General features: G+C 42.6%; 5 protein-coding genes and 1 long non-coding RNA gene across 7 annotated transcripts; 3 read left to right on the plus strand and 3 right to left on the minus strand.

Moving 5' to 3' along the window:
- Positions 1–4018: 4018 nt before the first annotated feature.
- lonrf4 (LON peptidase N-terminal domain and ring finger 4) lies at positions 4019–15719 on the minus strand. Its single transcript, XM_076103315.1, has 12 exons — positions 14944–15719; positions 13686–13804; positions 13150–13272; positions 12329–12517; positions 12108–12219; positions 11850–11925; positions 11523–11637; positions 10959–11080; positions 10689–10847; positions 8970–9132; positions 8735–8884; positions 4019–7590 (listed from the first exon to the last, which is right to left on the minus strand). Exons 1-12 carry the CDS (start codon positions 15239–15241, stop codon positions 7441–7443), a joined length of 1776 nt encoding a protein of 591 aa, XP_075959430.1. The 5' UTR covers positions 15242–15719; the 3' UTR covers positions 4019–7440.
- Positions 15720–16906: 1187 nt separating this feature from the next.
- On the minus strand, positions 16907–18953 carry med7 (mediator complex subunit 7). Its single transcript, XM_076103456.1, has 2 exons — positions 18814–18953; positions 16907–17953 (listed from the first exon to the last, which is right to left on the minus strand). Exon 2 carries the CDS (start codon positions 17942–17944, stop codon positions 17183–17185), a length of 762 nt encoding a protein of 253 aa, XP_075959571.1. The 5' UTR covers positions 17945–17953; positions 18814–18953; the 3' UTR covers positions 16907–17182.
- Positions 17999–27054, plus strand: itk (IL2 inducible T cell kinase). 2 transcript variants are annotated; one of them, XM_076103454.1, is made up of 18 exons: positions 17999–19149; positions 20817–20943; positions 21090–21194; positions 21320–21401; positions 21528–21653; positions 21937–21974; positions 22489–22640; positions 22765–22830; positions 22925–22979; positions 23401–23480; positions 23950–24092; positions 24314–24388; positions 24635–24803; positions 24892–25108; positions 25204–25268; positions 25385–25503; positions 26404–26561; positions 26679–27054. In XM_076103454.1, the coding sequence occupies exons 1-18, from the start codon at positions 19082–19084 to the stop codon at positions 26742–26744; spliced, it is 1911 nt and encodes a 636-aa protein (XP_075959569.1). In that variant the 5' UTR covers positions 17999–19081; the 3' UTR covers positions 26745–27054. The 2 variants fall into 2 exon arrangements, with proteins under 2 accessions (XP_075959569.1, XP_075959570.1); XM_076103455.1 differs by lacking the exon at positions 17999–19149 and having other exon boundaries at positions 19585–20943.
- A 978-nt stretch (positions 27055–28032) lies between these two features.
- cyfip2 (cytoplasmic FMR1 interacting protein 2) lies at positions 28033–48115 on the plus strand. The gene is made up of 30 exons (XM_076103453.1): positions 28033–28249; positions 33381–33532; positions 33645–33734; positions 34781–34858; positions 34978–35079; positions 35224–35405; positions 35498–35594; positions 36731–36859; positions 36960–37064; positions 37163–37251; positions 37492–37729; positions 37891–38043; positions 38745–38884; positions 38983–39130; positions 39516–39669; positions 39763–39919; positions 40010–40106; positions 40186–40262; positions 40375–40483; positions 40577–40696; positions 40798–40997; positions 41079–41166; positions 41292–41435; positions 41601–41691; positions 42783–42913; positions 44523–44595; positions 44739–44833; positions 45001–45239; positions 45909–46056; positions 46155–48115. Exons 2-30 carry the CDS (start codon positions 33416–33418, stop codon positions 46320–46322), a joined length of 3759 nt encoding a protein of 1252 aa, XP_075959568.1. The 5' UTR covers positions 28033–28249; positions 33381–33415; the 3' UTR covers positions 46323–48115.
- A 513-nt stretch (positions 48116–48628) lies between these two features.
- hmmr (hyaluronan-mediated motility receptor (RHAMM)) lies at positions 48629–55879 on the plus strand. The gene is made up of 20 exons (XM_076103965.1): positions 48629–48754; positions 49040–49138; positions 49244–49320; positions 49455–49532; positions 49686–49874; positions 50003–50089; positions 50201–50312; positions 50429–50494; positions 50617–50690; positions 50796–50866; positions 50948–51315; positions 51409–51557; positions 51676–51893; positions 53097–53213; positions 53323–53523; positions 53622–54317; positions 54418–54490; positions 54734–54910; positions 55014–55167; positions 55271–55879. Exons 1-20 carry the CDS (start codon positions 48709–48711, stop codon positions 55285–55287), a joined length of 3069 nt encoding a protein of 1022 aa, XP_075960080.1. The 5' UTR covers positions 48629–48708; the 3' UTR covers positions 55288–55879.
- A 68753-nt stretch (positions 55880–124632) lies between these two features.
- Positions 124633–125266, minus strand: LOC142962411 (uncharacterized). Its single transcript, XR_012957316.1, has 2 exons — positions 125142–125266; positions 124633–124857 (listed from the first exon to the last, which is right to left on the minus strand). It is a non-coding gene; the product is annotated as an uncharacterized LOC142962411 (long non-coding RNA).
- Positions 125267–144179: the final 18913 nt, after the last annotated feature.

Genomic DNA, 144179 nt, shown 5'->3' on the forward strand with positions numbered 1-144179 from the left:
TTCCCCGTTGGTCTCCTGTTGTTTAATTATTTTCTTTGTTTTGTTGTCTGATGAGAGAGTCTGTAGATCCTGAGTCCACACTCCAGATTAGTGGGTGGCGCTAATCTGCACCCGGAAACTGTTTGCCAACCGCCATTAAAAGCCTTGTGCTTGTTTCTCCTTTTTTTTCTTTCTTCTTTTAAACAAAACTTTAGTTTTCAGACTGTGAAAAGTGGACGGGTCCAATGCTGCCTTCTGAAGAAGTGTGTGTGTGTGTGGGGGGGGGGGGGGGGACGTGTCCCCTGTGTCACCCCCCGTAAAGTTCCGCCCTTGTCCACACAGCTTTGGCTTCTGCTGTTTCTATTCACACCTCTCCTTATCTTCCAGACGCACCTTTGCAACAAACTTAACTCCCCGCCTCCCCCGAGGTGACGCGCGCTGCGACTTGCCGCTGGGGAAATTATGACCACTGTGCGACGAAATGATCTGGACTGATATCACTGTATTTACTGAAATGTGCGTATTTGTCGGATTTGGCTGGCCTCTGACTCACTCTGTCCTCTTATCTAGTTGTCCACCCCGAATCCCTTCTCCCCACTTCTTCTGCATCCTCTCATTTTTCTTCCGCTACTTCCTTCATCATCTTTTATCGCGACCATTATCCTCCTCAACGTCTTGAAACTCGTAGATTTGATCTTTCACGCTGTTTTTCGTTATTTAGACTGGTCGTTATTCAAAAGTTTGCCCTCCCGTACGTCTCCCAGCTTCTTTTTATTTTAGCAAAAATATTTGTTCGGAAGACTGGCCTGATTTGTTTTCTGCCCCAAGTTCTTGCAAATGTAGAACTTCTCTCTGTGACTTGTAGTCTGTTGATTTAATTTGATTTAATTAAATTTTTGGCCACTTGAGGGCAGTCATGTTTCTGGCCACCTGATAATTGCGAGTCCAACATTAACTCTCCTTTTCTGTTTCTGTCGTCCATCGACTCCCGAGGGAGACATCTGGCTCTTTAGCCGCTCCTACAATAAGCTAACTTTGTCTCTCTGTTGTTTATTGGTGCTCTGGCAGGTAGCGTACGGTAGGCTAGAGGTTTGACATTAAAAACAGCTGCCGGCTTCGCCAGGATTACGGGGTCAAAGTTCATTTAGTGACGCAGTAAAGGTGTAAACCGTGAAACGACACAATCGTCCCGAAAGATGCCAAAACTCCCGAGCTCGATGAGGGGAACTGTGGAGTTGGGTGATATTTCTCGAGCTTCAATGATGGAAGAATGATCTCATGGTATGGCAGTCTAACATGTATTCTCTATCGGCTTGTTCCAACTCGTCATTGAAAGTGATGTGGACACTACAGCTACACCCCTCCGTAAAGCGGAAATATTTCATACTTGGAAACTTGAGGTTTATGTAATTTAGCCCGGAGCAAAACAGCTGGACTCGGACACACATGAGTAGACGCCTCCAAACATGTATTGTTTGCACAATGCAACTTCCAGATGGGGAATCGGGCACACACACACACACACACACACACACACTCGTAGCTTTTTTTTAAGACCGACTCTGAGAACGTGCTCCCATTATTGCGTCTGTCTCTCTCTCTATGTCCTTCAGATGCACAACACGCCGTGCACACGGCCCCCATGATACCACTGTGAGGGCCGCGGGATAGCAGCAGCCCCACAGCCAGGTGTGCGTCTCAGCAGGCGGCAACTACGAATCAGTGAGCAACTTGGGTGACATCGCGTCTCCTGCAGCGCCTCCGCTGCTTCCTGTTTCTGCTGTCCTTCATCTCTCAGCAGGCGATCCCTATCTGCTTCATTTGTTTTCAGTATGTTTTTTTTATGACTCACCCAGCATGTAAAAGGACTCTCTCACTCTAACCCACTCAGTCTGTGCCAGTGTTGCCTTCTTTGTAGTGGGGCAGAGTAACATCTCATCCTCATGCGACGTGGAAGGTCAAATTCGTCTTCTTCTTCTTGTTCGCCTCACAAATCATACGTTTGCGGCTTGGATCATCAAGTGTCTTCTTTGGAAGGAAAGCAGAGATCTCTCAGAAGAAGACAGGAAAGCGTTTCATTGGCAACACAAAGCTTCTGGAGGCAGGTGGCCAATGTGTTTACCGTGGCTCTCTGAGGCACTGTCACACGAGAGCGTACTCATGGGTTTATCATCGTGTTGACACTCAGCGGGATTATACAAAGACAGAAACAAGCAAAGTTTAACAGCCTCAGACCCGCAGGAGAACAGACATACATACACACACCATGAAAGCAACTCCAATCCTCCAAAGAAGAGGGATCTTGAGCACCGCAGAAAGCACACACACGCACACACGCACACACACACACACACACACACACACACACACACACACACACGGCCCTCTTGAGCTTGTTCCCACTATCTCCTTCTCCACTTCACTTCAATTCACCACACTTATCTTCAGGGGGAATTAGCTCCCTGCATGTTGTCTTTCAGGCTGGGTAAGGGTAAACAAAATGCTTTTCACTTGAAAGACAAAAGTTTCTCAACTTCCTAATTGATAATCCTGCTCTTGTTTTTGTTTTCTCATGACAGCGGCGTCCTCTGACCATGCCCTCTGTGGCTCTCTCGCTGTTGTTCTGCTGTAGCCTATAAAACACAGTCTAGACTATTTTAGTGGAGACCCCAGCGAGTTGTTCCATAATTAGGAGGGATCATTTGCACTCATTTGCTTTTCAGGACTGGAACCATTATCTTAACGTCTCTCCCCGACTCTTACCTAACACAAACAAACAGCATATCCTCCCGGTAGACTGTTTTCCTCATCCGTCTATCCCTGCGAGGGGAACTTGGCCCTCTTACCAACGAACGCGCACACAAACCAAACGCACACACAGCCGCATGCCAGGTCCCCCCCCTCTCCCCCCTTTTAGCTATAACTCCTACAAAACGCCTGTCATCCTTGCTCAGTCATATGCACGCGGGGAGTCAGCACAAGCCGATGGATCAATTTAGTACAGAAAAGCTGTGGCATTCTTCAAATGTAATGGGCTTTGATGTCGACGCTGAGCTGCATTACACACACCCTGCTGAAGCCACTGAAGCCTCTTTTCATCTGCCTGCTTCCCATGCAGAGGACGCCGGCAGGAAACGTGCCTCACTTCTGCTTCTCTGTTTCTTTTTCGTGTGTGTGTGTGTGTGTGTTTTCTTCTTCTTCTCCTGCTTGGAGGAGTGCAGTTTGTGGCTCGCACATCCTCTTTTACTTTCACAAATTTATGTTCCTTTCAGCTGCATGGGAAATAGCTACTTCCTTCCCAGCTTGTTTCGTGTGATTGGTTCTCCCTGCCAGCCAAAATCTCCCCATTGACCCTATTGGTGACACCAACATGATCATGTTGAGCCTTTATGCAACTCTTATGAGATTTCTCTGTTTCTGCAGTAGGAATCCATCTGTGTGACACTATACTGTCCCTCCACAGTGACAGACTGCCCCCTTGTGGACAGTTAGTTCATAGCATGTGTTTGCATCGAGTTGTTTTCCCTTATGGATCGGTTTGTTCTTTGATTGTGTTGTCGTGAAGATGTTTAAAAGTTATTACAAGTCTGCATTCACAGAGGGATGTGAAATTGAGTTGTTTTATACATCAGGAAAAGATAATATTTCAGATATGCGGCACATGAGGGATCATAACAAGCAGCATGATTCATAAATAGGTACATTTCTTACAATAAAGTCGAGTTAAATATAATCATCCAATCGGACATTCGCTGGGAATACCCATTCTATCAATGCTAATTTTAATTTCTAACCACAAGAGTAAACCCGAGGCTTCTTTCACTCCTGCAGCTGCAGCACTTCACCGTTCTCGCAGTAATTATAACCGTTTCCCCCGCCCGCCCCCTTTCTACCAATTTCTGTCATGCTGCGAATTGCAAAAGATCCCGCCATTTCCATTTGGCTTGTAATTTCGCCTTAATGACCGAAAAATTGGTTCGCATGACAGTTCAAATCGCTCAGACACTCAACGGGCACATTAAATGAAGACGACGCAGGATTTTGTTTTGAAAAGCTTTATTTATAATAACATTTAAAAAGTCATCCAGGGGGGCAAGCGAATAAACAATAATACGATCAAGATCATTTACTGCTCTTGGCTTTGAGGTGGACTGAATACAAATGAATCAAACAGAAATTGCTTCAGTTTCAGTGTGTTTTTAAATGTGTTGGTGATCCGAGCACAGAGTGTAGGGAACAACAACGCGCGTCTCTCTGGTTCATACTGTCCACGGACCGGTCTCACCACACCGGCCAACATTTCCTGCGAGCTGCGGCACACGGCAAGAACACGCCACCATGGTGCTTTTCTAGTGTAAGACTGGCTCTCACGGGCCAATCGCTGCCAAGAACGGGTCACTTATAATGCTCCGTGTTCTGCATTAGAGAATGTGGATTTGGTGCAAATTGTTTTTAACTGTGTTGGACATTTTCTGCTCAATGATACTGAGGGCATGAAAAGTCCTGACTGTGCTGAGAGAGGTTAGTTTTCAAAAGATAAGGCAAATTAGACATTAAATTGGCCATTAGTTGGATCAAAACCATGTGGGCTACAATCGTTTATTTTTCAAATGTATTTAGCATTTTATCAGGATGTAAAATCGCACATTGGCGCAGAGATTAAGTTCAGCTTGAAACAAAGTAAAACGAATATGAGACCGATGACTGTGAACCACATACATCACTATTGTATTCAATAAATGCGACAAGTACTGAAGGAGACGCACAGAAATATGCGTGATTTGATAAAAGAGAGAAACAATAAATGCACAAAATTAGTAATTGTGCAAAAATATTTTCTTCTCCGATGAGATGCCCAACAGGCTGCGGGGCTTGTAGTCGTGCGTTTATCACAAAGAGGCCGCTCATTCACAAAACTTCTATAAGAATCTCAATCCTTTTTTATTTTTGCGAGTGAGGTTTAATCGTGTCATGTAGCACCGAGAAACTGACCTTTTTCTTAAGGATGAGTGTATCTTTTTTTTTTTTCAGGGAAATCAACGATACTAGCTTTGGAGACGTGTTGTGATAACTGACACATTAAAGTCTTTGACGCCAATTTCAATCACGGACGGCTTCAAAAAACATCAGTAGATATTAACTGAGGTTGATTAACCAATCTTAAAAAGATGGTAAAAAAGGTTATTTGCCCTCAAGTAGAGTGTAAGTTCCCAGGTCAGCGTTCAGTGGTTAGTCTGTGACGCAACCAATGCTGCCCCAGAATCCATCAGTCCATCCGTTGCTTCGCCCTTCAGTGGGACTATTGTTTTGTGCGTATCACGTCTCAAGATTCCCCCTTTTTATTCTAAACGATATCTACAATATCACACGAGCAAGGCTGCTGTCCTGCATCACACAAACTGCTTCCATCAGTGCGTTTGCTGGACTATTTCTTTGAAGTGATATGTTGGCCGTGAAAAGATGGTAGTTCAACGTCCACCACACGAGAAGGCATGAGGGTTGAAGACCAACGTCGGAGTCCGTGATGTCGACAAACACAAACGCAGTGACTATTTAGCTTACTGTTCCTTGAAAACACACAACATAGAAATATCGATGGCACGTTTATTAAAGTAAAAAAGAAACCCAGTTAAGCCTGTATTTGTTAGTAAATTAACTATACGTAACATTGCAGCTTCAACATTCCATGGAATGTAGCACTATATCAACACAAATCAATGGCAAAAAAAAAGAAAAGTGCATCACATTATGTGGCGTAGAAAACTCTAAGACTTGCCGGTCTCTTGGCGAGTTGGCCCAGGCACTCAAAGGCACCATCACTGGTGGTTTACAGGTGATGCGACCTACACAGACGCACAGCAGTCTGACCCTAGCTTAATTATATCACAACCATATCCGCACAAAGACATGTCGAACACTGTCGAGAGAGCCTGATGCGACGGTAGCGAAACACAATAACACGCTATATGGAGATAGGCGAGGGAGAAAGAAACACGACTCGTTATTTACAGCCGGTACACACACGCGTGCACACAGCGCTGCGTCCATCACCATACATCATCACACCGGCTCGTATTGTAAAGCAAAGCTGACTGCGTCTCCTCATTGCCGTCGTTTCACTTCACACCAGATGATGACAAACGGGCATCCAGAGAGACCTCCAGCAGTCACAGCAGCAGCTTTCATCCATGTGGAACTATAAATTATTGCAATATTTAATACTAAATAGGGATCATTTACGTTTATTCAATAGTATAAAATAAGCCATCGCCAAGGCCAATAGATGGTAGCAGATCAAATGTAAGTATTACAAGTAGTGCCCTTCAACAATATCCTAATAACTTTAATCCTGTGGTGTGCAAAGTCCTAAAAAAAAACTCCCACAAAGTGTGTGCTGTTGTTTGTTCTCACTCCAAACTAAGCTATGTTAATGCTGGTCTGATTTGAAGAGGCAACACATGGCGGTGCAGTGCACTGTACTAGCTTTGCTGATGCTGCTTGTTCATGATAAATAACAGTGACACCTAGTGCCTATTTTCAGCACCATTATCTGAAGCTGATTTAGCCGATCAACAAACAATAATTTAGCACTTTTGACCTAAATAATGAGCATCTTTGGTCAACCCTGTAGTTGTTACTGTTGCAGCAAGTCCAGCGTGTAATAAGAAAGACCTCTGAACCCTTGAATTCCTCGCTTGAAGAAAAAAAAAAAAAAAAAAACTTTGTAAGAAAGATAACATGCAAACAGCAAAAACCCAACTTTGTACAACTGCACTGTTTTTTTGTTTTGTTTTTTTGATAAAATCTTTCTGCTATAGACCCTTTTACAGCAGACGTCATCAAAGGTATGCGTGCACACGTTGGCAACGGAAGAGGCGTTTTGCCCCCAGCCATCCAGATGAGTTCGCGAGCTTTAAACATTGACTTAAAACTGTTGCCAGCATCCAAACGTTTGGTTGTTGCATGTTTTGGTTGTCAGAATCGATATTCCAACAGCAGACTCAATAATAGCAATAGTTATTTACCATATTTCAAACTTTAATTGGAAGGCTTTTACTGGGACACCTTCACGTTCCTTTTGTGTTTTTCAACGGCTGCCGTCACTGCGAGCAACCACAGACGCCGAGAGTCACCAGCTGACACGGTCACTCGTTAAACCGCAACACTGCCGACGTCTATGGCTGCAAGCTATTAAACATGTTGACTACCACTGGACTGTTTATATAAAAAAAAACCAAAAAAAACGATTTCGTTGCCAAACCGCGTGCGCACGCTTACGTACGTCCTCAATCTTTACAAACTGTAAAAGGGTGTATTGATAGACCAGGTTGATTTGGCATTGGGCTGTGACGTTAAGATTCAGAGGAGGCCCAACCCCAAACTCTGCGGTGTGGATGCATTCATTGGTTTCCACTGACTCTCGGCTAAGATGTTGTCACAGTACCACTGAGCTGTGGGGGTCTAGCTCTGAGAGAAGTACTCCAGGACGAGGCGGAGGTGTCCCAAGCGGTCTTTGAGCGAGGACAGGGACAGGACAGTGGTTTGATAGGCGGGGTCCAGCTGGAGGACAGACAGCAGCCACCAGCACCAGGCCGGACCGTTGGACGAGGCCTAGAGGGATGGTAAACAAAGGATTAGAATGGAAACCTGTTGGTCAGGACAATGCATCACGTACCACACCAGCCCATTAGCCTTGTTTTAGTGCGAATCACTTGACATTACTGTTACCCAACTGTGGTAGAAAATGTATTAGATGTGAAGAAATGGATGGTCACCGACACAGCAACAGGCTACGAGTAATTTTCAATGGAAGTCTGTGCGTCAGCCAATCATATGTTTTTGTTTCGCTCCGCTCCGTTCCATAGAGAAAACAGCCGTGGGCCAGTTCCCAGTACTTTTTTTTTAAAGCTACGCCAACAAGCGGTTGAGCAACACTTCAAGGAAGCCGGCCACGCTTTAGTTGCTTCTGTTGCTTCTGTTGCCGGTAGTGAGTGCATGGCATCAACAGTCCTTCACATTTGACATTCTTTATGTAAGCAGGCACTGGGTATCCAGAAGGTTAGATAAGATGTTGATAGTCCCGACTCCCATGGTAAAGAAGTCTGGGCCAAGGGTTACAAAACACACATTATTTTACAGCTGAGCGACTGTAATGTTGCTTTAAGCTTTTGGTACGTCTGTGTACACACACACACACACACATATATACATATACATGGTTCTCTGATCAGATCTGTGTCGTAATAAACGCATTCAAGAAAGGACAACTGGGGCTCATCAAGCTATTTATCTAAATGAAGAGTGACCTGAAGTTTTCCACATCATCTTTTCATGCATACTGTAATGTTTTGGATCTCTACATTGCGTCTTTCTCACCTTCCAATAAAGCCAATGTTTTCCATTGAACTGAAGCTACTTCCCTGTGAGCATCGTGTCTATTTTTACTGTTGTTGTTTCCACCGTGCAGTAATGGAGCTCTGAGTGCAGTTATTTTCTTTGTGCAGAATTACTTATTGAAAGCTGGATTTAGATATTTTTCCATTCCATGCTGAAATGAATAGACGAACGGAGCATGGATAAAACTGAATTTAAAGAAAAATAACAAGAAAATAATGACAGGCAGTGGTTTGTAGGAATGTTTAGTGTCCATGCTTATTAGCCACTAAATGCTGCTCTGGTCAGCAAGGAAACATTATGACTTCAGTGGTCCCTGGATACGGTGAGAGACATTTGTTGTTACAGTAAAAAGCCCAACCTGAATGTTTTCCTCCTTGTCTGGCATGGTGCCGTACTGTCTGTTGATCTGCTCGCGAATGCGGCTGCCGAGGCGCTGGTACCAGTCCTGAGCCTGCTGGTACACGCTGTCATGGAGGTGCTCCAAAAGCTCCAACTCGCCACCATCAACCTGGACGAGAGAAGAGATAAGAAGAGGTTGTGATATTTTCCTTGTGCATCTTCTTTGAATGTTGCTGTAGTTTAGCGATCCTGACCTTGAGGTCCTCCAGGTACTCGATATCAGCGGTGTGGTAGCCATCTCTCTGACTTCTCTTGACCACTTTGAATCTGTTGCCTCCCGCTGCGTCCACGTAGGACCGGCCATCGGCCAGCTGCTCCAGACTGTTGATTTCCAACATGCACCCATAGTCTGCAAACCTGAGGCAAAACCATGAAAGTCTTCAATCCGTAGTACCTTTTATTTATTAATGGGATTTTTGGTGTTTTCAGTCAAAACAAAAATGTAATATTCATCTTAGTCGAACAAAATCCAGATCATTTTGAGCCAAAAATGTATTCAAACATTTTATATTATGTGCGCTTTTTAGGGACAACTACCGTATGAAAGAATATGAGTACATACATTTTGTCTATTTTATAACCGTAAAGATACAGATACCGTTGCTTGCGAATCACTAAGTGATTAATCTCTCCAACACCACACAATGACTATGTTTACATGTGGGCTATGCTGTTATTATTCAGGTTTCAGGAGCATTCTTATGTGTACAGCGCATTCGGAATATGCTTCTCAGTCGAGGTTTTTACGGCACTTTACTACACATGGCCTCGTTCCTGTTGACGACTGGCTCTGTGTGTTGAACACAAACCAACTAGTCAGTCGTTTGCAAAGCTGGAGTAGAGATGCATGCCCTAAAGACAAGCCCACATTTCTGAGGAAAGCAAAATGACTTGAGCGGCAACCTGCCATACCACTTTTCCATCGTGGCTTAATTGACTTGATAAACGACTTGTTAGGCCATCGACCCGTCAAAACGCAGGCGAGAATGGCGTTGACGTGGGATTCACTGGTCCCAGTGATGAGGAGGCAGCTTGGGGTAATTTTACGTTAATTGGAATGTGCAGGGCTGCATGTAAACGGGAATATTAGCGGAATATTCATTTTCATTAGCAATGTAGACAGTTTATTAGGAATATTGTCTTTTTCAAAATAAGGGTAACAATTTGAATATTTGGTGCATGTAAATGTATTCAATAAAGCAGGGCTTCATGGACTTTAAAACGTGTTCAGAAGTACTTTTCTTTTTTTGTTTTTTTACCTGCACTGTCCACACAAAATACCTCATCTTGGTATAAGCTCAGCAAAGTGTCTCGTCACTGCAATTAATGTTAAAGAGAAAAGGGGAACTAATCTCACAAGAACTACTGAAACGTGTTTTAAACGAGGCAGACTTAGACAAACTGCATAATCAATATGAGTTTCAGCAACAAAATGCTTTCATACAACATTATTTTGCATATTTCAATATTAGTTTAGATAATAATCGTGCCTGATATTTAATGCACCATTACGACATTATGTACAGGGGAACGAGGAACACATATCTGGTGGAGGATCAAAATATCCAGCAGCTCTCACACCAGATTGGTGACCATGCTGCTATTTGCCACCCACTCAGGATCACTTCTGACTGATATAACTTTGCCCAATGGGCTGTCTGCTTGTGCTAGCCGTGCTGACGATCCCGTCAGGTTCTGCTAGCTTGCTGCAAAGCTTCACAGTTCGGTAAATGTCAAACACGGTCTCTCCATGCCCCGACACCTGTGTGAATGTACGGGGCCTTTACCTCGCTTAGTTCAAAACTGCCTATATTTTGATGCGGTTAACACATTATTATCAACCCAAATCCACAATTCTCAATTAAATAGGTTGCTATAGATAATTAAAACCAAAAAAAGAGTAAATTGCATACCCCTTGCCATGCTCATAGCAGCACATGCCAAACTGTTTGGTGCCAGTCTCCATGCAGCGGCGCATCATCAGCCGATATCGAGGCTCAAAGATGTGCAGGGGGCACGGCACTCCAGGGTAGGCCACCGTGCAAACAAATATAGGGATGTCCGTAGTTAGACTACAGAAGGAGGAGACAATAAATACAAATAAATAAGGGACAGAACTGTGAGGATAAGGCAAGGTGTAAGTTGCTAGAATGAAGTGTAGATCGCGTGAGGTGGGTGCGTACTTGGACAGTTCAGCCATCTCGGTGTCATGGACCTGTTTCCTCTCAGCCAGCGGGGAGGGAAAAAGGCGGGTCATGATGTCCTGAAGCAGAACTGTGGGGTTGTACTTCCTGTTTTTGAAGTACTGGGAAGAGAAAAGTGATATCAATCAGCCATAATAGCAACATTATGATGCTTATGAGCAGACCTGGGAGGGTTAGTTTAAAAATATATTCCGATACAATTACTAATTATTACCTGTTAGAAATGTAGACGGTAAACCTAATCAAAGTACCACAATATTTTTGCAATAGTTTGCATACTGTGTATGCCAGTAGATAAATGTATAAACACAGTTGTTACGACAGTACTGTTTGTCATAGGTGTGATCATTTGTCACCAGAAAACAAAACATAGGAGTGAGGAAGCAGGAAGTTCTCTCGGCCTGTACCTTTATGGGAATTAAGCAGATGAGTTGTCATCAAAATCAAGTAGGATTAGTAGAAAATATTCATGTTGTTAAAAATAGGATCTGGCAACCCATGGAGTTAAAAAATAGGCGTATGAAAGTGTCCGTAGGTGGTTACCTCTTGTAGTGGCTGTTTGCAGAGTGGACAGCGGAGGTTGTGGTCCAGACTCCTCTCTATGCAGTTTTTACAGAAGGTGTGACCACAGGGAGTAGTGACTGGCTCAAAAAACAACCTTCACACGACAGACAGAGACATACGTTAACGTCGAGTAAGGACATTCGTGCTATTTGCACAGCGGCCGTACGTCTGGTGAGTGTTTGTGCGCGTCTACTGTAAGCGCGCTAAACATTAACCAGCCAGAGAGGAGGATAGGGTCAACCTGATGTGACACCAGAGCAGACAGCGATGCATTATTGAGTCGAGCCAATGCACCGGGACACCCACCTAATGCAGAGAGGGCACTCAAAGTCCGACACGGTGAGAACTCCCAGAGCTTTCTCTCTGCTGTGACCGCTTTCACCTAAGAGACAGAAAAGAGACTTTTAAGCGCTGATGATGATTTTGCACCGCTGAGGAAGAACTAGTAATTATTATGTAATTTTCAAACCATCTGGTGTTGTGGTAAAGCTGTTTGTAGTGACGATGATTCACGATGAGGACAATTTATAACAAATGTGTGTCTGCGTGCGTGTGCGTGCGTACCCCTGCCATGCCCGTCGTCCCTCCTCATCATCATCTCCTCGTCCTCTTCCGCAGCCGGGAGGAAGGAAACAGCTTGGCAGAGGCTGAGGCAGCACTCGGTACCCGTGTCGTGCTTCATCGTTGGAACCAGAGAGACGCGCAGTTTTGTAAGTTAGGGTTTACTGTTGCATTTCAGCAGCTAACGGTTCTAACCAGACACTAGAGTGCACATGAGAGCTCACCTGGTGGGCCTCTCTCCCCTCGTTTCCCTCTCCGTCATCCCCACGTGGACGTTTGAGGCCCTCGGGGTGAGTCGGCCCCTGAGAGCCGCTGAGGCTGGTAATGGGGCAGGGCCCTTTCAAGTACTCGGACACCACTTGCAAGAGGCAGGACACCTCGTCCGGCACTGCCATGCCCTCCACCTCCAGAATCTGCCATTTGAATTCATGGCGAGATACAAATGAGTCACATAAAGGTATTATGATGAATGATCAAATCAAATGATAAAAAGCCATTGTTGGTCATTTTGGAATACAATTTAAGTTCAATGTGGATGTAAACATTGGATTCACTTTGCATGTAAAATGCATTGAACCTAATTTCTAAAATGAAAGATGTATTAAATTGAAATGACTGTGGAAGTTAAACATTTTTTAAGAAGTTAATTAGTATCAATACTAAGATTACAACCAGCACTACTAGTACTACTAATAAAAATGGAAAATTACAACAATAATTTAATAGTTAAATATACGTCTAAACATATGAACCATAATGTGACCTATAATGAGCAATCAGACAAGATTCCATCTATTCTAACCAACACATCGTTTATGGAACTGAGTGAATCGATCGACTCACAGATGAGCACATGATGTGTCTGATAGCAGTGCTGTGAGCTAATCGCTTCATACTGCAGCTCACACTCTAAAAGGCCAAAGTCTCCCGAGTAAACTTGTTCCTTGTTGGTCTCATCAGTTTGCAGGGGAACAACAACAACAACAACAAAACAACAAAAACGTGGAATTGTATCAATCTATACAAACGCTACCCTCAAACAAACCTTCTGGATCTGGCTCTTTGCAGGGACAAAGTCAGCTTGAAGTTTTAGGCAACGGTGGAACTGGACGAGGGCGTCCGTCTGCTGACCCATTTCCAGCAGCACAGTCCCTTTACGAAAGAAGCCCTGCACAAAGAGAGGACGTCAGCACAGCGCTGCCTGTATGGACGAATGAGGCGTCTAAAGCGCCTCCCTGCAGAGAACGCAACACTTCTACGCAACGTCATCAATCTGAATTACCTGAATTGCATCGTGGCATGATATAACGCACGGAGCCACCCACTGGCAAAATGACATTATGAAATAAGTAGCTGTTTGCATAACTTTGCAAATGACATAACAGCAATACAAGCGGAGTAAATGTCTCTAAAGGCCTCAGCTTTGCACACAGAGACAAGGTGTGTGCTGTTTACATGCATGTTACAAAACCAACCGACCGGAGGTCGCGGCACCACAAGGGCGGACCGAAGTGTAAAGGGCAAGCTTTACATATGGCACTCTTAATGCACGGCTTCAACCGATTGGTTCGTGTCTCTCACCTCGGTCCAGTTAGGACGAAGGCAGCAGAGGTAGTCGAGGTCTGTCAGAGCGTCGGAGAAACGCATCAGGCCCCAGTTGGCTTCGGCTCTATGCAGCTTCAAACTCTGATCATTGGGGACTAAGGACACACACAGAAATAGAAGGTAGGAGAGAGAGAGGGGGAGAAAAAGAGAAAGGGAGGAGATATTACTTGCAGAGCTGTGGCTTTAATGCTTCAATCTATTTACACGCCTTTCTACATACAATCATTCAACATGTAACGACAGGCTCGCAGCAGCCTGCATGCTGTGGTTCTGCTTGCTTTGAAACATGACGTGAAATCTAAACACTGCACAGCGGGCGTTTACTGATCCGCATTCAATGCTCTTTCTTAGCCACGTCCATTATACACTTTGTAAAGTTCAATTTATATAAGCTTTCTACAACAGTGTAATTACACAAGCCTAAAACAATGTTACATAAACTCACCGTTAACGTATCATTCACAAATGGGTGTGTCCCCCCCCTCCCAAAACAGATAGTCTTCGATGAAGCACCAGGTTGGATTTGTATACAGAAAAGTTCAAACTCGTAAAGTTAAGACTGGATTGTTACATAAGTGTTGCATGCTGGATTGTTACACAAGTGTCACGTTTCTGTTTCTGTTGATGTTTAACTGTTTATGTGTGGCGTACAAAACAAACACTCAAATACACCTGCGACACCAACATGTGGCAGGTGGCGGAGAGTCACTGTTACATAAAGATGTTGCTCAGGTCAAGCCACGTTTTGTTGTAAGGCCTTAATAATTACAGCCGGTGCTTAACAGTGCCCACATTATGAAATATTAAAGGAAGAAATCGAGGCACAACCCCCAAAACACTACAGTGTGCACACAGAGAAACACTGGAGACAGTTCACTGACCCAGTTATACATTCAGGTCATCGATAGCCTCAGACAGGGGATATAGTGAATCCCATGTCATCCAGATCTGCGCTTTGAAAGACACTAACTTATTTTTTCTTGACAATTCACCTCCTGCATCTCACTGCTGCGCACACTATGACTGTGTTCTGGGGAGCAGATCGGGACACACCAGCACTGGGGCCACAGCCCAAACTGTTGAGCAGTGCGTAAAAGTGGGACACCATAATGTCTGCCCCCCTTTATGAAAGTGTGCCCTTAGGTAACTGTTCGTCCCTAATTGACCTCCCCGCAAACAAACGTCTGCGATGCGACCGCCGTCTGCAGTGTTGTCCCTGAACGTGTCCCCTTACCTAAGTGGAGCCCCTCGCTTGCGATGCGTAAAGCTTCGGTGAAGTCGTTGGCTTTGAGCTTCTCCTGTAAATGGCACGTCGTCTTCGTCTCGCCGGGGCAGCACTTCTCCACGACGCTGATGAGCAAGACGTTGTTCCTCATGCTTTTCACCTCTCGTTGTTTTAACCTCTCTTTGCACGACGGGCATTTGGACGGGAGGTAGCCCCCCACGCATCTCCGGCAAAACGTGTGACCGCACGACATGGTCACCGGCTCGCACATCAGGAAGAGACAGAGCGGACACTCCAGCAGATCCATGGTGGATGGGTTATGTCACCGGTGAAAAAAAAAAATGAAAAAAGAAAGTCCCACCCGGTAAAGTGTTGCTTTTTTTTCCCGTCAAAGCGATGCAGATGGAGAGGCTGGTCTGTGTAATAGTACTGCATGGACCATTAACACACTGACAGCTAGCGATACAGTGAATTTGATCACATCCGTTTCTGTCTAACTAGGCTAAATTTGAGCTATTATCCTCACCTTGCAGATAAGATGTATCCACTGACACTGTCCATTTCTAACCCTAACTTCGTCTTCGGTTTGGGACTCCTAACGTCTTCCCCGTTCACGCACGCTGAATAAAACAAAACTCTCCCAATTCAACGCGCCGCTCTGAACTCCATAAACGCAACACTGAACCACGGCAGAATATTTTCCCATTAGTACTCTTTTCTTTTATGTAGTCGTTGTCTGGCTTTCAAACCCGCTGTTTCGATGTATGCACAGCCACAAAGGTGGGTTACTGTGTTAACACCATCACGTTACATAAATAAGGATCACGTGGCGCAGCAGCGCGCAGCCCTATTGGCTGAGAGGATGGCGTTCCGCCCTGTTGTGAAAGCAAAGGATGCAGAGTTTCGTAACATAATTTCTGCGACAAAAGTTCTTGGTTTTTGATATTCTATAGAATAAAAACATGTGATGGGTGCTGAGCAGGAGTTGATAGGCTCGTGCGTCTAGTGACTGGAGTGATAATAATTCAACTCAAGGGTGCAGAATATGGAAATTGCGCTGTCGTGGTTAAAGGGAATCCCAGCAGAGGATAATAACAGTCGAGGGGGCGGGGTTTCAGGACCTTAATGTGGACTCATTTTTCACTTACATGTGTGTGAAATAAAGCCACGTGCAAACATGGCAACATTGTGTAATGTCAGAAAAGAGCGTAAACGCCTTTGTAGAGGTGCAAACTGCATATGCAGGCTAAGTTTCTGTGCACAAGTGAGTGTATGGAAGTCACCCAGGGTCAAATGAGGCTTTCAGCCTTCTTACATTCACATTAAAGCCTGCGGCCTCTGAGGGCCACAAAGACACCTGTTAGAGCTTATTATAGTACATGCATATAGAAAGCCCAAATTTACCTTACGCAGCTTTCCCAAGCACATATTACTTAACAGACACTGAAAGGTTCCATGTTTGTTGTTTTCAATGAAACATTAGTTCTGTTCACTCTCTGCTACACAAGGACTAGACTTGGCGTCACTTTTCACTGGATTATTGTACAAAAACCAGTAAAACCGCCTGTTGTCACAGAAGTCATACAAATGGGTATATTTCAACATTGAAATTTACTGTGTTGCATTAAGGAAATTGGGATCCTTCTGAGGAGATGCACGCTTGGTAGAGTTGGCAAAATTAAACCGCTGCTGCTGCCGGAAGAAAGTGTTACACAAACACGGCAACAAAAGACGTTTGATATTGTTCTGTGAATCCATTAGAAGTAAAGTGAGGGAGGAGTGAGTCCATACATACTGACCTTCCCATGACCACTCTCTCTAGTGTGCAACGTGGCGACAGCTCTTAGATGATGTCTGAAATGATGGAACGTCAACACATAATGGGTTTAAATACGTTAGGTCTCTGTGGTATGAAGCAGTTTCCCTAAAAACATTGATGGGTTTAATGAACACTGGAGCGACTGCATTGCACTTCTACTGGAATTGGAAATGTCTTTATTGGTTTTATTAACAAAAACAGAAAGTTGGCAACCCCAGTTAATCTGTGTAATGTTTACCTTCTTCAAATATCTTCACAGGGACTGTTAATAATATCTACATAATGGTTGTTAAATAACACGGCATCCAACTCCAGATAGGATTTCAGGCCCAGTGAAAACACAGCAAACATTTTTCATACTTACTATGTACATACAGCATACAAACAGTTTAGGTGTAGAAAAAGAAACACGACTACTCAACAGACAACTTAAGCAATTTCATCAATAATACTGCACATGGCAGCATCCTTGTCCAACATTTTTTCCCTCTTTAACGTAGGGACGCTCTTGTCCTGGTGACCTGCTGCCATACAGCTGGCACCTGCCTCCTCTACATCCATTGGTTCTGTTTTGAGCCGGGGGGCCTGTCCAGAAGAACCAACAGTAGCTCCTGCAGACACGATCCTTGGCCCATCGCCAACGCCATCCGAACCCTCCATCTGTGGCAAGTCATCGGGTAACGAGGCAAGGCACCCCTGGATCATCTCCACCACCCTCTCCAGATGTTTCTGGAACCTCTCAGCTGTCTCTAGCCTCTGTCTCTTCTGCACCTCCATCATCACCCTCAATGTCTCCCTGGCTTGATGTGGCCTGTACTCATTTATCAGGTGGTGCATGTGTACAAACAGAAGCTTCAAGTCCTCCAGCTTCTCCTCGCGCTTGATACTGCCGGGGCTTTTGATAAGGATGTCCAGCAGGTCCAGAAAGTTCACAAGAATGGACATGTTGAGCTTCTTAAGCTCCCGTTTGTGGTCAAACTGCATAGGATGGAGCCTCTCAATGCCCTGGCTCTCCAGCGGCCGGATGATGAGTTCATCGCACTGGAACTGGTTGCCAAACATCATGTAGCTGTCTCTGATGGGTGGAGGGGCCTTAGGAGCCAGACCCTTGCGGATGTTTTCATCGGTGTACTCTTTGATGTACTGCATAGGTGGAGGAGGCAGGGCACTAACCTGCTGTGGTTCACCCATGATGCTGACCTGAAACAGTAACAAAAAATGTGAAAATCAGTTTTCTTTACCAAGCGATGCAAAACCAGTTCTTTGCTTTTTTTAATAAGAAATCAGATGCATTTTGTATGCCAGTTGTGAGTTTAAATAAACCACTTTAGGTTTCATCTATACAATTTTAGCTGTACTGTAAGTACTTAAAAAGCGTCATGTCTAAAAGCTAAAAAAAAGTGTTATACAAGAGCACACAAGTTGAGCAACACTCCAGGCCAATATGTCGAGAGTACAAGCACTCATTGCAAAGAAAGGCATCAGTATTGAAAAGTACTTCAAAGCAGTAATGTGTTAAGTAAGCTTCACAAAACCATACAAATGTGTTAAATACAACATGTCTACAACGTTAGCCAATTTAAATTTAGTCAGTTTCTACCTTTGGGGGGAAAAAAAACTTGAAAAGTTGTGCTTTTGCCGACAACCGAGGCTACATACGTCCGCTTCCATTCGCAGAAGCGGTAAGATCTTCCCCATAAAAAGTATGCATGAACAAAGTTAGCATGCTAGTTGTCAGACATGGTGAGGGCTAACGTAATGAGCGAGCGATGCTAGTTACGTTAGCGCCCAGTTAATGGTCCTAACAATTGGTGAGCACGTACTATCCATAACTAAAACAGTATTCACGTTGTCGAATGTGTATCTCAGCATACAACTAGATGCACTTAGGTGTTAGCAGAACCACTGTGGTTCAGAGGAAGAATGTAGCTAACTAGCTATGTGGCTAGTAGTGGGCTAGCAGTACCTCTGCTAGCCTCTGCTACCTAGCTTCGTTACGTCGGTAACATTGCCACAAACTAAGCGAATGACAAAAAGACAGCGACGATTCTACTACGCACCTCTTAAAACGACTCCTTAGTTGCTGAATGTAGACCTTAGATATGAAATGTCACAGAAATATCTACGCTCATGACTAGCTTAGCTCCTTCCATTCACTGACGTCACCGTTCGTCTCTGCTCCAATCCCATTGGCTGAAGTATACTCGTGACGACATGTGGTCGTGCGGATTGGGTTGTACCTGAACAACATACTAAAAACTGAGTCGTCTTAATATTTAGAAGCATGACAAACGCAGAGCCGGCTGGACAAATGTTTTTTTGTTTATCATGCCATGGTTGTCTTGTAGTGATAAAAGCGTGATTCTTATGGTGATGGTGGGATGCAACGTAAAAAGGTACGCTTCTTTTTACGGCATCATTTGTTGCTTGCTCATTATAAAACATGTCCCCTATGACAATAAAGCATTTATACAGTGACGTTAATTTAATTAGTTGTAATTTTTATGCCATTAGGCTCTATAAAATGTTTTAGCCAAAACGGCCTTCGTGTGAACAAAAACCTGGAATAATAATACGACCATTAATAATAATGACAATACTGCTACTACCACTACTCCTAATTATTATAGTGATAATACTCATAATTATTATTATAGATTATTTGAACACTTTTCAAGCAAAATGCACAAAATGTTTTCCACAGTTAAAAATCTAAAATACAATTGCAGAACACAACCATCATCAGCTACTTGAGGTATACAATTACACAACATTGTATCAGGTTTTAAAAAGTACAGAAATTAGCAATGTCAATTTATATTGTACAATAACAAACTGAAAATGTATTAGTTGTTAAGAAAGTCATAAAGTCAGTTGTAAAGTCAGTCATATGATACAGCCTCCAGTCCAACGCAGGATCATTTTGCAGACAGCTGTGGACATTATTGTATATAAAGTCCATCAATCTGATTTTGTTTAATCATGAAAACAAACAAACTTTCTACATTTTTATTTTTTTAATGAGATTGTAGATATTGAAATGCTCAAATTGGACAAGATCCATTTACATTTTTCAATTTTTATAAAGGGCCTGGAAGTTTATTTTGAAATGTCAAAAATTCGATTTTCTTTTTACTAATCTCATAATAGAGTGAATATGTGATATAACACTTTTACACCGTTCAAAATAATAGAAATATTAAATAGAAATAATTTTACCCCTATACTAAATGTTAAAATGTTTTGTTTTTTTAATCCTCAACACTGATTTTCTTCCATTGTTTTCCTTTTCTACCCTCTTTGTCTTTTTTTACAAAAGAAGGCCTTTCCTTCAGTGAAAATTGAGCCAGACCAGATGGTGGTACAATCTCATCCAAAATTTGAATGCAGGCTAAATTGTAGGAACAACTTTCCTGATGGTGGTGCTATTCCATGTCTTGTGAGAATGAAGAGTTTCAGTTTTGAACCCTCAATTAGAATCGGTCTCTATTTGTCTGATTATTGTAAGGTAGAAAGACAGAGAGACATTAAAAAAAGACACAAAAACGGAAAACATATCTCACGACTGCTGTATGAAATCAGAGACAGATATGAGTTTTAGCTTATGCTCTCAATATTTTGTGAAATTACCACCCCTATCAAGTCTTTACATTTTTACCAAAACTTTATGCCATTGTCAGAGTACAATACAAGCTCCATACTTTTGGTGGAAAATGTTCAGAAGTGCAGAGATTAAAGAATCGCCGTCCTATTGCTGCACACACTGGCTTATTGCAACATAGCTAGAGAAAGTACTTGTAAGTGCTTGTGTGTGTGTGTGTGTGTGTGTGTGTGTGTGTGTGTGTGTGTGTGTTTGTGGTTGTAAGCACAACCCACTTGATGCCGTAAGGATGTGGTTTACCTAGTGCAACAACTTTATGCCGGAAGCTCCACGGCTTCTATCGAGTTGTCATCCACTATTTTATTTTTCCCCGTCACTGCGAGGTACTCAATCTCTCTTCGTAAGACAAAAGCCTCCAGTGTTTTTCTGAGCGTTATTCATAGCTGTCACCATGTTCCCCAGGGTGATTTTAAAGGGAACTTTGATAAAAAAATCTCAACAAAAGAAGAGAACATCACCATGCAACTACAAGGAGAGGTTTTTTGTATTGGACACCCAAGACCTGAAGTACTCTGAACGCCGCCCAGGAGTAAGTAAATACGTAATACTCTATAATTTGATTTGAAATGATGCAATCTGGAGGCTGAGTCTGCAAACCTGGCCTCAGTGGAAATAACTATGATTTGAATGACATCCACATATAGCAGATATAAAGTTCAGATCATGTTCTTCCAGAGAAAGCCCTTGCTGAAAGGTTGCATCGAGCTGTCCAGAATCAAATGTGTGGAGATTGTGTGTAGCGATCTTCCCATACCATGCAACTACAAGTACCCTTTTCAGGTGAGGTTATACACAATAATGAAATATAGTGTTAGATACAGTAAGTCTAATGTATGATTCAGCATGTATTATAAGTGTGACATAACACAAGAACAAAAGCATTTTAAATACAAATGTCTCTTCAGGTTTTTCACAACAACTACTACCTCCACATCTTCGCCCCGGACAATGATTGCCGTCAGAGATGGGTCAGAGCTCTGAAAGAGGGTGAGCAATTCTACCACATCGTATGCACAAACAATGGTGGTGCAACAAATTATTGTAAAAACCCTTTTATTGTAATTCATGGGCTCGATATTTCAAACTATATTTCATTTATTATGCCCGATGTAGAGACGAAGCACAACAATTTGGTCACTAAATACCACCCAAACTTCTGGATGGAGGGAAAATGGAGATGCTGCCAACAAGCAGAGAAACTGGCGACAGGCTGTCATGTGTATGACCCAGTGGGTTATGGTTTGTAATATTTCTTCTCTTCTCCTTGTTTTATATATATATTTACATCAAGGTCACAAGTCTAATTTGTGTATTCGATTTAGTGTGACATCATTCATATGGAGAAAAAAACACTCAGGTAGATAACGTAAAGTCATGTTTTTCTAACATGTGCTTAAGGCAAATCTTTATCTGCATTTAATAGTGTCACATAACCAAGCAAGCTGGAAAATCCAGTGTGAATTTTTTGTACATTGTGGCTGTAACCAAATCATTCACTAATTGCATGTTTCTCATTCCACAGCTTCTAAAAAGCCACTTCCTCAACTCCCTGATCCAGAGGTAACACTTTCAAAGGCATATATAACGTGCTGTTGAAATATCATTGTTGTGTTAGTCAATACTGTTCAAATTGCAGGGTGTAGACAAAAATACATTTTTTTTGAGATTATCATTCTGTTGCTGGTACTGTATACACGTTTGGTTTGGCCACACATGATTTCACAGCTCGGTTTGTTGTATCTTTGCTCATCTCCTGCGATTGCTGTGCCTCCTCTAGAGCTGATGATTTCATGGGTGCTGTACGACATAATATGCTCATTGTTCAATCTAACATGACCCAAATAGCTTTGTGATTTAGCTTGTTAAGTTTAAGTAACTTTCTTTGGGGTGTTTACATCCGTTTTGTGTTTTGGCTGCTCCGTGCGGTGAAGCATTTTTTTGTGTTTTTAAAAGTGTTGCACACAGCATATATCGCCAAAACAGAAGAGTTTGATGGAATTCATACAGCAGAATAACATCCCTTATAGATTTTAGATTATTAGATGCCGTTTTCTTTTTTCGCTATCTCTGCCAGATGGGACTGCATGATGAAGAACAGAGCGTGGTCATCGCCCTGCAGGACTACAAACCGCTCAAAAACGACGACTTGCCCCTTCAGAAAGACCAGGAGTACACCCTGATCAACAGCTGCCACTGTGACTGGTGGGCCGTACGGGACGACAAGGGGTGAGGCGCATGAAGATCCCAGACTTCGTAACAACTTACACTGAAAATAATAGCACCTTTATATTAAGGATGATATGCGTATGAGTATACTACTAATGTATGTTTTTCCATGACCCCTTATCAGAAACACAGGCTTTGTACCCAGTAGGTACATAGCTGAAAAATCTGGCAACAACTTTCAGAGATTTGAGTGAGTGCTTCTCATCGTTAACATGTGGAAATTTGCAAATCTGTTTTGGCCTTTATACAATTAACTTATTTGTGGTTGATTTGTCTTCTCACAGATGGTACAACAAAAACATAACCAGAGGGGCTGCAGAGGATTTGTTAATGAAACAGGTAAAGGCAACGTCAGTGTTTAAATCCAGTGATTATTCGACAGAAAACATGCTCCTAATAATAATTCTGATGACAATTAGCAGGATGTTGCTCCTGTGCGAGGCAGTGCACTTTTGCTGTGACTGTGCCACCTACGGCAGTCTCGCATTTGCAAAGTGAATGCAAATGCACCTGCGCAAAAACGCGAAAAAATTGTTTCACAACCACAGTGTTTCCTTCCATGTTGAATTTCCTGCTGTGAAGTGTTTTGCTCGGTTTTTGCAAGTGGGAGGTAGAACAGCTGTCCATCATCTGTCACTCAAAATGAATGCTAGGACAGCCCTGGTATCAGCTGCATATCCAACCAACAATCAAAAGACACGTCTAACATGACAAATGTTTTGCTTCATCATGATAATATTATGTGGTTTTATACTTTTAGGGAAAAGAAGGCGCCTTCATGGTGCGTGACTCGAGACAGGCAGGAGTCTACACAGTGTCAGTCTTCACCAAAGCACCGGGGTAATCTTACTTCCTTGTTATGTATTTAGTTGGTTTGTTAATGACATATGATTAGTAGATAGTATGGTGCTAAACATAAATACATCTGATATACTTGATGAGCATGTTTATTGTTTATTTGGACCCCCATTAGTTGGTACCAGGGTCCATTTAAGAACAGCCATATATACACATTCTTTCACATTCATGCATACAGAGATACACTTACATCACCAACCTTGCCCCACCGATCCAATTTAAAACTGTCTAAATATTTACACAATAAAACCATGTGTATTGCTCCAGAATAACTATGTCGACACGCCTGCTGGAGCCTATGTTTAGAAGGAACGCGACTTGAAATCAATGACATTCTTCTCACCTCATGTGCTGCTGATTGTTATTTACTGTGAACATTTCCCACTTAAAATGCTCCCTTTGCTATCAGGTGTGATTCGTTGCATAAAAAGCATCTCTTTGCTACTTTTAGGTCCAATGGGGAGAAGAATCCAAGAGTGAAACATTATCAAATTAAACTGACAGAAACTGGTGAGGCGAGGTTCTACCTGGCAGAGAAGTACCTGTTCAGCACCATTCCTGAGCTCATTCATTACCATCAACACAATGCTGCCGGTAAGTGGTCTGGCTTACTGCATGCCGCTGTATGACAACACACACACACACACAAACATGTACTGGTTGCCAATAGGAAGTTCAGCTGATTAAACAGTTGAACATTGTAACAAATGGTTATTGTTATTTATTAAAAATGATAATATTAATAATAATAATAATAATAAATAATAAAATAATAAAGATAATAATTAATAATATATGTGTCATCTGTGCGGCAGGCCTGATAACTCGTTTGCGACACCCAGTATCTCAAGATGGAGGCTGCTCTCAGGACATCGCTGATCCCGCAGAAGGTTAGATGATGTGCTGGTTGAACTGGAGCAGGAAACAAATCAAAACTTGATGATTGTTTTCTGACCTCTAGTGGTTCTCACGGAGGCATGCTCACCCAGGATGCGTTCAGCACTCCCTGACAATTATCTGACCTGTTTGGTGTTGTGCAAGGAACCCGAAACTTTCATAATTATTTGATCGTCATCGATTAAACTGATGTTACCCTTAATCTCAACACAAGATTATCCGTGTTTGCTTCTCAACAGATCAGTGGGAAGTGGACCCTGAGGAGCTGACCTTGGGTCAGGAGTTAGGCTGCGGCCAGTTTGGTCTCGTGCTGGAAGGGAGGTGGAGGGACAGGAAGGTGGCCGTGAAGATGATAAGAGAAGAGTGCATGTCAGACGAGGAATTCAAAGAAGAGGCGAGAGTCATGATGTAAGTGCGATTCGTGAAGTTGCCTCGTGTTGGTCCGGGAAAAAACAAACCACTCTGCTTATGTGTGTGTCTGCGCGTGTTTTGCCAGGAGACTGTCCCATTGTAAGCTGGTCCAGCTCTACGCCGTGCGCACCCAGTGTTCCCCCATGTGTATGGTGTTTGAGTTCATGGACAACGGCTGCCTGTCAGACTACCTGCGAGCCAGGAAAGGGCATTTCTCTCAGGAAACGATGTTGGGGATGTGTCTGGATGCCAGTGAGGGGATGGCTTACCTGGAGACCTCCAACTTCATCCACAGAGACCTGGTAAACCAACAGATCAGAACTTTTGTACGATACACTTATGGATCTCCACTCCGTTATAATAGTGTATCCTTCCTCTGTTTCTCTGTCTTCTGCAGGCTGCCAGGAACTGTCTAGTTTCAAAGAACAATGAGGTGAAGGTGTCTGACTTCGGTATGACCAGGTACGCCCCTCACTGAATCTCTGAAATGTCCACCATGTTGTGTGGAACTTTTTAATCACACCTTTATTATGTTTGTATAGCTCAAAGTCAGCAAATGATGTCTCTGTATACCATAGGTTTGTGCTTGATGATCAGTACACGAGCTCCCAGTGCTCCAAGTTTCCCGTCAAGTGGTCGTCGCCAGAGATCATCAAGTACTGCAAGTTCAGCAGCAAGTCCGACGTCTGGTCATTCGGTGTGTTCATCCGTCTATCTCTGTGCCTTTCACTTATTTTGTGCGTTTGAGTGTCAGACTTGTTGTCTTTGTGGTCATACAACATCCCTCCTTTGACTTTTTTTTAATCATTTATATATTTTGAGAATGCACATGTATTGCTCACAGGAAAACAGCAGGTTTTGTTGGCTGGTTGACTACACATCAAAATCCTTTGTCTTTCCATGATAGCATATCGACTCTGGTGGAAACTTGAAGCTAAACGAGGCCGCAATGATTTGGAACCACTTTAAGAGGCAAACAAAATGATTGTAATTGCTGAAGAAAAGACAGCTTTTTTCATTTAATATATTTCATAGGTTTATGTCCTTGTGCATGTCTGCACATGTGCCAAAGACCATAAGTATTGGTAGCTCTTTTCATGGAGCAATGCCAACTTGTGGATATGCAGTGATCTCCAAGAAGTTAATAGTGTTGGGACCATCGCCAAAACAGGAGTTTAAACTGACAAGTGTGGTAAAAATAAATAGGTTTAATTACAACTTCTACTAATTAATTATTAAAATAATCCGTCTGAGTAATAAATATTGGACTGGACAAAAATAACAATGTGTTTTAAGGGATGGTATCTCCTTTTTTATATGAAGTCTGTGGACAATGCAAGACTGTATGTAGCTAAAAAGTGCTGCTGAATTGATGAGCACATGGCTCTATAGGCAGTCTATAATTAAGTCAACAGTCAGTCCTCTTACTTTGGATGAGGCTTGTCATAATCATTCAAAATAGTGTACGCAAAAGAGCTGACATGGAACGACCACAAAGATGCAAATGGTAAACCAGACACACAAGAACTGTTTTTGGTTTAACTGAAGGTGTGTTTATTCTGTAACAATCGGAGTCTTCCTGTTCTCCCCTGCTCAGGTGTGCTCATGTGGGAGGTGTACAACGAGGGCCGTCTTCCTTATGAGAACCGCTCTAATGGTGAAGTTGTGGAGTCCCTGAACAAAGGCCTGAGGCTCCTGAAGCCACGCTTGGCCCCAGACGCCATCCACCTGCTCATGGAGTGGTGCTGGAAGGAGGTGGGCATGATAAATGATTCCTAGTAGAGGAACTGCTGACATAAAAAAAAAAATAAAGACACACAATGTGCAAAACGACTTGCAATAACGCTTTTGTTTTCACATTCTCATTCTCAGAAACCAGAAGATCGTCCATCTTTTACTCTCCTCCTACATGAGCTGGCCTCCCTCTCAGACCTGTGAAGACAAGATCTGAGGTTGAAAACTATGAAAACAGCTATTTATTTTATTTGTTGATGTATTACCGATTGCTCGTCAAATGTCAGTGACATTGTCTTGGTTAAGATGATTACAAAACACAAGATAGTTTATTAAAATTCCTTGATTTTGCACTTTATCTGTTTCCTACTGTATCTCTGTATACAGTATATTCCTGAGAAGGCTCACACAGCTACTGCTGCTTACTGCATGTTTATATTAAAGTTTCAAATATTCTACAAGGCTTCTATACATTAACGGGTGAAACCATTGATAATAAAATGGATCCATTGTTGTACCTGTTTTCTTCAAACCGCTGCACAATGCAATCCTCTTCCGTGCTATTCAAGTGAACACGTAGCAACAAAACAGGTGAATGATCAATCTCCCTCTGTCAGTCCACCGAGCCAGGCGTTGTGCTCTGCAGGTGCAGTGGCCAAAGATGGAACTACAGGCCACGCTATGATCTCTGGCCCAGAAAGACCTACACACAATATCTGCATAAGGTGGATTTTAACATCTACTACAACAGAAACAAATATTTTGAAGAAAATTCCCTGATCATCATGCATATCTAAAAGACTATTTCATCCTATAGAACCTATTTTAATGTGGGCAAGCTGTTAGGAAAGTGTAGCCATAGAAAGATAAGAAGCACATGTCTTATGAGCACAGATGTATTAATAGGAAGATGTATTCATGCTTTGGATGAGCACCTTTAATTTCACTGAGTTCATCCATGCAGCCAACCATTAACTCAATAAACCAATCTGCCAGTCATCTAGCCAGTCACTGAACCAACAAACATCATAATAACATAATAATGATAATAATTGAATATGTGGGTTAGCCTATATAGCGCATGTACAATATACATAGAAGATATTTTAATCATGCCCTCGGGTAAGGTCTATACGCATTTGAAATGATCAAATGTTATTTTTTTTTTTCAAAGAAATATAAGCACAAGCTAAACATAATTATAGCTGTATGATTTATTAGGAATAAAATAACAAGTGGGGCAATATGGACCCAATAACATCTTGCCACCAGGGGTCTGAGAGTACTTTTTAGTTTTGTCCAGTATCATCACTTTATGTATTCAATAAAACAACATTTATATACACTATATGGCAGTAATATATTAAGAGTGTATTTATGTTTTATTTTCCTTTCCCAAAACTCAAATGAGTATAATCAACATATCGGTGTGTGTGTGTGTGTGTGTGGGGGGGGGGGGGTCGCCATCATCTATCACTCCGCTGTGACTGTCCCTTTAAGAAAATGCACTTGCAGCCATTTTCTGCTCTTTGTGTGGGGTGGATTAGCTCTCTGGGTTGGAGCGGGGCGAAACTAGAGCATCAATCGGCACAGAAGAAGAAGAAGAGAAGAAAAAAAAAGAAGAAAAAAAGAAACATTGGATCACCGTCGCACACCGCGACACCGTCCGCCCGTCTCTGGATCTCGCCGGACGGACATGCAATTTACAGGTATGTGGCAAATGTAGCGATGGATGGAGCCGCAGCGCTAGAGATGAACGGGGCTGGTGATGTGCGCTCGGTAGTGATGATGGCTGGAGACACTACAGGGCTGGGTTTTTTTTAGTTTTTTCTTTACTCCCTTCCTCGCACCGTGCATCCTTCCCGTTACTTATCCGTCCGTGCACAAACACGATATTCAGCCCGATCGCTGTTAAATCGCCGCCGCGTGACCCGGATTGAACGTCCCCCGTTTTTTTTTTTTTCCTCCCCTCCGCGGATTATTCTGACACATGAATGGGATCCCCGTTAGCTAACGTCGGCACCGTAGCTGACACTGAGATGGGTGGGGTGAGGAGAGCTCTTTTTTCACTGTGTAGCAAGTGCGCTGATGAAAGATGGATCACGCGAAAAAGCTGCGATTGTATGAGCTGATAACGGCGTTGGATTTTGTATTATTATCTCCGCACAGAGGGACGAGATGCCCGCTATGATAAGGAGAGAGGAGTGGATCTGATGCTTCAGCCGGCTCGATTTCACAACACCGCTTTCACTCCCTTTCATCATGTATCGCCCTTTTTCTCTCTCTCTCTCTCTTTCTCTCTCTCTCCCCCCCCCCGTATCGCCTCCCCTTGACCCATCGGCCAGCAGGGTACACACACACACACACACACACACACACACACACACACACCATGGCAATGCATCGGAGACGTTTTCACAGCCATCATGGCAGGCAGGCCTGTGCACAAATGACAGGTTCACCTACTTCCGTTTCTCACACACACACGCACACACACACACACACACACACACACACACACATGTGTAAGCTGTCCTGCTGCCATCTAATGAATGCAGCACTCCGTTTCGATCCCGTGATTATCACCATCTATATCCACCCAGTGGACTTTGAGTATGAACATGAACGTGCTGCTGCTGCTGCTGCTGCTGTTGCAGACTAGCCGAGTTGTAAATCTGTATGCCAGCCCCCCCCTCGCCAACACGCAGTGATGTAATGACTCGCTGTGGGTGCTTTGCTGCTGCTGCTGATACTGATCCATAGTACATGAAGTCCCCAGTATTAATTGCAGTCATTTCTTATTGTATAGTCCAAAACCACAAGAGCATCGGAGGAGAGACAGACGCGCAATAGATGTGGTGTGTATGTTGTAGATGCTGAGATGATTGGTGGCTCGTGCCTTTCAGTCTTCAAGGTTTCCCCCTTCTTTGTTAATGATAAATGGATTCATTGATTAGTCGATCAGTAGGAAATGATTTATCGTAAATCCAGCAAACGTGCCCAAGTAATTCACTAGCTCCAGGTTCCCGAATGTGAGTATTTCCCCCTTTTTCTGTTTGTATGTGATTGTAAATAGAAGGTCTTTGGGTTTTGGACTGCTGGTCGGACAAAGCTCAAGACGTTTGGAGACTTCGTCTTGAGCTCTGAGATGGACATTTTGTGTCAATCGATAATGAAAATAACCATTAGTTTCAGCCCTATGAGTTGTCATAGTAGCCCTGTGTCTATTTACCGTACCATATTACGACCATCAATGTATTTATCACCTCATGAGCAGCCGTTAGCAGCTGAGGATGCTGCTGCTGCTGTTTTCAGTTGAGCAAGTTGAGAGACAAAGACAGAAAGACAAAGGCCTGGAGACGTAAATAACCGACCAACCAAGAAAGAAAAGAGAAGTAGAGGAGACAGATATGATGAACAGAAACCATTTGTCTGTCCCAAATCACAAGTTTCAGTATGATCCTGCGCGCTGTCATATTTACCACAAATCTACAGAAAAAGGTTCTTGTTTTCCCGTCCTCCCTGTCTGTCAAGCTCGGTCACGTGAGCCAGGCTTGTGTTTTGTTTTTCCTTCTCCCCCCTCAATGCATATTTGTGTGTGATGTTCATTGTTGTTCGGTTCTAAAAGTGGAGCGTGACATCATGGGGGGTCATGAGACGACAGCAAAATGACAATCGGCCCGTCGAATGCCGCAGCCAGCCATCCAGCGTCCTGCACAGGACGGGGACGCACTGTGGACCACACAGATGCTGCTGGAACACACACATGTGACCAGTGTTTACAGTGTGTGTGTGTGTGTGTGTGAGCGCTTGTCCAAAAGATTTCCTTCCCTGCTCATCGGGTCTCATCTTATTGTGAGGATGAATATATATATATATATATATATATATTACAGAACTAGCCTTTAGGGGGAGATCCCTGTGAGTGGTGTGACCCTGGAGTTGACACACTTTCTCTCCCTCCGTCTTTCTCTCAGACAAGATGTATTACACACACACACACACACACACGCCTCGCAGCACATACCGGTCCAGCTTTTTCCTTCTACACAACGCCGCTCTTTACTCTGCCTCATTGCCCATTCTTCTTTTTAGGTGTAATATTTTGAGCACTTCCTCAAAGCCCCCGTGATCCTCATGGTTTAGTGCTGTCATGGGATCTCACCCGAGCTCGTCATGTATAGTAGCTTTAGCTGAGATGCCAGATTGGCCTGGAGGGCATTTTTTTTGCTGTGCATGCATACTGTATTATGGGATGTTCAAGTGCTCTTGTATGGGAACTCTGGAAAAAGAGACATTTTTGATGTGTGTGTGGCCTCACTTGGCCGTTCCGGTGTGAAACAGGCCCGCGGCTCGGTTACTAAGTGTCCAGAAGGGAATGAAGGGGCCCTTTGCTTTGTGAAGATGCACACACACACACACACACACAGACACACACACACACACACACACACACCAACTGTCGAACAGAGACGGGTACAGGGTGGGAAAGTTTATTCAGCCAACCCAGGCTTCAGTCCCCGTCTGTATTCCCGAGCACAGATGGGAGTTTAGTAGCACTGAGCGTGTGTGTGTCGGCCTCACAGAACCCCTTGTAGCGAGCTGCTTGTTTCATTTTCTATCAGCTGAACGGTTAAAAATAACCAGTGGAGTCTTCTTAAAGCATCTCTGAGGAGGGTGTGTGAATCCAGGTTGTAAAGTCACTGCGGTGGAATGAATACAGGAAACAACAGTCTTTTAAAAAAGACGTAACAACATAGATTTGACGTAAGAATCCAGTAAGCCTCTGAATTTGTTAATCGTATTACCGTCTATATGCGACCGGTCTTTTCTGAGCCTAGAGACGGGAGTGACGCTCGCTGAAGTTTCATTAGAAGTTCGATGACTCAGCCGTCTGTATGAATTTTGGCCTTCGAGACCGGTGGTTCACCTCATGCAAATATAACCTCCGTGTTTAGTTAACTGTGATGGTCTGATGTGACAGGAAACTCCACCCGCCTCCTCCTCGCCCTGTGTCGTCTGTGATCATGCCAATGCGTGTGTGCATGTGTGTGTGTGTGTGTGTGTGTGTGTGTGGGCATGGTCAACAACAATGTGTCTCGGTGGACGTGTTAGGCAGGCGATGCACTTCCACGCTGGCTACGAGAAGACACTGTCATTGTGATAGCGATCAAATCGAGAGGAAAACAAATGGAGGCATAGTCTTTCGAACGTGCGTAATGAATATTACTCTTCGGCTTTACATTTCGACGTTTTGTCAGCATGCTGCTGCTTTGACATTTTCACGTGTTGCCACTCGTGAGTGTGTGTGTAGAAGTATCACTGTGGTTCAGCTATCTGTTCATTTGTGTCTGACTTCCAGGAGAAACAAAACAAAAAGTGTTTGACTATATAAGACCCCGTAAAACTAACTTTAACAGTATGGAATCTGAAATGACTAATATCCATCTACAATTTTTACAACACTGCTGCGATCGCAAGCTCTTCGTCCACCTATGGCGAGGAGGAGAGAGACGGACACGTTTGCCTCTTTCCTCTTTTGGCCCCTGGCCCTCTCAGCTGTAGCTCTCTCTCTCTCTCTCTCTCTCTCTCTCTCTCTCTCTCTCTCTCTCTCTCTCTCTCTCTCTCTCTCTCTCTCTCTCTCTCTCTCTCTCTCTCTCTCTCTCTCTCTCTCTCTCTCTCTCTCTCTCTCTCTCTCTCTCTCTCTCTCTCTCTCTGTCTCTGTCTCTGTCTCTGTCTCTCTCTCTCTCTCTGGCTGTGAATATTAAGCTGATTACCGGCCCTGTCAGCCCTGCCTGCCAGGTCAGACGTAAAACACACACTACCGAGAGGCACATGATATACACGGGTGGGCGCGTGCATACACACTGCTTTCACCCACTGCATCGGCCGGGCTGGTGTTTTATAATGAAGAGGAGGAGGAGGAGGAGGAGGAGGGCACAGCACTGTACAGTACAGTACTGTTTTTACTGTGTTTAGCCATTTATTCCGAGGATGGAGGACGGTGATCATAGTAGCTGTGGATGTTGAAGCCGTGTGCACGCGGTGGTGCGTGCACATTCTGTGTTGGTATACAGCGTACCACCCTGTGATGATTTTCATTTATACAAGTACAAAATGTCAGCTGGCCTGACGCCTATACTGCCTTTGCATGGACTGCACATGTTGTGTTTGTCAAATGTCAGTCACCGACAGACTCTCTCTCAGATCAATGAGATTTCCAGGTCTTGGCATTTCAAGAACTATACGCTTTTGAAAGAAACAGAAGAAGCCTCTAGTCAAATGAAGAGGTAAAAAAAAAAAGGAGAGCGTGAGAGGCCTCCGAGCAAATGAGAGAGGATACAGGTGCACCACCGCACGGCCCCAACGGGGCTTTACAAGAGGAAGTGGAGTCTAGACACGTCGACAGAATATTTGTAGGCATTATCATTGCATCATCTGGCTATAGCTATACCTTTACTACCGATTTGATTTTCAACCATTTTCCGGTTACTTTTAGCGAAAAATTTAGCCGACTATTTTAACAGGTTACGCCGGACTTTCATCTACTTCATCCATTCAGAACTGTCTCAACTCCTCCGCTCACTCGCTAATTAACTTTCATGCGTTCTTAGTTGGTACTTGCAGTGTTTAGTTGTGCTGACTCAATATGTGGATACATTTATTCAACCTAATCACTCGTCTCCATTTCATCAAATAAACCACACGATCTGTCTACGTGTCCCCAAGCAACCGCAGACTACAAGTAATATAAGTACCCCTGTGCATGCTCGGGTCCCATTTTGCATCTTCTGCGTCCTTATGTCTCTCTCTCTCTCTCTCTCTCTCTCTCTCTCTCAGACTCGGGTGTTGTGTGTGAGTGACGCCTTGTTACCATGACGACCCACGTGACCCTGGAGGATGCCCTGTCCAATGTGGACCTGCTGGAGGAGCTGCCCCTCCCGGACCAGCAGCCATGCATCGAGCCCCCTCCCTCCTCCATCATGTACCAGGTACACGCTCGCACACACACACACACACGCCACCGATGCCCGCCATCGTCCCCCGGCGGTTCAGACGTTTCCAATGCACCCCCATTAACTGTTTCCTCCCTTCCTTCTACAGGCGAACTTTGACACCAACTTTGAAGACAGGAATGCGTTCGTGACCGGCATCGCCCGTTATATAGAGCAAGCTACTGTCCACTCCAGCATGGTGAGAAATGTGCTCCAGTTTAAAAAAATAAACAAAACAATGTCATGACATTGTTTTGTTTTCTTCACATCTGATTGGTTGAAACAATATTTGTTTGTCTGTCTTGAATAGTTGCTGTTCCCCTTTCAGTGAACACTACGCCAACTGTGGGAAGCAGCCTCACTTCCTTAAAGCGAGCCTTGTTGTTTGTGAATTGATTATCATTTGGCTCTTTTGTTAGGGTTTGGCGAGGCCCGTGGCAGGACACACACACGCACACACACACACGCACACTCATACACACACACCTCCCCTTACACACTGGTAGATCAGGCAGCCAATGGACCAGTAAAACTTTTTTTCCCCTGGTGGTGAATGAATGGAGAGTGTGATTTGACTGGCAACGAGGGGAAGTAGCGCTTCATTTAACCTTATTTAATCAGGAAGCTCTATTGAGGAGGTTGAAGCCGGTGTGTTTGAGGTCGCTCCTCACTTCAGCCGGAGTAATTGAGAAATCTGTCTCACCTACTTCTGAATGAGAAGGAATGTCCCCCCGTCCCCGCTGAAATATTTATCGAGCCCCATTCATCCACGGAATATGTGACTCGTCTGAGAAGTTAGAAATATTTTGTACTGTCAAGGGCCTTAAAGGGACAGTTCATCCCAAAACCAGCAACACACGTTTGGTGTGAGTTGCCTAGTTTTGGAGATATCGGCCGTAGAGACGTCTGCCTTTCAAAAAACTAAACGGCAATGTTTCTTTCCAGAAATCATGACCAGGTTACTCAATATAATTCACATGCCTTGTTGTGAGCAGTTTCGTTAAGGAACTATTTTCTTTCAAACAGTTCTTACATTATATCCCTTTATATTATATATGTTTCCCAAAACTAAGCAACTCGCACCAAAACAATCCAGACTAACAAATATCAAATATGTATTTTTGATTTTGGGGTGAACTGTTCTTTTTAAGAAAGAGATGCAAGGAATTAAAGGATTTTGCCAGTTGAACATTTCCTGTAACTGTGCATTGATTTAGTTTTATTCTGTCTGTATTATTTGTGCAGAATGAGATGCTGGAGGAAGGACACGAGTACGCTGTGATGCTTTACACTTGGAGAAGCTGCTCCAGAGCCATTCCCCAGGTAACCCCCCCCCCCCCCCTGCAAACAAACTATAATGTTGTATGAATTAGCTGAATTTAACAAGCTGCACTGCTGCTGCAAAATCAAACCGCTCGGTGGCGCCCTCTTGTGTTTGCTAGGTGAAATGCAACGAGCAGCCCAACAGAGTGGAGATCTATGAGAAAACGGTGGAGGTCTTAGAACCTGAAGTCACCAAGCTCATGAAGTTCATGTACTTCCAGGTAAGACCCGGCTGCCTGAGAGAAAAAAAAAGCCGGCAATTGGGTTCATACAATGAATTCAGAATTTGCTTGTTTGGTGTCTTTTGGGACACAGAACGTTTGTTTTTGAGTTCTAACAATCTCCTGATTTGCTCGTCTTCACAGCGTAAAGCCATAGAGCGTTTCTGTAGCGAAGTGAAGCGTCTGTGTCACGCTGAGAGGAGGAAGGACTTCGTGTCTGAGGCCTACCTGCTCACTCTCGGCAAATTTATTAACATGTTTGCGGTGCTGGACGAGCTGAAGAACATGAAGTGCAGCGTCAAGAATGATCACTCTGCCTACAAAAGGTAGCGAACCATAAATGAAGGAATCCTCATGTAGAATAGTTTAGTTCGAGCCAAGTTCACGTCTCTCTCTCTCTCTCCTCGTCTGCCTCCAGGGCTGCTCAATTCTTGAGGAAGATGGCCGACCCTCAGTCCATCCAGGAGTCCCAGAACCTCTCCATGTTTTTAGCCAACCACAACAGGATCACTCAGGTTGGTGGGCAGACTCCAGACTGTCTTTACAACATGTGGTGTAAAAATGTGCGACTATGTAAGGACATGGGAGGACGGAAGGCTGACTATTTGAATTAGTGAGACATTTTGTACGCCGTGCTGCTGTTGTGAGGTGTTTCAAGGCTGATTTTTCAGTGTGTCTTTGTGGAAAAAAATGGCCTTTAGTTTGTAATAATGCAGACTTTCAGCAACATGCTAAGAAAGATGAGAATGAGACTATTTGTAAGATTGTTTTGTGTGTGACTGTTAAACTGGCAGTTGCTAAATTTGATATTTAGAGCATTATTATAGCAGCCAACAACTATTTGCTCTGTAGAGATATAGTGAAGTGATAAGAGTGGAGCAGGGATGACGTATTTTTGTCGGCCAACCCCGATATTTAACACACTAGTTCCCTCGACAAAAAGCCAATAGGATTGTGTCATTGTTTTCTGGAATATTGCAGAAAATAATATTTACTGACGTGTGCGAGGGGGCGGATTGTCCTTAAACCACAAGGTTGGCGGTTCGATCCCCAGTTCCCCCTGTCCGTGTGTTGAAGTGTCCTTTAGTGAGACACTGAACCCCAAGTTGCTAGAATAATCCCTTTCTGTAAATTATAGATGGCCGAACGGTTCAGCAGCTCTGAAGCACTTTCAATACATTGTGTCAACTGAGGAAACCACCGCGACTGAAAGCGACAGAAAGCGCTTCATTCCGTTTCATAGTTTTACCACTTAAAGTTGTGATGGGCACATCCGTGGGACAAGAAGAGAGGAATATTGAGATGTACACCAGACAGATATATTCACAAGTATGAGAACATTTCCATCTGATACCAAGTAACAGGCCAGTGCAATAAGATGAGTAAGCTCATTTAATAATCACATTGCAACGCGCAACCCTTCACTACACCAATACGGTGCATTAAGGTTGTGTGTCAGCTATTATACTTCATATGTAGGAGTTGTGGTGCTTGCAGGATGATGTTATACATTTGGCCACAAGATGTCACTGTGTGCTGCGTTTGAGGCACAAATGGAAAGAAAGCCCCCGAAGACGTCCTCTGCCCATCTACTGCTGTAGAGGAATTTGTGTGAAGGTGACCTGTCGTTCGGTCTTCTGTTTGTGTGTAGTGCCTGCAGCAACAGTTGGAGGTCATTCCTGGCTACGAGGAGCTTCTGGCCGACATTGTCAACATCTGTGTCGACTATTATGAGAACAAGATGTATTTGACGCCCAGCGAGAAACACATGCTGCTTAAGGTAAACGCACCTTTTTCCTGCTGCCAACCTAGAACGGTCACCAGTGTGATCTTTAGCCGGCTAAACGTCCCAAAACCACCTCTCTCTGTGTGTGTGTCAGGTGATGGGCTTTGGTCTGTACCTGATGGATGGGAACGTGAGTAACATCTATAAACTGGATGCCAAAAAGAGGATCAACCTGAGCAAGATTGACAAGTTCTTCAAAGTAAGGCTTATGCTTTTTCAGCATCTCTTTCATCCAGCGTTGTGTTTGTGTGCGTGACTTGAGTGTGAGACATTTTTTTTTTCCCCTGTGTTTTTCAGCTTCAAGTGGTGCCGCTGTTCGGAGACATGCAGATAGAGCTGTCCCGCTACATTGAGACAAGTGCCCACTACGAAGAAAACAAGTCCAAGTAAGAGGACGTGTCTAGCCATATATATATATATATATATATATATATATATATATATATATATATATATATATATATATATATATATATATATATATATATATATATATATATATATATATATATATATATATATATACGTAGTGTACAGAAATGCTGTCGAGCACAAAACCAGCCGTCCCTGACCACCGCGCCATCTGCTCCCGCCCGCCTCCACCTTTTTTCCATTTTTGTGCCCAGGTGGACGTGCACCCAGAGCAGCATCTCGCCACAGTACAACCTGTGCGAGCAGATGGTGCAGATCAGGGAGGACCACATCCGCTTCATCTCGGAGCTGGCGCGCTACAGCAACAGCGAAGTGGTGACGGGCTCGGGCCTGGACAGCCAGAAGTCCGACGAGGAGTACAGAGAGCTGTTCGACCTCGCTCTGAGGGGTCTGCAGCTGCTGTCCAAGTGGAGCACGCACGTCATGGAAGTTGTGAGTCAAAGCGAGGGGTCGATTTTGTGTTTGGGGGGGGAAAAAAACCCGCTTGTGCAGCAGTCAATATGCCTGGGGCTTTAGGTATGAAAAGTTTTGCGGGTTTTTGAAATTGATCGTTGTAGGTTTGATGTATTTATAGCTCTCCCTGTCTATTTCAGTACTCTTGGAAGCTGGTCCATCCCACGGATAAATTCTGTAACAAGGACTGTCCAGGCACAGCGGAGGAGTACGAACGAGCCACGCGATACAATTACACCAGTGAGGAGAAATTTGCCCTGGTGGAGGTCATTGCTATGATCAAAGGGCTGCAGGTAAAACACCGGTGACCCCCGGCGGGTGTTGAGTAGCTCTTTTATTCATGCTTTTAACAGCTGATGGCCAAAGGACGTGTTCTCTGTGCATATGTGAACGGATATGCAGCTTATTTAGTCCGAAAATTGTCACATGAGAAGCTGTGCACCAAACATCTTTGATGTCGTCCATTGTTCACCTTAAAAAAATAGTTTGACATTTTGGGAAATGCACTTATTTTCGTTCTAGCTCGGGGTTAAATGAGAAGACTAAAAGCACACTCGTATGTGCCTGTTGAATATGAAGCAAGAGCCGGAAGCCGGATAGCTTAGCTTAGCATAAAGACTGAAAACAGGGGGAAAGTGTTAGCCTGGCTCTATCTATTCTTTGATTCTTCATTTTTCGAGAAGGAGTTAATTAATTAATAAAGGTGTGTACAGTATATGTCAGCATTTTAACTAGGTAATGGAACCTTTTGTTGATAACCACATGAGACACACATTATTATTCAGAGCTGAGTGGTGTTATGTCTTAAAACCACGTCTGAGGGCGTCTTTAACAGACGGATATCAGAGTGGTATTGGGCTTCTCATCTAACTCTCTGCAGTAAAGTCAACATGTGTTCTTCCCAAAATGTCAAATCATTCCTTTAATACTGAGTAGTAGCCCTCGTGACCGAGATGACGATGATGATCACGGTGCTGTGTAATGAACTGTGCAGGTTCTGATGGGCCGAATGGAGTCCGTGTTCAACCAGGCCATCAGGAATACCATCTACGCAGCGCTGCAGGACTTTGCCCAGATGACCCTCAGAGAGCCTCTGCGCCAGGCTGTACGCAAGAAGAAGAACGTCCTCATTAGGTACACACACACACACACACACACACACACACACTCTTGTGTTTTTTTACCCTTAAAGACCTAAAGAACTTCTATAATCCTGTTTTCTTCGTCTGTAGTGTTCTTCAGGCCATTCGTAAGACTGTGTGTGACTGGGATGGGGTGAGGGAACCCCCAAATGACCCCTGCCTGAGGGGGGAGAAGGACCCAAAAGGTGGATTTGACATCAAAGTGCCCCGCAGGGCTGTAGGACCCTCCAGCACACAGGTAAGACGTGGAATGGATCAGGGTGCTTGGGGAAAGAAGAGTGAAAACGAAATGTTTCACTGAAAACATTCCCGTCTGAACTGGTGTACTGGAATCACAGTAGCTGTAACGTTCACATATCTTCTGACTTGCTGAATAACTCTAAATTTACTGTATGTCCAAGGCTTTTATTCTGAAGGTTAAAAACCATTTCCACATTCCTTTTCCTCCCAAAATAGTGCAAATCCTTCTCTTGAAAAGACTCTGTACTACATGCAAAGTATAGTCAGAATAAAAAGTTAATAATGTGGTGGCAAATTATTAACAATGGTTGATTTCATGAGCACCCTGAAACGTGCTGCGAGGAACGTTTTCACCTCTTTACCTTTTTGTCTTCCCTCTGCAGCTGTACATGGTGCGCACCATGCTGGAATCATTGATAGCAGACAAGAGCGGGTCTAAGAAGACTCTCCGCAGCAGTCTGGACGGACCCATAGTGGTGGCCATCGAAGACTTCCACAAACATTCCTTCTTCTTCACACACCTGCTCAACTTCAGCGGTGAGTAGAAGCTGTCAGCATCGATCGCATCGTGTAAGAAAATCAGGTCATATTGAAGCAGCTCTTGTAAAAATCACCTGATGTGTTGTCCAGAGGCCCTGCAGCAGTGCTGTGACCTGTCCCAGCTGTGGTTCAGAGAGTTCTTCCTGGAGCTCACCATGGGTCGCAGGATCCAGTTCCCCATTGAGATGTCCATGCCCTGGATCCTCACCGACCACATCCTGGAGACCAAGGAGCCCTCCATGATGGAGTAAGACAAGACTCCCATTGTTTGGGTTTTGTACCTTGAGAAAACGGACTGCGTTATAACCACCATTCCCCCCCCCCCCCCCCCCTCCAGATATGTGCTGTATCCTCTCGACTTGTACAACGACAGCGGCTACTACGCTCTCACCAAGTTCAAGAAGCAGTTCCTGTATGATGAAATCGAGGCCGAGGTACGGTCTTAAGACCATCACTTGAATACACGTACGATTCAAATGCAGCGCGCCGTCATAGTGTTCTTCTTGTTCTCAGGTAAACCTCTGCTTTGACCAGTTTGTCTACAAGTTGGCAGATCAGATATTTGCCTACTACAAAGCAATGGCTGGAAGGTACAGTAGAAGAAGTGACTTCCTCTCTCTCTCCACGTTTGGAATTAGTTCCAGATATTGTAGCAGTCCTCCCGAACTTCATCTAATACATCACGTGCTACGTGTTTCACAGCGTCCTCCTAGACAAGCGCTTCAGAGCGGAGTGTAAAAACTATGGCGTGATCATCCCGTACCCGCCGTCAAACCGCTACGAGACGCTGCTCAAACAGAGACACGTGCAGGTACCTCTGTCGCTCCTGTACCTTTTTTTATTTTTGGCAACTTATTTGTGTGTTCTACTGTATTTCTTAACCATTCCTCCTGGTTTCTTGCAGCTGCTAGGTCGCTCCATTGACCTGAACCGTCTGATCACCCAGAGGATCTCGGCGGCGATGTACAAGTCCCTGGACCATGCCATCAGCCGCTTTGAGAGCGAGGACCTCACTTCCATAGTGGTGAGATGATGCGCACTAACAAAGCCGAGCTTTCCCCCTTTCATATCCTCATCAAACTGTGTGTTTTCCTCATACAAATCCTCGTATCCCTCCTCCAACAGGAGCTGGAGTGGCTGCTGGAGATCAACAGACTAACCCACCGGCTCCTGTGCAAGCACATGACCCTGGACAGCTTCGACGCCATGTTCCGCGAGGCCAACCACAACGTCTCCGCTCCCTACGGGCGAATCACGCTCCACGTCTTCTGGGAGCTCAACTTCGATTTCCTGCCCAACTACTGCTACAACGGATCCACCAACCGGTCGGTGTTGTCGGTGTACGGTCGCAGAGATTTTCTTTAATAGCTTGTTTTTTTGTTTTTAAAACATGGTTTTCTCTTCAGCTTTGTGCGCACAGCCATTCCCTTCACCCAGGAGCCTCAAAGAGACAAGCCAGCTAACGTGCAGCCTTACTACCTGTATGGGTCCAAGGTACGGCGCCGCTGGTGACTTTGAGTTTTATCGTGCAGCAAAGATTCTTGAATTAGAATGTTGTGAAGGAAACCCGTCTCCCTACTGCTCCAGATTAACCCGGCTTCTGTTCCTCTCTTTCGCAGCCTCTGAACATTGCCTACTCCCACATATACAGCTCCTACAGGAACTTTGTCGGCCCGCCCCACTTCAAGACCATCTGCCGTCTCCTTGGTTACCAAGGCATTGCTGTGGTGATGGAGGAGCTGCTCAAGATTGTCAAGAGCCTGGTATTCGTCTTCCATTTTCCATTTCCACCCTTAAAAACATGCTCCCTTCCTCAGTTTGCTGGATTCTTACTGTGATTGTTTTTCTTTTTCTTCTTCTCTCCTTGTGCCCTCTCTTCCCATTCATCTGCTGTATTTCTATTTATCTTCCGTGTCCACTTTTTGCAGTTACAGGGCACCATCCTGCAGTACGTGAAAACCCTGATAGAAGTCATGCCCAAGATCTGCCGCCTGCCGCGCCACGAGTACGGCTCTCCAGGTGAGCTCCCAGTCTCTCCACTGTTGGAGTGAATAAAGAGCCTGTGGGGTTATTTCAGTTTATAACATCAGTCTTTATTCTGTTCATTACTTTTAGATGCATTAGAAGGGTGGTGGACACATTGAAGACAGAAATGCATTAAGTCATTTACCTGAAACCTGAACCCCACTTGAGTCAGATTAATATTAATGCGCAACCGGGTCTGTTTTTGTTGTTCATTTTTTTGCTACAGTCGGCACTTCACTTCCACGCGTTTCCCATTTTAACTCTAGCTCAGTCCACCTCCTTGCCAACCGCTCTCGAATGTTGTGCCCATGCTACCTCTTTGAGCTTAGTCGGGGACTTGGAGCCATTACTGAAATAACAGATTACTTTGGAGCCGCAGTTAAACATTTGCAGCACAGAGCCAGCCGTAGAAAATGCTGACAACATATAAACCACTACATCAAGAAGAATCAAACAGCCGGCATTTTAAAGCAGAAGCAGGAGGGGTGTAAAATGAGCCGATTGGGGACACGGTCGGGGGGGGAAATAGCAACTCTGCTGCAATGGTAATCAAATTTGGGATAGGTGAAATGCTTTAAAATTCAAAGCAGGCACACATAAGTGTCCTATTTCAAAAGCGTAAAAGAAGCTCTACTTTTCTGCCTACTTACTTTGCGTCTCGGTGTATTTCCTCACCTGCCTCTGTGCGATCTGGCCGGAGCTCTGTGCGTGCAGATCAGAGCGAAGTCAGATGGGATATCCTTTTACGAGGAGCGCTCGGTAATCTGTAGATTACTGATGTTCTGTCCACTCATTTCTGTACCTGGCTTGCTGCCTGTGATCTCACTGTCCGCAGTTAACGATCTTCCCGCCTCGGGGCCTGATGCTCGGACCGAATGTGGGTCAGGGGGTAGACCCGCTGACTTCCCACAGATTCATCCTGGTAGCGATAGATTATCAATGACATAATGAGGTCTTAGCGGCCGCTTACTGCTCGGCTGCAGGTTTGACTTTAGAGATAAAAATAAAAAAAATAGGAGGTTCAATAATAGCTTTTTTTTCTTTTTTACAAAAATGTGAATTTAACGCTGTTTCTGCCATCGCAGGTATCTTGGAGTTCTTCCACCATCAGCTCAAGGATATCATTGAATATGCAGAGCTGAAGACAGATGTCTTCCAGAGCTTAAGGGAGGTGGGAAATGCCATCCTCTTCTGCCTGCTCATCGAGCAAGCTCTGGTAAGCCATTTCCTTTAGTTTCCATTTCCCTTCTTACTATGTATCACCGTATGAAACCCCTGGCCCTATATCTTATCTTTCTTTGTTGTTTTGACATGCTATTTATGTATTATTAATCCTTGCCATATCAGCTGTCCCCCCCCCCCTTTATTCCACTGCTTTCCCAACCTTTCCAGTGTTGGTCCCTCTGTGGTCCTATGCTCAGTGCTCAGGGTCCACTACTGTGTAGCTGTCTTGACTGCCATGTTTTTCTGTGGGTGACCAAAAACCCCCGGGTGCCTGGAGGTTTCTGCCCAATTTACGATGTTGATTCGCATCCTAAATCAAATAAGACGGACAGAAACGTTCAGGCCCCCGGTCCTGGTGGCCCTTAATATGTGTGATCTTTGATGTTTTTGTTTTTTTTCCTGAAATGCAACTCTATTTTTCATTACACGCTGGCAACTCCCACAGGTGGTAAGGATTTAGGTTTTATCTTAAAATAACACAGAGTCTGAATGTCTTTTTCTCTTCGATCTCTTAATTGGTTTGGGCTGCTGTGTTTCTGTTTCTTCTTCTTCTTCTACAATGTTAGTTTGGCACAAACAGTTTCACCTCCAACCAGCCATGGAAACAAAGAGACAAAATACTATTTTTTTAAGGAAAAGAAGTGTATGTATTTAAAGAAAAAAAAAAAACAGCAACCACACATCTGGCTGCTGTAGTATAGCATCTTTTAAGTCCTTGTCTTCCATGGAAGAGGTGATCATATACAGTATTTCTGGTTGGTTGTTGATACAGTCTTGTGCTAAACTCTGCACTTCTTCCTCCATACGCTCTTCTGGTTCTGGGTGTTTGTGCTCTACGTAACACTACTCAGCTGTCACTCTCTTTACCATTTCTGTCTGACTGCACTGACCTGTGTGAGTATTGGGTGTTTGTGCGTATGTTGGTTTGGATTACCTGTGTGTGTGTGTGTGTGTGTGTTACTTTTCTTTTTTGATCTGTGCATGGCTCTTTCTTTTTTTCATTCATCACCCCTTCGTTTCAAGATAGTTTCAAGGTGCTGCTTCTCTGCATTTAGTTTGATTTGTAGCATGTTGTCTTGAATAACTAACCAACTGTGATGATAACCACCCAGATAATTCAGAATGACCTCACATAGCTAGAACACCACTAACACACTGACATTTTACCCAGAAGCCTTTGAGTTTATTAAGATAGATGTAAACTTGATCTCTTGCTGCTGAAGCAGATTAGATGGGATGTTGTGAGAAATGTATAATCCTGCGTTCACCATGGCTTGATTAACAAACACACACTCATTCTGTTACCTCATCTCCTTCTCTGCATAGCCAGCTGACAACAGTGTTGAGTAATCCGTCAGAATATGGAGCTCATGGCAGAGTTCTTATAACTTTAAACATTTAAAATATGCTTTAAAAGCTGTCATTCTTTAGATAGATCATTTTGAGTTAAGGAATTCAGCTCGGAGTATTTGGGGGTGGGTTCTTTACAATCAACATTGCCTTATGCTTAACCTGCATGCTCTAAGGGTGTCCATAAAGCAGAGTGGGTGGTGCTCTTTGAATTAAAATGACCCTTTTCTTGTGTTGTGCTTCAATTTTAGTCCCAGGAGGAAGTGTGTGACCTGCTTCATGCTGCCCCCTTCCAGAACATTCTGCCCAGAGTCTACATCAAAGGTATGCAAAAGGGTTGCAACCACTAAATACAAGGAAGATGGGTAAAAAAACCAATATATTACTCGTCCTATCGCTGCCTGCCCGTTGATTTATCTGTCATTTCAGCGTCTACATGTCCCTCCTTGTGTTTGTGTGTTCTATAGAGGGAGAGCGTCTGGAGGTGAGGATGAAAAGGCTGGAAGCCAAGTACGCCCCTCTCCACCTTGTGCCTCTAATTGAGAGGTTGGGAACCCCACAGGTGAGTTCACCATCACTCTGTCTTTAAGAAGGCAGACAAGACGTGATCCTTTATTTCTCCCAATTATTTACAGATATTTTGTATCATTACCCGATGAACTGTGCCTCCTCTTAAAATGTCACTACTAACGATGATGATGAAGTATCACGGCTGTTTCTTTTCACCAGCAAATCGCCATTGCCCGTGAGGGGGACCTGCTGACCAAAGAGCGTCTGTGCTGCGGCCTTTCCATGTTCGAGGTCATCCTGACGCGCATCCGCAGCTTCTTGCAGGACGGGGTGTGGCGCGGGCCTCCGCCCACCAACGGCGTGATGCACGTCGACGAGTGTATGGAGTTCCACCGCCTGTGGAGCGCCATGCAGTTTGTCTACTGCATCCCTGTGGGCACGCACGAGTTCACAGCGGAGTAAGTGGCACCTGGCTGGTTTGTGTACTAGGACTGCATTTGGAGTATTTTTTTTTTTTTTGTTGTCTTTTTCAGACCACATCTGCAGCCAAACATGATGCAGGTTGGTTTGTCAATATGGAATACAATTAGTCTGTTTAAAAAAAAAGAATTATATTTTACCCTGACTTTATTGTAGTTTCATTTTTATTCAGTAAAAATGGCAGAAATCTGGCAGAAAACAAAAAAAAAATTCCATTGGAAAAGTTTTTACTCTTACCTTTGGTGTAAAAGTGGACATGTAAAGAAAGAGAAGATGTCGTGAAGCTTAAGGGAAACTTTTTCAGTCCACCTTGATGTTCCTCCTGCTCCTTCTGCCGTAGGCAAAGCATTCATCATGCTGCCACTTATGACATGGCTCTACTTCACAAAGAGGAAAAAGAAATCAAAGAAAAAGGAGTGAAGTTACATTTTTGTTCACATTGTCAACCCTTTCCCCTTTCACCATCAGCAGCTGATAAAAACAGAAGGTAGACTTCAGAAGAAATGAGACACTGTTGCACAGTTAATATTGTCACAACTTCTCAACTAAATTGTATTTGATTTTGCTGACACTCCTTAAATCTGTCAGTTGCCTCGCTTTAATGGGAAAACAACTCATGTGTTTTTTTTACGTGCCTTGCTTATCAGGCAGTGCTTCGGCGACGGGCTGAACTGGGCCGGCTGTGCCATCATTGTGCTGTTGGGACAGCAGCGTCGTTTTGACCTCTTTGACTTCTGCTACCATCTGCTCAAAGTCCAAAGACAGGACGGCAAGGATGAGATCATCAAGAATGTGGTGGGTGAACTTTTAACCGCTACATTTACTCACACCGCTTAATATTGTCCGACTTATTCCTTTTTCTGTCGTTTTTTTCTTTTTCTTCTTCTTCACAGCCCCTGAAGAAGATGGCCGACCGCATTAGGAAGTACCAGATCCTCAACAATGAGATCTTTGCCATCCTCAACAAGTACATGAAGGCGGTGGAGACGGACAGTTCCACTGTGGAGCACGTTCGCTGTTTCCAGCCTCCTATACACCAATCCCTGGCTACCACCTGTTGAAATACACTCTTCCCACACACACGCACACACACACACACACACAAAACACATAGCTGTGAGTCAAATTTCTGCCTCTCCCTGGGCTTGTAGAGGTGTAGATTACCACGATGGCTCCACACTGGCTTTGAGAATCCAAAGACAGATCCTCTCAAACTGTTCCTCTATCTAAAATGTGGCTGTCTTTGAATCCTTCAAGCATTAACCCTTAGAAGTGGACCAGGCCAGAGGCGGAAGTGTATATTCACACCTTTTTCTTTTTTATTTCACTATCTGTGTGGCTCTCACTCAGACTCATGCATGCCTCCTCTTATTCCTTCCACTGCACACCTGTGGATCGGACCACTGACACAAATGCCAAAACAGTATCTCCATCATATGATCCGAAGCCACTTGTCCCGGCCGCTGGGACTCATAAAGGCCTTTACGAATTTCCAATCAAGAGCTGAGACAAAAGTAAATCTAATAATGTTTAAATAAACGACTAAATAATGTGAGAAAATAGCAAATTTTCTAAGTTATATAAAGATCTTTTAACATGGTGCTCTTCAGTGCTTCTACAGCTACTAATCGTACTAACGCAGGCATCAGTAGGCCCTGTGCTACCATTACGCGTGTCCTCTATTACGACCCAAACCTGTTTATCGTGATACATTGCGAACTCTCCACTCATTGGTATGATAATCGGGTCTGCCCTTGTTCATGGTCCACAGTGTCTATCACCATGATGCATTTAAATCCTTCTTCACCCGCTTGCTTTCAAAGGAATGAAGCTACATCGCATTCTTGATTTGCTTTTATTTATCTCCCCCCCCCCCCCCCACAGCTGTTTTTTTTTTTTGCTTCCTCCTGACACATTTTAATTCTGTACAAGTTCCGCTGTAAATTTCACTGTTGAACTAAGTGAAGTGTTGAGTGTTGTAATTGTTTTTGTTTTTAATTATTAATATTTTAATTTACACATCCGTGGTATACTTGCCTCTCTACTACTGGCTGGAAACCTCATCGACTGTATTTTCTTTTCTTTCTTTTGTCTGTCGGAAAGATTTTTTATATTCTGTACATGAATACAGTGGTATTATTTACAATTTAGGAAAGACACCTCCTCATCTGGGTAAATGTGTTGACTTTTTCAAGAGCGAAAAAAAACAAAAGATTAGAAAATACCTCTAGGTTGTATAAAGACAGTGCTGTACTAGATGAACCTGTTCTGAGTGTGAATGGATGATGTTGGTCTAGCAGACCTATTAAATACTCTGCACATAAAGGAAAACAACATAACTAAAATGTCAGTTATAATTAAAGGGCAGTTTATTAAATAAAGTCAGTATTTACTATTGTTGGACTTTTGCGTTAGATTTAGCAGTGTCATCAAAACATGCTAAATTTATTTTTCATATGAAGGAAAACTAATTATTACGAAGCAACCCTCCACAAACTGCCCTGTGGTCTTTTTTTCTGCTCTGTTTTGAATGAACAAACTTTCTTTTGTAACTCGAGTGTCTTTTTATCATATTTATTCAACTCCAACGTATTGTTCATTTAAAGGTTAATCTAGTTAAAATGAAGGTACCAATGTATCATCTCAAAACCTTAGCATGGCAAGTGTAATTTATTGTCATCAATGGCTCCATTTGTGACATGAGGCTTTGTTTATGATATTGTTGTACAAGTGACCATGTTTTCAAGTACAAAAAAGTGGAGAAAAAGAATATAAAGTGTACAACAATGGTCCTGCAAAGGATTTGGAATTATGTTGTATTTCCATGAAATAAAAAAATGTTTAACTGAAAAAAGGAAGTTGTATTTGCTTTTCAAAGGGTTTTACTTTTCAGTGCTCCCCACTCAGTATCCAAGCAGTATAATGACAATTCGACATTGGAGCACAAGAAATATTTTGTTTTTTAGAAACATATGCTGCTATGGTATGAAACCCACTTAATGTGAGCTGGGAAGGCTCAACCCCCCCCCCCCCCCCCCCTGCAGGATGAGCGTTATGGATAAAATAATTGGATGGATAGTATAAATACTACAAATACTTTATAACGTATTAGACGGTTTAGATGGGAATCATGGGATAGAAGTAGGTGCTTTACGTCTTGCGAGCAACGGGACTGATGGTGAAAGTTTATTACATAGAAACCGGAAGATGGCAGTAATGCAACAAAAAGGATACAAGCTGCCGTTAAACACCACAGAAGAAGAAGAAAATGGGCGGGACAGCGTCTTCCAGGACTGGCTGCCTATTGGCCACACGCACGTATACGTACATATGACGTTATTTTGAAATTTCAGCGGTCGAGCTGTTGTGTGTGTCACTGGCAGCTGCACTGCAGCCTCGTCGATACGGTTTTGAAATTCAAAAATAGTTACATACGGTGGATTAAAAATGTCTTTTTCAAGAGCCCCTTTGAAAAGGTTCAACGAGAACATGGGTAAGTGACGTTCAAAAGCCACAGTAGCTAGTAGCATGTTGGCAAGTTATCCTCAGGTTATTCAACGGTTACGTTAGCTTTTAAGTAGTTAGCTCATGTTAGCTCACATGAGTACAGTTAGGTAATGTTAAGGTAACATTAACTGCTAAGGAGAAGTTAACTAGTTACACTCAAAGTGAATGGAACCAAGTAAAACAAAGCAAGCTAACGTATGTTAGATGGCTAAACCAACAAAGAAGTAACTTTGTGTCTGTAACCTGGCTAATGTTGTGCATTTGGCCGAAGGTTGTGCTCCTGCTCCGGGGTCCTATGAGGTCAAACCTGAGGACCCGAAGGGAGCAGCTTCCTTCAACAAATCTGATCGATTCAGAATTGTTAAGGCAGGTGGGTGTACACGTGAGAAGCAAAATGCAACACGGAAAGAATACTTTGAACGTTGGCTAAAACATAACGTTTTCTGACATCTGTTTTCATCATCTGCATCTCCAGCCGCTATGCCACCACCATCGCCCTCCAGAAGTGTCCTAATGTCACCTGTCCGCAGGACGATGTCTGTTGATGGTCTTGTAAGTTGTCTTTTACATCAGCACGTAACGCTAACAACTATTCCACTTACATGGCTCCTCAGTAACCGATCAGCCATTTCAAAATGTGCTCCTGTCAAAAAAAGTAACCCACTAGATGTCTTTTGAAATCCTAGGTTGAAGGTTCAAGTGTAAAGAAGGATAAGAATGCCATGACCATGGAAAGGAAGCAGCACATGCTCCTAGAGAGAGAGGTAGCCGCACTTCGTCAAAGGAACATTTGTGCTAACAATAATCTTATGTTTTCTGTTATCAGTGGCTTTTGTCCATAACTGAGCAACCGGTAAATCAACAGATGTAACTGCAGATGTGGAAAACGTCATGACCGTAGCTTTGTTTCTGTCCAGATGAGGTCACTGGTTCAGCAGCGAGGGGAGCAGGACCGTCGCATGTTGACTCTAGAAGAGGATCTGAAGAAGGTGGAGGCCAAGCTGCTGGCTGCAGTCAGGGAGAAGACGGGCCTCTCTGCCAATGTCACCACTCTGGACAGACAGCTGGTAGAGCTCAAGAAGGTCAACGAGTTCCTAAAAAACAAGGTGTGCTTGGTTTTGATGTACATTTTTTTTGTATATTTACAAATCCTGTCTTGATTACGCCTTGATGAGTGTCTTAGCTGCTAAAAAGTTTTAAGTGTGTAAAAAGCATGTTTTTTGTTTTTTTTAAGGTTTCGGCTGACACTACAAAAAAGAGAATCAATGCTCTCACGATGGACTTGATGGAGGCCAGGAACACTTTGGATGTTAAAAACAAGGTATGACTTGTGTGCACATACTTCCCTTGTTAATAACAAATACAAACTCAATTAAAGCTAATCTCATTTTCAGCTGCTGTGGATACTTATGTATAGTGTGTGTTTGTCCAGGAGTTGAACGTCCTGCAGATTAACACTGAAGGCCAAGCTAATGTGCTAGACTCTGACCTGCAAGCTGCCAGGGCTACTGTCACTGCTCTGAAAAACAGGAATAAAGACTTGGGTAAGCTTGAACAGCACCAGATAGTGCTACTAGCAATACAAGCATGCTTGCATATATAGAGGAATAAAAGCAGATGAAGTAACCAGGGCTGTACTGTGATTTCTACCTTTTTACAGAGAACCTTCATCAAGTGACCAAAACTCTGAACAAAGAGCTGGAGAATGAGAATGCTGGATTGCATGGTGAGTTACTCTTGGCCTACTCTTTTTCTCTTCGTTTACTGTATGTGTGTGTGTGTGTGTGTGTGTGTGTGTGCCTGCCTGCCTGCTTATCCTATTACTAATAATTCTGTGTTATTTTCCAGCTGTTATACGGGAGCTGAGGGAGGAGGTCCGAGTTGTGCAGGGATACCTGGACGAAGCCAATGATCAGATCCAGGTATAAACTCTGCCCATAGAACAATTCGTACAAAAGTGGACATCTTTACATCATTGTTTCTAAAAAGAAAAAAAAGGCATGCTTTACCTCTCTGTGTGCTTATAGGATCTCCGTTTGAAGCTCCGAGAGAAGACCCAGGAGAACACTGTTGCTGGTTCTCAGTTGGAGAAAGTGACGTAAGCAAATGCCTAATGGTTCCTCCAAGCAGGTTAGATCTGCACTTTATACCATGACACTCATTTTCCACTTTTCCACAGGCAACTGGAGACTGACCTGGACCAGCGCACTGCTGAGATAGAAACCACCCAAGGTGTGTTAAGGCAAAAAGAGAAGGAGGCACAGAAATTCCAGCAAGCGCTGCAGGCGTCAAAGGATGCTTTAGTGGAGGTGGAGAAGAGGTTGGAGACCCAAGAGCTGGAGCTGAAATATTCACAAAGGTCAGTGAGGGACATGGAGGAGCAAATGGAGTCGGCCAACCAAAAAGTTCAGGATTCCCAAGCGACGGTTCGACAGCAGGAGGCAGAGCTCACTAGACTGAGAGAGGTGCTCAGAAGGACAGAGAAGGAGCTGGACGAGCGAGTGGCACATCTGGAACAGAGGTGTCTGTTCTCTGAGGAAGAGAGAAGTATGTTCACCAAGATCCATTTACGATGATAACTTAAGTTGCAAAAATAAATAAACGGTTATGTGATGCATATATTGTGTTTGTTTCTTTAAGGCAGGACTCGGGAGGAGGGAATGAGGAGAGTGGAGGAGTTGAAAACAGAGCTCCTCTTGCTAAAGGAAGCTAAAAAAGACGAGAAAAATACTCAGATTCAACTCCAGCAAGAACATGCTGCTCTTACTGAAGAACTGACAAAAGAAAAGGTGACAATGTTTTTTTTTTTTTTTTTTTTTTTTTTTTTTGTGTCTCATATGGTGCTTTCTTTTTAGATTCAGTGCCAGATCACCTGCGCTGCGACTGACTCTTTCTTCTTTCCTACAGGCACTTGTGGACGCCCTGTCTGTGCTGGTGGAGCAGGAGAGGGAGGAGGCAGAGGAGCGGCTGAGACAGCTCAAGGAGGAGATGGAGGAGGTGCTGGGAGAGCTCGCTCTCCTGGAGGACCAGGAGCAGGGGAGGCAGGAGGAGGCCCTCCAGAGGCTGCAGGAGGAATACAACGAGCTGGAGGGACAGCTGAGTGATGCCAGGGCACTGTTGGACAGGTGAGCAGCCAAAGGCCACGCATACCGATGAGATGTGTTGACAGAAAACGTATTACGGTGACGTCTGGAAGTCATGCTTGCATTAACGACGTACTCCTCACTGCACTTGCAAAAACAAAACCTTTGTTTTTTGGATTTGTTGCCACTGCCTGCTCGCTACTATTTAGAGTCGGCGGCAGCTGGGAGCGTGTCCCGGCATTCCACTGAGCATAAAGTAAAGGAAAATAATTGACAGGTTGCCGGACCATCACAGCTCTGACACGGAGAGTGGGTCACTATCTATTTTTGTGTAAGCCCAATTTCAATGATTGCAAGTAACCTCACAACCTCATCTTTGGGGATCTGAGGGGAAGCAGGGCACCAGTTGGAGGAAATCTTTATTTATTTTGATCAGAAAGTTGAGAGTAGAGACGGATACAATAGTAGGAATGATGCGCAACAAACAACCGAGAATGGCCGCGTTTCTATGTGCACCTTACAACCAGACTGCAGCTCAAATATTATATTTGATTACTTTTCAAATAAATGTTTAAAGTGGGTAATAACGCTGGACAGTCCTTAATACATACATTGAAACCAGGCGGTGTTCAGTACTCAACACGATTACTGACAAACATTCATTAAAGCTCTTCGATTTAGCTTGACTTTAGATTGGATAACATAATCATGTCACATTCTACATACAAACATTTTGATTAGTAACTACTTCAATTGCACAAGTTTTCTGTGTTTACTGATTTACAATTATATTTATTTTGTAATTCATTAATGTAATTCTGTTACATGTAAGGAGTTACTCCCCAGCACTGAACATGACAACTAAAGCAGCAAATTGCCAGATTTGAGAAGCTGGGAACCGGTTAACGTTTGGTATTTTGTCGTGTAAAATTTCCTAAACGGTTTCTTGATGACCAAAGTAATTTTTTTTTTCTCTCGATCGACTGTTTGGTATATCCGCTAAATGTATGAGCTCTACTGCATTGATGGGAGACTTTCAGATATTCTCTTGATTCATTGACAGGACCAATATTTCAGAATTGTTTATTATTTAAGGCACATTTCCACAAGCATAAGACGTCTGTCATATTTAGAAAAGACCAAAATAAAAGATGTAACTGGTTTCTCTGATCGATGATTGTATCAGTAAAGTCAAGAGACCTACCACCTATAAATGCACCAAAACTGTGTGCTCATCATTTTTAGTAAGAGCAACGACGTGGCCGCTTTGAAAGAGGAGCATTCATCCGCCATGACGGAACTCCAAGAGGCCCACACGGACTCGCTGAGCAAGATGGGAGACATTGTCACGGAGCTGAAAAGGTGAGCGCGCTCCGGTTGTCGGTATTCCTGGAATGCGAGTTGGATTCGTGTTGAGGTTAAATTTCAGTCAACGTGTAGTCTCTCACACTCTGCTCCTCTTACTTTTCAGCGCCAGAGAGGCTCTGCAGGGAGCAGAGGGGAGACAGAAAGAACTGGAAGCGGAGATGGACAGAGTGACGCAACAGATGAAGGAGGAGATGGAGAAAATCGTTCAACAGAAAGAGGAGGAGGTCAACCGAGTGAAGCAGGGCTTGGAGGAGCACCAGGAGAGGCAGTTTGCTGAGGCAAAAGCCAGGGAGGAGAATTCAAGGTACGCTTCGGAATCCCTGAGTCTACTTTGAAATAACTGTTACTTTTCCGACTTCTTTTTTTATTTTTTTTTATTCCCTTTTCTCCTTGATTTGATAGAAAGTTGCTGGAGGTGCAGACTCTCCTTGCACAAAAAGATGAGGAGATAAAGGCCATGGGGACGAGCCACGCCGCCCTGATCGATCAGCTACAGCTGCAGACAAAAGAGAGAGAAGAGGCACGGGGGCACCTAGAGGAGCAGAGAAGTCTGCTCCAAAGTGAGAAGGAAAAGGCCCAGGAACTGCTAGAGGAGGTCAACCAGCAAAAAGGGGAAATAATGGAACAGCTCCAACAAGAAAGAGAAGAGAAAGTTAAAGTCCAGACAGCCCTTCAGGAGGAAAGGGGAGCATTGGAGGTCGAAAGAGAAGACCTCCAGCAGGTCAGGTCAGAGGTGGTCCGGCTACAGATCGAGCTTGAGCGAGTAGACGAGGAAAGGAAGAGTCTTCTGTCTCAAGTAGAGCTCACGGACCGGTCCAGGCTTGCTCTTGAACATCAACTAAACATGGCAGAGCAGGACAGAAACCGGCCTCGCCCGGATGAGGTTGAACAAGCGGGTTTGATCTTCCGGGCCCAATTAGACCTCATGGAGGAGAAGACACAGACTCTGCACCGCGAGTTGGAAGAGCTGAGACAAGATGGACGTGCTCAGCAGGAGCAGGTGGAGCTGCTGACTCAGGAGAAGGTCACGCTGCAGTGGGATTTGGAGGAGCAGCGGCAGGAACTTCAAAGACAAATAGATGAAGCGCAGGAGAAAAGGTGAACATTGGATTGGATTCTTGAGTTGTGAGTCGTTCGTTTTTTTTTTTTGTTTTTTTTACAATAAGCACATTTTAACTCCTCATTCCTTTCCTCTAAGCTCCCAAGTTTCAGAGAGTGAACACTGGAGGAAACAATATGAGGAGCTGTTTGTGAAGGTCAGGCCCTTTCAGGTCAGTCATTTCCACACCGGGTCAAATATGACATGTCAGTACAGCCCAAACCATGTGTAATGTGAAAGGTGTTTGTTGTGATGCAACCACAGATATGTATCACTCATCTCTGTAGCTTTTAGTGTCTTTTAGCACCGTTTTAATTCAGTTTCAACCTTGTTTCCAGCTGTATGTCGGTGTTGTTATAACAGCTCGTTGCAGAGTTAAAGCCCTCTCAATGTTCACGCGGTTGTGCGCCCACAGGAGCAGCTCAATGCGTTTGCAGCCGAGCGAAATGCACTCGTCAATGAAAACGGAGCGAACCAGGAGGAGTTGAACAAGTTGTCCGATGCCTACGCCCGTCTGCTGGGCCACCAGAACCAGAAGCAGAAGATCAAACATGTGATAAAGCTGAAAGATGAGAATGTCAGCCTAAAACAGGTGATGCATGAGAACGGCACCGACTGCTTTCCAAAGCCACATCGTGCACGTTTTGTCTCGCTCTCATGCGCCGGTCCTTCATCCCCTCTTTGTGTCTGTGTAGGAGGTGTCTAAGCTTCAGTCCCAGGTGAGCCGGCAGAAGAGAGATCTGGAGCAGCTGAAGTCGAAGCGCCCCGGTAGTCCTCGTCGTCGGTTTGATCCCAGCAAAGCTTTCCATCACGACAAGGAGAACCGGCGAACAGAAACCCTTAAAGAAGGTGCGTACTGAACTGCAACACAATGAAAGCATATAGAGGTAGAGCTTCGGAGATATGTGATGAGAACAGTTACGTGATTTTTGTTCTTTGCTTGTTTTGTCAGGAAACCATTATGCATAATGGAGCTCTTCTGCCAGACGGGAACTGAAAACTAAATTACATTTCTATGGTTTTGTCTTTTTTTGTATACTTCTTATTTGTGTCAGTTTTGTTAACCGGCTTCATAATCGTTACACAGAGAGTGAGGATGTATGTTTCCGTTAACATTTTAATAATAAATGTTAGCAGCAGATTGTACGTGTGCAGGAGCAGTGTGTTAAAATAATGAGATGGATGGCTGTAAGTCTACACACATTAGAATAGGAGATACTTACAGCAAATCTTAGGGCAGCTGAGCTAGCAACTTCTTTCTAAATATTTCTTCTTTGTAAATAAAGACAACTTTTAATACACTTCCTAAACAAAAGCATTACTGAGATTTATTTTCTTCCCAAGTGTTAAAATGCTTTTTTTATTATTTTTTATTTGGATCATCTCGGCCATGTCTGTCCTCAGCCAGTAGAGGGCACTGTAGGACTGCAGCCACAGGTTGGAGCGCAGCAAAAGGCCATTGCAACCCATGTTTCATCCACACCCGCTACAAAGAACACAACTTCACCATCTTTGTAGAGAGGAGCCTCGGGTTTTGGGTCATGACGCTTTATTTCCTTCAGTTGATAAGACACAGCCAGATTGGGCCAGAAATTGACCTTTTTACAAGCTAGTTGTGGAGTGACGAGCCAGTCGCACTCGCCCTCCAGGTAGTAAATGCTGCGTAACTCATGGCAGCACTGCTCCACGATGCCTCTCTTCACGGCCGGACGGAGCCTTCCACAGCTGCCGCTCCTGTCTGGCCCTTTTTTGACGTGGAGAAAGTTTCCATAGCCACGTGTTAAGAAGTCCTGCTGTTGCTATGCAAAGCTCCAGTTCATCAAACTACCATTTAAAACTCTTCACACTTTAATGGAGACGTAATGGCTCGGCAATCAGATCCCCCTTATCCACTTATTTAGTCTTGTTAGCCTCCACTTCAAGAGGAGGTATGATGGAGCTCCAACAGAGGCGCATCATTGCTGACACCTGAAGTTAAATTCAAAATAGCAATACATTGTTTGAAGGGGAACATCCAAATAATGCCTTGTGAGAATAATAAGGATTTTGGGGATTTCGCAAGGTTTGTTATTGGAGATGTTAAAAGCCACTATGAAACCAAACAGCCTGAATTCAAACGAGGCCAGAGACGTGCTTTGCACACTAATGATGGTTCGGACAAATGCATAGATTAAGTTTCCGGCATGTTGTCTCTTTAACATTTTTCCTCCAGCCAGGATCCAAATTGGCATTCTCATTAGACCGAGTCTGAACTTTGAACATGGTGGGCAGTGACTGCAGAGACGCGTAACCAGCCTGACGTGTCTGGAGCAATGTCGCACTGTTCACTCTCTGAACTCCCACTGTCAGGGGGACAATTATAACCTCATTTACACAAGTCAAACAGAATAAGTCAAAACAGTTCCCACAGTTAACACGGTCCTCGCCGAGCAGATGTTCCAAACCCCGCTCGTGGGGTCGGTTTGGACTGTTGTGGAGGGTGTTCACCGGGTGGGAGACACACAGGGTTTTCGGTGGCGGCGGCGGCGGGGAGAGAACACCGCCGGAATGTAGAGCGCCGGCATGGACACCGCACAAGGTACCCTGGCCATAGGAGGGAGACCTCGTGGACAGAACACATAAAGACATGTTCACATAAAATGGTACACATCTGATCAATTTTTTTATTCTTGCTAGATTTCAAAAGACTAATGGTAGAACTGAATCCACCCTTCAATATTTAATACCTCGAGGCCAGACGGTTGAAAGCTAAAGGGATGAAGTGATGTTTCGATTTGATCAGACCTTTCTTGATGACACCCGGGCATTACAAGTCCACTTTCTTTTAATAACTTTCGATATAGATATTTTTACGATGCTCCTGTGAAATTGTACCAGATAGCTTGAGGCTTTGAGAGTATAATAGCTCTGAGATGGCGCTGAGGGCACGCATGCAACACCCCGAACTCAAATAAGAGCTTTGAAGTGAGCCGAAAACTGAACAATTCATTATTTCATTGGAAATCAAAGGCCAGGGATGAAAAGCTTCGGTGCAACAAGGTCTGCCGAAAAGTCATTAGATGATATTTGACTCAAATCTCTAAATCTGACAATTATTGTTAGCCTAAGCGGGCGATGTCAAAGATCAAGGAAAGTGATTGGTGCAAAGATTCCATCTTCATGACCTGGCTCGACTTCAAGCTGTTATTCACCGGGATGATTCTCAATTCCTGAAAATAATTGGATAGTCAACCCCAAATGTCCCAACATCAAAAAGGCAACATCCAGTCATTTCCTCAAAGCGCCGCCAGAAAGAACGTCCCCCACATCATCATCATCATCACCGCGGATACTGTCGGGGTGTCTGTAAGGTCACCCAACACCTTGCTCTCCAGTTTAGCAGCTAAAGTGCTCCAGAGTGGGAATGATCGGTGCCAGATTACAGACTTGTCATTAGTGTTATTAGTCAAATCCCATTTGTGATGGATACTCTCCAGAGCTGGAAGTTCAGCTCCTGTTTCAAGGTGAAAAACATATTTAGCAGTCATTTGGAAACTATATAGACCTTTTGTGGACATCTTATAGTGCACTGCAGATTATTGGATTGAAAATGAATCATTTTAACGGTGTCTTTAACAATGCACCTGTGCCAGGCATTACAGCATTGGCAGAGCGCTCTATCTGGCCCGCCCGCCACTCCTCTATCCCTCTTGGCTGGGTGCCAGGCTCCTTGGCACACGAGATTGGTTGAATTATAGATCCTGCCTGTGCTACTCTTTACTTTCATCCCTGGTTATTGAACACATCAATTTTAAAACTGGAGATCTTGAGGGAATACAGAGAAACTTGCTTCCACTGTGTTTGAGCCCTCGGTGCAGCAGAGCAGTTGGTAGTTGGAAATGAAAAGGGCCGAAGCCCAAAGCACTAAAACAAGGTACAGAGAACATCTCCAACCTGGCCACCTTTCCCCTTTACAACTCCACCTGGGAGGTGAGAGAGAGAGCACCGTCACCCATAACCAAACCCAATTCAACCCATGCTGTCTGGTGTCCTGAGTGGCACCGCTCCCGCGCTGACAAACACCATATGTCATGTTCTGATCACAAAGTGTAGTTTAGAGGACTTCCAGGCCTGTCGGTGACCTTAAGTGGTGAGTTTAAAGCGGAGTCAAGAGGCAACTGTGAGAAGTTATTGTCTTTATCAGTCCGTCTCTCTCTGTCTTACAGGGTCTTAAAGAACAACTCCTCTGCCTTTAAGTTAGAAATGTCAGAAAGTAGAATATTAAAATATGCAGTGTAAAATATTACACTTAAATATCATTACAATCTCTATAAAAAAACTACAACAATGTTGTGTTCAGAATCATATGGTAAGTACATATAAATGTAATTCTCTAGTAGTTATTTGGTTGATTTTGCTTTCTATAAAAGCCTTGTTTTCCTGCATAGGTTTTGACTCGCCTCCTGTCATGTTCAGCAGCTGTTCTTTTTAATTGTAGTGTGCCTACAGTATCTGAGGGTGGGCCGAATTCAGATGAGAAGTGACGCACTGTGTAATTTTATGTCAAATAATGACTCTGTTGTCAGGCCCCCGGAGGAAGCAGCACAGCCGTTGTACAATCGCCTCTCTGCTTGCGTGGTTGAATTTAACCGTTAGTATGTCGTACTGTGGTAGGTGCCAGTGTGTTGTTGTAATGTAACGCCCTGTGAACGAACACGAGTATAACAAAGAGCATAATGCAAAGGAGGAAAATATCAATACTGACTGAACATGGAATCAGTGATGCAGGGGTACCTTCATGTTCTTTCTAATGATTTCCATTTTGGGGCGTGTAAGATATTATGACATGGACATAGTGAATATTTGTAGAATTTGGGGCGTTACCATAGACAATAAAGCTCTTATTTTGTAGAGCCCTTTAATACTAAGTTGTATTGTCACACTAAAAAAAAATGCATTTTATAACCTGTACAAACCAGAATTTGCTACTTTTGGGGGTAAAAAAAAAAATCATAAAACATCTTAAAATTGAACAAAGTCTGTATCTGGTCATTGTGCATGGCGCGGTGGTAGGTGTTCCATCACTCAGTGACCCTCATGGGTCAGTTCTCCAGCTGCAGGAAATAGAGGTTTCATGTTCATGAGTACAGTATCAGCTGAAACTGTCCTAGGAGCAGGAATAATTTAGAAAATGTGTCGCATTCCCCTTTTTAGCTGTCATTGCAGCATTGAATTTAAAAGGTGTTCGCCAGCTGCATGTTCACCTTGAAAAAGATCCTGTGGTCAATAAATCCAAGTACATTTTAATAAGAGAGTGACCTGAATAATCTTTAAAACCACTAAATCTTGAGGTTGATAGAGCTGTCACATATAATAGCCCCACCATCAACTCTATATTTCTTAGGTGTATTTGTGGTATTCTACATATGACATATATATTTATATATGTGTATGTATACTGTATATGCAGATCTGTCTTTGCATGCTGCAGTGTTGGTCAGTGTGTGTCTAAATACTGTAGATTGCTTAATCTGCCTATTACGTTTTGCTGCGTGTTGCTTTTCTGTGCATATTTCCTTGGAAGTGATCCACAACAACATAAATGCTCAATAAATAATCTTTTACAGAAATGCCAGCAGGGGTGTACTTACATTTTTGAGAGAGATGTTTAAAAATTGGATTTCTGCTGTTCTTCTAACAGTTGCGTGTACATACCCTCTGAAAGGGGAAAAATGCAATACACTTGCATTCTGACCTCTTACTGAGATTAATATGTAATCTAATCTAGACACTACAGATATAAAAGTAAATGCAATATGAACAACATATACCAAAGCAGTTTGAATGTTGCATACAAGTGCTCTCAGGGTGCTGCAGGAATGAGTCCTAAAACCCAAGTAACCATTTCTTCTTGAAGTAAATAAGTCTTTTTGAATGGGTTTTTGTTTAGTTGTCTGAAATAAGGTCTCTGGTTAACATAAGTTTAAGAGATATAAATGATTTGTTCTATGACAGTAGATAGCCTACCCCTCTCATGGATTTTTAAGCTCTTATTAAGTGTCTTTAAAAAGACTGTTGCTAACAAGTGGGTTATGGGTACTCGTGTGACCGTGGTGTAGTTCCTTAATATCCTAACGTTATAGCTGTTTACTTCTGTCGGTTGCATTCACGCTTCAAACATCATAAAAGTGGTGCTCAATTGTGAAGATTATCTTGCTGAACAAAGCCTATAAGTATCATTAACTTGTGTTTGCCACAGAGTTTATTTTCCACAATATTCCATAATCCAATGAAAAAAGATCCCATTGGCTTTTTGTCGAGGGAAGCAGTGTGATGCTAACATCCGGGGTTGGCTTACAACAATACATCACTTGAATCACCATTCTTGAATGTATGACAAAGGGAGTCGAACCTCATGATTTTATGGAAATTACAATAACCTCAATTTTTTTGTCTGTCCGCTGGTAGGGTAACGTTTTGGTACCAGGGTTGCAGAGCCTTCATAAAGTAATTATAATAATATACGGTAAAACCGGCGGTTTATCATAGGCCTGATGTCATATATTGTGATTTGATGTAGGAACAAGCCAGAATACCACAGCCAAAAGTTTTTCATGTGGAAATTTTACCCAGCACCATCAGAGACTAATTAACCCTAAATTCAATTTAGGTAATGGAAGCTGTTTCTAATGTACGTTAAAAATCGTGTAACTTTTTAGTGTTTTTGATGTGTGATAACATTTGATCAAGCTAGAATGATGAAATACTGTTTCGTTATAAAACACCACATTCGGATCCTTGTGCGTTAAAGCGGCTTTTGGGTACTGCAGAAATGAGGTGACGTTAATTTCCCTCAAATGACAGTAGGAGGGAGGACAGGTCTTTCAAACCCTTGCAAAGGAAAGAAGGGTCCTTTGGAGGACTGATAAAAGAGAGATGAAGAAAGCCATCCAGCACACTGGCACTGCCATTTGAGGAGGTGTTAAATGTAGAAGCAGGAAAGGTCCAACTTTGCCACGCTTTGAAACTCGTTCCCCCAGGGAACAGCACAGCGACAAGAGCTGCGAACAACAGGCGCATCCTTCTCACCCCGGTCGCATGGCTGCTTCAAACGCGCACATCAAATAGCAGAGGACTGGCAGACGCCCTAGACATGCAGAGGCAGACAGACGTTGGGTGGAAAGTCGGCTGGGTCCCTAAGGTGGGAGTTGCGTAACTTGTCTTCTCTTCTACTGCGTTTGAGGAGATAAAAGGGAGTGAGGAGTTCAGCCCAGTGAGATGTTGTTAATCTGATCTGATAGCGAGCCTTTTCATTCCCATAATTATCCCCGACTTTCTGGGGATGGAAACTGATGAGACTTGGAACATCAAAAAAAAAAAAAAGAAGAAGAAAAAAAAAATCGTTGACTTACGCAACAGACAACAGAAACAGCTTGGATCATTATGTTTTTATGTGAGAGTTTGAACCGTAAGAAGGCAGAAGTAATGAGACGGATTTCCATAAGTCAACTCTTAGAACTGGATACTGATCCAAAGGCTCCACAAAGATTCATCTGTGCTTAGACGGGAGCAGATCTTTGAATACCGAAAAAAAGTGTTCAAAATAAAGTAACTTTTTTGGAATCTTTGGCAAGGGCAAACAGTTTGGATCCTGGCAGGTCGAGCAGCCCTGTCATATGCAAACATGGTCTCATGCATGTGTGCCCCTATACGCACGAAAGACAGGCTGGACACGGCCGCCTGTTTTGGACACTGCCCTCCATGCGTGTCACGGCCTGCTGGCTCAGATCCATGACAGAACGCCGCAGAGTTTCAGAAAATGGTGTGTGTGTGTGTGTGTGTGTGTGTGTGTGTGTGTGTGTGTGTGTGTGTGTGTGTATGAAAGAGAGATACTGTGAGTGAGAGGGAGAGGGAGAGGGCTGCCCTGGTGTCTGCACTCTCCTGTCAGTGACAGTCGCTAATCCAGTACTAACCTCTGGCATGACCTACTTTGCTATGCCACCTCTTTCTGGACCCCTACACACACACACACACACACACACACACACACACACACACATAGAGTTATAATGAATAAAAAGAATGAAATCTTGTAATTCAAGACATTTTTTTGAAAAACTACTTCATTCATAGAACACACTCTTTTTCACATACATACACACACATGCGGAGACATTCGAGCAGATTAGGATTCGTAGTTGACAGGTTGTGTTGGGGAACAGAGCTTGGTTTGACAGCTGAGAAAATGACTACATGTTATAAATTTGACACGTTCCCAAGAGAGAGGTGAGGCAGGACAGAATGATGGCCAGTTTGATTTTCAGGCCAGAAAATAGATTTCTATTTAAACCCTCATGTGACCGGCCTTTTCTTTGGAGTTGAGCTCCGCGCGAGACAAGAGAATTTAATTTAGAAACTGGCATTTTTCGAGTTTGCGTGTGGCGTCCTTTAGTTTGATGGATTGATATGAGAGCGACTCGCCCCCCTCTCCGAAGGGATTTTTTTTGCTAAAATCAGCATGCTAACATACTCGCAACACTAACTTGCTAGTGTTTAGCATGTAGCCTTAGGTGTTTACCATCTTCACCAACTTAGTTCAGTGTGTGAGCATGCTAACATTAGCTAATTAGCACTAAAGTACAGGTGGGGCTGATGGTAGAGTCAGTATTTTGGAGGTATCTAGTCATAAACCAAAGCATTGCACAACTTGTGACCTGATGATGGCGCTACAGGAAAAGTCAAGGGATCACCAAAGTGATTAAAATCCATCCTGAGGGAGACATGGCTGTCTGTACCACATTTCATGCCAATCCATCAACTAGTTAGATATTTCAGTGCGGACTGACTGACTGGCTGACATTGCCATCCGCCATGCTGCTTGTAAGACTAAAATAGCAGTATCTTTCCAAGAGTGCTACATGGTAGAATATTGCTGGTTATTTCGTTGTCTGTGTGTATATAATTAATGATTTTTTATTTTTTTTTACTTTCTATCACAAATCACCTTGTAGTTGCGGTGTGTAAGAGTTAAAACATGAGGGGTTAGAGCAAAGCTGTGCACAGCCACACATAAGAATGCTGCTGTGTGTCTTTGTGTGTGTGCCTGTGCATGTTTGCACGAATCAATATGGATGGTATCACCCCCCCTGGGTCTGCCCCCACCCCCCCCCCCCCCCCGCTCTTAGAGATAAAGTAGAGAAAGCAGACCCACAGCCAGACATATGAGTGGGATTAACAACAGGCGCTTATTTGGGAGAAGAAAAGGTGCCACAGCTAAAGATAGAGGGATTTCAACACGTTTCATTATTTGGTGGAGGATGTGTACAGCAGGTACTGTCAGGTAAAAGGTCAGAATCAATCAATCCAATGTTCTCTGCCAACCTGCCCTAAATTGCATATTGACTCAGTGCGACGGTCTCCGAACTGGTGGATTAAATGCATCTCGACAACTTTAATGCTACACAGTGGAGCTTTACTGGAGAGGTATCTATATGCCGTTGTTGGGTATCCCTGATGTTGCTAAGCCCCAGTTGTTCATCTCACTCCTTCCCGCGTTATCTCTTGCTCTGAAACTTTCTCTCATGCATCGTGCCGGTGCAAATGCGAGTGAGAGAGGCGCGGGTGGTTATATGGAGCAGAATGCCAAACATGCCGATGTTTGTGTGCATGCGCATGTATACCTGACACCTGGGACTTATCTCGATCTGTAACTGTCTGCTATCTGCAGGAGCTGTCGGCGCGATACATATAAGTCGTGTGCAGAGAGGGGCTGTACGTTGCCTTGTTGGCTTCCACTGAGTTCCAATATAGCATGGTGAACACAGTAGGCACAACAGCTTTGATATGTTGTTGAGAACCTTTCATGTGGTGTGTGTGTGTGTGTGTGTGTGTGTATCGGTGTGTGCGCGTCTGCGCATGTGTTTTACTCTTTTGCTCGACCGGAGGAAGGAGATGCTTCAGATGTGTTGTCCTTTCATTCCAGAGTCCTCCTTTGACGTAAGAGGGATCCCATGGAAACTTAACATGTTATGGTGGCTTGCCGCAGATAAAGATTGAATTATCCGTGTTCTCCTTAAATCCCCGTTCAATCTTTTTTTTTAAACCAGGATGAGAGATTTTGTCTGCGGCGCCCCGAGGAGCTGTGCACCCCGCTGTTTGGTAATATCTGAAATTAATTCCTCCAGCCGTCCCAGTTGTGCCTAAACAATTCAAGGGCAGTGTTAGATCCACAAATTGAGAATTTACTGAAAGGCCTTTGTACCACAGCCAGTGATAGCGTTTTTTGTTAAAGATAATTCCATTTATCATTACTGTGTCCTAGCACAAACTGGTTTGTATTGGCCAAACAACAAACTATATGTGACGCCCAATCACAGGGGTTGTTACCCAATAATGGAAGTAGATTTTTGCTCCAGCGTTGGAGAAAAAGAAAGGTGAAGATAATTCTTTGAAGTGAAGGCAGAGGACTCCCCTTTGAGTTGCCGCAAAGACGGATTCCAAGGAACAGAATGCAGGGTGGGAATGAAGAAAGGTGAAAACAGAGGACTCTGAGTTTTCTTGATACCGCGCATGAATACTTCATTCTTTCCAGGTAGGACTTGCTCCATAATTCAACAGTATCTGGACCTGAGCTTCTCATCCACACAATATTTCCACTCTATACACACACACAAACACACACACACACACACACACACACACACACACACACACACACACACACACACACACACACACACACACACACACACACACACACACACACACACACACACACACACACACACACATTCACCTTGTAACGCTGTGTGATTGGCCTTTGCCCTGGCTCAGTAGATGGCTGTCTCGGGATGTGAATCCTTCTGAATGCAGATTCTGCATCATTGTCATTTAATCTGCAAATATAACAGAATGTAGACAAGGCTAATAGAGTTTGGCACTTTAGGTTAAAAGGGCTTCCTGTCCAGCTCTATATTGTATTTGCTGGGTCTCAGTAGTAAAAGTTTTCGACAAAACTGAAATGAAAGTGATACAGTTTTGCCTTTTAAACAAATTACACAAACTAAACATTTGCCACTTCAGATAAACCCTCATCAGTTTATTTATTTATTCATTTTTTTTTTTCTGTCTTGGGGGCAGCACAGCAAGAACTTTGAAAAATTTGTATTGGGAATGTGTTAGCAAGTAGTGGCTTATTTACACATCGAGAGGACAACATTAGCATTCATTTGAAGTTGTGTTTGTGTCCAGTTGATGAATGTTAGTCCAATATTCAGCTCTCTTTCAGCGCCTTACTGAGAAAAACAAAACGAAAACCTGGCTCTTTAGCTAAATGCTGCTAAAAGTCGCTAACTTTGTCGGTCTGCTGTTCTATGCCGGTCAGTCACCTTACGGTGGGTTTGTCACAGTTTTCTTGCTGAATAAAGCCAAAAAGCTTTCTGCATAAGATGAAAATGTCCCTGACAAGAGCAATGAGAGTGAACCAAAAGGGCTAAGGAGCTGGCCACTCAACCAAAACAATAAGTAAAATGATGTTAAAAAGCTTTGTTTAGCCGAGAGGAACTGCAGAGTCGGGGGATAATGAATTGTGGGTTTGTCGCCACGAGCAACAATTTTCCCAAACACACAGTCATTGTTGATCTGAGAATGTTGATTAGAGCAGCTTTAAGTTTTTAGTTTTGTTATGGTGGTGTTTGCGGTGGTTTGTTAGCACTTGCACATTAACCATGTTTGGCCTTGGAGTGTCATCCCTGTGGGTGGTGAACATTTTGGCTGACAACACTAATAGTCTGTTCAAACCAAGGGCAATTACATAGGAAGTGACAGGAAATCAACAACATAAAGTGACTACAAAATAACACACTTCCACATATTTCAACATTTGCAACAGCTTCGGGGTTCACCACTAGATGTAACCAAGAGGAAACATTTATCTAAGGTGAGCACATATCCCAAAAGTGAAAGGGACAGATCTCACTTAAAGACCGGGGTAAATATTAGCCGAGGAGCCTTCACACTAACAACTGACTAAAGGTCGGGAGGGGATTGAAATATGACTCAAAGTTAAAGATTCCAGCTTTAAGCATTAAAACAGGCCAAAAAAAGAGCTTTAATAAAGCAAACAGCAGCAATGATTTAGTGTGGCCAACCTGGCAATCCTTCTAATAGAACCGCTTTGATTTATCACTGAGACTCTCCACAATGGAGACCGTAATGGGCTTTATTCATATTTTTATTTTACGAAACACGATGAAAGGGGTCATGGCGGCCATTAAGTGGATTAATGGTATGTGTTGGGTAAAGAAGATGCTATAAAGTCTTAAAAGTTAATGCTGTCATCTGCGGACTGCTGTCCTGATAGAGTGGGAGGGGCCACGCACAGCTAATAGACGTAAGTCAGCCAGGTAATGTCGGATCACTGGGGGACAAGATGGATATCACTTGGCAATGTTATGGGGCGTGTCGTGGTGTGCCGGCACATTTACGCAGGTTATTTATGCTCGATAATGAAGAGCATAATGAAAATTGGACACAACTATAAATATGAGCAGGGAAAGCGTAATGTGGAGGGATAATCATCGATGCAATTAAGGTGGCGTACACATGTGGTGTGAGCATGGCCTCCCCCGACTTTCTCCTCTTCCTTTCACCAAGGCCGTATTTCATCCTGAAACATCACATTTAATCAGCCGGCGTAAATCCCCTGGTCTTGCCCAAGGAGGCTGGCATTTTAAATATGTTAATGCCAAAGCAATAAAGCCTTTGGTTAATCTATCTCCGATGTTATTGACAACTCCTGTTACATTGTTAGTGGTATTTCTCGGCCTTAATTGGTGTGCGGATGCGTCTCCGTGGACGCCGTTTCTCACTGTGTGTATATGAGGGAGCAGGAAGGAAAAGGAACATTGACTGCACATTTTGGTGCTCTGTCAGAACTGTCAGTCTGTGAGAGAGAACGAGAGAGAGGAGGGGTGGGAGGGAGGGAGAGAAAGTTGGGTCAGGAGATCTGGAAGGGAGAGAAATGGAGACAGATGAGAAAGGGAGTCCGGGAGCTGAAGTGACCCTGCGGACCAGATGCTGATAAACTGCCATCGCTGAGCGCTCTGTCAGCTCCGGCTCTCATCTGTCACTGTCGTCCTGCTGCATTTCACCCTTTCTCTCCTCCTCCTCCTCCTCCTCCGCCTCTTCTTTCTTCTCCTCCGACACCCTCTCTGTATCATCGATGTTTTTCCAACTGCTTCCAGCGTGTATTGTTTTTCTTTTTTCATGATACTTACACACATCTATCCGTTATTATCATTCGTCTCTTCAGTAGATTAGCAGTGACTGGCTTGGTGGTCCTGTGTTGTATTTTTAATGCAAGCGTAAGTTGAATGCTTGAGCATAAAGAAGCCTTATCCCGACATCATTCTTTGAAGCAATGATCTGATATTATGTGACAAAGATGAACCGAAGATTACAGGTATTTCTTCTTGAGCTTGAGCGTATAATGCAGTCTGTGGTTGTAGTGCATTTTTATTAAATCGCAAATATTTGACGTAACATCTGACAAAACTTTTATCTTTTCTTGAGAGTTTTCATCTCCCTCTTATCATAATACCGCAAAAGCATAAAATTCAAAGATGGTGAACTCATAGATTAGTCCATTTTGTTCACACATTGGCGCCACGTTTCTTTCAGTCTAAGAGTAAAACAAAGATATAAAGGAACAGAGAATGCTGTGTCCTTGCTCGGCAGTAGGGGTTGGGGAGGAATCCCTCAGGTTAATCTGTCTAATAGCAACTATCCTGGCCGTCACCACCAGCCTGGGACAGCCTCTTGCAGGCTCGGATGACTTTGTTTTGTCCCTGTTTAAGAAAGCCCAACTGATTGGGACTGTGTGTGTGTGTGTGTGTGTGTGTGTGTGTGTGTGTGTGTATTCGTGTGTCTTTATGTGTGTACTTATCTCGAAAAAAGAGCCACATAGACATTGATTTGTGTTTGGTGGAACAGATCAAATTGTCCCCTCATGCTAGTACTCACTTTTCCACGGCAGTGTGTGTGTTTGTGAGGATTGTGTGTGTGTGTGTGTGTGTGTGCACGCACACAACATAGCATCCTGATTCCTCGGCCAAATCGTCACTTTGCGCTTGTCACATTCTGTTAAGTGTAGCTCACACTCCTTCCTTAATTCCCCACATTCCCTTGTCGCCTCCAACGTCAATCCACACACTCATAAGCAGCATTTTCAAAATGGCATCTGATTCATCACACCTGACCACACACAAAGAAGGGAGAATAGAACCACCTCCACACACACACACACACACACACACACACACACACACACACACACACACACACACACACACACACGTACACACACACTAAGCAAGTTATGGTTGAGTGCCAAAGCTTGATTTCTGTCACAGCCGACTTGTCTTTCAAACACTTTGCTGCTGTCTACCAGGCCCTCAATACTTCCACTATGTGGTGGACACATATGTAATGTTACAAGTGTATAGATTTTACCACTGGTTATCCCTTTAGTGAAAGTGAACAGCTTACACAAAGTGTGATACTTGTTACAAAGTGAGCAGCACATAGTTAAGTCATAAGAAGCATACTTGCATATCAAAACTATATTATCACAAGTGGATGCATTTATGGGGGATCTAGAGCCTTTGTCCCTGTATACTGTATATTTTAAAACTGAAAATCAAAGAAAATGCTTGCACAACATTGCATCAAAACAAGTGGCAATGTTGATAATGATAATCTTTATATGTGCAAAATTAGACATTCAGAGCATTAATATAGCAGCAAATAACTATTTGCTGTGTAAAGATATAGTGGAGTAATATCTGCCAGAACAAATTAAGTCACTCTCTTGTTTACATAGCCGGGCCGGCCACACACGCTTTTAGCGCATGTTCATACATGTGAGCGTGCAGGTCAGCATTTTATTTAGCAATATCTGTTAAATCCATTTACATTCGGCAAATCCTATCCATCATGATTAATTAATATTAAGGCGTAATCTGTGTATGTCACCCTCAGGAAGCATCAATCTATAAACCTCTCCCCGCTGATAAAGCAGAACTGAATACATTTATAGTGATAAACTAACATGCAATGTGTAGGATAGTGTGCAGTGTTTTCGGGGATCTTCTAGCAGAAATGGAATATTATAATCATTCTTATTTGTGTATAGTCACCTGAAACTAAGAATTCTTGTATTTTCGTTGGCTTAGAATGAGCCCTTCATATCAACGGAGGGAGGGGGTCTTCACCAGGTCTGCCATGTTGCACCGCCATGTTTCTACAGTAGCCCAGAAGGAACAAACCAAACACTGATTCTAGTGAGAGCCTTCCACGTTTTTACATTACCTGAAGGCCACCGTAGTTCTCCGACGCACTTGTGGTAATGTGAGCCGCAGGCTGCAAAACCGTGGTACCGCCAGCCACCGAATGACTTCCATTGCTCTTGAAGTGGTGTTATCGTGGCAAGGAGGACTTTTGAGCGAGTCTTGGAAATGGAGGAGTGAGCCGAGGGGTATTCAGTTGGTTGCAATCTGCAACCACACCGATAGATGCCACGAAATCCTACACACTGTTGGAAACTTTAGTGATAAAAGTTCAATTTCAGTCATTTTTTCTGCTGCAGACTGGTGCGGGAGCATGGACAAAATAATCAGTATTTATTCAATCTACAACAATATTTTGTAGACAGGAAGTATTTCATAAGCTGCATGAATTATTTTTGTGCACGTCAGATGCTGTGTTAACCCCACAATCAAGTCAAGTACATTTTTTTTGTCCAACCATCAAGCCATCCATCACCTATACCCGATTATTCTCAGCAGGGTCCCGGGTGGCTGGAGTCTATCCCAGCTCAAATTGGGTGAGAGACAAGGTCAACTTTATATATATATCGCCTAAAATCACAAATTACACATTTGCCTCAAAGGGATTTTCAATCTGTACAACATGCGAGGCACTCTATTCTAAGACGTGGCCCATTCTTTGAACTGGGTCACGGGAATAAGGTTCCACATACATCAAGTATAAAGATCAGTAGCCATGAAAGATTATCGGTACCAGTCTTGCCGTTTGGAAATGTCACAAGTAAAAGATGAATGTTTTACCGTCTTCTGTTGAGAATGCGGGAGAGTAGAGGTTGGTGTAAATAACAATATGTTAAAAAAGGTTGACATGCCAGGCTGGTGGAAAAAATACAAAGATAAAGAAGTTAATTCTCACATAGCTCCTTAAAATGTCCACACTCTTGCAGCAAGAGCTCATGTCCACCATCCTGAGCTGAGGAGCACTCAGCAGCCCTAAAAGAAGAAGGAATGTGATCACGAGTGACACCCTCTTCAATCAAAGTTGTTCAGGGCTCAGCCACCTCAACTAAAATCCCACTATATCCTATAAAAGTGTCAACAATTTACGGGCCTAAATGCAAGTCGTTTGTTCTGGTTATTTGGTTGCAGCACATTTTCTTTTTTTGTGTTTCTTTAGCTGTGCAAGTCTACAGCTCCACTCATTAATTTAATTTAGTTTGTTTTGGGGAAACGGCTAAATTGCAGTGTGTCTTCATTTTTCAGCAATTTGCTCAGCCACTTTACAGACTTGAGGGAAAAGAGCAGAGGGACACCGTGAGCACACAATGTGTATTTTGGTCAGAGGAGCTTCAGCTCAGTGCTGGGCAAAGACGTGAGAAAAATAACATTTCTACACTGGTAACACATCAGTGCCCCGAGCCAGAGGAAATGAAGAGGGTAGACTGGCCACGAAAGATCTGGCTAGACTCATTCTTGAGGGTTTCTGTCTCACCCAAAGGGAAATGGGACAATGATTACTATAAGGCACTGCCACCGCTGTACTGCAAGAAGAATGTGCCACTTCCAAAGCTGCTCTCTCAGCAGGCAATGCTCAGCAGCCACTGTACTCTGGTCAGTCCTTAACTAGGTTACACAAGCTATTTGTCAATCCATCACGAAGATTGTGTGTGAAGTTCTTTGTAAGTACCAAATCAGGTGGCACCATCGCTTTCGAACAATTTTATTTCTATACATATATGGAGAAATATATATATATTTTTTGTCTGTGTTTATTTGACATATTTATACACGCATCAGATGTGGAGTAACATCGTCGGGTTTTTGTCCACGTGGCAAATGCATGCCCAGCAGGCCCGTTCTCTCTTCTTGTAGCTCTGTTTTGGTCTCCACCAAATACCCGGCTCTTATTAAGCTGCTACATGCTCCCCGATGGTCACCAGCTTGCTAACTTTGTCACCCGTTCGGTGTTGGGTAGGAAGCGGACAGCGGGCTGGTCGGAGCAGAAAACCGCTACCCGTTACAGCTGGAAACGAGCTTGATTACGGCGATGAGAATTAAAACAGGTCGGAGGCCATGAGGGCAAAAACCGTCTGAACAAAAATAGGATGATGAAGCATGGCTGAAGAGTAGCTTGAGAGCAATATGGAAAGTTATGCAGTAGAAGGAAGATGTTGAGACTGCGGAATAAACAAACAAGTTAACGTACATTTTAAGCCATTTATAAGTATACGAGCTGATATGGCAAGTGTCCTTGATTAATTAACTGAGAGTGACTTTCCATTTAATCACCGCTACAGATGCTGTAGGGCATAAACTCCTTCCAGTGGCCTGTGTTTTATGATAGCGATACATGAACCTATGCCAGGACTGAGGATAAACGAAACATATTTTTGTTAATATCGTGATGACACATCGCTGTAAACATCAACAACTGCTTTGAGGATTTGGAGGTAATTATATCATTGTTGTTGAGAAAGATGCATGACATTAGCTGAAGTTCCCTCGAGCCTCAAGAGGCCCACAAAGTGCACATGAAGTTCCCACTGATCTTTAATCAATTTATCCGGCAATAAGCTGCAGAAATAGGTGGTGGATGGCGCTGCATTAAAATTCTGTTTCATTTCACTTCAAAAGAGGCTTTTAATGTCAGACATTTACCTTTGAAAAAGGACCTCTTTGAATGATTCCTTTATTGGGATTTCCTGCTGTATGGTCTCTGGAAATATGTAGGGGAATACAGAGTAGTTACTGTACCACGCCAGCAAAAGGGAGCTTTTGTTTGACTAAATCTAATATTCTGTTTGGGGACTCCTAGCCTTCTCTAACATCTCACAAAAGCATTCTTAGGTTTGTATAATCAGCTTGATACTTCTCGGCGCTTAGAATCGCGATTTTGAACATGTTTTAGAAGTCCAGAAAATGACACATTTACTCACGTTTGGGTCGCAGAGGTAGTTACAAGAGAACGTGATAATGCTGTATAGTAATACAGAAGTTAGAAAATACAACAGCAACCTGTTTTATAGTGCATCTAGAAACTGACTAATGAGGACTATTCAATGTTAAGTCTGAAACATATCCGTATGTTCAGCACCAGATTGATTTTCTATATTCTTTTTCATGGGAAACGGAATACGCCTAATTCTTAATTCCACCGACAGATTGCTGTAAAAGGTTGCTGGCAATTGATTCCAGCATTACCAACAACATTTAATCCATGTATCCTGCATAAATCTTACACTAACCTTGAACGCTGCTCAAGCCAAACTCTCCATCTCTATTAAATCTGTGAATTTTAATTAACATTGCCGATGAGTCCAGTATTAGTTGCTGTGGCCATATGCTCATCTCCCTCAGCTTCACAACAGCCGAATCAGTGGTCGTCTCTTTTAACCAGAAAACACAATATGACAGCATTTGGCAAGGCCTGTTTTCTCATCTTAATGCCAGGGTTGGTGCCAAAGCTTCCTGTACTTTTTGATGAATTGGACCTCAGCGGCAGCAGGTGGCAGTGTTGCTCTTCAGCAGTTCTCCTGCAGGTTTCTTGGCCTCTGCTAAGGCCCAACATTGATTAATTAGTTTATAGGATGTTGTGTAGACTTTGGTGTACTGGCTCTCGTCCGCTTTGGCTCTTCACCTCTGGTCGTAGACAGATTAACAGATAAATGGATCACCATAGAGTATTCCAGTGTGCGGTAGAATCAATAGCCATGGCTTCAGAAATGAGAGGCGAATCTCTATCTCTCCTTATTTCGATCAGCCACCCCCAAAGCTCAAACTGTTTTACTTTAATATGCCAAGGAATGGTTGATTTTAAGAAATATTTTCTTTTTATTCCCCTGAATATCTTGAATAATGTGTGACTATTCATCAAAACAGTTTGGACAAATCAAAGCTTATTCACTGTCAATAATATTCAATAAAGAGAAAAGTGTAAAAAGAAAAAATCCTTTTTCAAAATAGTCATATAAGAGGTGATGGAAAACCTTTCAAGCTTTACTAAAATGCCATTGCTTGTTAAGCATATTGTTAATTTCAATGAAAATTAATTTCCTTTCATTTTAATTTTGTAAGGTCAACTAACTTTGAATAGCTTAGTGAGAGTCCACCATTATCATTAAATGTGTGCTGATTGGGACTGGCCTCGACTGAACGGTTTATGTGCTTGAAATAGAACATAGAAATTGTGGGTGCAAACCTTCTGGGAAAACGATAAGGAGAATCCCCTCTTTTTAATGAATCAATTGTGTTTCCTGCAAAAGAAATTAATTATATACCTAAATATCGCTTAATGATTGAGACAAAGAAGTTAAACACTCGGCAATCAGTCGAGATAGAAAGACACTTAATTCGACATATAAATGAAATACTGAAAGAACAGTCGTTAATTAGCAAGAACAATAAGAGTAGTTGTTTGAAGGATACAGCGAAGGGTAAAGACATGTTCTTGATCAAAGCACTGGAGTTGAATGAAACTTTCGGATCAAACGAAGCACTTAAATGAACATTACCAGTACAAGCTTTCCCATATACATGCAGATATGCAGAGAGACAACAGAAGTATAAGTGGTAAGTAGATGTTAATCAAAGCTGTTTTAATCATGTTAAGCATGATCAGGCATAAATCATTTCTTCATCATTTCATTGGATGTTAGCAGCCCTGTTGTATAAGTCTATTCCTGTTTCTTTCTCTCCCTGTCAGAATGGGATGATATGAAGATGTTAAAATTCTGTGAGTAACATGGACTGCTGAGTTTATCCTTCCTGCTCTAAGGAGAGAAAAAAAACATTATGACAGCTACTAGGACTGTGTTTTCCTTCTCCTCTGACGTGTTATGCATTTTATATATAATACCCTCCTCGAGTGTCACAGCAGGACCGGAGATTTTACAAATCTAGTTCTTCCGCTGGATTGTTGAATAATTGCTGAAGCACCGTTTGTATTAGCGGAGCAGAGTGCCTTCTTACACCTAGGCTCTGACTCTCAGACAGCCTCTTTAAGAGTGTCACGCCATGAAGGTCATCACTAATTCAACACGCTGCACCCTGACCAAGCAACAAAAATGTCCCCGAGAAAGAAAAGAAAGCCTCTGTTTAACATATTTAATACCAGCCGTGTTCACGAATCTAATCATACGCATTCTCTTTGAAACCCAAGAAAATGGTAATTAATTTTTCATGGTGTGAATTAGAATCGTAATTTGGAAATGTGGGATCAAAAGAAACAATTTCAATAGCTGGCTAGTGGAAGTACTCCTTAGTGGCCAAGGACAAGAGGCTGTGGTGTTCAAGATATCCCTAGTGGCAGCTTCACAGCCCAATGCAAAGAGGGATTTACTAATTTTTGCTGAATCACATTCATAAACAATGTACCTATAAACCATTACCACATTCAAAGGAAGAATGAGTCATGCTTATTTCTTTTTTCATTTTTATTTATTTCTTAAAACCGCCCACCTTTTTAAAACAACTTATACAATTGTGCATTCCTGGTCAATGCACACATCCATAGGTAGTACACGTTTGACAAGTAGCTAAATGAGCAGTGCACAACATACCAGTACATTGGAATCAGTCGTGCAGGCCGGATGGAGAGGTCGCCGAGGTTGTGAATCACAGAGGAATCCTAATCAGGCCTTGTTGCAACTCTAATTAATTACAGCCCAGAGGGCAAAAGATCACACAGAGACCTACAAGCTAGCACACAGCTATAGCAAACACAGACTTGCACACGCTCAGAATTACACACAGTCGGATGTTGAATTCTTTCTTCGAGTTAGCTGGAATAACCTTATATTCCACCACTTTCCCTCAGCTGGCTGCCCCAGTTAGATATCCTCTATTTCCAGATAATGACTTTTGACTAATCTCCAGAGCACTTGATTGGACTTGAGGCATCCAGCTGCTTTATGTGTGGGCAGCAGCAGCAAGACAGCAAAAGTTTGCACTTGAGAAACCATGGGAGTCACTGTTGCTGTATGGACAGGAATCAACTCAGAAATCAATGCCAGTGTCTTTCAGTGTGATTTTCATTGGGCAAAATAGTGAGTCGAGAGAGAAATGTTTCCCATCAATTTTGAAGAACTGATACTAACACTTGACATTTATATATATATATATATATATATTATTATTATTTATTATTATTATTTTTTGTATTAGGCTAACTCTTGTCAAGGCTACCTGCCATTGAAAAATGTCAACATGATGTAACATCAACTACTAAGAATAAATACAGCATCAAACAACAAAATGGATCCAGAAATGCACTATTAACTGTAGCTCCTTAAAGTATAGTTTGACATTTTGGGAAATGCTTGTCCACTTTCTCACTGATAGTTAAAAGAGGAGATCAATGGCATGCTAACGTTCAAGCAATAAATATAAGCTCAGAGCCAACAGCCAGTTAGCTTACCTTAGCCTAGCACTGGAAACAATAGGAAACAGCTAGCTTGACTCTGACCCAAGAAAGTGTCGACCTATAGCAGCAAGTGTAAAGTCAACAAGTTGTGGTTTTAAGGGCTTATGTGCTGGACTGTCTCTCCGGTAGGAACAGTGACTTAATTCTCCAGCCTCATAGCGACGCCAGGACTTCAGGAAGGCCTTTGTGCGGATTAAACACACAAGATATAGCATGTTAGTTAGTGAATTTAAGAGGTGCTTAGGTAGATTTGGTTAACTTCCAACTGAGCCGGGCTAGCTGTTTAGGGATTTCATGTTACATGACTCTTTAAAATATCACCAGGCTTGACCACGAATAAAATAGAATATCTGTGCTTCACCGTGGAGCGCAGATATTCTAGCCCTGGATAAAAGACTTAACTCTACAATATAAAATGATGGCACATAACATCGGCCTATTGGCCACATAAAAGAAAAAAATCCTTTTGAGAAAGGTTATTGTCTGTTTTAATATTGGATACTGCACTTGTGTTTGTGGCAGGAGCATTAGAAAGGCCATGGTGTGTGTGGGAGCTCTGATTAGCAGCGGAGAGGCCAGCCAGAGGCTTCCAGGGCAGCTCTGTTTGCAAACAGTGAGAGGAGCAAGGGCAAGCCAAAGCAGGAGATCACATGGGAGTGTGTGTGTGTGTGTGTATATGCCTGCGCATGCATAATGACTTTTTTTTTTTGTAAATTAGACAACGATGAGTAAAACGTTGCTGACTCAAATTCTGGAAGTCACGCCCAGATCATCATTCTCTGTAAAATTGTGATCTTTGACGGGCCTGAGATCAAAATAGACTGATAAAAAAAGAAGAAAAATGACGATGATGAATCATTGACTAACAAAAAGGATGTCCACTGTGAATATGTTAACCTTGAGTTTAACATTTTTGCTAATGTGCTGAGTAGGTGAAAAACACTGACTTAACTTCAACAATGCCAAGTTCTCAAACTCATACTGATGCAGAGTACATGTTTTTCCAATCGATTTGGGAGCAAATCCTCCACTGAAGGCAAACAGGACTTTAGTATTCATGGGGGCATGCATGCCTCTCACTATGTTAATAATGCTGTCTTCAGACAGGCTTAGGCTATAATGAGGATTTGCGAATTCAAATCACAGTCTGCTACATATGTCAATGCCATCAATATAGCACAGCTCGAGCTCCAACAGTTTCTTTTCCATTTCTGACACAAGCCGACTTCTTTGACCCTTCCCACCCCAACAAGGAAGCAGTAAGGAAGTTATCGGTGCTCCCATCAGATAATGACAAGATGACGACAAGATGATGACTGGCCCTCTGGCCCCGGCTTCATGGTTTACAGGAGAGCTGTTGGCGAGCAAAAGGCATAAACGGAATAAATAGGAAAATGGAGAGGTCTGAGACCTGCTGCTATTTACTACTTGTCAACATATCAGCAAGTGTGATGCAAGCACAGGTCAGTGCAATTCAATTCCCTCCACTTTTCGAAAAATGCAATCTTTATTTACTAAATGTCTATTCCATTTTCTCCGTGCGGCTTTTAAACTGTGTTTTCTTATACAATGAGACCCAATCTCTGCTTTAACTATGTTTAATAAATGTTTAATGAGATGGGTACATGAGAGTCAATCTACTTTAGCCTGCCCTCTCTCTGTGCATTGAACAGTAAGTGTTTATGTAAATGAGTTCTGGGTAGCAACTCTCCCTCTGGTCTGGACTCAATGGATGCGATTTATTCACATAAAAAAAGATGGAGTTTAAAAAGGCATTGTTTTTATATAAAGTAAACCAACGCTTGCGTGCATTTTAAATTTTGAAGCTGCGGCGTTTGCATGTTGGGTGTGTGAGCACCTGGGCAGCTTAAGTGCATTTCTTAACACTCCATATTACCATCACACAGAAGACTACCAGGCTGCCGTGTTTATTCGCTACACAGTATCCCAAGGTCTCTCTTTAAGCTTCCCAAGATACTCCTCTCTCTTACACTTTCGCTTCTAAATAGTTACTTTGAAGAATGAACTCCGGGTCATTATAGCCAAAGTACTTGATTAATTAAGTAGTTAACAGAGAAAGCGCAGAGCAATGGTTTGCTGCCTTTTGGTCAACACTTGTTTGCCACTGTTTATTAAAATAGATCCTTTGGGTGAGGAGACCTCTTAAATGGGGTTAGAGCTTGTTGAAAGCCGAGTTTCGCGGTGAATAATTGGATTGCGGCTTTGAGCATGCGTGTGTTTAAGTGTTGGGATCGAACAGCGCCTGGGGTGTGTTTACCTGAGAAGGCTCTATTCCCCCCTCCTATCCGTCTTTTCTCCCTCCCACCGTCCATCGCTCCTTTCCTCCTCTCTAATCAGTCTGATAAAGGATATCCTCTGCAGTCCCCCAGCCATAGCTCTGCAGCAACAGATAAGTCAGTCTGCACGTGCGCACACACATCGTCTGCTGTGGGGAAAGAGTGGGCTGCAGGAAATGGCCAGGCAGAGGAAGAAAAAAAATTACAGATGGACAATGGTGCACCTACACTTCACCTCTTTCACATCCCATGCAATACACTCAGGAAGCACTGCATCACTGATATGCTTACACGCACGTAAAGCATGCCGGCACACACGCTAGACTTAAACTCTCAGACGTGAAGCACGGGCTAACAAGCAGGAGTGAGTGGCTCTGACAAATTGGCGTGTGCTGATGAATTGGTGCGTGTGTACTTTGGCTAACAACACTCGGAGTAATGAGCAGGTTGCCCCTAAAGTAACCCCTGCATGCTGAGTTACAGAGATGGATGCCGCCTCGGACAGCTGTGGCGAAAGCACATGCCTACACATTTGTGAGTTTGCGGAGGAGCTAGGGAGGATGAAAGGACTTTATATTTGAATGCATGACCAGAATCCTCTCGGGGGTCATAACAAATGTCCCGGACTTTTATGTGATCACTCCAGCACCGGGCTATTTGTGTGCCTATAAACACAGAGGAGAGCAGAAGAACTCGTTCAATGGCTTTTACCATTCTCGGGATGTTGTATGGAGACTGTTTGCTCATCTACAAATGGCGCGCTAGATGCCAAGTAACAAACATTAGTGGATGGTGTTGCTGATTTCCGACACGTTTTTATTTACTCTGAGCATGAAATTGCACCACTCAAGCTGTTTGCGGCACTAGAGCTTCTGATTTTGTAACCTCCTGGTGGCACTCGGAGGTCTCCAAACCCATTGTTCCCAAAATACACTGCTGCCTCTGTGACAAACCTATCACGCTTTACTCGCACTGGCTTTTATAACTTCACGGAACAGGGCAGCGGAGAATACTTTACGGCTGCGTCCGTCTGAGGCTGTACGTTCATTAAACGCGCCAGCTTGCCGGTTTATGCCATTCTTCATCAAAACAATGAATGCAGGCATATTCTTTGTGAGGTATTTATATTGGACAATGCTTGCTCAAAATACACTCCCTCCGTGTTGGCTCCCAAGTGAGACGAGACTAGCTCTGTGACTCTGCTTGTGCATCATTGTGCCCTCATTTAGCCTTCCCTGAATGGAGGATGCAGTGGTGTACAGTAACGAAGTAGAAATACTTCGTTACTGTACTTAAGTCGTTTTTTTGGATATCTGTACTTTACTTTACGACTTATATTTCTGTTGACTTTTACTTCACTACATTTTGCAAAGAAAACTGATACTTTTACTCCGATACATTTCCCCTGAAACCTTCGTTACTCGCTACAAAATCAAATCTATCTTTAGAAACAAAATGAATCATGAGACCAACGTCGGGGACTGTGGTGGAACACAGACTGCAAGCAAGCAGGTTTGGCGAATCAGTGGTCCTAGCTTGTAAGTTAAATCATTGGTTAATCACGTTAATGCGCAATTGCAAACAAGTGCTCTCAAAGCCGCGGTGTTTTGATTCCCAGTGATGCCCAGGATGCTATATGCTATAGCTAGTGCGACTACATGAGTAGAATTCCACTCTACGATGACTGATTTCATGATGGAAGCAGAAATGGAAGCACCTGCTACTCCCGCAACAAACGACGGTGGTGACGAAGACCAACACCCGTGGATCGCTAGCGAGTTAGTGAGCTGAGGAAGTGTTGACAGTTGTGCAGCACTAGTTGGCTAACTTTAGCTATAGCTAGCCACCACACCATAGGATTGACAGGAGCCGCGAGAGCGCAGCATCACGGTTAGCATTAGTGTTAGCATTAGGGAAATCCTTCCCAGCTGTGCGCAAGCTGTCTGTGAAGCTGAACACACCTCTACCTGCCTCAGCGGCCTGTGAAAGGCTATTTAGCATCGCAGGACTAGTCTTCAGCCCAAGAAGAGCGAGACGGAATTCTCGCAATTTTGAAAACCAACTTCTTTTGAAGATGAACAGGACATTTTTCAGTTTCAAGTAGTGACTGGGTTGTTACTTTCGGTGCTGCTTTAGTATTGATCATGTTTTGATATTTGAGTCATTTTGTGGATGATCAGATGGAGTTATGATGGTAGCAGTCGCCCAATTGCAGATTCAGCTTGAGCAAAACCTTTGCCTATTGTGTTCAAATCAGGCCCATAGGAGTTTACAAGGCAGGTGTCCTTTCTCACAACACTGACCTGATGCATCAAGTGGATATTTTTTGCTGAACACAACATTATGCATTTGGCCTCTACATCCTCTAGTCGGAATGAGCATACTTATAAACGCACTGTTACAACTCCTTCATTGTGTCATATTGCTTTTTGGAGAATTATGATGATAAGTTCATAGTAGATGCAAAAGTATACTTATGTACAATATATTATGTTAAACATTGTTGCTCCTGGATGGATCACAGCCAACACAATTATTGTCAACACAGCTCCTTGTCCTTGGTCCTGGTGGCCACAGCACTTAAAATAATAAACTTCATAATTCTGACCCTTTGCTTTTTTATTAACAGCATTTACTTGTACTTTTACTTTCAATACTTAAGTACATTTAATATCAGAAAATTTTCTTTTGATACTTAAGTACAATAAATATCAGATACTTTAAGACTTTTACTCAAGTAGTATTCTAATAGATGACTTTTTACTTTTACTGGAGTAGTTTTCCAGTAAAGTATCTTTACTTTTACTCAAGTATGGCTTTTGAGTACTTTATACACCACTGGGAGGATGTTACAAGCCCGGATCCTCACAAGTAATCGGCTTAAATCACACACTTTTATGACCTATAGCTTCCTACCCTGACACACACAAGACTGAGTGAGATGACATGCTTTGTAATTGGAGAAAAGCTGCACCTGATTCACCTCTCAGCGTGGTGTTGTGGCTGGAGCTGGCTTTAGATTTACAGTTGATGAAGTTATTAAAACGCGAGTCAGTGGTGCCTTTAATGCAGGCGGTTGTTTGTGTTGCGTGCGGCTGCTTTTACAACATCAACATGAAGTTCTAAACACATTGATTCACAGTGTTGGCGGTGATGGTCACAGCTCTCCTTGACCGCTGGTTTATTTGAGCAATGAAACCGCGCGACAACCGTTAAAAGTCAGGGGTCGTCATATTCAGAAAGTTACCTTGAGACAAAGAGCAGGCAGGTGATTTGAGCTGAGCAAAATATCCAGGGACACAGAGTGAAACTAAGCTGAGAGGGAAAGTTTTTGTTGTCGATACTGGCAAAATTGGAAATGTACAATTACAGAATCCTGTGGAGAAAGGTTAAACCTTTGTAGCATCAGGAGGTCGCTTTTCTCTTGTGAGTGCGCCTGCATTTACACATGCATGCGAATTCTCTTTATTAAGGTCCTGAACTTCATCAAGACACGCGGCATGGTGCCATTATCTGCACCCAGAGAGCCACGCAGGGCCCCAGTGGCTGATGGGATTAAGGAACAAAGAGAATCGTGGGATTAGTCTGGTACAGCAGAGGTAGCGGAGTCTGGAAGTCAACCATTTTGTTTACCTTTGTCTTTTATTCTTCTATTCCATTTCCTCTATGCTGTGTTGTGACTCCCTGTCGGGGGGCAGGCGGAGAGTGATATCTTGTTTGGCTCCTGACAGCACCACTTGGAGAGGAAAATGAAAAGAGATGGTGATAACACAGAGACTCACGCATTCACACACACCTCCTGCCAGCCTGTCCACCCCACGCTGTTCATAGGGCAATTCAGGCCTGGCAATTTAGGGCGAGTTAAAGTGGAGGGAAAAGCCTAAAATAGTGAGGCAAGGGGAAAGAGAGGGGAAGAGGAGAGAAAAAGGAGACCTGGGGAGCGATTGGTGGAATGTGTGAGGGACGGATGTAATTTTCAGACAACGGCAGGGAAGTGTTGTAATTTTCTGGATGCAATTTGTGTGTGCGAGGGTTTGTGCGCATGTGCTGTGCAATGTGGGACAATGCAGATGCTAAAGTAGCACTTGGATGGAGGACTCATCAACTGAGAAACAAAACATCTCTTTTTTTGGGGGGACAAAGCTTGTTTTTTTCGTGATATAATGGCCACCTTAAAAATAAAAGGAGGGTTTTCATTTTGTGTGTAGACTTGACTAGTTTGTCCATAAACACATTTGTCTCCAGACTATATTAAATGAGCTTTAACCATAAGATTGATGATTGTCAAGTAACTAACATTTTCTTTTTTTCTTCTTCCTTTTCATTTTAACAACCCGGTGATAAAGCAACATGCACAGCAAAAATAATCTCCTGCAAATGAGTTTTAAATTTTGGGAAGGACAAAATTGATACCGCTATCAATGTGAATTGTGGCTTTTATTTGGCTCTCTCTGTTGGACTTGTGCAAACTAATGTGCTGGGACAACATTGTTTGATGCATTGTGCTCCTGGCTGTCTTGGTAGACAATTAGTCTGACAGATGAATTAAAGAATACGAGGCCATTTCCTGCAGGAGATGAATCCCTCCTGCCTAAGCACATATCCATTTGCAGGGGGGGGGGGGGGGGGGGGGGGGGGGTATTTTCATATCATAGGAAGAAACATTAAAGATTAAACATAAAACTTTTAGCGTTTGGTAATTGAATGGTTTAATGGCAGCACTCTCAAAGTGAACCAAGGACATCTTTGTTTTTGAGTTTGAACTGCAAAAACTGCAAACTGTGAATGCAATGCCACTGGACAAGAAGTCCTTTTAAAGGCCGGCTGTATTTTTCTTAAATCCCTAAAGACCAATGATGAATTTATTCAACTTTAAAAGATGTTCCAAAAATAGTCTCAAACTAAACTACAACAAGTATCGAGAAGCTAAAGTCAACCAGACACTGAACATAAGCTATCATCTTTAGTCATGTTAGTGAAGTCAAGCAAAATTCACTCTCTATTTTGGTCTCCACCAACTAGTGAAAGATAGCTTAAAGACACGACAAAGCTCCGTAGAGCTGAGGGGAACATGGGATCAGTTTATTAACTGTTGACAAGTCACTGATTTTTTTTGCAGATATACTATAAACATACAACTTACTAAACAGTTACTTATGATTCCCTGAAATGTATCCATTGCCATCACTAAATCACCACATATTTTAATCTTCATCCCATCTGGAGCCTCCTCTTACTCTCGTCCACCCAGTTCACTCTCCAATATTTAATTCAAATCAGGATTTAAGGATGAGCGTCACGTTTAATTCCTTCCTCTATAACTGTGACTGATGGTGTTGAATCAATCTAAATAAAGCTGGTGATGTCATGTGGTCACCATAAACATGGCAGGGTCGGCTCCTGTTGTTAAACTGTCCTCTTACCTCATCCTTCCCTCATTATGCAGACAGCGGGTCAGCCATGAGGTTAGAGGGTGTCAGGAGGAAAAGACAGATTCAGCTAGTTACGCCTCACGTTGGTCCGCGCATTAAATGGGCTTGATAAGCTTTATTGGGCTGTGTCATCATGTGACTGAGTAGTTGATTTAATAAATCCCGTAGCCAGAGGTTATAGTGAAAGGCAGATGCAGTGTAAACCCCCTCATGATCTGCTCAGATAATTGGGTACTTTAAAATAAGACCCTATAACCAATCAGCGATAGAACCCATTTTTAAAGGTGTAAACACACAGGTCATGACCTCATGAAATCACAAAATCTATGCAGCCCAGCAGATTTTATTTGAGCATTCACCTGAAGATAAGACAGCGTTTATTGGCGCCTCTCGTGACCTCCTCGTCCTTGTGAATCTCAGCGGGACTGTTAGTGTCTTGATGGAAGGTTACCTCCTAGTATAAAACACTCAGCTTCCGCAACAACAACTTTATAGAACACCTGTGGGAGCGGGATTTTATGAGCTCATCGGCTGCACGATTTTACATTTTCCAGTTGGCAAAGTGACATATGCTGCAGGAAACAAACAATGACTCCTCGAGACACCCGAACCGCACGAGCCGCATGCAGATCGCTGAAGTTAGTCGTGTTGGTCTATTGCAAAATGCTGTGACCTTGGTTGTCCCGCTAAGACATTACGACCACGATTTCTAAAAGGAAAATAGATTAAAATAGTCGTCTTGAACCATGGGGGCAATCCTTATGAAGAATATTTGATGATTCTGCATTAACCACAAATGCGTCTTTACATTATGCCATCATCAAAGTCAAAACGATGAGTTAACAGTTATCTCTACATGTTAATATTCAATTATATCTCTCTTTTTTAAGAGCCTCCAATAACTACGCTCATTTGCATTCAGTTTGCATAACCATGCTGGCAGAGGCTGACATAGAAGAGCAGTAGTTATATATCTCCTTGCTGCAGAGCCCGTCGACTCTTTTGGGGGCAGTTGAAATTATGCAGAAGCCCAGTTTTCATTTTCATGGCTGCATTTACATGCTGTCTTACTGTCTGCCCCTTTGAGTTATATCAGGGTGCTTTATCACCTGAAATGAAGCAGAGATAAATGTTGCTGAGAAAGTGTAAAACACGGGCCGCTCTGCAGTATACATGTGTATCGGGTGTGTGTGTGTGTGTGTGTGTGTGTGTGTTTGTGTGCATGGGTGCGTGCCTGCGCACACAAGCATGTGTACGGCTGTGTGTGTGGTATTTAACGCTCTAAATCTTGAGGCGGTATGTGTGTGTAAACTATGAGCATTCTGCAGACTCGGCTTCTCACGTCGTTCCCGTTCTGCTGAGGATGCGCTTTCGGCTCAGGGCTGCAGGAGGTCACTGTCTGACAGAGCACACACGTGCGCGCGCACACACACACACACACACACACACACACACACACACACACACACACACACACACACACACACACACACACATGCCCACGTTTGTACCTTTCCTAACATTTGACACACATATGGATCCAGCTGCCAGTAAAAGGAGTCCATTCCCCTGGTGACATTTACCTGGGGTTACCAGAAATCATTAGTTAAGGTCAGTTTTATATCTTCTGAATAGGGCTGGGCATAACAGCCCTGACTCCATCTATACCACTCCATGCTCTGTATAGCTCTATAGCAATGTGTGCGGGTGCACTGAGCAAAAATGCCCTCTGAAATAGATCTGGCACATTTTGATAAACACTGCGTTGAAAACATCTCCAGAAATACACCTCTTATCCTCTAACAGTACCATGCTTATACAATTTGAAAATTGAAAGCAGTTTCTCACTGTATTCCCTCTGTTGCCTGCACCTATGGTGCCTCTGTTATCTTGTTTGTACTTGAACAGTTTTCACAGACTTGAGCTCCTTCATTTGGGGATGTTTTGGCGAACTTTTGAATCCCTCTTGAGAGGCTGACTCTGCTCCCTCTGAAAAAGAGAAAACCAAACTCTAGAGAACAATAGGGGGAGATCAAAGTGCTGGGCTCAGACATATATGGTAAATACAAACATGTGTTGTGTGCGTGTTGTGTGCGTGTGTTTGTGTCTATATGTTTGCAGCTGAGAGGTAATGAGTACCAGTGGAGGGATTCACAAGAGCCTGCTGCACACAGGCCTTTCTGAAGAAAAATATTTTTCTGACTATATTCCTCATACATATAAAAAAAATCACTTAATAAACACCTTTTTTCTACTATAAATCACTGCTTGATTTCTCACAATACATCTACTTACATTAGAGCTTCCACTGCCTTGGGATTCAGTGAAGTCGTGGTGCATAGTAATATGGAAGTGTGTGCACAAAAGAAACCCCAACCTTTACAGCTCGCAGATGCAAATTGCTTCATCAGAAAGCAACCTCATTGGCTCACTTAGAATCAGTTGACAGGAAGGGACAGAAATATTCCGATCATGTACCACTAGCGTAAGTTATTTCTTTCTGTCTCACTCTCTCCCCCTTTTCTCAGTGATCCACAACTCAACTGACCAGACTGGAGTGTCATAAGTGGTTAACCGAGGACTGCGGAAAAATCACAAGTAATTTAATGACGCACCGTGAAACAACACAAAGGCATAATTCAGTATCACAGCACATTCCAATTTAATCATACCTGGGGGGGGGGGGGGGGGGGGGTAATTGATGGGGTAGGCAATGAAACAGCGACACAAATAAAATCCAATAAAGAAAAAAGAAGTGAGGTAATGATAAACTACCATTTATAACAGCCTTGCTTAAAGCATATTTTATTACCAACAGAGAACTAATATAGAAAACAGGAATTCTGATGGTGAGCACGAGACGCTGTTCTTTTGCCAAGCTGTGCAGAGCTGAGTTAGACGGAGAACCCTTTGCCAAGCCAAGACAGGATTTGCCCAGACCGGACTGGACTTCATTGTTGTGTCGCTGGAAGTCCTCAAGTATTATTTGGGCGATGAGGAACGGATACAGGCAGGTAGGACGCTGGCTATGCAAGCTTTAGGCTGTGAAGAGAGGTTTCTGCTTCTTCTGTACTCAGCACTTCCTGAGGCTCGTGGAAACAAACTTTGTCCCAGGCCAACACAAAAGAGATTTCCTTTCTGTCAGCACAATCCTCTGTTTTCGTTGGGTTTGAAATAGCCTTTCAGTGGATACACACACAGTGGAATTCTATTATCTATCATGCTACCATACAGCCAACATTCATGCTCATGTCACCGCAAGTGCACACACAGAGGGATGTGAAGATGTGTTCCGGAAAATGAAACTGGGATTGAGAAACAACAAGCAGTGAGATCCGGGGAGTACTGCTCTCTGTGCAGAGAGGAAACATTAGTTAGGGCTCAGGGAGGTGATGGAGAGGATGATTGAGGACTTTAAGGGATTTCTCAGTGTGTACCTGCCTGAGTGCTCCCTGTGGTGAGTGGAATAAAACACTTCAAACGGGTATATTTAAATGATTTGATAATTATACGGTAAGACTGCTAATTAAGGTATCAAATCCTGAATATTAATGTCAAATGTTACTTCACATTGAGTTGAATGCTGCGATTAAAAAAACACAATAGCTACTTTCAATTTGTAGTGAGTTAAAATACTGCTGCCTGATATGTTCAGATTTGAAATAAGAGATACTACTTTCATTTTATGCATCAAAATAACGCCAGTAAGTGGGGCTGTGACATTGATAAGGCTTGGTAGTGGACATACAGCACAAGCTAATACATTTGCACAGATAGACTGTGCTCCCTCAGGCTGTGTTGCTAACTTTGATATTTTGTGCACACATGTACACGCAATGTCACTCAAACTTAAAAAAGAAAAGAAAAAAAAGACAAAGCGTGTTCAGACCGGGCGCTAAGCAAATTGTTGCCCTGTGTCATTTGTGTGAATGATACTGCTGGACCGTGTGCAGTGTTCATTGCCCCAAACAGCCAATGTACCAACTGTAGAGGCGTTAGCTGTGAGCTAGTTAGCAACAGACTCGCTAACCATGCGTGTGGGAGTGTGTGTTAGTGGTCAGCTCAGCCTCTGACTGAACTCAGCACTCAGCAGAAACTTCCGTTCTTTCTGTTGTTTCCCTTCTATCTCTCTCCTTTGCTCTCTCGGTTGTAGGTTTATGAAGCAGACACATAAAGCCCCGGGATAGTGTTTCAACATTTTTTATCAAATTGAAACACTTTGAAGTTGCTCAGTACTGCCCCTTCACCACCCTGGGCAACTAATATCTAATTTATGGTGACCAGAAGTCCCGGTATGTCTGGGTGGTCCTGGTTTCAAGCTAGGTCTGAAAGCGCAGCCAATACAGAACTTTCTTAAACTTGTATTCTTTATAATGGCCAGCAGGGGGCATCGGTTGATAAAAGAAGTCCAATTGTATAGAAGTCAATGAGAAAATGAACCTACTTTTTATTTGATTTTTAACCTCAGTAAACATTGTAAAAATAAGTTTATGGTCTCAGTCGCTAGTTTCAAGTCTTCTCCAATACAGCATGATGTTTATTTCGTAAATTATCGTCCTATTTAGAGTAAAATAGACAATAAAGTAGGGTGTGCTTTAGGGCGTGGCTACCTTGTGTTTGACAGGTCACAACTAGGGTTTGTTGTCCGTTCTGGGACTGTAACCCTTTCACAAAGTGTTTTCAGTTCATGAAATAAATAAATAATTGTAACCTCTTTTTGTCTAATTCAGCATTCAGTCGTACTTAACTCCACCCTCTCGTGTCAACCAATGGATGACGTCATATTGGCTATGTCAACTTCTTATCTACAGCCTATGTGTAAAACACTAAAATGTTACGGTTTTCATCAGTCACAACCAAACTGTCCTGGATTTCACCACAATTAAAATAATAATAATTATACTATACTTGTTATCAGCACTTACATAGATGTTTATCATGTTCTATGACTTTCGCAACGCTTTCTGACAGAACCTGTCAGTGCACTAACGCATTTGAAATTGGTCGCTGTGATCTAACTGTGTGGTTCCATTGAATTTGTATGCGTTGCATCGCCGAAAACATTCGCCTTGCATTCTGTTTGAACGGTCTGCAGCCATGCTGGAAGCTCTGTGATGTGATTGTTAAGCCGGTGGTGCAAAAATGAAACATGCTAATATGCCCGCAGTGACAATGCTCACATGCTAAGTTGCTCATATAGCTTTAAAGACTTTGATCATCCTGCAATACACACTTTGAAAGGAAAGAGATATCTGCTTCATAAACACAAAGATACCCCACAGACTTCAGACATCATAGACACACACCTTTGGAAAAACAAGTGGATTCTCTCTAACATTGAGCCAAATGAAATGAAACAATTGAGAGGTTATTGTGGGGACACTGGTGAATTCAGCGCTTTTGTTGTTTTTTAGCGGTTTATGTCGACTCTTTTGTAGGCTACAGCTGTCCCTGCAAGTAGTTTGTCCAGGGGAGCTCTCATATTTAATTCACATCAAAACGTTGGCTTTTTTTTTTTTTTTGCTTCCGTAGAAAAGGAGTACGAATATGTCGCAAACTATCTTTCAAGATATCTCGAGAATTGGAGTGTCTGCATGCATTTATCAAGTTTGTCAAACTTGCCACAGTAGTCTATGAGGGTATGCTTGGTGTTCTAGCTGAGCTACAATGTCACCCTGATGAATTAATTGTCTGCATTCTTTATGCAGAGACAAAGAGAAGGGGATGAGTATAGTGAACAGTAAAGGACAGTCATTGAACCCCAGAGTTATTGATTTAGCCGGAGTATCACTACGGGAGACCTACAGCCAAGATAAGTTGTCTGTAAAACTCAGAATAGCATTTAATGTGCTATAGCAGGCTCATGTTTTTGCTTCTTTCACTATCTCTTTGCGCTTTTATTCCCTTTCCTTTTCTCTCAGTCCGTCTCACATGACTCCTTCCTAGTCACATAATGTACAGTAAGTACTTTTCTACTTCCTCTTCCTTGTCTACCTCCCACCTCACGTTTTCTCTTTGCCCTTTATCTTGCTGCCTTCAGCTGAAGCCAACACCCCACAGAACCTCTCTGCTCTCCCACCCTGTGTGTCTAATTCCCTCAGGACTACTGAGAGCATATAATATGCTTGCGAGGGTGCACACTTCTTCCAGCAGCAGTAAAGTCATGTTTCTCTCCCTGGGCCTGAAGCCAAAGGCCAGCGCCGGTGTTTTACAACGAACTACCGTGGAGGAGCGGGTGGAACTGCAGCGACGGCACTTTCCCACCTCAGTCCCTGGCCTCCTCACCACTCCCCTCCACCCCGCAGCCCTCTGGGGATCCGTGAAGATAAGGATTGAACATCTCCGGATGCCACTTTGCATAAATGTTTAATAGCAGGGAAAACATTAGCATCAGTAATTAAAGCAGTAATTTAAGCCTAGACGCCATCAACAGGCGAGCTACTACCACGCTGGAACAACACCGCTGAAACACAATAATTAGCTTTGAGTTGATTGGACGTGAGACTGGGTTCAGAGAATGTGTTGTTTATGCGTGCATGTGTGTGTGTGTGCATTTTTGCACATCTGCATGCACATTACAATGGAGGACATGCTTTCCGTGTTTGCCTTCCTTCCTTGCAGGAGAGCGTTTTGCAAATAGGGTGTGCTTGCACTTGATTCACAATTGATCTGCTACTCCCTGCATGGCCATACTCAAGATCGATTGCGTGTGTACATGCACGCAGTGCACGCATGTGTGCCGAATGGCATTTGACATTGGTTTGGACAGTGTTTAACATTGGCCTGAGGAGGTCAAATATTGTCTTGGACTTCCCTAAGGAAGCTGATGTTGTCCTATGTCATCATCCATGTCCTGTGAGCCTCTCCCTCCCTCTAATTCCTCCTAAACTCTAGACTCTAACCTTTCTATCTGTCTGGGACCTCTGGGACAGTACCCTGCATTCTTTTTCATTAAAGTGCTATGATAGCAATATGGCTGTGAGGGGGGAAGATATGTTTTGCTTTTTTCCACTGGCATCAAAAATCGTTAGGAGTGCAAGGAGGTCAGCCTGGCTCGTATCTGGCTTTTAATGGCTCCTTAAAGCTAGGCCCCAGGGATGGGTGTACACACACACACACACACACAAACTGCAGGGTGTCTGAAACCAAGCCAAGACCTTGCTCTCATCTCGCCTCTCTCTTTATTTCTCTCTTTTTTGTCTCATTCTCTCCCTTGCTCTAGCCAAATAGCTACAGCCTTTGATGTATTGCAAAAGACGATTGCTGGAGCATCAGCGCTATTGTATGATTCTAACTCATAATGGCTCAAGTGAAATCGGCAGTCGTGATTGTGTCTCTCAATTCAATTCAATCTTTTTCTTGTCATTACAAAAGCATGCATTTGTCTCATTCAAGGTGCATTTCTATCAGGCTGCCGTCAGAAATTCGTATTCATGTATCAACGCAGTTCAACTTATGACCTTTGACCTTTCGAGAAGGAGCACTTTTCACTTGTGGCGGCACCCTGCTGCTTTTACTTGGGTATGCTGATAGAGTTTCTGTGCAGTTTAATTAAGCGTATTGAGTGTGCATCAGCAGTGGGGTGTTATATGGCCAGCTGGATACGCACACACTCACATAAACATGCGCACATGCTTGCAAACACACACTCCCGCGCTGCCATGCGCACTCCTATCCATCCCAGCTGACAGCTTGTTAATTGCCACGGGGTTAACTGGAAGTGGTGGTGTAATTGCATCAGAGTTTTAATTTAGCTTGGCATATTATTTATTTACCTAGCCGTAGATTTTAAAGCAGCATTAATCATCTGGGCGCGTCCGGACAAAGTGGTCATCGACAGGCTGGATGTCAGTCCAGACTCGGTCCAGGCAACCTGTAGATCGTTCAGGGCAAGACGAAATAACCAGCGCTGTGATGGAATCCAATACAGTGCTGCATACTTTTGAGGCAGAATATTTAAAGCGTATTGAAAAAGAAGGCTTTAATCGAGTCACTGTGACGTTCTTTAAGGCTACAAGGTTCTTTCTATACTTCTACAGTGTTTTATAATATATGGCAGTGATGGATGACTGGCCTCTGCATATATGACTTATTATCAATGCTTTGTGCAGATATTCTTTTCTGAAAAATACTGAACATTGCTGCTTATGAGGCCTTGATGCTTGAATACGTGGCATTTATGACTGCATTGACTTATCCTCTTTCCTTCTGCTCTTTTTTTTTCTCTACGTCTGACCTCGGGGGAAACAGCAAAGCAGGAAGGCCTTGGTGATCAAATTTGACAGGGACGAAACATAAAAGTTCTGCTGCAGACTAGCCTTTAGTTCAAGGCTTTGAGATGGAGGAGGAGGAGACACTTGAATACCTATGAAACACACTTGAGAAGAGGTTATCTCCTTGATCTGACCACACTAGCTTTGAAAAATGACAAGATGAATTCGAAAATTATGAAATGTGTTTGAGTTATGACTTTTTATGTTGAAGAGTTTCTTTACGTCTGTGTGTGTGTGTGTGTGTTTGTTTATCTGTGTGTGAGCTGTACGTGTTTGTTCACATTGTACATCAGAGTGACACTGAGTGAAGAATGTCAGGAAATGGGATAAATTCCCAGAAGCAATCCAAATCTGCAGCTTGATGTCTTTACAGTATCTATCCAACCGCCTACCAGACCCTGACACGCACACACACACACTCACTTCTATGAGCCCATCCATCCATCTCCTTGACATGATTGTTCCTCTCTTGTAACTTTATGTTCTAATCCATCAGCTATGACTAAAACGGCAATTACACCCAGCCATCGATGCAGCCAGCAGACAGAGTCAGAATTATAGCGCGGTGCATTACTGCAAATTGCTATTAAAGTTCCCTTTTTCCCTCCAGAGCATGGGGAGCAAGTGGAGAGTAATGGACACTCGTAATAAGGCACATCATTAGGATAGATTTAGTCATGTCACTGTTTTTAATTGCAGCCTGCACATTTTCAATACATGCAAGAGTATCCTGCAGAGTTTGAGTGGTGGCTTTCCTCTTCCTGCCCATTTTGTAGTCAGAGCTCTCAATTTGTCTTAACCTACTGTGCTGCTTCTGCCTACCTTTATCACTACTTTCTCTTTTTTTCGAAGCGTTTTAACCGCATGTTTCCCCGTGAAGTTATTTGCAGTCAACCAACAGCAGCTGGGGTGCATCGTTGCCAATTTACAAACTGACTGTTAATGATCTCATCTGGACTAATGCACGCTAAAAGGTGAAACTGCAACATGAAATATGGCTGTAGCTCTTGATACATCAGAGTGATACATGAAACTCTGCAAGAACAGTCCCAAATTCAATTACTTAATGAGCAACAGAATAACCTACTAGCGTCATGCATAGACGGGAATAGACGGTATACGGTAAAAGAAAAAAAAGGAGATTGATAGAGGATAGATGGAGAGAAAGGTGAAGTGATGAGCGGTGTCCTATAAGCCAGTGCTCGAGGAGATGGATGGTGTGTGTGTGTGGGTGGAGTTGTCCTTGGTGTGGTGCTGATTGTGTATGAGGTGGTGCTCAGCAGGACAGATGGTGCTAGTGGGCAGATGAGTGAATAATGATGTTTCACCACAGTGCAGTAATTACCTGCTCCTAGGCCCGAATGGCCGCATGCATGCGTGCATATGGAAGCCTTGCACACACACACATTCCACACATGCCCTCGTGAATCTTCACATACATATACACATACATACTAGCATATACAATACTGACAACACCATTCTTCTACTCTGGGGATTGATCGAGAGGCACATCTAATGCAACACTCGACTCGGTGATGTGAAATGTGTGAGGGATTTAAGCACACATTTTAAATCAGGCTACATCCATGCACCTGCATGTGAAGTTATCACACTGAAGTAAAAGTGTGATTTTATACCCGAAGCACGAGGAAATGTTGGGGGTACTTAGGAAATCCTACAGTTGGAATTTGGTGTCTGAAAAAATAATCTGAAATGCAGCCATGCAAATCACACTTAACATACTTGGGAGCCACACAACTTTATCGAAACAGACAGAAAACATATTCGCGTTTGGTTCTAGGTTTTATTTGTGTTTTCAATGCGGTGACTTCAGTTTCAATTGGATCGATCCAGTTTTTACATTTTTTTTTTCAATCTAAACCCATTTGCATTTGCGCAAAAAAATCGACCGTGTCCTTATTGCTGAAACCTAGTGACTCCTACCAATTGGTTGGAGCAGTTCAAAACAGTAACATGACATTTAAAAAGTTTGATAGACGTCAGGACATTATTTTATCAATGAAGTTGTTGTCACGTACAATAAGTGTTTGCATTACAAACCATATAAAATACATCCGAAGGCCCCAGAATACACATTCTATGGTGGGGATTTCTACTGTGCTTTCAGAAATTGCAAATTTAGTTCATTCCTCAATCCAATTCTCATAATATTGACACGTAAACAACAAAATACTGGAGACATAACTTTTATTTTTATTTTTTAAAGCTGCTCCAATTAACATGTTTTTTTTACAATCAAATAACTGTGTATTTGAAAGGAGTCGCCTCAAAGTGATGAATCCAGATGTAATTATCACCCGACTGCAGTTCCCCTCAGCATATGGACACATTTCAAGTTCTAATAACTTATTTTTCGGGTTTTATGGCTCGCAACTTAACTGTTTTGATTCACACCCACCGCTCTCATCAGCGTCATTTACATCAGCAGCGTGCAGCTGTTTGCGGGGTAAAAGCTCCAATAAATCTAATAAACCCTCTCAGCACCAAGGAGCTGACAGACAAAGTTAGCGACTAGCTGGGGAACACACAGTGGAGTATTTAGCAACTAAAGAGCAAGATGTTAACCAGGTGCTCAGACACATCACTTCAAATGACAGCTAATGCTGCTCCATCTCTACTTTATTTTGCCGATCAGCTTGCATAGTGATACAGTTTATGCAGAATAAAATACTATAATTAAAAATGTATTTTAAAATATAATAGCCTCTCTTAAACCATAAGCTCTTGCCAAGGTCAACAAGGTATCCATCCATACATGAGCAACTTGTAATTCTCAGCACTTTGAAGGCAGCGTCATTTGTCAGGCCGACTCACTCAGTCCATGTGCAAAACATTCTTCATTGTGTAAAAGTTTGCAGAAAAGTTAAACTGCCGGAGGATGTGAAAAATGGACTTGTAGTATGTGATGAATGTATTATCCTGCCACACTCAACAGTGTATGGTAGGACTACCAAACAGACTTCTTTTTGTGACTCATCGGGGAAATACTCCCAGTGTTTCAGGTTGTTGTTTCAGGACCAGTTGTGGCCGGCTCCTCAATAGTGCCAGCCTTCTACCCTGTGTCTTTTCCTGTGAACAGATATATGTACGGACTTTGTTTCATCAATAATAAGCTTTTCTTGATTTATTCATTTATCTACTTGTTTACTGATTTACTTACTGGGGCACACAACACAATGTTGCTGTTGCCCCAATAAATGGTGTCTAAAAGCATCCTGTGCAAAGACGCAGACACAGGAAGGGAGGGATATTTTCCTTAAATGATTGATGCTCAACCATATAAGCTTCACATAACAGTTTTTGAGGGGGCACTAAAAGTGTGTAAGACTATACCACGGGTCAGGCAGACTACCAAGCAGCCAAGACAAGTTAGTAACTGCAACATGTTAGGTGTCTTTTCAGCTGCAGATGCATTCTGTCCTTGAAGTGTAGAACTATTGTAACATTTTAAATAAACCGCTATTTACCCTGTTATGTAGTCTTCTTGTGGCTACTTTATATTTGATTTTGTTTGCATATTCTATCTGAAATATCAACTTCCTGTCAGCTAATTCTGCATGGAGTTAGTGTTGGAAGTGTAGCTTGACATACTGGGAATGTATCAGTGGTATATTCATGTATTTCTTAGCTGTACTACAGATTGAAAAAAACAAAAACACTGGCACATATTGAAAAGGGGTTCTTAAAAGTTTAGTCTGTTTTATTTTCATCTCACATATGATTTTTTGTTATGATCAAGACTTTGGGCATACACATTACCAGACACCAGTTGACTTCTATGGTTGATAAAATATTTAAGGCAGCTGCTGCAGCACTGACTATTCCCAGGTGCTATTATTTGGAATAAAAAGAAAAATCTTGGCTGAGCTGGAGTTAAGAGTCTGCCTTATTCCCGATTCATGATTGTGTTCACATATCAGTGTCTCTACCCTTTGATAAGTATTCTGTTTCTACATTGAATAGAAAAAAGTTTGAATAAGCTGCAGACCTTCGAGTGGCATGACTTCTTCCATTGCTGAGTTTGGTGATTTAAATTTCTTTTGTCAATTCTTAAAGCTACATTAACATTCAGTCAATTCTTCAGTTTGAGGATGTGTATGTATCTACTTATAGTAACAATATATCAAATGATTCTGTGTAATACAAAGACAAACTGCATTCATCAAGCGGCCAGAATCGTGAATCCAAGTTATTAATATTGTTGCTCAGTGTCTGATGTGTGAAAATAGGAAGGCTGTTTGATGAGGAGATAATATGTCAATGCTGGGTTTTACAGCTTGTTGCCACGCCCCCCAAGTGGCCCAAAATCAATTCATGCTTTAGAAAACTGCAAAAACAATGGCATATCCACTGTCATGTCACAATTTGAAAAATGGTGCTGTGTCTACAATATCTGTCATCCTTCAAAGCGAGTGTCTACACCACCAGATCCCAGGACTGGTTAGTCTACGATACTCCACACATCAATTAGGAACTGGTTTCCACAACTATGCACCTTACATCTACAGTATAGATGCGAGGCAGTGTATCACTCGCAGGTCACCAGTTAGCTATTCTACATTCTGCAGCTGTCGTCCCCTGGTCCAGACAGAAACCACTTCATCAAAATCAGCTGCTGGAAAGTCACACAAATTACCCACAGGAACCTACTACTGAGCTTGAAATAGCAATCAATTTCACTGCTATCACAGCTGATGTCATATGCGGTAAACACTGCTGTGCATAGCTTATGCTAATGACTGCGAGGGGGAGGAGGAGAGAGATGGTCCTTGGATGATAGCGTCCTTTCTTGTGGATGGTTAAGTGATGAGTGCTGGTATGAGATGCCAAGTGAATTTGCCCTTGGGACAAAATAGTAGACTTTAATCAGTAGATCACTTGTAATAGTGACCTATACAGCTGTTTATAGATCACGGGATTATGACGTCATCTTAAAGACTACAAATGGGATAATTGTAACACTTTAATGTGCCTTTGTAGATTTCAAGCCGCGAGCAGTAATTGCCATCATGTTCCGAGTTAACCTTTGTTTTTGTTTTTAAATGGTACTGCAATTTCGCATCATTTAACAAGGTCTCTCGCTTTCACGGCTCTTTACAAGTTTGTTGGCTGTAGTGGTTCTAATAGGATTTTGAATTCAGACTCGGCACATGAAAAGAGGAAAGATTAGATGGAATTCAGGCTTTCTCACTAGATTTTCTGAAATGAGAAAATGAAGTCTGTTTGTGATTAGGCTTAAATGGGAATGAAACAATGTGAGACTCTAAGCCTGCAGAGGCAATGACCTGTCAACAAGCTGGGCTGCAGAGCACAGCCGCAGCCTCCTCTGATCCTCCTCCACCTCCCCCCCCCCTTGTCTCCTCTCTCTCTCTCTCCGGGGGACTGTATCCTCATCTTAAAGGCCACTGCGTCACTCACTCAACACATGCTATTTTCAGGAGAGAAGAAAAGTTGCGAGTTTGTTCCTCCCTGTGATTTCCGCCTCTTTTCATCTTCACTCTCTCATCCCCTGTAGGCTATGGACTTGTTGCAGATATACCATTCTCTCTCGTCAACAAAACAGACCCAACTTATATCTTCTAGCAGCATCACAGAAAGCTCCCGGGAAGATACCTCAAGGCAGTGCGCCTCTGTAGCCGCTGAGCTGCTTGAGCAAAGTGGTTTGTTGGATAAAAGTGAGTGTACCACCTGCGTTTAGGGCAAAAGCAGCAGCGTACAATTTATCCACTCTTGACAGTATTTTTTGTTCCTACCTGTTATTACCTACAAGTGTATAAATCCAGATACTTTTCTTCAATCTGACACACAGTTGTGTGCTGCAGATGCGAAGGAAAGAGTGTTTCCAACATTGATTTTTTTTGCAGTTGCCCTAAAGAAGATATTTTGTTCATGCATCAAAATCTTAAAGCGGATGTCCAGCTGCTTCAACGGGTTCAATTGTCTTCTTTTATTTGTCAAAGGCTCCCCAAAGTCTTGTTTTGCTTTGAAACATACACACATGAACAGGGACGCACACACTAGCAGGTGGGACATGTATAACGGAATAGAGAATGGGGGGATGCTGGTAAAGTGCAGTAGAGGTGTTTGTGAGTGGGCCTCTTCCTGGACTGATCTGTAACTAAAGTGGCAGGTCTGATCTTGTAAAGGTCATCCATGACATCAGGACTCGGCTGCTTTGGGCTTGATGCATATTGGTGCTGATAGCTGCACCACTGGTGAAAACTCTGTCCTCGCTTTCTCTCTTTCTCTTTCCTTTTCTTTCGTTCTCCGACTCAAACACACACACACGCACGCACACACACACACAAATAAGGGCATAAGCAAGCCTCAGGTATTTAGTGTTTCTAGAAAGGTCAGTCCCACTCATTCACTCTCTTTACTGACCAGTGGGATGTGTGATAAAAGCTTTCATGATGTCCTGCCATGCAGAAGAGCGTGTGTTGAGTTTGTGATTATGACTGTAATGTGTGTGTGTGTGTGTGTGTGTGTGTGTGTGTGTGTAGCAGCATTAAGGCTCCTTTTAGTTGAACAAGGGTTGGGAAAGGGACAAGTCAGGACAAAGTCAACACAACAAGCACAGTTTCGCTAATAGAGATTTGGACCTTTCATCAGCCACATCTCTCTTGTAAATACACTTTTTTTTGCTTTCTTGCTGAGAGTTAGATGAGACGGTAAACCAAACCGGGCCTTTATTTGGAACAGGTTTATGTCAGAGACAGAGTTTTATTCCTAATTTTCCCTGTTCAGTATTCGCTGCCACGAGCATTTCCACAACACTAATTCCAAACAGTCATTTCATACTGCTGACCTCAGTTTCTTTTCTCGAACAGAAATACAGTTTTAATTCATGAATGAATTGCAGCCCTTCAATGTTAAGCTCAAATTAATGCAACTCCACACGTCCAGCTGATTTGTGAACGTGTTCCAGCTTGCCAGTCATTGGTAGGCTTTTAGTGTGAAAAATTCACAGGAAGTATTTAGAGATTTAGGCCATCAGGAGATGAATAAGATGTAGCTACTGTTCCAACCAGAGTGAGGCGACAGTGTGCCTGGTATGCCATGAAATCCACATAGAAGAAGAAGAAGAAGGAAGTATTAAGTTTCATGGATGGAAGCTTAATGTATCCAATGCGGTTCGATCCCCGGCTCCGCTAGTCGCATGTCGATGTGTCCTTGAGCAAGACACTTAACCCCAAAATTGCTCCCGTAGCTGTGCCTACGGTGTATGTACGTGGTAGAATCTGAATTGTAAATCGCTTTGGATAAAAGCGTCTGCTAAATGACTGTAATGTAATGTAATGGTTCTGTTGTCGTACTGATGGAATTATTTTTGTGGAAATGTACATTATGCTTAAGTTATACCATGTGAGAGCTGTTGTTGTAGGCTCTAGGTCATTCCACCCCTCTCTATGTTTATTCGTACCTGTCTTTGGTTAGTGACTGGCCTTTCATTTGGCCGGTCCTGTCTATAGCTAACACAATCTGCCACTTGTTGCCTGCAACCTTACAGTGGTTCTGGTAAGTTGTCGTCAGGAAGGACAGTGCCAAACAAGCTGATTCCAAGCTAAGCTAACTGTCTCCAGGCTTCACATTACATAGTTATTTCCTAAAAGCTCCAATATTTCTTTCTCTCCGTTATTCAAAGGAGATGTCATGCGAGAATATGGCACAGTGTGCAGCGTGAGTCATGCTTGCCAGTTATCAGAGAAAGTGCTGTTCCTGGTGTGCTCACTCATTTCACTCTAATGGCTCAAGGGGCAGGAAACCTTATGTTATTAAGAGGGGACATGCAAACTCATGAAAACGTTTCCCATTGTTGACCCAAAGTGCCCTCGTGCTTGGTTCCCCTGCCTGGCTGGTCTGTCCACACTATATTCGTTCTGTACATTTCAATAAACCGCAGAACGCTCCTCAGTCAAATTAAGCGAAAAGCAGAGTGGCGTAATTGAGGGCCTTCCGTTAATGTTAAGTAGCTTTTTTCCCACCAGGGGCCCCCGACGCTCCGAGTGCTCTAATGTCAGATGCAGAGACAGAAAGGACTGGCTGGACTTCACCATGGTAACCACACTCATCCAGTATTACCCAGAATGCTTGTTGCTTTGATGTAATTTTTCCCCTAAACCTCAGAAGTTCCCGGCCGCTGAGAGGTTGATTTCTCTTTGTTTTGTCCTCTCTCGCCGCTTTTGCTGAGAATGATGAAATTTGGAGACATTTTTTGCTTAACCTTCATAAACTATGATGTAGAGCTGCCTCTGCCACCCTTTTCTTTTTCTTTTTTTTTCAAACGAACCCTGTGTACACCCCAGACTCACACACACACAAACACACACATACAGTCTATCTCCCTTTCCCTCACTGCCGGACTGTGTCATGATGAAGGCTCTGTCACTCCATCCTTATTACCAGAAGAGAGGTCAGTGCAAGTTTACCCTTACATCACTCAGACTCTGACAGCAGCCGCTCCCCGTGCTAAGAGAGAAAAAGGAGGAGACGTAAAGACAGAGGGAGAAAGAAGGAGAGAAATGATTCTAGTTTATGGAGGGCTATATCCATCGAAGCACCCCCGTCTCCCACCGCCAGCCATTGTTGGTGTGAACTGAAGGAGTCAGTCAACCAGCTGAGTCTTGTCTGTGTTCGCCTGCCATTTAGTGAGATGTGGAGGTGCGGAGGAAAAGAGGAACGAGAGCAGTACAGCACATATCACAGGAGGAAGCTTGGGCCTGAGTGCTTCTGTGTCCAGAATACCAAAAGGAGAAGAAAAAAAGAAAACCCACCCACAGCAAAGAGAAGCAGCAGAGAACGGAGAAAAGAAGGTTCTCCCATATGCTGCATGCTATTTGTTGTTACCCAAACTTCAGAGAGCATTGATTTCCGAGGAACTGGATGTGGGGAGCCATATTTTTCCACTTTACCTTTTCAAGTGTTTGTTTGAAGAGCGGGTATTGAAATCCTTCCTCTGCTGCACTATTTTCAGCGCACCTGGAGGGCATCCAGCGCTGCTGTTGAACATGTGTAAGCTGCTAACCATGTTTCCCATGCTCCTGTTTCTTTACTTTCTCCATTGGATCAGTCGCTTCTTTATTCAACATGACCTCTGTTGTGAGGACCTGCCCTCCATCCCTCTCTACTTTTGACTTTTCTCCCCTTATAAGTTACTCTGCTTCCCTGACGCTCTTTTACACTCTGTAGGAGAAGCGTAGCTCCGCTGAGAGACCTGCGCCGAGGTTTCTCTCCAAATTCTTTCATCTCCCCAGGTAACCACACCTTCTCCTCCTTCCCTTTCCTCTGTGCTCCTCCTCCTATTTTTCCCTTCTTTTGAAAGGTATAAGCCACAAAGAGAGTCATAGTGCAACACAGAGGTCCTCTGCTCGCCTGAAGAGAAATGCAGGATAGGGAAAGGCCAAACTTTGTTTTATTATTGACATAATCCTAAAAGCTTGCGCCTGTGAAGCCAGATCAATTTTCGGCACCTTATGCTATTATTAAAAGCCGGCCTGAGGGCTAAGGACACCTGATCTTACAAGGAGAAACAGAGGGAGAGAAAAACACACGGGGAGAAGGATGGAGGCACATAAACACCAACCCTCTCTCCTGCCAGCTCCGGCTAATAAAACATGTATCTAGTATGAATTTGATTTTTCAATACTGTCATTAATAGATGCGCTAGCAGGGGCTGGGGTTGCGGCCTGCAGAGCAGGGAGACCTGCTGTAATACTCACGGACAGGAGTGAAGATAGAGACAATCACGGCTGCTATGAACAACACTTCATCACTGTCACGTTTGGGCAGAATTCAATTTGCAGATGTCGAACTCCCCCCCCCCCCACACCTCTTCTCTGTCTCTGCGCTGGGTCTGGTTTGTGAGAAAGGCAGACACAGACACACATGTGCGAGCACAAAACCCCCACGCATACACAAATGGCGCATGCTTGCTTATTATGTGCTTCGTACAGTACAAAGCTATATCAGGCAGAGATAAGTGTGTTGTTCAGAATAATCGGGGGGGGGGGGGGGGGGGGGGGGGATTGAAGAGGAGAGGAGGTGCACTCCGAACCCTTTCTGGTCCATACATATGATCAATGTGCAGTTTTGTGTGCTTCATGCTGTGAGTATGTATTGTGAGGGTTGTATCAGTCACATTATAGGATATACGATCTAGACCCAAAATGAAATCTCATGGCCTGCAGCGGAAAAGAAAAACTAAAAACAATTTAGAACCAGAGAAACTTCTCTAAATTGCACGATGCACAATGTGTAATCAGTAATCAGAGGGATCTTTCACTGCACACTGTGGAATTTGAAAGCGGTTTAGTCTGCATTTTCTTAACAACAATAAAAGAGGGAATTTATGATTTTCTTAATAGTTTGATTTAGTAGACTCCAGAAAATTGCCAACCAGGAAAGAGCCGAGTATAAAAAGAAATCACCCATCCTGCAATTAACATAAATGACGGAAAGTCTAATCAACCGATGGCAAATTATGATGTGACACGAGATGAGAAGCAGCTTCAGTTGAACTTTGTGTCGCAGCTTGTAGACATAGTCCGCGTGAAACAATACCCGTCATCTGTACGACGCTAGGTAGCGTGTTGATGTTTATTGATTATTTCAGCAGGTTTTCTGTGCTTCATTATTAAGGCTTGTTGTGATTGCTCTCTGCTGACAGTGGCTGTATTTAATATTGATATGCTCATATGTGATTAGCTCCAGACAAAAACATCTGAGAAGTAGGATGTGGGGAAGAGACACAGGTACATTATCACTATTGAATTTGCTATTTTTATTGGCATGGTGCACTAATTCAAATGTTTTTATATTCCAGCCCTCTAATTTCAGTGTTATTATTTACAGCCCACATACCCCAGACTGACGCTGTAATATGGGCAATTTCTCACACTCTTTAAATGTTGTGCTCTGATCGTTTTTGAAAAACATAAACATGACTATTTTATAACTGTTGCAATAAAAGTTAATAATCTCCATATAGCCTACATGTAGTGTTTATCGTATGTGCAAACGCTTCCTTTAGTGAAAGAGAAAAAAGTAATGGTGCAAGTTTATTGATGAAGGTTTAAAGGGTATTTATTTTTTTATATCTCCAGAAACTATTACATTCCTAATGCCAGGCTAAAAATGAGCTGGCCAAATCCAAATTCATGCAACTTCAAATAAGTGGTCATGTTTCCCCTCATTACACCGATAATAAAAGTGCCAAGGCTGTCAAACTTTCCCAAATGAAATTGCTGCGAAAAAAAATTCAAGATGTAATAATTGTAAAAAACCTTCCATCCTCGCTTGTTTGCCATTTACTGCTCTGTGTGTTAGAAGATTGGACCGGACGGGAAAACTCTCGGTTGTAATTCTGATATGACAGTGTTCCATTTCACCGTTAAACCAAAACACATTCTTTCTACCGGCCTCACTTCTCCGCCGAGATTGTAAAATCAACGCGTTGAGAAAAGTTCACGTTGCTTTGTGCATATTTATAATTTATCGCATACAGTGGATTATTTTTCTGACACAGTAATGGCTGCCTGTGATGTATTTGACCACTTTGCCTCCTACTTTCAAATCAACACACATAATAGGTGGTGATTACGCCAGCCAAGCTGCACAACCACAGCAAATATATCCTCTAAAGAATAGGTCTGTTTGAACCCCTTTCAGCCCAACACAAATGGAATCGATTAATAATTGCCTTTTCTTCTCCAACAATGAGCAGTTATTTCATGTTGCCATTTGTGTACCGTTTGATTTGTGTGACTCGTGAGGCAAAGTGGATGTGTGTGCGTATCCGGGGACTCAAGCCTGTGATTTGTTGCGTTGGTACCTGGGAAATGTATTCTTAATTGCGTCGAAACCTTGTTACACCCGCAGACTGGCAGGTCACAAATAACTGGCCAGCTGCTCTGTGGCTGTGGGCACCCGGGGAGAGGAGAATATAAAATGGATGGATGAGAGAATGTGAGAGTACGGAGGGGAGGAGTGCTCCATCCCCTCATCAGTGAGGCTGCAGGTGTCCTGCTGTCAGGTCTGGATGCGGGGTGTGATGTGAATGTCTGATCTACAACCCTTCTCTTTGGAGGAGAGGCCCCCTTCAGGCGTTTTCAAAGCGTGTTAGCATGGTGCGGCGTTCAAACAATACAGCAGCGCATCAGCACAGTGCAATGCTGCGCTAAAGTTGAATGAAAGGTAAGTAAGCGTGGACTATTCTGTTTTTGAATCCTATTGATTTAGCCTGCAAGCGTTTGCCGAAATTGTTGTTGATTTATTAATGCATTTGCATGTGTTCGGACGAGAAAGAGCTTCCCCTCACTTCCTTGATCTGGTAGATTGCACAAGACACAGGGGACGCCCTGGTAAAATGTGCCATTGATTTTCAGCCATATCTATGTCTTGGTGGTTATGAACATGATTGGGGTGTTAGCTTAAATAGAAATGACTGATGTTTATTGGCTGCTAATAAGCTATTACCTCAACCTTGCTGCAAGCTAGAAGGCAATCCATGCTTGTTTCACTTGTAAGGAGAAGGGAGGGGTGGCGGGGAGGGGTGGGAAGAGCGATGGGAAAGGAGGGGGGTGTTTGGGGGACAGAGGGGCAGAGTAAGATAAAAAGGAGAGAACATCCGTGTTTGTATTTCAATGTGCTGGGAGTAAGCCGCAGCTTAAAGCAATTTATATACCTGTGAAAAATGTGCCAACCATTTAATGGCTGTGGAATTAGCTGGGAATGGAACAGCAGCTATTTCAAGGGCAGGACTGCTTGCAGATAAGCATCACCATTTACTGTAATATTGGAGCCAGAGGATAGAGTCCTGTTACAGAGGAGATTAATGAGGCCCGTGTGTGTGGGTATACGTGTCCGTGTGGATATTGTATTTATATCTTTCCTGGAAATGTTAAGGTTTCCAGGATCAAAGAAATTTATATTTCCTCGTTTTTTGACACAGTACACCACCCACGAATTGATTGTTGCCACCTCTTTGAAAACAAAACGGAACTAAACCTCATAACAGTGCCATCCAGTGGACGGAGCTCTCCTGTGCACATGTGTGTGCCAGCACTCATGACTGAGACAGCTTCTTTTTTTTTTTTACCTGCCCTAGACTGGCTCATTTGCAATATTTGTGTCTGAACATACATACTCAAACATGCATGCACTCACACATACATGTTTGAGTGTGTCCCACATCTACAGAGCCTGTGGCGCAAAGACTTAACATTTTCCCCTAACGTTTCATTTTTTTATTTTATTTTTTTATCAAAAATGATAGATGAGAGTACAGTTTCTGGTGTATTGATTGCATGCTTTTATGGAATTACATCTTTGGAGCAGGTTGGGCTTTAGAGGGAAGACAAATAGGCCTGACTAAATGAGAGTAATCACAATCCACTGTGAGCTGGCTAGAGAGAGATTGGGCGAGGGGGCACCTAAGGGCCAGGACCACCGCAGGCAGACATCCATCCTTCCTCACCTCCTGCATGTCATCACTCAGGAAAGAAAAATAGAGGTCACCAAGTGGAGATTTTTGAAATGGAATCCACTCCTGTAGATGCTACACTCACTGCTATGGAAGCACACTGCAGCACTGAAAGCATCGGTTCAGCTTGATGGGTTTCTCCTATTGCAACATTTAAATAGGCCCGCTCCATTTCCTTTATTGATTATTATGAAAGCGTTTCATTATGCAGGAAGTTATGTGGCCAACAAGCAATTATAAATTCAATACCGCAAATGTAAACTGAAATGTGTCTTCAAGGCACGTGTGAGAGGTGAAAAAGTCATTAAGCACGCTCTCAATGCACAAGCTCCCCTAAACACACACACACACACACGCACGCGCACACACACACACACACGTACAACACATTAAAAGTAAGGGAAGTGCAAATACCGCCATTTTTGGACATTAACTAATTCACTCACTTGGCTGGCAGTGTGGTGTCGGGGTAATTCTGTGATGGCAAGGCAGTCCATTATCAGAATCTGAAATATGGAAATGGTGCTTACTTAAGCTGTTTCACATGGAGGGGCTGAAAACAGGCTCTAAACACCCCCCCATCCCCGCCCACACACACAAACACAAACACCAACCTGCAAACACCAACCACCACCACCTGCAGCAGTGGCGAGCTGATGAAGGCAAAAAGGAGCTGCATCTTTTATTATGCATTAGGTATAAGACATGTCATACAGTCATGCTTGTGTGTCGTACAAGCATCACCGATGCAAACCCTCCGGAGTCCTGCGCTCTGCTGGTCCGCACATCAAGTGCAACAGCCCTATCCGGGAGGCCACGAGGGAGCCAGGACTCTGCAAAGGTGTGGGCACAACCGTCTCCTGTTGCTAGGCCAGCCCGAGTCCTATTTTATCTATTGGATTTATTTTTTTTAAATGTAGTGTACTATTGCTAGTTTCTAAGGATTACTAACCCTAGCTTTAAAATTGTCCAGTATTTCAAGGAAAGAAGCTGAGATTCGAGAAATATCAGATCAATTAAACATCATTTTGAGAATTTCTATACTGTCAATCATCTTGTGACCTCTCAGATGTATCTTGCGATCCTTTTGTCAGGTCCCATTCAGGTCTAATTTCACCACTGACAGTGCTGAGGCTACTGTCAGTAGTGGAATTAGTATCGCTACCTCTTTCATGTGGCCAATTATCCACAGGAAAAATACATCATTAAACACATTTGACCCGTGACTGCAACTCAAATTCCCAAGGGCCCAACCTTATTAAATGTTTTGTGGTTCCTTTCATCATACTTTTAGGTAAATTTGGGTGAAAGGTACGCCCACGTTTCCTCCACGTGTTGTCTGTAAATTCACTGCAGTCATGAATGGGAATTTAGATGAGGGAGAGGGGAGGCATCGCAGTGGGATGTTTAACCTGTGAGCCATTTCTGACGTGGAATATGCGAAAGCCGGAATAACTAATGCTGGATCATGAACTCAAAACTGCAGCCAATTGAATACCAAATATAATGTAACATAAATGCTGCTTTGAACGCATCACATCAGTTAAAGCAAAGTTTCACATTTAGCAGAACACGGACATGTAACTTTTCTTCGGCAGGAGGGGAGAAGAGGACAAAAATCAAAGGTAGATGCAAGGCAAAGAAGGAAGTGAAGATTTGTGCTGTTCCTAGCGCCTCAATCCCCTCGAGTGATCCTGGTGAGCGAGAGCAGAGAGAAAAGGGAGAGATGTTACTGCTGCAATTTCTCTGCCTGATTTGTAACAGACTGATAAGCTTGGCTAGCATCCCTGCAGGACAACCGACCAATGGAAAGGACAGGGGGGGGGGGGGCGACATGTGCAGTATCACAGCATTCCCCCATCTCTGAGTCTCCGATTGTCATACATGAACCGCCTCCAAGGACATACATTTTTTAAAGTGCATGCAGTGATTTGATATTTCTCCAAATGAAAGCCAGTCGGGTGGCGCGTCTGCGAGCGATACAGGGTTATCACATGCATTATACAAACATGAACAAATGGAAATACAGCAAAACAAAACAAAGGGAAATTATATGTTGTGTATGCTTTTTCTCTCCAATGCAAACAATACAGTCGGTGGTGTTAATGTATTGGCTAAATACATCCATTATTATGATGCCAGCAGATATCTCGTATGAATGGAAATGGTATTTAAATTGGGATTATTGAGCAACAAAACAGCATGCAGCACCGCTGTGCTCACAATTGTGCACTGGTTGAAGCCCTATTGCTCTGGACATAATTGTATTTAACCATAATTATTGGCAGTCCCCACGGACCACTGCTTGTAAGAATATCTATTGGATGATAAGATTGATATTCGATTTGCTTAACTGAAATTGCCTCTTCTTAAAAAACATCCTTTATACACTTGGTGTGGGAGAGTGTGTGTGTGTGTGTGTGTGTGTGTTGGAGCATCGCTCCAAGAATGATTTGAAAGGTTGGTCCTTTATCAGATATATCACCGGGAGCAAATTGAACCACGTGGAGTCAAATAGCCTCAATAAGAGGTCTGAAATGACTCAACACAATATTCTCCTTCTACCAGGAATCTATAAATGGCCCATTTAGCATCTGTGACCCCAATGCCTGCTACTGAAAGAGAGTTATGGCCTTTCAAAAGGAAACTATCATAGGTTTTAGTGAAGTAAGAAAGTGTCCCCAGGTAGCACTAGAGCAAATGAAATTATGCATGACCTCCTCATTACTAGACTTAATAAGTGATCTATGGACTGGGAACAATAAAGATCCAGATGTCATGGAGACCTATGAACAGGAGACATTAAAAAAGGTGATGGGAAAAAAAATCCACATGGCTTTATTCAGTACTGCAGGAACACAGGAAAATTCCCCTTCTTTCTCTTTGTCATTCACATACCAAGGACTGTGATTTCGCTCTCATTGGTATGCATTGACCCTGGGTTGGAGAAAATGGGCATCACAGTTTTCATTTAATCAGACTCTTCTGGAGATCAGCTGCATGCGTGTGTGTGTGTGTGAGGTGTGTGCATGTGCATGGTGGACATAGGCTGTCAGCAGATATTAACGCAGACATGTCAAGGTGGAAGAGCAAAGAGGGCACGGAACCTGAAGCTGGGTTAAGTAATTGGATTCTTGTTCAATAAAAGTTGGGCTGAGGTTGTGTTTGTGTGTGCATGTGTGTTTGTGTGTGTGGGTTCATGTGTGCATGCATGTGTACGTTATAGGAGGTTTATAATTGGTTTTGTGTGCTATGCATGTTGAAAGGCACCAGCATGCTTGAGACTTTAACATTTCATTTTTCTTGCAGGTGTGTGTGCTTTGTAACTGATTCCAAACCCTTTGCGCCAATTTGCGTCAAAACTCGCACTTTCTTGCTGACTCTTAACTCTGTCAAATCTGAACACACAGATGTGATACAGATATATATTATATTCTGTGTGACATTTAGGTTGAGGTTGCATCGAAAATAAACACCCATAAATATGCTCAGGAATCCAAAACAAAAAGACGCTCCTTATGACTGCAGAACTTGCCCGAGAATCATCACGTTTTTTAAGTTTTCTTCAGTATCAAAATAGTCCAGTGAGAATCATTTTTACATCCATAGGTACATTGCAAACTGAAACTGCTAATAACCAATTCTACATATTGTTAATGATACCAATTTGCCAAAAATAATATAGGCTAAAGAAATGTGGCTCAAGTTATAGCTCACAAAATAGCTTATTAGATCCTGTTCACACTTCCACAATTTAGAGCTTATAAAAATAATAATGGAGGCAGGGGCGGAGTTTTGATTTCAGAAGTACAGGCACAAATCCTCGAAGGGGCTTTCGATTTTCAGATGCCCCTATTTGAGGTAGAACAAGACATGATCATGTTTTTTCATAAATTGGATGACAATGATTGTAACAAAAATATTTTATACAGCAAAATACGGCAGAAAGTGATGAAATTTATCATTATAGTGACTCAGCACATTACCGAAAAAGTGTGAGACCACTCTGGAGACAGTGCTGTGGGGGTGGTGCCCTACACCTCAAAGCAATATGAATATCATATCATGTATTTATTTAAACTAAATAAGTTGTCATAGGCGGAATATTTTACAGAGAATCCATTTTAAAATGGATTTCATTTTCGTTTACTTGAGGTGATACGTGGCACAATTTAGTGTTAGGGTCACCTTGATCAAGAGACTTTGTACAAAAACAATAAAGGTGGTGCAGTAAATAAAAATGTGTAAAGTGAGGAGTAAAATAACATTGTTTCATGTTGATATTCAATACGTAACGAAGCATCCAAAAACAAACTTTTATACTTTTGGATATATATCAAAAAATTAAACCCTGTGGAGCTAAATATTTCCATCAGTGGTGGCTATTTTTATATAATTATTCTTAATGCTTGTCATCTGTTCCACCAGGTCGGATTCAGCGTGAATCAAGTAGAATCACAGAACTAGAAATATTATAAAAATACCATAGTTAAGTGTGACGTGAAAATGTCATGAAAAATATCATAGTATAGTAGGCCATAAAATGTCATCAAAAAGCATAGAAAATGCTTTTTTGGCATGAAAAGTCATAGTATAGTTTGTCAGAGAAAATTCCTTCAAAAACTCATAAAATGTCATGAAAGAACTTGGTATGCCATAAAAATGTCGTTACAAAGTCAAAGTATATTATGTCATAATAAAAGTCCAAATTTAGGATGTATATTTTTATAGGAGTCATAGTATAGTATGTCATAGTAAGGTATGCCTTAAAATGTCATAGTATATGTATATACAAAAATAAATTGAATTGAACTATACAATGATGTTCTTTTTTGTTCTTCTTTGACATGCTATACTATGACTTTTTCGACATACGATACTTTGACTTTTCGACGTGCTATACTATGACTTTTATATTGTTTTATAAGACTTTTTAATGAGCATCACAGTCATACTCCTCATTCATCAGCGGATTGCAGCAACTCCCTTCATCACCACCACCACCAATGTCTGGACTCCAGGGGGATTAGGCCTTATCTGAGCCTCAGCATCCCTACTCCTCGGGTATCCTACTACATGATGGAGTCCAATCGCCAAAACTATTCAAATGTTATGCTTGTATAATAAATTATTGTTAAATTCTAATGAAGTCTCTCCTGATTGAATTTATGTCTGATTTGCTGTAATCTCAACCTGATGGTTGTGAGAGCTGACAAACTAATCCTTTCTCACAACCGGGAGGAATAACAACACCTGCCATGGCCTGGGACTCTGCATTGGCGTCTACGGGGGGACGAAATAAAGTGCAGTTTGTGTGAAACATATATACTCTGTAAAACCTTTGACTTGTTGTTAGAACTCTGAACCATCCGTGGGGAAGGAGCTCTATCCATTCAGCTGAATTATTCTAAGTGTCTGTTCAATAAAATATTTTAAGACTTTTATTAAGAGCTTTCTCATCATGTTTATTCCTCACAGGGAAGAGATTACGTTCCACCACACTATACTACCACTTTTTTTTGACATGCTATTCTATGACTTATGACTTTTTTGACATTCTACACTATAACTCTTTCAAGACTCTTTTCAAAATATTATAATATGACTTATTTTTTAATGCTATACTAAGACTTTTTTTACGACTTTTTTTTAATAATCTGCTATGATTTTTTTTATGCCTTTTTCGACATAATATACAGGTATATATATATATATATATATATAAATAAAGGTGGCAGGTGAAGCAACTAACATTTCGACATAACTCATGTTTTTATCAGAGTAAAACGAGACAGAGGTGGTGTAGATGTTTAAAATGCCTCCAACAGGTTCTGGCCCTTGTTTACGTCTAGCCATTGTCATATCGTCACATCATATATATCTTAACATATCATCGAAACTATAAACTTTTAAGGGAACATCATTGAACAATCATAAAACACACGCTGGATTCATTTCTCAGAACACCCTCACGAAAAACACACATTAACATCTTCATTTAATCCATATGATTCAATTGAGTTCACTGTGTCAATCCTGTAGCTTTTTCTGCTTAACAGCTTGTTTGCAATGTTCTTTGTCCTCGGGGATCTATTCAATCTATTCAATATCCCAGAATTTCAGCGTAAGGGACGATCCATGATTTGCATTCACGCAATGATGTGCCATTGCACGCTCAAGATTATTAGTGTGAATAGCATTATTATGTTCTGCAATCCTCAGTTTTAGTTCTGTTTAGTTTGGCCGACATATACCAGACTGCAGGGACCTTTCAGTGTATTGATAATGGGTAGCTACTGCAGCTTTGAATTTTGAATTCCTTCCCTGTCCTTGTGTGCACAAACCTCTTTGCATCAGTGGAGCTAGAGCAGTGAGCACGGTGACCTGACCACATCGATAAAAGCCGGCGGTGGGAGACAGTGTTCAAGTGGACAATAGAGGTTTGAAAAGAAATGAATGGACGACTTTTAAGTTACGTGCTCTTCTGAATGAAGTTAGAGGGGTCTCAGAAGAGATCCCTCGAGGATACCCTGAAAGAAAGATTGCTTTGTGGGATGTGCCAAAGTTTAAGTGTTGTATGTTTTATCTGTACAGATGCTGGCTTGTAAACAGCTGAAAAGCAAACTCTTGAGGAAGTTTGAAGTTTGGGTTCTTTGTCCAATAGCAATTGTCTGTTTTCACTGCTCTCTTATAGGCTGAATCTATATATGAAATAGGGTATTCCCTGGCCTTGAAGCATTTACTTTAGATCAGTGGCTTTTGACTAGACGGTCAAGGTCAGCAGAAACACGTTGGGATACAAGTCCCCAAACTCTGTGTATCAAACGTTTTAAGCAGTTCAGTGTTGCTGCATCCCAAATATTTGGCAATATTAAAGAAGTAAGTGTATGTTCAAGCTATTTGGGCCTCTGCACTAGCAGCTTCAATTCCCTGTAGCGAGATAGGAAGTCTCCAATGTGCTTGCAAATGGTGGACAAGCAGATAAGCAGAATATCACTGAGGCACGCTCCTGTAGGCCCCAGTCAAGCATGAACCTCTCTTACTCATACACCCACACAACCCCTGTGACTTGCAGAAAGAAAACCGACACATCGAAAAACCATCTGTAAATAACTTATTTTGTAAGTATTTCTAATTTCAGTAGCAGCAGTGATATACTTCATTCATCTACTGTCTCATTCTCATTAGTGTCAAGCAGACAACGAGTATTAACATCTTTTAGCTGCTCTTTGGGAGTCTCCACACCCTCCTACACCAGCTGGAAGTCGTAGTCCCTCCAGCGTGTCCTACGTTCTTCCCAGCAGTCAGCCATGGCCTGTCCAACCCCACAGCAGTAGTCCCAGGAAGTGTCTTTGCATGGTCCCTGATCCACCTCCCTTGCTCCTATTATTGAAGATAACGTGCATTGACCCTGAGGCCCTGTCACATCCACATGCTGTCATTGAGGTTGGGGCCAATCGACCTGTGGGTAAAATTCATTTTGGCCACTGTATGTGTGTCTAAGACCTTATTCTTTCAGTTACTGTCAAAACTTGTCCCCACAGGTGAGGGTCAGAACAAAGAACTGAATGGGGAAATGAGAGTTTGTCCTTGTGGCTCTGCTCTGCCTTTGCCGCCATGGTCCAATACAGCAGCTGCATTACTGTGGCCCTTGCACCAAAATTTCATCATCTACTTCAAGGAGAGAATCATGGTTTCAGATATCAAAGTACAGCTTGTCATCCCGACGTAGAGGGAGACATCCTGTTACAATTGGCCAAAAGCTTTGGTTTGGTTTCAGTGAAGTTAGATGGACTGGATCCTCTACCTTTATCTTACATTAATAATAGGATTCAATGATGTCACACACCGTAAAGTTAAAGGTGCAGTGCAGTGAGAAGAGAAAGACACTGTCACAGACTGAAATGGAATGGGGATAGAGCTGCTAGTGTTGGAGTTTGATTTGTCACAGAAAGATTGAATGTAATAGCAGCAAAATTACAGAATAGACTAAGTGTTCGAGCAGTAGTTTAGACTTCATTGACTGGGCTAGCCTGAACTCCTGTTTTTCAACACTGGAATACACTGACAATGACTTAATCTCAACATTTAAAAATGTATTGCAATTGCATGAACTTGACAAAACAATCTCACCTCTATCAGTAGCGGTTCCGTAGCTTTTCATTGTATCATTTCACAGCTTGCCCACTTGTGATGGAATTGTAAATGTCCAAATTTCAATGTTTCAGACCACCTTGAGGACTTCTCTCGTCCTTGTTGCTTTAAAAAGTTAATACATGAAACACATTTTCATTCTCACCACAATGTCTATTCAGCTATAAATAGTGGAGAAGGGTGAAGGCATGGTTTATTAAAAAGCTTTACGTTGTTTCGTAGTGTGACCTTAATTCCATACAAAATGAAAATGTGACACTGCATGTAGCAGGACGTTTTTTTTTACATCTTGACTTGTCAAAGGGAGGGAAAACCAAGGAGTAAATAATACAATGAATGATGGCTGAATTCCATTTAGCTGCTTCAGTTTCAGGATCCTTTTATTGTGCATGCTGGCTTACTGTCACACTGTCATGGCTTACCGGGACACGAGAATAGAACAGAGCATGTGTGCTTTTCCTACTATGATGTGAAAAATGCTAATCATAATGATAACATTTTTGGTTGTTTTTGCCCAATAATGTTATACACTGACTAAAATTTTTAATTGATTAGAAATTCTGAGAAAATACCTTTTTGTTTTAGGTCATACAGAAGACATAACACATAAAACACAAGTCTCAGAAGAAGAGGCATAGAAATAGATTAAATACAAAGTATTTGCAGGATATCTAATGGCAACAAATTAAAACACACCAGCTGTATCTAATATATTATTTATTGCCAGAAATGACAGTAAACAAAGTTGACCAATGTGTCCTGTTTCTATCTACTATAGTAGGAGCACATTTTTCATACCATTAATTCACCATTTACCTATACTGTATGCAGGCAGTGCAGTGGAGGTCTTTGACTTGGTACAGAGCAGCACTCAGTCTCTATTACTAGAAGAGCTTGAGTGTCTGACTGGAGCCAGGGAAGCTCAAGGTAGCATCATACATTTGACCAGTCAGTCGTGTAGAGCACTAAGTCCTTCATTTACTCCCCACATTCCCCTGCCTGCCAACCTCACACCAGTACCCTCATGTGCACACAAGCACCCAAACACACACCCAAACACACAACTACATGCACTAAACACGACGTGCAAGCACACAGACATGTTTTATGTAGGCATTGCATCTGCTCATTCTCTCTCTCTCTTTGTTCACACACACACACACACACACACACACACACACACACACACACAAACACGGTCCTTTTTTTCCCCAGCTCACTCACTCCACCTCTTCACACACACTATTTTAGCAGCCTTGAAAAGCTAAATGGTGTGAAGTTGAGTGTTGGTCCATCTGTCTCCTGGGTGTTAGGAAGGGATGAGAAAGACAGTGCGCAGTGGGAGGGACATAGGGGGAGAAAGATTGGAAGAAGAAAAAGGGAAGGAGTGATTGGGGTCAGGTCCATTAATATGAATCACCAGCAGAACCCCACTGCGGATCTATCTGTGGTTGTGCACCGCCCAGAAACAATTCACAGCCTAGACAACAGGACAATACAAGGTGAAAAGAGGTAAAGTAAAAAAAATGAAAAAAACTTCCGTCGTGCAAGAATTCCTGACAGTTTCAGCTCGTGGTATTTACTGTCTTTTCTCCATCACTGAGTTGAAGGCAAATATGATGCGAAAATCAAATGTCTGTATAAGACATTCAATTGCAGAATGAATCTTTAAATGTAGTTCTAAGGTGAAACTATTCTTTGGTACCTGCTGAGTGGAGTTCTCAGTAAGAAGGTTCAGTCTTATATCTAAGGAGACTTCAAGAGGCACTTGATGGTGTAAATTTATTCAGCACAACATGACAGAAGAGGAGCCTCGCAGACTATTGGTGCTGGAATCAATATTCTCCTTTCACCAATACTTTAGTAAAAGCCCCTCTTTGAGGCAAAGCTACAGAGCCAGGGGCCAGTGTGTGTCACACACACATGCACAGACATGTGAATGTCAGAGGGGTGTTGAATTATGCAGGTCTACTATTATACATAGCAGAGTGGTAGGTTTCTCGAGCCGCTGTATATCACAATACGAAGAAAAAGCCAAACTCTTAGCTGTTTTCTGAAGGCATTCATAATGCAAAATGCATGAGGGGAATGAGTAGAGCAAATAATTAGTAAGAAATCTCAGTCTTCTGGCACAGTATTGTGCAAAAAGATGCTTGTGAAGAAAAAAGGAGGCCATAGCAAAAATAGAAACCTTTTAAACTCAATTCCAACTGTGTAGCTGCAAAGCACTCTGCTTATTTAGCACAAACGATTGTAATGAGAACTAACAACAACACTGCTGTGGTGTATTCAGCGGACAGGGCAGGGTTAAAAATGTTGTTCTGGTTATTCTGACTTATGGACTGTAGAATGATATAGTGACAAAAAGACGAACCTTCTTTTCTTTGAAGTGTTTCTTTCTTTAAGTCATAAATCATATTAATTCAGATTTCAGTCCTGGTTGAATTAGTGAAACACAGTCATTGCTGGAAACAGCTGGTGTGTTTTCAAACTGTTGGAAATTACATGTATCAATCCTTAGTGAAAGCAATAACATTGCAGATGCATTGTTTAACAAAGAGCAACTTTAGTATCAGCTTATGGTGCAGCTCAAAGAAACAGAGTGCTGAGAGGATTCATTCTATCACGCTTTTTTGTGAATACGATTAAAGAAAACGGTCAATAATGTCGACAGGAGTAATAAAAATGATACTTGTGGTCAAATGTCGTCTTACACATCGTATAAAATGTGCACATGCAGCAGCAGATTCTGCATCACGTCCAGCATGTGCGAGCATCGTTTCTTGTGGATCCCTTGTGCCCATACGCAAAATTAATACTGCATGGCAAAGGCAGAAAACAAAAAAAATGGCTGCTATAAAAATACAAATAGTAGGGTTTGATATAAGGAAAATGTTAAGAATCATAAGTGTTTCTTTTTTACCTGGAGCTTGATGACTCCACTAATCATGCAGAAGGTTGGCAGTGACATTTGGGTGTTAGTCAAATGTCTCCACTAGCGTTAACTTAGAGGTGGCCTCCAGTTCCCCCTCAGGTAAATACTGTTAGCTATATGTCAGCATTCCTGCAGTCATTTGAAATGTTTGTGCTGTTGGCTCCGCTGTCGCCATGTTGAGAGCTGTTTAGAGGCTACAGAAATGCTGCCAATCTCATATAAATATATATAGCACCTTTAACAAGCAGTTCTATGGCCAGTGTCATATTTCCTTTCTGCTCGGTGAGAAGGTGCTGAGGTGAAGCTTCTGGTCCTCAGCTGATCACTGAGAGAACATGACTCCAACCTCCACGTCAGAGGCAACAAACTGACTAAAATGCCATTAGTTCCCACATTGATGATGATCTCTTTGACGCCCAGATGGTTCTGTGTCATTTTCTGGGCTGAGTCACAAACTATGATGCTTGGCACATTTATAAGTTTGCTCTTAACATCCCTAATTAGTGTGTCTCCAACAACAAGCATTAGTGATGGTGTTGCCACCGGTACTGCAGTGGCTCGATAAAGAACCAACAGGACACATACAGCTCTCCTTCAGTGTTTTACTGATTGATCTGCAATCACGATATACAACAGGACAAGAGCGATGAATATCAATGCACTCTTAAATGAACGGCTTTCTCTCTCTCTCTCTTTCAGTCCCAAAGCCCGAACTGACAGTATGTGTATATCACAAGTCGGCACCGCATAGGCAGACACATTATCCATGTTACTGTTAACGCTGAACAATAATCAACATATTGAAATGAACTAATAACTCAAATATAGTCATTTGGTTAGAATGAACACACCTGCAATCACATCTCTCATCTAACTGAGAACTTGAAGTAAACAAAATGTCATACAGAGATTCCACAGTCCACAGTCCATCAGTCCAAAGTCATCTTAAAGCGAAAAGTTACACTCATGGTTTTGATCGATAGTTTGAACAGGCTTCCTTGTCCTGTCTCCGACTAATACAAACATACGATAAACATACTTTTCCCCGTAGTGCTCAATTGCTCGGACAATTTGGAACTTCTTTTCTGTCTTGTCAGGAGTTTGATCAAGGGTTGGTATCAGTTTCTTCTCAGTGCTTTCTGGAGACAGACTGCTTAACAAATTAGATTTAATTGAATTAGATTTAGATTAGATTTGACGTTAGGTTGGCACGGGGGCGGTAGTTGAGGGGAGGCGGTCAGCCCTGTTACACGACGCATAAGAGTCTGGGGGCAAGGGGTTATATTCCTTGGGTTCCGGTGTAGCCAGTGTAAATGTGGGCCATGGCTTCCTTTTCTTTTTACTGTCCAATTATCAACTTGAGACGCAAGACTGCAGTTGGAGTTGAGCGACGACTTGTACGACCAAATCGTTTCACAAGTAGCCATTTTACAAGTCAGTGGGCACCAAGATTGCCTTTCGGCCAATGTATTCCACCTCTTTTGCTCTCCACACGGACCGTTTATCTGTAATCAACCAAAGACTGCTCTTAATGTGATTAGTCAATACTGCACCAACTATAGAGAAACCAGAACGCTTTCAATGCCAAAATATTGCCCTGTTACCTACAGATTCTACATGTGAATGCAGAATCCACAAACAGGAGAAATATGACTCCTGGTAACTCAAAAGTTTACATTTTGTGTCTTTAGCTATTAGCTGTCAGTTCGATTTGACTAAGTTCGGTTTATGGTCTGGAAATACGAGTAAACTACAATTTCTTGTTTATATATTTCTACAGGTTCTACATACAGAAGATGTAGTGTGAGGATGTGGAGGATATGCAGGTGTTTAAAGTGAACTTTGATGGCGCATGGGCTGACTATCTAATAAGATTTGATTAGTAATAACTGCACACTCAAAGACAAAAAGAAACATTATTTCATTGCAGGAGAACAGTCCTTCAACTGCAACAGAGATATAATACAGTAAAGAAATGCTGCGCTGAACCTACTTGCTTGATATATGGAAATTACTTGAGCTGCAGCAATTTCCCATGACACGTATCTCAGAGACCGTGTGTGTCTTTCTAAAAAATATGTTCTCGGGCCCTCCATGACTTATTTGACAAAGTACCTAATGGCCAGAGTACAATCTCAAAACAGAGGAATGCAAGGACGGAAGGGGAATTATAAACCTTGAAGTTTACTCACAGATGAGGATGAATGTGAAGCCCCAAGGCTCATCATGAGGGTGATGCATCATGTCTACAGAGTGCTTTAGGTAGACCATAAAAATGTGCTGACTAAACAGGATGGGAAAACAAAGAACAGTGCATCCAAATCATCCAGATTATGAGACTTGAAGAAGACAGCCTTTCTCAAACTGTAAATTCACTCTCTGTGCACACGATTTTTTTTTTTAAATATCCAGAACCAAAGGCGTAGGTTTGGTTTCAACATTGGAAGGGAGGGACACGTACTAGGGGGGGGTCTGGAAGTTTTTGAGCATCAAATACTTAATTTCCTGCATTGTGGTGTATTTTCGGCGTCAATTTATGGTTGAAAAGTCTGTATTTCTGTAAATGAAAACACTAAGTGCAGGCTCCAGGTGACAATTAAAAATATTAAAATATAATGGGATAAGTAAATATGCGGTAAGTCATTGTTTATTGCTTTCAAACATTTATTGTCCCGTAGATCAACGTTTCTCATTTAATATTACAGTCTCTGTTGAGTCAACAAACGTGTAGGCATGAGTTACTCTTCCCTCCCCTTTTGTGTCTTTAACTTTTAAATGAATTTGAATTTATCTATAAACGTGTCTATGTAGCATTAATCGTGGCTGAAATAACGGGGATGCAAATCCTGGCAGGTAAAATATCAGTATTGCATCCACCTATTAAGTTCCTTTGAATACACTTTAGGGATCAAACAATTACCAGTTGATATTTTCGGCTGTTTTGAGGGGAACAGTATTATTCTTATACATTTAACACTCACCTAGTCTAAGGAAGGAGCTTGCAATTCTAGGCAGGTAAAAAATATATACCTCAGTCGAATAATGGCTCCACATTTTAACTTTGGTTATGATCTATGAATGAAATGAGGTTATCAGCAGATATTTCCATATATTTAATAACAACTTATAGCCTAAACTGAAATAAAAGGGGACCCATTACTTGTCAGCTAATCTCTTCTACCAAACATGCATTTACCCTTTAACCCAGTAAGATCACTTCAAATCAAACCCTGAATTAATAAAATGGTGTCATCAGCACATACTTTAGTTGATCGACTTGGACAGAGTGAATGTGACATTTGTCTGCATTTAAAAACCTCAATTTAAAATAATAATTTAGTGTTGCTGTCTGATATGCAAAAATATTTAAAAATCAAAGAAACCTTGCAATCATATCAAGGAAAAGCTAGGTTACTGATCAAATATTGATGACTCTAAACATTTATAAACTATAGACTTTATATTATTTATGAAGCCCACAAAGAACTTTTTATTGTTTTTAAACCATACTTTACCGTAGAACTCATTCAAATGTCTGGTATTTTTTATGTTTCGCTTTAGCACGCTCTTTGGAGGTGCATGCATAGATCTTGCCGTGCATCAAGAACTCGACATAACACCGGACTGTCTGCTATAGACACTCGTGGTTTGCTGTGGAGCAGCTGATGAAATTACCACCATCAGTTGTAGAAATATAACATCAAACTGCATTAAAGAATGGCACAACAGAGCGCCAATAGTTTTAAGAATATCTTCTAATACTGTGCAAAAAAACACCAAAAAATTGCTGAAGTCACCATGAATGTGTTGTCAGGTGCACGGAGCGTAATGGAGATGCCGTTATGCGCCACACTCTCCAGTCACCTCACCACGACAGACAGATGTCTGACAATTCTTTCCTCCCAAAATATTGGTCGGGACATGTCTCTACCGTCCATATGCAAACCTACGCCCTTGTCCATTACATCATATGAACAAAACACCGGTTTTGATCATCACAAAGACTGTGTGAGGGTTTATGTATACCAGTAATGTGTATCCAGACTAAGATTAGATCTCCCTCAGTCCAGTATGAACATTACTGGGCATATTTAGGGAAGCTGTCAAAGCAATAGCTTCCAGGCTATGTTCAATCCCACCTCCAGCCCCAACGGGGTGGTGTCTGGGAATTAAAGCTGTCTCATTCTCTCTCACCCACCCACTTGCACATAAATCCGTGCACACAAACACCCCTGCTGGCCCTGACCCATCTGGTTTCTCTTTACTTCTTTGGTTTCCCATGTCTGAAAAGGGAGCGGGAGAGGGTTAGCTGACAAAATTACATTTAATTATCCTCCAGCAACTCCCCTACCCACGTACACGGACAGACAGGCAGACAGACAAACAGACACACACTGTCTTTTACCGTGCCTCCTTTCCACCGTCTCATTCCCTGTCGCACTCTGACAGTCTTATGTAAGTGTCCTTCAGCTGGGGGAGAATCTCACCGTGTTTGCACATACAGTATGAGCACACACACACTTACACACACACACACACACACACACACACACACACACACACACACACACACACACACACACACACACAGAACTAGTTTCTTTTTGGTTGAGGGTAAGCCTGTGAAATGGCCTGTCCGTCCACTTTAGCTTGTTAAAGTCTTGGGGGAGTAGATTGACTGTGACATGTCTAGCCTACCTGTCTATGTGGAGATGGTTACATAATGAGTCAGTTTGAAGGTCTGGAGATTGGCTGATGGGTCTGTGTGGAGACATGTACAGGATTGAAAATGTAACATGAGGAGGCCAAAAGAGTGAAGGCAATGACTAACAAGTTAAAGGGCAAGATAAGTTGTACACTTTGGTAATACACACTAGACCAGGGGTCGGCAACCTTTACTATCCAAAGAGCAATTTTGCCCTATTTTCCAGCAAATACAATTCGTCTGGAGCCGCAAAAGCTATTTGATATCACAGCTTATAAAGTGCGGGGGTCTGCAAATCATGATTAGCCACCTGCAGGGAAAGGCGCTTGACATCGACGTAATAGGATGTGCCGCACATTTTAGTTGACATAATATTAAATATTTTTTATTTTCAGTGACACAGTATCACCTCAAACTCCAAGATAAGAGGTGTTCCCTTTAAAAATAAAATAAAAATCGTTATTTATTTCCATGTTATTTTTTGTCAAAGCCTGAGGCCTTGTCCACACTACTCCGTTTCCATTTGAAAACGCATATGTTTTGCTACGTTTACACTGAGCGTCCACACTACGCCGGAGTTTTCGAGCACCGAAAACGGATACGTTTGAAAACTCCGGGTTATCTCTTCGTGTGGACGCTCCTAAACGCATACGTTTAGAAACGTAGACACCCACGTTCGGTACTTGATTGGTTCTTAGCAGTCACGACGTGTCCTTCCCTGACTCGTCACACCCCTATCACGTGACCCTTACCCGGAAATTCACAAACAACAATAGTCTTGATTACCGATCGCCTACCAGGACAATTTAACACGTCTGAAGTCACGGTTAGCCGCTTTGAGCTACCAATCTACTTCCTGTTTACACCAGCACCCACCCGCATCCCCAGGGTACGTGAATAGTCACGTGATATTTGTTTTCAGGTGTTTTAGTCTGGACGGAGATCATCTCGAAAACGATGCTGAAACGCCATGTGGACGGAGGTCGTTTTAGTGTGGATGTACTCAGGGAGCCGCAACAGAGGGGCTGAAGAGCCGCGGGTTGCCGACCCCTGCACTAGACACACTATGGGCGGTAAGGTGACATACATTAGTTTTCTTTTACTTCACTATCTGCAAGATTGGAGCAAAAGGAACAAATATATTCAACTATTTTGAGCAGGGACTCTGCATTTTAACCCACAAAGACCTTTTGGAGAAAACAGAAAGCTTGCTGTTATTCTTAGCAATAATCTTTTCGAGCATCCTCAGACAAAAGCATCAGTTCTATCTATCCATCCATTTATCAATCCATCCTCTGCTGCTCATGAGAAGAAGGTCCTCTGTCCAGATTCAAAAAATTGTCTGTGGTTGTATTCTGAAAATAAAAAAGGAAATCTCAATACCTACAAAGCACCGTTTTGACTAATTTTCCCAAACAATGTACTTTATTCTGGTTTAGTAGCAGCCACTAAATTCAAATGGATGTGAATGTGAGTGTTGTTGTGACGGCAACATAGGCTAGGGGTTTTCACAGAACAGTTGACAATATTGAAAACCGTTTTGCTTTCCGATGTTTTCCATTGAAACGCAAAGTGGGCCAAGATGGTAAACTGACCGACTGACAGACCGACATTGCCATCACTGGAAAATGAATGAGCTTAATTTGCACAAGTCAATGACAATCGTTTGTTGTTGTTTCCAGCTTTATATGGATGAATTTCATTCCGTGTTCTGGGCTTCAGTATTCGCAGCATATTTAGTGTGCATATGGCTGGCTCACATTAAAAATGTAATAAAGTGTTTACTAAGATTGCAGAGCGATTTTAGCAGTGTGACAGCACGATGATTCTTTGGAGCAGTAAAACAAAGGTGTGATTCAAGAGCCTGGGGCCTAGCGGTGCTAACAGTCTGGCAACGCCCCTTCCTATATGGCCACACGTTTCATGTGCAGACTGGTGACCTGGATAAATCAGTTCAGGCCAGCCTCAGGCAGCTGTGGAATGTGTAGGTGTGTTTAGAACGGTGTTAAAACTGTGTGGTAATGCCCTTGGTTACTTGCAGCACTAATGTGAACACCCCTGCTCAGACATCTAAATAACATCATTTTCAAGTGGCTATGCACTGAGTGCATGTCTTTGTCATTGGCCACCTGTTGTAGAGTAAATAACTCATAAAATGATATCCCACCACTAGGAAACTGCAACAAATTACAAACCCAACCTTCAGAATGCACGTCGCCACTTATTCAAACACTGACAAACGTATTCAAGACAGCTCACTCAATATGTTCCAGGCCACAACACACAGCATATCAAGCATCTTGACAAGTGTGTGTTATCTACTTTGAAACAAATCTGATCTCTATCTCAAACAATACCGATGCTTTCAAATCACATCATTCAAAACCATGCTGAAAAAACAAAACACAAAGGAAGGAAACAAAAGAAGAAAAACCCCACGTCTGGTGGTTGTAGAACCCTATAGTTTGGATTTTCTAACAAGAAATTGATTTGGTCAAACCCCTTGACAGTTCAAAATAGTAAAGATTGTCTGACAATGATAGCATGCAGCTGAAATACAGTTTTATTCTGATTCTGAATGGAGCCCTAACAATAAGCGCTCTGAAATTGGTTGCATGGAGGGTACTCCCAGGTGAAAAATAAATATGCTAAGTATATTTAATTTTAGCATACTTGAGTATACTTGAAGCCCTACTAATCATAAGTATACTTAAAGAGTGCTATTTTGGAACAACTTATTTTGTACTTAATATATTTTAGTTGTGATTAAATAGTAGTTATGCACAATTTGAAGTGTATTTAGTATATTTTTGTGTGCTAAATTGGAACAACTTAATGTATACTTAGTACAATTTAAGTATATGACTGTGTATGTACTAATATACATGCTGATAGCTAACTTAAATTATACTTTGTGTGTTTTAAGTATATTTGAAATATATTATGAGTGTTTTGCAAATACAATATTAATATATTGATATTGTGGTAATAGTATACCAAAAGTTATACTTTTGGCTTATTCCAATTACTAAGAAAGCACACTTTCTTATTACTATGCTATATTACTTTGTACACTACATACTATTATACATTACAATATTACAAATGTATTACCAGTATCCTAAATGCTGAATGAACTTCCCAGATAGTAATCAAAAACACTTTATTGAATTTCAAATATATTTTATTAAAATATATATATAATATATTTATAACAACAATTTAAAACACACTTTGAAACAATTGCAATATAGTGCATTTTTGAGAAATAAAAGAAAATATATTGAACAGAGAGCAAAACAATTTTAAGTTTACATGGTACAAACAAAACAGAATGTTTCAGAATAAAACACAGAACCATCCAAAAATTGCACCGCTTCAGACTCTCGCTCTCTAAATTGAAATTGAAACATGTTCATTTCCTTTTGTTGAACTGCTCATTGTTGCATTTCCTTCTGATGGCTGCTCGCACGTCCGAGGCTCTCGTCTGTGGAAATTCTTCGATAACAGCATCTGTTAAGAGAAGAGACGAGGAAATGATGTCACACAGCATATTCATACAACATTTTCTTCTATTTTGACTACACAGGAAATCCTGTTGAACCAATATTATTTTTTGAACAGTAAATCAGGATTAATATTGAGGAACTATATCAATATGATATGCCAATATTCCTACCAGTGCAGGTCAAACGTATATTTCATCACTGGTGGTGTGTTTACCACGAACATGTGATCCTGCTGCTTTATAAATCGCAGAAGCTTTAAATTGTCTACATACGACTCAAGACAATTACCTGTTATGGCCTGCACTTTGGCAACGTCCAGTTGTCTTTTCGGTGTTCCCTCTTTCCCAGACTTCCCAGTCAGGGCGGAGAGTGCAAGGACATCCTTCGTGAAAACCAGGGGAGCCAGCTCCTGGCAAAAAAGGGTCATGCGGGAACGATTAAGTCGCAGGAAGGCCCTCTTCGAAACCGTGACTGTGCTGCCAGCCAAGATGTATATGAGAATCAATGGAACACATTAATATACAGTTGGAAGATCTCTACCTACCTATTAGGAATTAATAGACGTTATTCACATAATTATACAATGTGCTTCATTATTTAAAACGGTGCTAGTAGTCTGTACATCCCTCTATGGAGCGGTACCACCAGTGGTGTGGAGGTTCCCACTCTCTACTAATTCACATGACTGATGTGTGACACATGTAACCTAGTAAATCCCATCACTTTATTTCTGACACATTTGAACTTGAACAGCAGACGATGCTGGGGAAGATAAAAGGAACGTGGTGTCATTTTTCACAGAGCCCCCATTCAGTAGAGTAACATCAAGTATATATTAAAGACAAGCGTTATTGACCCATTTGGCCACAAGAGGGAGTATACCTTTAAGTGAGTTAGTTTAATAAAAACGAGTAGCCATACTATTACAATTCGGCATTTTTTACTAAACCAATTACAACTACCAACAGTCATACCTTCAAGGACCTTAATGTATTGTCACATATTGTCAAAAAACGAAAAATAAAGGCTAAACTGCCGCAGCACTGTTTGGGAGAGGTGCTGCCACAAACAGTGGAAAACTGCCGCGACAAGTGCTTGCAACAGGAAGTGCCTCTACGAGTTGCCGCTGCTACGATTTGAGCCAGCTCCTACTGGATACAAGAGAGCGCCGAAGGTTTAGCTAGCTACCAGAGTATTTGAGCTAGCATATCAGCATCTAGGGTACACATATAAAGTTAAAGCAAAAATATAAATTGAATTATCACGTCACAAAAACGACTCGTACAAATCAATATTCACTCACCCGCACAGCTTTTTTTAGGCTCCAAGATTTCGGTCTCACATTTTATTTTCATGCGTGCACTCCTGCTTTCCTCCTCTGCCCATATGTCTTTGCCAAGAATGAATAAATTCTTCTTTGAGACAAGTTCTTTGCACGAATCTGATAAAACGAGAACAGATAAAAAAGTTAAGCATTCATGTTCTTCAGACAAAACAAGACAATTAAGGAGTTAACTAGTAGCTGAAAAAGAAAAATGTGAACTCCAAACTCACCGCCAAATAGCAGGACTTTCGCGGCCACTGTCTTCTCCGGTTCTTTTCTCGTCGGACATTTGATTTCAATCCAGTTATCGTCCTCATCGAGGTCAGGCTGTGACATCACTTGATACAATTGGTCGGCTTTATTATAAAGAAGTACTTTCCACTTTCAGTGTTTTATTACATAAGTAATATATGGCGAATTGAAACGGCATCATGTCCTCCTCACCTGAAGAGCTGCATTAACGTGGGTAAGCTAGCTAGGATGCAACGAATGAGTAACGTCGGTCGCTCTGATTGGCTGGATGTGATCAACAAAAATGCTGCACTTGATTGGTCAGTGACTTGGCGCCAAACTATTCAAAAGATACAACAGACTGTTGTCGGGGATGCCACCACAGTTCAGCAGAACGCTCATATTTTCTAGTGTGCACCTGTATTTTAAATCTATATTCATAAAATGTGCTTTAAATACATTGTTTCAATGGAATTTATAGCATACATTTTGAAATATACCAAAAATATGTTTGAAAACAAAGTTCAAAGAAATCCATTTAAGTAATTGCACAGAACTTTCACTTAAAGTATATTTTTCTTATAATATATTTCTTGAAAGTATACTACAGTACAATTATTTTAAAGTGTGTTAAAAGTTGATTGTTGAAAATAGTTAAAAGCGTGACTTTTGTATACTTTTTATATATTTGCAGAAAGTACACTTCTTTGATAGTATATTTGCAGTGTACTATTGAAAATGTAAGTATATTTTAAATACTAAAAAGTACATTTTTTTTTCGCCTGGGCTGGCAAAGCAGAATGTAAGCGAAGAAGTGATTGAGGGACAGAGGAGGGGAGATTGACGGCTGGACATTAACAGAGAATGGAAAAATAGTGAAGTGATTGCCGAGCTGAGACAGGTGGATACTAATACAGAAATGGTGTGAAGGCAGCAGGTTGTGGAGGTTCAGCACATCGAGTATCTTAAGCAGACAGGCAGACATATCAGTCAGTCTGTACCCTGAGGGGCGGGGCAGGACTGCATCCGTTCTCTGGATCTCATCTTTCAATCAGTGTTAGGGCGGAGCCCGGGTCAACATGTCCATCTATTTGTGGACAGGCACGTCTGTCAGATATACACACACACACACACACACACATAAAAACATACACAACCAGAGAGGTACGCAGCTATATGAAATATGTCACAGGTGACAGACAGTGATCTGTTTTTGATAAAATAATATATGTGTTTGGTTTCATTTCAACATTAACGTTCTCATTCCTACCAAGACCTGTGTCCAGTCCCACACAAATCCAGCAATGGATCATTAAACACACCAGCACTTATAGTAACCAGCCACAGCTGTGATGGTAATGCTTCCAGCCTTGAGGACAGGGAAGCCATACACTCGCTCGCACACACACAAACCGTAAAGGACAACTTAGCTCAGGTAGTGCAAAGCAATCTTGGCAGCCAGCCTTGGCATATTCGCAGCCTTTTTACTATCAAGACAGTGAAACGGAGGGCTGACTCTCGCAGCGTGCTGGCAAGGTAAGGTGTCCTTGGGTAAACCAACGTACAAACTGCAGACAGGAAGCGATGGTATTCCAGTCCTAGATGATAAGGCCTCACCAGCTGGTTTCTGGCTCTGCTAATTTAAAGTTGGCAAAATGACAACTTCAAGTGTCACTCAGGAGAAAGACCGATGGAGAAAGTGAAAGAAAGAAAGTTGGGGCCAGAATGAGCAAGAATCAACAAAAGCTAGATAGAAAACTCAGATGTAGCAACAGATGCTGAATATTTTGCTCATTTATTCAGGGCCTGCTGTGTTAATGGATATGTAAATCTGCTGGTCTCACAGAGCGGTAGAAACTAGCATTGGCAGGCCTCAACAATGCAGCCTAATTGGAGATAAGCCTGAACAACAAGCCTATAGCATGGTCTCATAAATTACAGCTTGCACAACGCCCAGTCCATTCCCGTTCTCTTTTTTTACAACCACTCTTCTTTTTTACCTATTTGTACCATGCACTGTGGGCTCTCTTTCTTTGCTTTTTGCATCTATCTTCCTGCTTATTCCTTTTATTTATTTTTTCTCTTGTCCCACTCCGGGATCATGCCATCCTTCACTCCTCTTTCCATTTCTCCCCCCTTCCGCTCTTTCTTACTTGCCCTGGCCTACCCAGGGTTGTAAAGAGGGCTGTGCAGATTGAACAGTAAATTAAATTAATGTAGGCCATTTCTCAATCATTTTTCATCCCTCTAAAATGATTAAGGCTGACGTAAGAAGTTCATTAAAACAGAAAACATTAGGCTCATTAAAAAGCCATTAAAACTATCGCGGAGAGTTGATTTATGCCGGAGTACGACTGGGGGAGGAAATGATTGGACGGGGAAGGGGGGGAGGTGAGTCCGAATGGGAGGAAATGGGAGATTGAGGAAGTTGATGGTGGGGAGTCAGCTTTTTTTTTAAAAAGGAGGCCACAAATAGTAAACTCATAGGAATTAGAGAGGAATGGAAGGCAAAAAGGAAACAGTGGGTGGCAAACATTAAGGGTTTTTAACTGCGAGGACGCTTCCCTCCAATTGCACCTGAACCGCAGCTCTGACTGTTAAAGAAAACAGGTCCCTCCGTCTTTCTAATGTCTTCACACTAAGTCAGCAGAGCCTCACACCAGACATCATTAACTGTTCTTAACTCTGCCCATTAGGCTCTGGCATTTACCAAACTAAATGTCATTGTTCCTAATCATCATCTGTAAAGCAAGGCACAATATTTATGCACGTGATTGCATGCACGTGCAGATGCACTCATGCATACTAATGCCTCAAATTTCACCCCTGTCTAAGTAACAAAACTCTTCCACTTGTCGTGTTCTATATATTCCATCCTTTGTGAGTTACATCTGTTCAGAATATGCCGCTTTCAGCAAGATAGCATCTCAAAGCCCATTCTCCTCGTTTGACAAGGCAGAGGGAGAGCTTTCAGCCTACTGTTGCAGGTACAAAGTGGCAGAGAGATCGGGTGGAGATGGAGAGGCGGAGGGGAATATTTTTGAAGAAGGTCTTTGAAGCAGCAGGCAACGGTTTCTGTGTCGGATAGATTAGGCTGCGTGCTAACGTAGCAGCCGGTGACTCAGACAACTGTGAGCCAGGTTTCTGGAGCTCAGCTCACCTGGAGAGGCTCAGCAGATCGGATGGTTAGATTCTGCTCACTCTTCGTCTAGCTGGAGGCAAGGTTCCACTGATATGTCTGCTGCTATCAAACAGACAAGCTGCCTGTGATACTAATGCATCACCGCATATTTGACTTGGCAAACATACAGCCAGACCCAGTTATATTTCTCCTAATAACAAGCTTTTGTAGAAATTTGACGGAGGCTTCGCTTAAACAGTTTTGTGTCCGGCTTTACAAGAAAAGAAAGACACTATTTGCATGTTCATTATGTTAGTTTCTTCCCCTCAGCGTTCAGTTACGTCTTCTTTTTTTTTTTTTTCATGTTTGTCTTCATGCTTTATCTCCTCATTTTACAAAAAAAATAGTATGGAATAGCTGAATTTATCAAGAGAGCAATTCCTTGCACATTATTCATTCTGATTCTCTAAAGCAGTGGTTCCCAAACTTTTTCTGTCAAGACCCCCTTTGATGATATAGGAACATTGGACGACCCCCCCCCCCCCCCCCCCCCCCGCAACCCGACCCCAAATTTTTCTTGGTTTTTAATGAATTGCATTATAATGCATGAACTGTATAAAATATTTTTATTTCTTTCTAAAATAAGTACATATCACTTCACAGTTTATTCTTCAGTTTGTTTAACTGGGAAAAAAAATAGCAATAATAAAATATATATAAAATAAAAAATATATAAAATAATTAACTCTCTCTCTCCCTCGCTCGTTCGCGCTCTCTCACTCGGGCGCGCGCTCGCTCTCTCGCTCGCGCGCGCTCGCTCGCTCTCGCTCTCGCTGGTTTTGCCACAGTCGGTCTGTGACATGAGCCGCTCTGGTGGCGTGGTTGGAACACAGTGCATGTCACGTCGGTTATTTTATATTGTTTTACCGGTGTATGTGTGCGTCTGTGTGTGTGGGTTGGTGATGAAGCCGCGACCCCCCTGTAGTACCACCGCGCCCCCCCTAGGGGTCGCGACCCCTACTTTGGGAACCACTGCTCTAAAGCATGGTCTGTCAGTTTGCAATTTATTCAAATATGCACTGTTCTCTTTGAATGTTGAAATGCATACATATTGTTATCGCCGGACACATAAAGCATGCAGAGTAGGCTTGAAGGGCTGCTACACTGCAGCTCTTTTGCTCCCTCTAGCTATATGCTCAGCTTAGCTGCATTTCCTCCTTTGAAGACAGAAAAAAAAACCTTTACATGCGTTCAAGTGTGTGCAGACAAACACATAGCGCCAAACAAGCTCCCACTTTCATGCAGATGTTACTGTGTTTAAAGGGAATGCCAAATCGCGCCATACGCGGGGCGGTTAATGCTTTGAACCCAAAGCAAGACCGTTGCAGCCTTCCTAATTGTGTGTGAAGCTGCCAACTGTTTTTTGTTTTTTTTCCCCATGGGTGTGTGTTTAGTGTCTAACCGTCCAGCTGACAAAGACACACTTTGATATATTGGCAAACAGTTGAGCTAGTTAGTGCTCTGCAGACATGGACAGAGTTTATGTATGTGTGTATGAGTTTGTATAAAGGCCTACAAATTGTCTGTGTGTGTGACTGGTTTAGCCCCACACAGAGAGAATGTCAAAGATGTTGTTGGCTCATATGGTCACATATCTAATCTGCACCAGTTCAAGGTTACTTCACTGAGTAGCTATATATTAACTCAATCTCTAAAGAATTACGTTTCAACAAAACAAACATGATGAAGAAATGCTAATAATCGGCTCGATTTGGAAACTCACAAAGTGTCGATATTGAACACATCTGCAAAACTTTCACTGACAACCTTTTCGATTCATTATCCTACAATATCTACTAATAGTAACTAAGCATTTCAGTGGTTTTATTGAGGCGCTCAAAGCAAAGCAGTTAAGGTTAAGGAAAGATGGCTCTCTGGGTTAAACATTGAAGAAGTCCACAGAGGCTTGAAGCAGAAGGTATGACATGCTTAATTTGACATTTAACCAAACCCACAATCTTTCCATAACCTTTAGGCAAAAGTTTGACATTTTGGGAAATACGCTTTTTTGATTTCTTGGATAGAGTTAGATGAGAAGATTGTTGTCTCTCACATTTTTGCACACCATGTATCTCCCAGCTACCGCCAGCAGCCAGCTAATTTACTTAATCCATGGGCCTACTGGAAACGGGGAAAACCAGGCAACCAGCAGAGACTTCAGGAAGTTACTGGACCCAGCCGACACATGGTCTGATACGTAATTTTGAATAAAACGCAGAATTGATGCAATTGTGCATTTCTTGCACAAACGATGAAAACATGGCGGACTATTTTTTTTGTGTGGCTGGGACCAGGGGCCAAGCAACCTGACCAAAGACTCCAGGAAGTAACTGGTTCCAGTCAGAATAAGCCTGGTACATAAACTACCGTTTAAGCTCTTTTTGACATTTTTGTTTTTGTTTGGAACAGAAAAGTTTTAGAGGTGCTGGTTGGATGATTTTGTTACTGTTACATTTTCAAGACTCTGTACCTAGCTAGCTGCCTGCTAGCTATAGCTTCATATGTGGGCTACTGAATAGATGTGAGAGTGCGATCAATCTTCTCATGTTTTCATAATCTTGGTTTTGGTTTAATTTGTTTCATGTTTCATTTTGAAGTTCACTGCCTCTCGTGGCACATGCTAACTGTATTTCCCGAATTGTGCAACTATTTCTTTAACCAAATTGCTTTTGTTGCTGAAACCTTACCTCAAGCTAGACTCTGATGCAAACCTTGGTTTTCTGTGGCAAGGTTCTGTGAATTGTACTCCCTCCATCGACCTCAACCATCTCTGCACTAATTCACTTTGCTCCCTGAGAAAATTCTGACTGAAATGACTGAAGTTTCTTTTAACAAACAACTGGCAAAATGAATTAGTTGTATATAAAGATAACTTCTGGGAGAAAAGGTTGCATATATAATGTAATTTTTTTCATTTGATGTCTTCCCTCCTTGATGTCTTCAGCTTGTTTTGAAACTTTCCCCCGACTTTTACTTGTTTTTGCCTTCCCTTTTACAATTTCCCCCCATTACCCCTGTCACTCTCTGTCTTTGCTTTTATTGCATAATTTGTTCACAAAATCCTCTGATCTGTTCAGCTCCAAAGGATCCTGTTGATACATGAATTATGTAATTGGACAATGTTCAACATTGTTTCATGCTCCTCTTTACATTGTGTTGCTATGCATTTATTGGTATGAAGTGAAAATCGGAATAAAACATGACAGGGAGGGACCCTGCTCTGTAGTTGCAAAGTCTGATGCAATGTTTGCTACAGCTGTTCTGCGCGCTACTGTGCGATTCTACTTTATACCCACTGCTCCCCTATAGAGCTGTGTATAATAATGCGTAAGCAAACACACTGTCACGCTCAAATATGTCTGTTACTCTTTGCATTTATACTACAGAGATGCACTGGATCTCTATGGCGTGAACACATTAGCACTGCTGTGTGGTTTCTTGTCGCTGTGCAAACATAGTTTAGAGCTTTGTTGAGCCCCACAGAGTAAAAACCACACTTGGCTGCATATTCATGGCAACTGTATACATTTGTGACTTTTTTATTCAGTATAATTACCACTGATTCTGGGTGCAGCTCGTGGTGTTGTGTGCATGTGCGTGTGGCACTTTCTGTCAGAAGTGGTGCTGTGGTGGTCAGCTTGAAACAGAAGTTTGCCTGCCCAAACTCTAAATTATGCTTCACTTGACCACACACACACACACACACACACACACACACACACACACACACACACACACATTCATACACACACACACACGTCCCACCCAGGCTCAGTATCTCAGTATGTCCAGTGGACCCCTTCAACCCTGATGAGTGACATGCACGACCAGCTATAGCTTTTTAATGAATTAGTCATAACTGCCATCATCAATCAATCAATCTTCCAATCTCTCAGTCACTTCAGCAGGGCTGCCATGGGGTCATGCATTATGCATAGTCTGTTAGTCTGAAAAGGAGACAAACTACTCATTTCACATGCATAAGTTTGTGTAGAGTCCTCAAGCATATGCTTATGAAGCGTTAGGGTTTGGTGATGCTAACAGCGAGGCACCAGCTGCATGAGTGAGCTTCGCTCTGATGGAGTGACGAGCAGCTATCTTGACTTCCTGACAGCAGACCATTAAGTGATTTTCTCTCTGTTTCCCTGTCCAGACTGATACCTGTCACCCTTGATTTGGTAACTAGAAAACTGCTACCTCTTGTGTGCTAAAAATACATATATATATATATATATATATATTACTTGAATTGTTTGTATTCATTTTATTCATAATATACTGAGGGGAACACTAATCTCAAGAATTGTGTGTGTGTGTGTATGTGTGTTTCACATCTGCTGTAGGTAATACACTGACTATGGATGAGTATCTTATACAACGCAACTTCAAAACACACGATCTATCCCAACAATTATAGTTAGAATTATCACAAGGTTTAGTGTTAACTGCGAACTTCCTTCAGGGAATTAAGTCAATGCGCTGTCCTCACAAGTATAGCAGTAAAGGTACGTGTGTGTGACAGATTCATACACGTGGAAGGTAATTGCTCCAGCATTTCATCTTTACAGAGCTATAAACAGTGCAGCAAGTGGTCAGAACTACACTAGATCACACACTAACACCAACACTAAAGTGGAATCCCCAAATGAAATGCTGTTTTCAAGTCTGTTCAAAAAGAGTTATTTCAATGTCAGTTCAAGATAAGATAATAAGATAAGATAATCCTTTGTAGAATTACAGCAGCAAAGTGGACAGTGCAACAAAAGACACCGGTAAAAAACAAAACAAGAAAATAAAAACACAAGTACAATAAATAATTAAACAGTAAATGTATAACAAATAAGTAAATCGCAAAAAGAAAAAGCTAAAAATACAATATTATACACATTATTGCACATATGAGGTGGGAAGTATGAAGTGTTTGTATTGCAGAATATTTATATTGTACATTGATATTGATATTGCACATGAATGAATGAATCAGTCATTTGACGGGTTTTTATATGGTGTGTGTGGTCTGTTGGGAGCAGTGTTGGTTGTGCAGTCTCACAGCGGCAGGAAGGAAGGACCTGTAGAATTCTTTATTCTAACAAAGAATAACTCTTCATAGATTAATGTAGTACATATTTAAAAAAAGTGAATGTAGTCCCGCACTTAGTATTTTCTTTGTTCTTACTGTCTGAACTCTTGGGAATCACAAGGAGCTTGTTACAAACTCTGAGGTCAAACAGCGAGATGAAATATGCAATGTGTATCCTCAGCAAAAAAATGCTTTGACTTGCACACTTCACACCTCTGCTTTCCATCCTGCTTTTGGTGGATTCATAATTAATGATCTATAAATGAATAATGCATTTTCATTTCACCCTCTCCAGTAATACAAGGATTTGTGGCGTGTGACCATGTCCACTCAACTTAACCCAACTGCCTCCCTACAATGGATCCTGTCCTCTCTCCTCTGCTCTCCTTTCCTTCCTCTCCTCTCCTGTCGTGTAGTACCCTTGCTCCCCCTTCCTGCATAGATTTCTCTAATCCCAGCAATACATTTTCCATACACCTGCTTACCTCCATTCACTGCATCACCTTTTTTTTTTTTTTTTGTCCCCGCACTGATCATCCACTTGCTCGTATCATCTCCTGCCCAAAAGAGAGACGATCCATTAATCAGCAAATCGTGCATTACCTTTGTAATTAACATTCAACTGAGTTTCACCCAGTAATATTTCATTAGTTTATATGCAAATAATTTTGAGCGATTGCCTCATTTGGTCTGTGAGTGCAATGATATATTGGTCTGATGAAGGAATGCGTGTATGCGTGTGTGCATGAGTGCGCCTGTGTGTGTGTGTGTGTGTGTGTGTAAGTGTGCATGCACTCGTACTGTAGGTTAACGAATTTTCACAAACTCTATCTCTGTCTCTGTAACACACACACGCACACACCTATACTTTCTCTTTGTCACAAACACACAAATACACAAACGCATAGATACAGACACCCACACATGATAGATGGCGAGGCCATGTATCCTTGTGCTGTTTCTTTTTTTCAGGCATTAAGCTCTTTACTCACATCGAACTAATTTCAAATTCACTGCACTCCATCAAACCTGAGCTGACTGTTAAAGCAGCTCGGTCAATTCCTTCTCGGTTTACCTGTAATATACAGTACCTGCAGATACTCGAGGGTTGCAGCTCAAACAGCTGCCGCTTCTGAATGTTTATCTAACCAATGCGTTAAGAAGCTTTTAAAAATAAAGCTTTTACTCTTAATTCTGTGAGCTCAGTACCCAGTGTATATTTCACACTCATTGCTTTGTCTTGTCACTTCAAGGCCATTGAGGCTTATTAATGAGTCCGTTTGTAATCAGTAATAAGTTCGTACTTATTGTATGTCTGTAAGCATTCTAATCAGAATCAGCTTTATTGGCCATGTAGGACTCCGGTTACACATTGCTCTTATCGTGCGTACGTACATAGAATATACAATAAACAAGAGAAATATAAAAACAAGGACATTAAAGACAACAAAGTAGAACAGAGAAACTAAGCATAAACATTAACATTTAAGTACTATGTACACTATAAATGGTGTTCATTCCTCCATTGTGCTGTTTTTGGACCAACAGTGAAAAGCAACCAAGTACCACGATAAAATACACAGTTCATTAAGGCTAACACAACGAAAAGAAGGTTGTTTACTTCAGATCATCATGATCATAAGTATGTTTTGCTGTATTTATGGATGTTGACTGTAAAACTTGAAGTGCAGGACTTATAACAGAGTATTTTTTATCTTGTGGTATTGCCTCTTTTACCAATTCGATGGTATTAACACTCAGATCCCATTTGTGTACGTTTTGATTATTTTCTGTCACTTAGAATAACATTGAACTCAATTGGTAGTTGTTTCGAAAGCAAAGTTTAGCGAAACACACGAGGTCACTTTCTTGCCGAGAGTTAGGTGAGAACATTGTGATCCAGTCTGCAACCAGTTAGCTTAGCTTTGCACTAAGACTAGAACAATAGCTTTGGTTTTTAAAATCCATCTTGCAGCACCTCTAACGCTCACTAATTAAGTTTTTACTTAACCCTCCTGTTATGTTGCGGGTCAAATTGACCCGTTTCAAAGTTTGAAAATCTAAAAAAAATAAAACGTAAAGCCAAAAAGTTGTGTGTTTAGTTACCTTTGGATCAAGGCGATCTGTTCCCGCCTGTCATCAGTCCGATGGGACAAGAAACAAGCGCAGTCACGTAACCATACAGGTTTTAAAAAAGTAGAATTATTACCCAAGCTATTTGTTGTGAACATCCATCACTGTTTACAGACCAAGAAGAGCAATCATTTTCAGGGTCACTCACTTTGGCTAAACTATTGCCTTGTTTACAACCTCATCTAAATCAGATCATCTGAATATCTGCGTTTTTTTTCCAGCTGGATTTTGTTGCGGCAATGTCAGAGTGCTCTTATATCTCAGGAATAAGTAGAGAATCTGATATTTCTACTGCCAGCTACATTCCACTATGTCTAGTGTTAGGATTAGAATACAAGTATATCCTGGTGCTCCACACAGAGTAAATAATAAATACAATTACCGTCCAGATCCTAGGCCTCGGCCCATCTGTATGACCCCTTAATGATTAAGGGCCACCTGCCAAACTGCACCTCTTCCAGTAGGTGCTTTGGTTTGACATATGGTTTCTCTTCTTTCTCACTTGTCCTCTTTTCATATACAAAAAGCTAATAAATCCAATAGACTTATCTTAGACACAGGGAGAGAGACAGAGGGTGCGCATGTGTGTGTCTCTGTGAGCTCATTTATAATGCATCCTGTCAAAGAAGTGGAATGATATTGGATGTGATGCACGTCAGAAAATGGTCGTCACGACAACTCAAGAAAAGACTTAACAGGAGGGGACAGATAACTCCTGCTTATGTGTGTGTGTGTGTGTGTGTGTGTGTGTGTGTGTGTGTGTGTGTGTGTGTGTGTGCGTGTGCATATACATTTGGCTGTGCCATTTTCTAAAATGACTTAATGCATGTGGCTGCATCATTTCTTTGCTTTGTCAGACACTTTAAACAGAGGTCCTCAGTTTTGTAATTGTATAAGATCAGGCGAGGTGAGGACAAATAGATGGAATTGAGATCACCTTTAGGAAAATGTTACAGAATTCTGCAAAATTGCTTCAATTTTGTGTCTAGCCAGAAAATAAATTGCCTGCCTCGATAGATTTGAAATGCTGATAGGTTTGTAAAGGCAAGAACAATACAGCTCCTTCATGTTACAGTTTTGCATTCCACTGAAGTGTGTTAATATTTACTCTTAGTGTGGAGTTTGTATTTTTTTACCAAGTGAGCAATAATAAATGAAAGTCGCATTGCTGCTAAACAGCAACAAAATGAAAAGTGTGGATGAAGTCAAGACGAAATGAAAAATGCACTTTTAACCTCTTTAGATCACATCCCCGGTCACATTGGGCACCTATTTAACATTATAATATGTATTACAAAATAAGACATATGACACAAGCTGTACCAACCAATTTCATCCAATAATATCATGCCATCCATCCATCCATCCATCCATCAATCAATCGAGGGAGGCGAGTGTGCAGCCACCATCCTCTGTAGCTCTGTATCGCGCTACATCCTAAGCCCGCCCACTTTTTAGGGGTCCAATCAAGTGTAAAGGATTTCATTCAAATCCTTTTTGTAACTGTACGCCGCTCAAATATTCAGCTTCACTAGGGAATACTCTCAGCACAGAAGCTAAAAAGGATGTATTGTCATTATGCAACAAAGGGTTGCATGAAACAGTAAGCGACCTCCACATTTCATCCATCTGACTTTTCCTCGACCGGACATCAGACGGCCAGGAGTCGGCTGGGTAGTGGAGTAGCCTTAGGTCCTAGCTGGGTTAGCTTAGCTCCCATCTTGGCTCTCCTCCAGCTGCACTTAATCGAATCCCCATGCTTCCTTCTCCGATGTTGATGAATGTATTCTGTCATATGCCATAAGCGTAACAGTACTAAACTCAAAAACAACAACAAATTAAGACAGTGACACTCGTGCTTACAGCCGGTAACAGTAAGCGTGGTTTAATACGACAGCTAACACTCCTTTAGCAGCTACTATGTCAGAAATACAACAGATGAGGAACAGGTGTTTACAGTGCAGCCAAACAAACGGTATGGTGTAGAAGTCAGTTAATTATGGTGACAACTGATGGTTGTATTTCATGCTGCACAAATATTCTAGATATATCTGTTGTGCAAAAATTGTTTTGTGCATTATGAATAAAATATCAGCACTAATCTCATGACACACATACTTTGTTTCCTGCTTCACAATAAAAGCCACCTTGTGCTTGGCCAGTTGAACGCCTTCAATGTGAAACAGCAGTAGGTAATGTTGGATTGCATTAGCAGTAACTTAATGCAGCTCTGATATAGCAGAAAGGCAGTGAACAGTCAACAGTGAGGCTTACATCAATGAGAAAAAAGAACAATTTGAATCCAGCTTGGGAATGGTGGACCCTGCCACCAACAATCAAAAGTACTACATAGAAAGGTAATTGCAGAATGCAAATGCATCAAATGGCTACTGCTGAAACAATATGCAGACCACACACAATATCAAAAGCAGGGTTTGATTTCATGGTTTAAAAATAAATATTTCATTTAATGTCCAATTCAGTTTGACTGTAGCCAGATCAGCACCAGTTTTCAGCCCCATAGAAAACTTCTCCTTGAAATCAGTGTGGGCCTCTACAGTATGTCAGCATCTGTGCGAACACTCAGGCAATACCATTACATGACAACTGCCAATGTGTCCGCTCGGGGTGATTCATCTGCCCTGAGTCTGGGGGCTTGCTCAGGAAAGAAGGCTCTCCATCAAGCTGGAAGTGAGCAGACGCTGGCCTGAAGCTGCAGCTTTCCAATATGCAAACTTTCTGTGTTTATTTATTTGCTTCTTAATGACCTCAGGTTCAAGCTAAGGGGGAGCTTTTTTTTTTTTTCCCAACAACAACGCAGTCATTTTTCCTGCTGATCATTTGTCACTGGCACATCAAAGTCAAGGACTGAAATAACTTTGACTGGAAAGTTTGTCCTGCACTTGAGATGGATGCCTTTGAAAGTTTACCCTTTAATACCAATAAGTGCTTATGTCATTCCTGCCCCCTGTCACGCACACACACACACACACGCACACACACACACACACACACACACACATTTCCGTTACATCTGCCCACACACCTTCTCCTCTCCCTCCCTCCCTGCTTTAATCAGAGTAATGCCAACCCATCGCAGCACTATAGGCTACGTTAGACAACAAGACGGGGTAATGAGATTACACACAGACTACAGCATTGCATGCAGTGAAGCTAGCAGAGGTGGTAGGGGCCAGCCTCTGCTACTTTGGCTTTTTTGGAAGGGCATTCAAATGAGTGGGCTGTGCAGAAAACGCATGAGCGATGCCACATCACGCCTCTCCGTGAAAGCGGCTGCTAGTTACCTGTGGCACTTTCTTGATGCGTCCCAATCGGAGAGAGGGGTCGGGTCGGCTGTTACTATGATGTGTTTTTGAAAACTCCCCCCCCCCCCCCCCCCCCCACACTCCCCCCCCCCGTCATCGAGTGACTCTCGAAGTTGCACTGTCTCATTCTCTCTATGCATCAGACTCCTTGGCTCGTTTCTGCAGGTTAATGAACTCAGTGATAATCCCCTTTGGTTCTCTTTTGGCAGGGGAAGGCTCAGGACAGACAGCTCACCGCCTCTCTTGTTTTTCTCCGAGTCTTTCAGCATGGGCATGCATGTGTGCTGGTTTTTTGCGGTGAGCGAGAATAGGGTGAGTCAGAACAACTCATTTAGATGAGAGGAGGAAAAAGAAGAGAGAAAAGCACTGCATTCTTGTTTTACTCCTGAACAAGACTAATTAAACCGCTCTGTTTGCTCTACCAAAGATCACTGTCTCCGTGTCTGATTGGAGGAGAAGGTTGCCACCATCAGACCACTAGAATAATCATACTGCAGCTGTTAACCAGGATCTGCCTTTTCATCATCCATCAGCACCTGGAGTGTGTTTGATCTGACTGTGCGCTCCCCCTCGGCTTAATGTGCATGCGTGTGCCTGGATGTATATGTTTGTGTACATGCTCACAGGAGGCATGCTGGGAGGTTTAGAGAAAACTATTTCACATGTATCCCGAGTATGGTAAACATATTACGAATACCGGGGGAGCGTGTGTGTGTGTGTGTGTGTGTGTGGGTATGGGAGGGTGTTGATGTGTTTGAATGTATTGCACCAAGCAGGGGATACTAATCTCGTGGGGGGTCAGACTATAGCAGGATTAGAGGGGGCAGGGAGATACAGGTGCAGGAGCACTTATTCTGCATGCTGATACGTGTATATGTGTGTGTGTGTGTTTGTGTGTGTGTGTGTGTGTGAGTTTCTCCTCTGTTCCCAGAGGACAGAATGAAACTTCAAAGGCCTCCATATTATCTTTCATTAATGCAAATCAGTGTGTTTGAAATGAAGGGAAATATACGAATGCAGCGACAGAGATTGTTGTGGAGTGAATATAGCTTGGTCTTTCAGCAAATATGGGTTTCTCGGTTCCACTCCCCCTCCCTTTTCTTTTCCTCTCTCTTTTCGCTCTTCCTTCTCTTGGAACGCTCATTTTAATGCACCCTTTCTGCTCCTCATTATGCTCTCATATCTAATGTCCACATCACGGATGGGCCAGCTTGCCTGGAGATTGAGCAATCTGCATCCGAGTGTCACAGATGACCATGGTGGCTCTCCGCAGGTGATCCATCACCGGGCTAACCGGACGACAGGGACCAACTAGTAATGCAACAATTGATCGATGTGCAAACTGTAATTAAAAGCGTTGCTCTAATAAGTACCGTGGGAGCAATAGCCATCTCGCACGTGTGGTCAAAGCGCAGGATAGGAAAGGAAGACGGAGGGGATGATGGAGGAGGGGGTAGTGAGGGATAAGAGGGATGTAGATGGATATAGGAGGTATTAAAGATGAGTGGAGTTAGAAGGAGGGAGCAAGAGATGCTGGAGGGCTGGAATGAGTAGGCCTGGGTGAGAAGATCAAAGCTCAAGTGCTACGATGGACAGATTGAAAAGCATGGGGTCGGTGAAGGCAGAGCAGGGTGCTGTTGGCTGAATATCTAACAAGCAGAGAGAGAAAAGAGACGCAGGAAAGAGAGGAAGCCAGGGAGGAGGTTGACATGAATTGGCTGCAAAAGGGGAAATATCATCTTTAAATTATGAAACATTTTAGAGGCCTGCGTCTAAGCCAGATGTGTGATCCCAACACTGTTTACCATCCAGCGAGGACGCAAATCCGGAGTGATGGACAGGGTGACGAAGACTTAAAATGCAGCCCTTTGTCTCATTATCTCTTGCCGTATCTTAATGGGCTGCACCCTCATACAGTTCCTAATTAAAACCCACCTTAAGTCTCGGCAACAATGAATCACAAATGCATGCACCCCCAACATGTGTGGGTTGGAGTGAACACAGACGCACACGCTCACGCACACCAAAGTCACAAACCTTGGGTGGGATATTCTTCTAAATCCCACCGTAAACAATTAGGCAAGTTATAGAGTGTTTAATGAGATAAAAGCAGATAAAACCTTGTCTTTTGTTTTCACTGTCCGCTGGGACCCCGAGCTAGGAGTTAGTTTGTGTTATCAGGATGTCTTCCTCTGAGACGGCTGCACGGCTGGAGAGCTCCAGGCATTAACACACACCGCTCCTTCTCGTGGTGCGCGGATCTGCACGAGTGGGCGAGTGTGTTTCAACTTCAGTACGACGCTCCAGGTATACGAACACATCAAGCTTATTCAATTTGTCTTTTTGGCTCGGATTCTCCCGGCCCCCTTTCTCCCCAGCCCCGAGTGCATGTAAGGCAACTTCTCTGAACCTCACACACCTCCAGGAAACAGCACAGCAGAGGGGCACGTTTGCCCAGGAGGCGGCAAATTAAACAAGGCCGTGAAGGAGAAATTCCTCCCTCTCCCTTTTCATTTGAATTTGTGATTGCTTGCCGTGGTGTTGCTGTCTGCCGCTCCACATTGGGAAGCATGAAATGAGAAGAGCTTTAGTGTTTATTGAGACTCATGCGGTGTTAAGCGGACAGGATACAGTGAAATCTCATTTTCATTCAAACCAGCCGGAGTTCATTCAAAACAAAGCGCCAGGAGCTCTGCTACAACGGACTGGGAATCACCCAAAAAAAAAAATTTGTTTGGAAAATTTCCGCCGCTACTGCTGCCTCCACTTTCTTTCGCTCTGCCCATCTGCCTTTTTTATCTCTGTCTTCACCTCTCCTATCAATTCCTCTCTCATAGCCCGTGCTTGCTAGTTATCGCACATCATCCGCTAATCGAGGGAAAGAGGGCCTGTTCTGTCAACAGCCTCGCAGATCTAGAAGATCCTATCTGCCCTCAACACATGTCTGCAAATATTTTGCCCCATGAATGATTCATGCGTTTTTTTTTTGTATCTGATGCCGGAATTCATATCCTTGTTTACTTGTTCTTCCCCCACTTCGAATGCGATGTGGCTTTTTATATAAGACTGCAATTACCAGTGTGGAGACTAGCCAGCGAGGAAACAGCAGAAATGTCACCACACTCGACTGAGCTAAACTGGCTAAACAATGACAGGCACTCTCCCTGTCGGATAAACAGACTAACGGGCGTCAGATTTTAACGCACACATCACCATCCTCATTAGGAGGGGTTAATGCCGGCTCGGCAAATTGGCGGGACATCAAAACCACCTCGTGATGTAGGGAGTGGGGAAAATGTAGAACCTCATAAGCATATAATGCGATTCCGGCATCAAAGTACGAATGTGTACACGTGAGGGTCGTATATTTTCCTCTGCCATCACAGGAGATAAAATAACATACATTCTTTTGATTTTTTTATCCTCAACCACAAAGTCACTTGTGAGTTGCACTCGCTGCTACTTGTATTGTTATGAGCAGCCGCCCTTTATGCTTCAAATAATAGCTTTGAGTGCAAAGTGTTCATCGAATTTAAATTTTCGGCACAAAAGCGGTACTCCTTTGTCACGGTTTCACATCGTTTTTTCCTTGTCCTGTCCCAGAGCCGCAGCCTGTCTTTTTCCTCCCTGCTGTCTCTCCTTTACCCTCTTTACTCCCCCGATACTAATTTGTGTCTCGGCTAATGACACATTCATCTTCGGTCACCTTCAACACGCTGCCTCTCAAAGCGGTTCTTGACAAATGCTCTCGCTTTCTAGAGGCCGCCGGTGTCAAAACATCAGAGGGTAGAGTGGCAGTGTAAATACCAACAACTGATGCTTCCTTCAGGATAATCATCACTGCTTGCTGGCCTGCTCCTGGCACTCAGCGCCCCACTCAGCTTCTCTCTTTGGTTTGCAGCAAAGGGGGGGGGGGTCTTATCTGTGTGCGTGCAAGCTTGCATCTTTGTGTGATTAATCTATACTGAGCGAAAGGTAGGGGTGCAATCAGCGCTCCATTTGTGAATAGCAGAGGGCTCTGTGACCATGAAGGGGAAATGGGAAATGGGAG

Source organism: Anarhichas minor, unplaced genomic scaffold (genome assembly GCF_050575085.1).
Source record: "Anarhichas minor isolate MPS153535 unplaced genomic scaffold, ASM5057508v1 ptg000028l, whole genome shotgun sequence".
Lineage (NCBI taxonomy): Eukaryota > Metazoa > Chordata > Actinopteri > Perciformes > Anarhichadidae > Anarhichas > Anarhichas minor.

What these genes read in the sequence shown, in the direction of transcription:
- med7 (XM_076103456.1), bottom strand. Translation starts at nt 17,944, where the DNA reads ATGGGTGAACCACAGCAGGTTAGTGCCCTGCCTCCTCCACCTATGCAG.
- cyfip2 (XM_076103453.1), top strand. Translation starts at nt 33,416, where the DNA reads ATGACGACCCACGTGACCCTGGAGGATGCCCTGTCCAATGTGGACCTG. An exon ending in ATGATGAAATCGAGGCCGAG is followed by an intron (nt 40,107 to 40,185) that starts GTACGGTCTTAA and finishes TCTTGTTCTCAG; the next exon opens with GTAAACCTCTGCTTTGACCA. An exon ending in TGCTCATCGAGCAAGCTCTG is followed by an intron (nt 42,914 to 44,522) that starts GTAAGCCATTTC and finishes CTTCAATTTTAG; the next exon opens with TCCCAGGAGGAAGTGTGTGA.
- lonrf4 (XM_076103315.1), bottom strand. Translation starts at nt 15,241, where the DNA reads ATGGATCTGCTGGAGTGTCCGCTCTGTCTCTTCCTGATGTGCGAGCCG. An exon ending in GAGATGGCTGAACTGTCCAA is followed by an intron (nt 10,848 to 10,958) that starts GTACGCACCCAC and finishes CTCCTTCTGTAG; the next exon opens with TCTAACTACGGACATCCCTA. An exon ending in ACAAGGAGGAAAACATTCAG is followed by an intron (nt 7,591 to 8,734) that starts GTTGGGCTTTTT and finishes CCATCCCTCTAG; the next exon opens with GCCTCGTCCAACGGTCCGGC.
- itk (XM_076103454.1), top strand. Translation starts at nt 19,082, where the DNA reads ATGCCATGGTTGTCTTGTAGTGATAAAAGCGTGATTCTTATGGTGATG. An exon ending in AACAACTTTCAGAGATTTGA is followed by an intron (nt 22,831 to 22,924) that starts GTGAGTGCTTCT and finishes GTCTTCTCACAG; the next exon opens with ATGGTACAACAAAAACATAA. An exon ending in ACTTCATCCACAGAGACCTG is followed by an intron (nt 25,109 to 25,203) that starts GTAAACCAACAG and finishes TGTCTTCTGCAG; the next exon opens with GCTGCCAGGAACTGTCTAGT.
- hmmr (XM_076103965.1), top strand. Translation starts at nt 48,709, where the DNA reads ATGTCTTTTTCAAGAGCCCCTTTGAAAAGGTTCAACGAGAACATGG. An exon ending in CTTTGGATGTTAAAAACAAG is followed by an intron (nt 50,090 to 50,200) that starts GTATGACTTGTG and finishes GTGTTTGTCCAG; the next exon opens with GAGTTGAACGTCCTGCAGAT. An exon ending in ATTGTCACGGAGCTGAAAAG is followed by an intron (nt 53,214 to 53,322) that starts GTGAGCGCGCTC and finishes CTTACTTTTCAG; the next exon opens with CGCCAGAGAGGCTCTGCAGG.